At 38.2% G+C, this 144,179-nt stretch overlaps 4 protein-coding genes across 5 annotated transcripts; all 4 read right to left on the bottom strand.

The window, feature by feature from the left end:
• Positions 1 to 13,948: 13,948 nt before the first annotated feature.
• LOC130232585 (uncharacterized) lies at positions 13,949 to 17,329 on the bottom strand. The gene is made up of 2 exons (XM_056462564.1): positions 17,287 to 17,329; positions 13,949 to 15,594 (listed from the first exon to the last, which is right to left on the bottom strand). Exons 1-2 carry the CDS (start codon positions 17,327 to 17,329, stop codon positions 13,949 to 13,951), a joined length of 1,689 nt encoding a protein of 562 aa, XP_056318539.1.
• An 18,404-nt stretch (positions 17,330 to 35,733) lies between these two features.
• On the bottom strand, positions 35,734 to 38,232 carry LOC130232584 (apolipoprotein L4-like). Its single transcript, XM_056462563.1, has 2 exons — positions 38,227 to 38,232; positions 35,734 to 36,765 (listed from the first exon to the last, which is right to left on the bottom strand). The coding sequence occupies exons 1-2, from the start codon at positions 38,230 to 38,232 to the stop codon at positions 35,734 to 35,736; spliced, it is 1,038 nt and encodes a 345-aa protein (XP_056318538.1).
• A 6,972-nt stretch (positions 38,233 to 45,204) lies between these two features.
• On the bottom strand, positions 45,205 to 49,846 carry LOC130232583 (uncharacterized). The gene is made up of 2 exons (XM_056462562.1): positions 49,788 to 49,846; positions 45,205 to 46,834 (listed from the first exon to the last, which is right to left on the bottom strand). Exons 1-2 carry the CDS (start codon positions 49,844 to 49,846, stop codon positions 45,205 to 45,207), a joined length of 1,689 nt encoding a protein of 562 aa, XP_056318537.1.
• Positions 49,847 to 87,406: 37,560 nt separating this feature from the next.
• Positions 87,407 to 121,923, bottom strand: LOC130231535 (serine/threonine-protein kinase Nek9-like). Of its 2 annotated transcripts, XM_056460877.1 has the most exons (11): positions 121,856 to 121,923; positions 110,455 to 110,508; positions 109,602 to 109,683; positions 103,521 to 103,645; positions 103,300 to 103,390; positions 102,171 to 102,277; positions 96,290 to 96,376; positions 96,143 to 96,210; positions 92,070 to 92,153; positions 91,809 to 91,863; positions 87,407 to 88,868 (listed from the first exon to the last, which is right to left on the bottom strand). In XM_056460877.1, exons 2-11 carry the CDS (start codon positions 110,467 to 110,469, stop codon positions 87,825 to 87,827), a joined length of 1,758 nt encoding a protein of 585 aa, XP_056316852.1. In that variant the 5' UTR covers positions 110,470 to 110,508; positions 121,856 to 121,923; the 3' UTR covers positions 87,407 to 87,824. The 2 variants fall into 2 exon arrangements, with proteins under 2 accessions (XP_056316852.1, XP_056316851.1); XM_056460876.1 differs by lacking the exons at positions 109,602 to 109,683; positions 110,455 to 110,508; positions 121,856 to 121,923 and adding an exon at positions 103,735 to 104,052.
• Between the last annotated feature and the right edge of the window lie 22,256 nt (positions 121,924 to 144,179).

Raw genomic sequence — 144,179 nt, 5'->3', positions numbered from 1 at the left:
CGTTGGGAGACATTGCTCTGTTAACCTGGAATTTTTAATGGTTAAATGTAGACTGTTTTATCTGCCACGAGAGTTCACCTCCACCATAATAACTGCTGCTTATATTCCTCCCGATGCTGATGCCAAGTTTGCTATGAATGAACTTCATGCAGCCATCAGCAAACAACAGACTGCTCACTGTTACAAGCTAAAGCTAGAGGAGCACTTTTCCAACTCTGATCCTCGGCGCATGTGGCAGGGCATCCAGGCTATCAGCAACTACAAACCCAGCCAGTCCACACCCACAGCCACAAATGTCTCCTTCCTGAACGAGCTAAATGACTTTTATGCCCGCTTTGAAAGAGACAATAAAGAACCCTACACCAGGATCACTTCCTCAACCGACCACTCACCTATTACACTCACCTCCTCAGAAGTCTACACCGCACTGAGTCAGATCAATGTGCGTAACGCTGCTGGACTAGATGGTATCCCTGGGCGCATCCTCAAAGCATGTGCAGAACAGCTCGCTGGGGTATTCACAGACATTTTCAACCTGTCACTTAATCTAGCAACTGTGCCAACATGCTTTAAAACCACCTCTACTGTGCCAGTGCCCAAACACTCCAGCCCAACATGCCTGAATGACTACCGCCCTGTAGCACTCACACCCATCATCATGAAGTGCTTCGAGCAGTTGGTCCTGGCACATCTGAAAGACTCTCTGCCATCCACACTGGACCCACATCAGTTTGCCTACCGTGGCAACAGGAGCACAGAAGATGCCATCTCCATAGCACTGCACTCTGTACTCACACACCTGGACAATAAAAACACTTATGCACGAATGCTGTTTGTTGACTTCAGCTCAGCATTCAACACTGTCATACCCTCTAAGCTAATGATCAAACTTAGAGACCTGGATATCGACACGTCTCTCTGCAACTAGGTTATGGACTTTGACTAACAGACCTCAGAATGTTAGATCAGGCCACATCTGCTCCACCACTGTCACACTCAACACTGGTGTACCACGGCTGTGTGCTTAGCCCCTTCCTCTACTCCCTTTTTACCATCGACTGTAGGCCTGTGAACAGATCCAACACCATCATCAAATTTGCAGATGACACCACAGTGATTGGTCTAATCAGCAACAATGATGAGACTGCCTACAGGGAGGAGATACAGCATCTGGCCACTTGGTGCACCGACAATAATCTGCTCCTTAACACCAATAAGACCAAGGAGCTCATTGTGGACTTCAGGAAGGGACGAACAGGCTCGCATGATCCCATCCACATTAATGGGATGGCCGTTGAGCCTGTCTCATCCTTCAAGTTACTGGGGACCCACATCTCAAAGGACCTTTCCTAAACCACCAACACCTCTAGCCTGGTCAAGAAGGCTCACCAGCGCCTATTCTTCTTGAGGCAACTTAAGAAGAACCAGCTTTCATCAGCCGTCTTGGTGAACTTCTACCGCTGCACAACAGAAAGCATCCTGACCAACTGCGTCACAGTCTGGTATGGAAGCTGCTCTGTTGCTGTGCGTAAGGCACTGCAGCGGGTGGTGAAAACTGCCCAACGCATCACAGAGACTACACTGCCAGCCATTGAGGACATCCAGAAGAAACACTGTCTGCGCAGAGCACGCAGTATTCTTAAGGACTCCTCTCACCCTGCTCACAGACTGTTTTCTCTCCTGCCTTCCGGCAGGCGCTTCAGGCTCCCCCGGACAAAAACCAGCAGACTGAGGAACAGCTTTTTCCCCAGAGCTGTCTTCCTTTTGAACTCTGCCCCTCACTGACTCTTTTGCCCCCCCAATACACCCCCACACTCCTCCAACTTATACTCCTCACAATCACTGCACTATTTAACATTTGCACATTTAAAGTTTGCACATATTCATTGCACTGATTCACTTATCTGAACTGTACATACCCACTGCACATGGACATTTGTAATTATGTTTATCTATCTGCCACTCCTGATTATTAATATCATCCTGTACATATATTCATTTATTGTAAATCTGTTTATAGCTAATACAACCTGTATATATTGTTGATAGTACATCCATCTGTAAATATCACCATAGTTTTTCTATAACTGCACTTTATAACTTATACCTGTATCCTGCACTTGCTGCTATTGCACTGCTGGTTAGACCGAAACTGCATTTCGTTGCCTTGTACTTGTACATGTGTAATGACAATAAAGTTGAATCTAATCTAAAGTTGAATCTAAAAAGCACTGAAAATAATTTATTTTGTATCCAAAAGTGCAGGTTATTTATTTTCACTTATAAGAAAAGAGGGAATGTTGGTTATGTGTGTTTTAATTTCTGTTATTTAACCTTGTTCAATAAATAATCACAGATAGTAGATAGTGTGTATCACACACGCACACACACACACACGCATAATTTACTACACACTGAGTATTTATTGTGGTTGGGTAATTTTCAGAATCGATTTTATTGCCAAGTGTGCTTCACACACACACAGAATTTGTTTTGGCTACAGAAGTACAGAGATGGAGTTAGTCAAGAAATCTGGATGTTGAATTGTGTGTACAGATTTGTTATGAAATACCGGTTATACGTTGCTGTGTACAAATGCGAATGGAGAAGGTATTGATTTGTATATTGATATAAGGTGCTGTGTACAAGTGCGTATGAGAAAGTATTGCACATATTTATTGCGCAGTAGGGGAATAATTAACTGTTCATACGGTAGACAGCCTGAGTCTTTTCCTGTGTCTGGCTGTTTTTGTGCTTGGTGTTCTGAAGCGCCGACCAGACGGTAACAGTTCGAACAGGTAGTGTGCTGGGTGTGAGGAGTCCGATTCTATTATTATTTCTTATTCCTATTTAACCGCCACAAAGTCTCTGAATATGGGAATCCCTCTATGAATTAAAGTTCACTTCTGCACCAAAGTAATACCATCCTTTCTATTAAACATTAATGGCCCTCAGCAACAGAATCATTTCTAATTCTATTATTAGTTCTTATTTTTATTTAACAAACAAAAGGTTTTAGCATTTTAAAAAGGTTTAGCATTTACAATTGGGTACAAGCAATTAACCAGCAATTAAAGCAATTAAAGTACAAGCAAAGCTGGGTACAATTAATATCATGTTTTTTTTATCATTTCATCCTTTTTATCTTTTCATATTTGATCATTTTATACAGTTATTTTATAACTAATTCAGTAACAATAGAGAATTATTGTCATTAAATCATTTCATTTTCAAGTGTTTGTGAATTACTTTTGATTTAACATCATCACTGAATCACTCCATATTGCAATACAATACAATCACATAATATCAACGCTCTCCCACATTTATAGCTATTAATACTGCCCTTATTTCCGTTTTTGGTTTAAGATTGCAGAAGAATGGTTTGACTAGAAATGTAGTTTTTTACCATCAATACTGATAACCTTTTAGTCTTTTTAGAAATTTACCTTAGCCGGTCTTAATATTATAATATTATCACAATAATTAATCCCCAAAAAAGCAACGGACTGACTGCTGCTGTGTTAGCGATAAGGAATAATGCTAAATACGCGCGAACTTTGCTTGTTTCTTTCTGCCAAACTGTAGAGTCTCTGCTTGTTGCTGGCTGTATGTGGGTGGTGTAATACACAAAGGTGAAGGGTGAAGTGGCGTTTGTGTGATGTTGCTGTCAAAATATTACACGGCTATCAGCCAATCAGATTCAAGAACCAGACAGAACTGTTGTGATATATATATATAAATATACTGTGTATATATAGATATATAAACAATACGCTTAAACCAGGCATGTCGAAACTTGGTCCTGTAGGGTCGGTGTCCTGCAAAGTTTAGTTCCAACCCCAATTAGACACTCCTGGGCTAGCTAATCAAGCTCTTACTAGGCTTTCTAGAAACATCCTTGCAGGTGTGTTGAGACATTTTAGAGCTAAAAGCTGCAGGACACCGGCCCTCCAGGACAGAGTTTGGACACCCCTGGTTTAAACAATAATATATATGTATAAAATGTATATATGTACGTTACTAAGCGGTTATAGCGAAAAAAGCATAAACATCACAATAGTGTTTCCTCTAGGATTTTTTCCAGCTGTGGCGGCAGGTCTTTTACACAAATCTACCAACTACCTATGACGTTATTTCAATGACAAATGGAGAAATGTCGTGAGTGCATTTATGTAATATGAGCATGCAAATCTTTGCACAAAACTTCTTGCACACCCCCTCAAATATACGCTGCTCAGGCGCAGATCTTCTTGTGCGCTCAGATAAACGCTGCTGAAGTGTGATTTAGGGCGTTTATGTAACGAGTATGTCTCCAACATTTATTAGATTTGCTAGGAATATTTATGAATGTCTCCAATAGACCTACAGCGTGGCATTAATGCATCCTGAAGTAAAGTGAAACGGCTATAAACTCCAGCAAGATAAAGTCATTATATGCAGAACCACAGACCTTTATCTATAAATAAAGTATAATTATGCAATCTGTGTTTATCATATATATATATATATATATATATATATATATATATATATATATATATATATATATATATATATATATATATATACAGGGCTTCACATTAACACCTGCCAACCCACCAAATGCGGGTAGATTTTGGCAGTGGAGCAAAGACAGACACTCCCACTAGCCACTTTGGCTGGTTGAAAATAATTTTCCCAGATAATAATTCTTAAAAGCAGGGGTCGACAATAAGGATGGTCCAATATGCATGCAAAGGCGATCTTAGAATTGAGAAGCAACACGACTGACAAAATAATTGGGTTCGCAACTTCGCGCGAGCAAAGCAGGTGAATAGCGAATGAGAGGATAATCACTCAGCTGAGGTGATGCGCGCGACTTTATAACGCGTGCGCGCTCCCGTTTCCTTTCGTGAAGCAACTGTGTCTAGAAACACAACTGATGTGATCGGTTCTCTTTCAAATAGACTAGACAAATGTTGTGAACATGCACCCACAGTCCTGCTGCTTTCAAGAGTTCCAGAGTTGACTTATTGTAAGCAGCACCATATATTTATATTTATATATATATATATATATATATATATATATATATATATATATATATATATATATATATATATATATATATATATTTGAATTTATTTCTCCCAAGCCAGATATTAAAAGTTCATATATATATATATATATATATATATAATTTTCCATAAATGCTGAGAGAAAAATTTTGTTCTCACCTTTAGTGGTTTTCTTGCTTGTACTTCTTAGGGGATATAAAGAATGTTTGATAATGATATGCAGTTGTATATTTATACCTTGCTTGCTCTCACAGATAGGAGGAGTCAAAGAAGGTACACACACATTTACATGCACAAGAGTGCAACTTTGGTTTGAGAAGTGGGGGGCATAAAATAGGGCAATCTAATGTTTTATTTTAAATCCCATTTCCTTGATTAAAATACAACTAGGAGTTCAATTTAAACAAAGTAAAATGAATAGTGGGCTGCAATAATCACTTACTACGGTTAAACAAGTCTGCTATATTATCATTGTCAAACTGGTTTTACAAGTCTGGTTTCATTTCAGTGAGGCAAATGTGAAATGAAAATGTGAAGAGTTCATGTAATCTAATCATGTAATCTGCCTGGAAAGTGCGTGCGTGTCGCTCCCAATATGCACATGCAATATGCGCACCTCCATTGGAATAGCCCCTAAGAAGTTGAGTATAAATAAGTGTAAATCAATTACTTATTTACTAAAAGGAAATAGGCTTTAAAAAGTACTGTTTCTTGCAATAAGCATATTACAAAAACTTTTTTTTTATTATGTATTAAGGTTAAAAAAATCTTCTTTTATCTAATATTTACAGCCAGGTTTTTAGTGGATTTGAAATATTATCAAACTGTACTTTCCTCATGTGTAAAAACAATGTAAATACACCATGCACAGCTGACACTGTTTATCAGAGCACTTTATCTTTCTGGCAAACTTTTTTTTTTAAAAGAAGAGCCACAAAGCCTCTGAATATGGGAATCCCTCTATGAATTAAAGTTCACTTCTGCACCAAAGTAATACCATCCTTTCTATTAAACATTAATGGCCCTCAGCAACAGAATCATTTCTAATTCTATTATTATTTCTTATTCCTATTTAACAAACACCTAAAAGGTTTAGCATTTAACACCTTTTACATGACACTGTGTTTCTTTTCTGTGTGTTCAGATTTTAAGTAAAAACAAACTTGAAATAAATGATGAACAGAAATCCACTATTTCACCCATACTATTCAAGAGCCATGTTCACCTCTGACAGGTAAAATCTGCTCTCTGTCTCTCTCTGCTGTAGTCTTGGTGCTGCTGAGAGATTGAGATACACCCTTCAAAGTATGCATATAAATTAATGCGAAATGCATAGAATCAACAACAGCTAGCGAAAGCAGAATACCGGACAATATAGGAGATTTAGAAATCCCATCAGATTGCATTTTTAAGTCCCAAATGGAGGATATGTCAGAGAAAAAGAGGATGTATTGTCACCCTAAATAATGAGCTGGGTCAGTTTATTTAGTAAAAAGCTTTTTCCCCCTGTATGGCTTCAGGCTCTTCTCAAAGCTACTACCAAAGTCAGAACAATTACAGTTTTGTAACCAGCATGTTTCTGTGGGTCTGCAGAGCATAGTAGTCTGCAGGAATGTAAATTATCATATGCATTGGTTTATATGGCAAAACATGTCATCTTCACCAAAGAAGGTCCATTCTGACTCCAAAGGCAGATACTGATTAGATTAGGGCCTGGTTAATATGTGAGAACTTTAGGGGCTTACGACGTGGTCTCATGTTGATTGGTCAGTTTGTATTTCTCAGTATTTGGGCTTTTTCACATGGTTAAGAAAAAGAAAAAAAAATCTGTGGTAAACTTTGCTCTGTCTTTTTTCCTGCTCTGTGCTTTTCCTGCTCTGCTCTTCTTCTGCTCTGGAGTCTATCAAGCTGGGTACAATTAATATCATGTTTTTTTATCATTTCATCCTTTTTATCATTTCATATTTGATCATTTTATACAGTTATTTTGTAATTAATTCAGTTGTAACCATAGAGAATTATTGTCATTAAATCATTTCATTTTCAAGTGTTTGTGAATTACTTTTGATTTAACATCAACACTTAACTGTTCCATATTGCAATACAATACAATCACATAATTTCAACGCTCTCCCACATTTATAGCTATTAATACTGCCCTTATTTCCGTTTTTGGTATGAGATTGCAGAAGAATGGTTTGACTAGAAATTTTGTTTTTTACCAAAACTGATAACCTTTTAGTCTTTTTAGAAATTTACTTTAGCCGGTCTTAGCTGGACTTTTCACAGCTGACCTGGTGAATGGATTAAAACTAGACTTCTAACCACAAGAGTGGGTAAGTCTGCTTTTATTGTTCCTCCATTTGCTTAAATTGCATGAAACAGAATTTACAAGACTGTGATTCGTTTCAATAGTTCAATTTGGTAAATTTCAGATTACCTCCTCAAGGATGGAAGGGTTCATTTCTGAAGAAAGTGATGTATTGTTTGCTTTGTGGACCAAAAAAGTTGAACCTACATTGTGCAAACTTAGATTAAAAATAATTAATCCCAATAATAGTATTATCACTATGATTAATCCCCAAAAAAGCAACGGACTGACTGCTGCAGTATTTGCGATAAGGAATAATGCTAAAGCAGTTTTTGTGACATGGCATATATGATTTTTAAAAGTTAAATTGCTGTCTAATACGACACCCAGATCTTTTATAGTAGAGCTAACGCTAACTTTGTATCCCTCTAATTGCAGGTCGAGTTGTGAGATCTGCTGTGTACAGGATTTAGGCCCAATAAGTAATAATTCTGTTTTGTCTGAGTTTAAGAGAAGATAATTGTTGGTCATCCAGTCTTTAACATCTTTAATACACTCAGTTAGCTTGGACAGTTTAGACGTCTCGTCAGGTTTAGTTGAAATATATAATTGAGTATCATCTGCGTAGCAGTGAAAGCTGATCCCATGTCTTCTAATAATGTCTCCCAGGGGTAGCATGTATATTGTAAACAGCAAAGGGCCTAAAACTGATCCTTGAGTCACCCCGTACTTTACTGGGCTGATTTGTGAAGGCTGTCCATTAATATTCACAAACTGGTACCGGTCAGCTAAGTATGACTTAAACCATTGTAGAGCCTGTCCCTGGACACCCGTAGACTTTAAAGGGCACCTATGGTGATAAATCTACTTTTAAAGCTGTTTGGACAGACATGTGTGTAGATGTAGTGTATAGAGCGTCATATTGGGGTGAAATAAACACACCCAGTCCTTTTTTTTTCAGATTTAACAACACAAAAACGGTGGACCAATTGGAGCAGTAGTCTTTGGTCTACTACACTATGGCAGGGTAATGGCCGCCAACGTGCTCTCTCAGATACTGTAAATATTTTAAAATAGGCACTGTTTTTACAAATAAACTGCATAGTTGCAGTCTAAACAACTACATTCACCACTAATAAGCCTCAAAAGTACATTTTGTTGTCCAATAGCACTAATATTTGTCAAACTGTAGAGTGTCTCTGCTTGTTGCTGGCTGTATGTGGGTGGTGTAATACACAAAGGTGAAGGGTGAACTGGCGTTTGTGTAATGTTGCTGTCAAAATATTGCACGGAAATTATATTACACAAAATATTACAGAACTGTTGTGTATATATATATATATATATATATATATATATATATATATATATATATATATATATATATATATATATATATATATATATATATATATATATCAGACTATATATAAAACAATATGCTTAAACCATGCATGTTGAAACTCAGTCCTGTACGAACATCACTGACATCCTGTTCACCTCACTATTATGTGTCAATCGAAAATGACTCACTCAGTCTAAACTTCAAGATGAGCCCACAGTTACCTCTTCCATCATGTTTTCTGGCTGACTTGGGATCGCTTTGCTTCTTAGCATCTTCTCTTGATCAGGCTCATTATTAGATTTACTCGTGGTTAAAAAAATTAAAACTAAAAAATTATCACCAACCAATGAGAGTGATTGTAAATGTAAGAAAGCTTGTTGGTCTAAAGTGACCACCTTTGTGGATGCGCACTCACACAATGCACACAGTTTTGCTCACTTTTTTTGGCTCAGACTCATTCACATTCTCCCTCACACACACATGCAGGTATTCACCACGCATAAGTTAATGGCGGATCAATTAAAATAAATCCAGAACGCAAAACGCGAATACCTGACATTTCCCAGAACAAGATCCAGCTCAAATTAAGCTCTGTATTTAAAGGTGCAGTATGTAACTTTTCAACCCAGTGGTTGAACTAGGTATTGCACTCCTGGATCAAAATAATTGGAAGCGCAGGTTGACAGATTGAGGACAGGAGCGAGTGATTTAAACCGTGTTGTAAATAAAAGCTATGGCACCCAATAAAAAGAATATTCTCCATATTAAAAGGGGTTTTTGTCCTAACCAAGACCTGAAATTAATATATTATAAACGGCTTCTATTTCTCACAGGTGAACAACAGAAAACTGACAATGATCAGCTCAGGTACAGCTCATGTGCTTTATTCAGTGTTCAATGCTAACAATGTGAGTTTGAATGACATTTTATATCACATTTATTGCCGTACTACTGAAAGCAGCAGCAGATAGTTCACCTCAGATCTGAAATTGAACTTTAGAACTAACACGTGATTCAGCATGTACATTTAATAATGTTAAAGAGGGTTAATATGTATTAAATAATTATAAACCTAACAATTTACTGAGTTGAGTGCATATTCTGTGACTATTTAAATTTCTGTGGTGTTTCGTCTGGTGCAAATAGCCAAATTGTTCATCACTGCGTACCTCGTCATGAAGCATATTGTTAGGACACGCGATTACAATGTAATGATGACTTTGCTACATTCTTTTGCACCAAAACTGAATCTGCAACTGAAAAACAAAAATCTGTAATCAATTTGCTGCACCTACAACAAACACGCAAGATACACCACACACACTCACAATCTCGTGCTATCTAGCCATGCAACCACCTGTCCGCTTGATCCCATTCCCTTTCATCCCTTACAAGCTATTTCTCCTGCAGTCATACCAACACTGACTCAGATAATTAACACATCTCTTGACTCTGGTCTATTCCCTACTTCATTTAAGCAGGCTAGGGTAACCCCACTGCTAAAGAAACCCAACCTGGATCAAACGCTACTTGAAAACTACCGACCGGTATCCCTGCTTCCATTCATGGCCAAGATTTTGGAGAAAGTAGTGTTCAATCAAGTCCTAGACTTTCTTACTCAAAACAACCTCATGGACAACAAACAATCTGGCTTTAAGAAAGGCCACTCAACTGAGACTGCCCTGCTCTCGGTCGTGGAGGATCTCAGACTGGCTAAAGCAGACTCTAAATCATCTGTCCTCATCTTGCTGGATTTATCAGCTGCTTTTGACACTGTAAACCACCAGATCCTGCTATCTACGCTGGAGTCACTGGGCGTCGCAGGCACTGTTATTCAATAGTTCAGTTTTTACCTCTCGGACCGGTCATTCAGGGTGTCTTGAAGCGGAGATGTGTCCAACCTACAGCATCTAAACACTGGGGTACCTCAGGACTCTGTTCTTGGGCCACTTCTCTTCTCTATCTACACGGCATCTTTAGGAACAGTCATCCAGAAATATGGATTTTCCTACCACTGCTATGCTGATGATACCCAGCTATACCTCTCTTTTCACCCTGATGATCCCTCGGTTCCAGCTCGCATTTCAGCCTGCCTGTCAGACATTTCACACTGGATGAAAGATCATCATCTTCAGCTTAACCTCACGAAAACGGAAATGCTTGAAGTTTCTGCCAACCCGACTCTACACCATAACTTTTCAATCCAGATGGATGGAGCAACCATTACTGCATCCAAAATGGTAAGCCTTGGAGTAACGATTGATGACCAACTAAACTTCTCTAACCACATTTCTAGAACTGCTTGTTCTTGCAGATTCGCACTCTATAACATCAGAAAAGTCCGACCATTCCTATCTGAACATACAGCTCAACTTATTGTTCAAGCTCTTGTTCTCTCCAAACTGGACTATTGCAACTCTCTGCTAGCCGGGCTTCCAGCTAACTCTATCAAACCTCTTCAGCTGCTTCAGAACGCAGCAGCACGAGTGGTCTTTGATGAACCCAAAAGAGCACATGTCACTCCGCTACTCACCCGTTTGCACTGGCTGCCAGTTGCTGCTCGCATCAAATTCAAAGCTCTGATGTTTGCTTACAAAGGGCTTTGCTCCTTCGTATCTGCTCTCACTTCTGCAGATATATGTGTCCTCCAGAAACTTGCGTTCTGTGAATGAACGTCGCCTCGTTGTTCCATCCCTAAGAGGGAAGAAATCACTTTCCCGAACTCTCACATTTAATCTGCCCAGTTGGTGGAATGAACTCCCTAACTACATCAGAACGGCAGAGTCACTTGCTGTCTTCAAGAAACGACTAAAAACTCAACTGTTTAGTCTCCACTTTCCTTCCTAATCTGCAACTGCCTCTCTGGCTATACCACTAACTGAGCCCTCTCTCTCTCTCTCTCAAAAAAAAACAAAAAAGAAAAAACATTACTAATGCTTTGCTTCTTAGATTTTACACACCTGAAACTTGGCTATAGCACTTGTTCACTGCTGCTCTTATAGTTGTGTAAATTGCTTCCTTGTCCTCATTTGTAAGTCGCTTTGGATAAAAGCATCTGCTAAATGACTAAATGTAAATGTAAATGTAAATGTACACTATCGCTTTGTAAACACTTATTATTACTATTTGTTGAGTCTCCTCTGACCTGGAAGCCACTTCGCGTGACATCACACTTACTGTAACAAGCGGATAGCCTACAACTCTGTACATATTTTTTGTCAATACCTTGCACTGATGGCTTGCTATGGAATCAGCCAGGGAAGCATAGCACGGACAGTAGCTGCTGATAGCCAGTCTCAAGCACACTACCAAATGATCATCAGTCTTTGTGGAACGATATTTGGACTTGCCCGCTCCAACTTCACAAAGTTTTGCAGCATTTGGCAAAGGTATTTAGTGAAATTGGAGCAGTTTTACGCGTTCACATATTAGACTGGCTGCCCTGTATGTCAATCAAACAACAAATTTCAGTGAGGACAGATGATAGGCTGATGTCTATTTTTTTTAATGCCATGCGATCTACCCACACTATCTTTGCAATCGGCCAGTAAATCGCAATCAACGTATTGGGCACCCCTAGTCTAAGGTGTACAATCTGCAGATGGCAATAAAATACAAACATACTCAGCATAATCAGATTTCAATCAGATTGTAATTTTCCACAGCTAAATTTACAAATAGCTCCTCAAATGATAGTTTTGACATGGTTGAATGAAATGAAAAATGTATTTTAATATTAATTAAAACATATTACAAAATATGTTAAAACCTGAAAACATAATTTTTCACTTAACAGAACATAAAGTACTTTAAATGAAAGACAGTAGTTTCACTGTTTTCAGTGTATATGTACATGCTTATAAACACAAAGGATAGTGAATTGAAGCACAGAGGCATTGTTTATTGATTAAAGCAAAAAGACATTCAGTTTGCATCTACATCCACATACATGAACTCTGATTACACATTAAATGCTCATTACTGTAATCAGCAACAGCTTAATGGAAAGTAGACATATGAAGTTTTCAGTGTAATTGCTGAAACTTTTAACATGATATATGGTATTATCACAATATTGGCATAAGCTGATTAAATGATTACTAGTATAATCACAAGCATAACTACATATTTGAGTATTGTTTAATAGTACATAAACATCCAGAGTAAATACAAGCTTCAATCAAATACAATTGCTAAATAATTATAATGTACAATTTGGAATAATGTACATGTCTGTTTGTTTTCTCGTTAAGTGTCATATAATAATACATTAATTGAATGTTATTAGCTCCATTAAACAGCTTTTGATTTCACAGAGTCATTAAACATAAGCTAAGATTAATAGATGCTTTACAAATAGCTGTCATTGTCAGTTTAGTTTACTGATTTTAACAAATGGAGCCTTATTGTAAAGTGTCAACAAACAATAATCCACCAAAATTAAAACATTTACAAACAATAGTTGAAGCGTGTCATACTGTATACAGCAGATTGAAATGTGAAAGTGTTTGATAATAAAGAGGTGATTGAGCCTGAAGAACATGATGATCCACGATCTAATTTATTTAATATATATTCTACGAGGAAAAAGTGCAGATGATAACAATATCATACATGTTCAATATCAAAAGCATTTAGCCCATAATGGTAACATGAAAACATTATATAATATGAATGTTACTACTAGAGTACGCTTAGCTAGACAGTGGAGAAAAAAGATAATTGAGACTTTAATGATTTGGCCTTATAAAGTTTTTACATTCAAATATCACTTATTGTGATGTATATGTTCCAATTCTTACATTCGACTTTAATATGGTGATTATTTTATAATTATTAAGAGATGATTTTCTACACTGTGCTCCATTGAATCTCCATCTTCAGATTTTGAGCCAAAACATGAGGATAAAATAACTTCATTATTTTTATTCATTTATTTTTAATTATTTATTTATTTATTTTTTACACAAAACATTGTAATTTCAGATTGAATTTATATAATAAATTATAGCAATTTATAAAATTAAGTAATGTGTTAAAATCACTAATCAGTTTTTAAGAATTATGGTTCTATTTAATTCTTGTAATAATTATTATGGTTTTATTTTCTTACAAGAAAGTATTTTTTTCGTATATTCAATTTCATCATGGAACTTATCAAACCATTTGGTGAATGAATCATTTTTTTCCTCTGATCTGCTTTGTCATCTTGTCCTTTTATATTTGTTGCATTTAATTTTTACTACTTGCATGACTGATAAACTCATTCCATTTTTGTAAGCCAAAATCCATCAGATGACGTACAGCCCCTTTATTTTTCTTCTCTTCTCCAGCTTTCTTCAGCTCCTCCAGCTTCTTCACCCATTCCTCTTTTCCCTCTTCCTCCTTCAGTCTGGGAATCAGGAAATCCAGATGCTGAAGAGTGAAAGCGCTGTCTACTTTTAATGCAATCTTACACAGACTTATGATGCTCATATAAGTTTCATGCAGAATGTTGGACTTCTGAATTTTAATTTTCTCCAGATCCCTCGTCAGTTCACCTTCTATCTTTGTTATATTTTCTGTCTCTTTTATGATTCCTTCATATTCCTTTTTGGTATTTTCATATATTTTCTTGTCAAAGCTGATTTCAGGCTGTTGTTCTCGGTCTCCATATTCCTTTTTAAGCTCATTAAATGTCATAATGGTAGCCTCTGTCTTGGTCACATACTTTTTGTTCTCTTTGACATGTTTGCTGTAATGACACTTTCCTGAACAGACAGTGCAGTGGTTGTTACTCATAACATGACACCATGAGAGATTATCAGCAGAGACCCAAGAGCAGTCCCATTCATGGCAGTTTTCCTCACAGACGGTGCAGCAGGTTGCCAGGCTGTCACACTCTTTTTCATTTACAATGGGGACTTTTTCTTTGATGACTTTATTGACTGTAAACTGAAAATTTTCATTGTTTACAATCTTGTCTCTGTTCTGACTGACCGCTTCTTTAATCTGAGTCAGTTCTTCAGTCTTTTGCTCCTTCTCAATGATTTGCTGCTTCAGGTTACAGACACAGGCCTCAAGTCGTGATCTCTCCTTCATCACATCTAACGTCATCTGAACACTTTTTCTGTTCTTTTCTTCCAGGAGTGTGAAGAACTTGTTGATGCTTCTCTCCCCCATTTCCCAGGCTGATCTGAACATATGCTCATACTCCTCTTCCCTTTTCTCTTTCTGTCGGTTGTTGAATAAGAAGTGAACAGGTTTTCCTCCGCTGTCTTTTCTGCACGGTATCTCTGCTTTTTTAATGGCATTGAGAGCATGTACTGGTGGTCCTCCATCTGAATGAGTGAGCAGAAACACTATGTTGTTCTCGATATCTCTACCAAACAGAGACAGAACTGCGTGAAAGATGTAAAGCTCTTTTTCAGAGAGTCGATTCTGTGATGCCTTCATCACAAAACACACTGAATCAATATAATGAACCCCATCCTCATCTGCAAATAATCTGTGCAGATATTCAGAAATCTCAGAGTCTTTTTCATATCCTTCAGTGTCTCCGTAACCTGGAGTGTCGATGATGGTCAGAGATGTTGGGTTTTCTTCAACAAACACCTCATACACTGTGATCTCAGAGGTCTGGGATTGGGTTTGATCTGCCTGTTGTTGTTCTTCTTCTGTGATTTCATACCACTCTTGATCCTCAAACTTCACTCCCAGTAAGTGGTTGACCATGGTGTTTATGAGTGTTGTTTTCCCAGTGCCGGTTTCTCCCACCATCAGAATGACTTTATTCAGCTTGTTTCTGTCTCTTCGTCCATATGTCCACTGTCTGACCTTTTTATCAGTCCCATCAATGTATTTTCTTTCAGTGTTCAGCTGGTAAAGTTCTGGAGGACCTGGATTTATAAGTATGGCGTCATAGCATGATCTGCAAAACAGATTTGATTTTTAATAAATATGTGCTCTCAGCTACTTATTATTCTGCAGTGGGGTATATAAATAATATGAAACACCGCAGTGACAATGTCATCAGAGCTTTCAGATGCGATTAAAGTAAGTACATGTATTATGTTTAACATCAAATAGCAAGATTTTCAGTGCATTGGCTGCTTCTCTGTTTTGTAGTTTCACATGTTCTCTGCCGAATATAAAAAATATATAAACCAATAGGTCTATTTTCATCTTCATTCATTCATTTTCTTTTCGGCTTAGTCCCTTTATTAATTCGGGGTCACCACAGCGGAATGAACCACCAACTTATCCAGCACGTTTTTATGCAGCGGATGCCCTTCCAGCCACAACTCATCTTTGGGAAACATCCACACACACGCACGCACGCACGCACGCACGCACGCACGCACGCACGCACACACACACACACACACACACACACACACACACACACACACTATGAACAATTTAGCCTACCCAATTCACCTGTACCACTTGTCTTTGGACTGTGTGGGAAACCGGAGCACCTGGAGGAAACCCACACGAATGCAGAGAGAACATGCAAACTCCACACAAAAACACCAACTGACCCAGCCGAGGCTTGAACCAGCGACCCAGCAACTTTCTTGCTGTGATGCGACAGCACTACCTACTAGGCCACTGTGTAGCCCTTATTTTCATCTTATTTTTTTATTTAATGGTATGATGAACATAAACAAGTTCTTTTTCAGTTGTTCACTCAAGTTATGTCATGTAACAACAGATATATAATTCAATTCCCCTTTATTTGTATAGCGCTTATACAATGTAGATTGTGTCAAAGCAGCTTCACATAAAATGTCATAGTAAATAGGAACAGTGTAGTTCAGTTTGTAGTGTTTAAGTTCAGTTCAGTTGAGCTCAGTTCAGTGTGGTTTAATAATCACTACTGAGAGTCCAAACACTGAAGAGCAAATCCAACGATGCGCAGCTCTATAGATCCCGAAACATGCAAGCCAGTGGCGACAGCGGAGAGGGAAAAAAAACTTTACTAATGGCGGAAGTGAAGAAAAAAAAAACCTTGAGAGAAACCAGGCTCAGTTGGGCACGACCATTTTAATTTCTCCGCTGGCCAAACGTCTTGTGCAGAGCTGATGACCAGTCACTCTGAAGTGTATAAAGAGTTGTAGAGTAAAGAGGCACCTGTGAGAGCTCACATCATACTTCACTTTTAGAGATAAATGCACCTGAAGAGCTGTTTCTGCCAGAAACAGTGTGTGTGCTTACATTGTCAGTTCAAATGCCCTCGGCTGTTTCCGGCAACTTAGCAAGCACTCAGGGAAATCATATAATTATAGTAAGGTTATCTGCCTGGTAACTTCCTGTGGACCTCCTATTTAAACACACACTGTTGAGGTTTCAGGTGTGTGTACCGATTCATCCTCCTAAATAGCCATGCTCTCATTTGATGACTCTAGTAAATAGATATCCATCAAGGCATCGGAGGGTGAGTTGTCATGTTTTGATAGGCATTTCTTGTTTTGGCATTTCTTTTCGGTCACAACGCATAATTGTGGTGATGATAGGTTGGGCCACGACTCAAACATGATAACTATGATTTACTATATCTGAACCTGGTAGATATATGTATCATTGACATGGTTCGTCTTCTTGATGCTCCCATATCCCATCTTGTCCCATTTCTGCGACACTGTCAGCAATTTATTTGATCTTGATGTTGTCTCTCTCTCTCTCTCTCCCTCAAAAAAAAAAAATATATATATATTTTTTTTTTTTACTAATGCTTTGCTTCTTAGACTTTACACACCTGAAACTTGTCTATAGCGCTTGTTCACTGCTGCTCTTATAGTTGTGTAAATTGCTTCCTTGTCCTCATTTGTAAGTCACTTTGGATAAAAGCGTCTGCTAAATGACTAAATGTAAATGTAAATTTACACCCTGGGTATGTTGAAAGATTGTGCCTTTAGTGGTGTCTGTGCACTCATGCTACTTGCTTGGCAAACATCACACCAAACATTAAACAGATTCAGCTACTGTTACATATATATATATATATATTTTTATTTTAATCTGTCATTACTAACCATAACTACTTAAGGGAACAAGGGTTACATCCATAACAGAGACATGATTGTTTAAGAATGTATTTATTTCTCCTGTTCAACTTTTAAAGGCTTCCCCTGAGCCAAATAATGAGAGCGAACCAAATCTCCTACCACAGCTATGCTGATGACACTCAGATCTACCTAGCCTTACTGCCTTGGCACTAAAGGTCAAACAACAAAAAATAAGGTCAAGAATCTTGGTGTGACTCTGAGGTCAGATCTGAGTTTCAATAGTCATATCAAAGCAGTCAGTAAATAAGCATACTATCATCTCAAAAACATTGCAGGAATCAGATGCTTTGTTTCCAGTGAAGACTTAGAGAAACTTGTTCATGCTTTTATCAGCAGCAGGGTGGATTACTGTAACGGCCTCCTCACTGGCCTTCACTAAAAAACAGTCAGACAGTTACAGCTCATCCAGAACGCTGCGGCCAGAATTCTGACCAGAACCAGGAAATCAGAGCACATCACACCTGTCCTCAGGTCTTTACACTGGCTCCCAGTTACATTCAGAATAGATTTTAAAGTATTATTACTGCTCTATAAATCACTAAATTGGCCTAGGACCTCAATACATTACAGATATGCTCACTGAATACAAACCTAACAGATCACTCAGATCTTTAGGATCATATAAACTAGAAATTCCAAGAGTTCAGTCAAAGCAGGGTGAATCAGCCTTCAGCTACTAACAGCGCCCCCTGCTGCAGGAATCAGCTTCCAGAAATGATCAGATGTGCTCCAACATTAGGCACATTCAACTGTCATTCACATGACTGAACACACATCTGTTTAGCTGTGCTGAATGAGCACTGTGCTACGTCCAACAGATCGCACTATTATGTTTTTCTCTTCTTTTTCATTATTTTTAAACCTGTTTTAACACATTTGATCTGCTTTTATAAGTTTTTTTTAATCATTTTTATTATTTTATTATTATTTTTCTTATACTTATCTCTTTTATTCCTGTTTATGTAAAGCACTTTGAATTGCCTCTGTGTATAAAATGTGCTATATAAATAAACTTGCCTTGCCTTGCCTAGAGACCAAACAGCCATAAATAATAAATAGACCAAAAATAATTTAGCTATGTAAATTAATGCAAAAAAATATTTAATTAAAAACCTGTAATTCTCTACATGGTCAAACAAAAAACATTTGTTAACTCAGCAGCTACATTAGCTTTAACCAATTAGTTAAATTGAAATACAAGCTATCAGTTTACTAGATAACCATCCACACTAGATAACCAGTATATTACTCTCTAAATATTACTTGTCTTGTTGGTAGTGCCAACCCTCTTTGACTTTTTATTCTTTGTAAAAGTCTTCCTGATGCATGGGGTTTTGTTCCACCACACAAAGGAGGAAATCAAACTGTCCAGCTAAGTAATTTTTTTTATTTCTAATGAAAATGGGTATATTTGAAAATAAATAAATTAACCATGGTAAAACAGACATCTTTATTAGGTTAATACGACCCGCTAAAGACAGGGGCATAGAGGACCACTTCAAAAAGTCTTTTTTTACATTTTTTACAAATTAACCTTAAATTATTAAATGATCTGGTGACCTTTACACCTAAGTTTGAAGGAGATAAAGGAAGAGTCTCTGTAGGAAGGTGGAGTGATCGGGAAAAACTCACTTTTGTTAATGATTAGATTAAAGCCAGGGAATTTGCCAAATTATTTTAATAATGAGACAAATTTAGGGATTGAAGTTATTGGGTTTGATACATAGAGCAAAACATCATCGTCATAGAGGGAAATTTTATTCTCTGTACCATTTTGCATAATACCTTTAAATTCAGCATCGAATCGCATGCTTCTTGTTCACCTGGGGTAGGATTTGTGTACATTATATAAACGTCATGAATTGTTAAAGGAATTATGTCCATGAATAAATCCAGTTTGGTCATTAGATATTATAGAAGACAGAACATTTTCTAAGTGTAATGCAATATTTTTTAATAAAATTTAAAGTTCACATTCAGAAGTGAAATTGGCATTGATTTGCAATGAGTAGGATCCTTGTCTTCCTTTGCTAAAAGTGAGACTGAGGCCCTTGTAATTGTTAAGGGAAGAGTTCCAGCAACAAAAGGACTTGTTATAAACTTCCACAATAAGTGGGCCCAGTAAAGTTGCAAACTTCTTGTAAAACTCTATCTGGAAACCCTCTCTGGAAACTCTGCATGCTGCATTTATTTCCTTAAGGAAGTCTGGCATTTGCAGGATCATTGGTTACACAATCGTTTTATCATACAAATACTACAGGAACACAACTTTAGATCACCAGCACACAAGATGCACATCGTTTCAATAAACAATCTTTACTATCATTAAATATTGTTATTTAAAATATATGATACATGTTTCATTATGGTTTATACTTAAGTGTAGAACAGTACAGACAGTGGATACACTGAACTAGTTTTATTCATTCCATCATAATGTAGGTTTACTGTAAGGGAGTACTTGGGAGTACTTTAGATGACCAATCACTTCTGAAGATAAGAAAATGGGCCAATGAAATGCCAATTGAATTGAAACTGATGAGCCAATTAGGGCTATATCAGTCGGCTGCTGGAGCCAGCTCATCAGAATTTGCCTGCTGAAGAGCCGATCGCTCAGCTCCCAGCTGGAGACTCAGGTGCTGTGGCAGTGGAGACACACGTCTCCATTCCCTATTCGGGGAACGTGGGTTACGTACGTAACCAGGACGTTCCCCTTCATAAGGGAACTTCTACGTGTGTCTGTATAAACAAACTTTGAGAAACTGTATGGAAAGCGCCACAGCAGCTAAGCCAGTCGCGCTCCTAATGTGTAGTTTGCCAAGACAAAGTGTGAGCGCACTGACATCACCAAGAGCGCAACCTTCCAACGTCCCCTAGGCCCAACATATTACAATTACATGGGAATAAAAGTTTTAAATCGGGGGTCGTAAGTGTGCTTTTACCTAGCTAATATAGACTAGGGATTTTGGAAATACGACAGTACGTTGGGAAAACGTGCCAGTCCCTGAAGGGGGAGAACGCAGCGGAGACCACCTGCTACCCTAGAAGGGGAGACCTGATGGTAAGGAGAGATATGGACTAGCCCTAATGAGGGGGAGTGCTACATATGATAAGCTGGTTAGCAGTTAGGGAAGACACGGGACCGCCTAATAAGGGGGAACACACCGTGGTAATAATGCACATGACATCACCAAATGGGGATGCACATAGCTGGCCCCGATCCTCAATATGCGTGTAGACCTAATGGGCATACCCACCGCACACTGAGCCATGCACTCAACTCCTCCACTGAGTCGATGCTGGGGGCCTCGGAGGAAATCTCTAGGGTTCGCCTGGGAAGGGGAACTTACTAGTAGAGTAGGAAAAGCGCACGCATCTCCGGGTTAAGGAGCCTGGCGCAGCAAGCGTTTGTGACACCGAGCTTAATTCACCCCCGATTGATTGGGATTACCCAATAACCGGGAGGAAACTGGTCCACTCGGAGGTTATAGAACCTCGCAAATGTGTTAGGTGTCGCCCAACCGGCAGCACTGCAGATATCTGTGAGAGAGGCGCTGCATGCTAACGCTCATGAGGAAGCGACACCTCAGTAGAGTGCGCTCTCACGTTAGCGGGGGCGCGGCTTGCCCTGGCATTGATAAGCGAGGGCGATGGCATCAACTAACCAGTGTGCCAACCTCTGTTTTGATACGGCACCTCCCTTCTGCCGACCACCGTAACAGATAAAGAGCTGTTCACATGATCTTACATTTTGCGTTCGTTCCACGTAAAGGCACAAAGCGCGAACGGTACAAAGCAGTGAGTGGGCTGGGCCTGCCTCCTCCACAGGCAGTGCTTGCAGGTTCACCACCTGATCTCTAAATGGGGTGGTAGGAACCTTGGGCACATAGCCAGGTCGGGGTCTCAGGACAACGTGAGAGTAACCCGGCCCAAATTCAAGGCACGATTCGCTGACCAAAAATGCCTCCAGATCCCCAACTCTCTTGAATGATGACAATGCGATTAGCAGAGCTGTCATTAATGACAGAAATCTAAGAGATACCGAATCGAGTGGCTCAAACAGATGTCTCTGCAGACCCGCCAGGAATATAGAGAGATCCCAAGAGGGCATGAGTGGGGGGCGGGATGGATTAAATCGCAGATCCTAACAAAATGGACGAACTACTTCTGCTCACATGCAAAAACAAGAACTTTAACAACTCTGCTGTCCTGTGTTTCACGGAAACCTGGCTAAACGAAGCCATTCCGGACAGCGCATTAACCCTACCGGACTTTCAGCTGTACAGAGCAGATCGCGATATGGAGTCAACGGGCAAAACGCGCGGTGGTGGGACATGCTTTTACATCAACAGAAGGTGGTGTACGGATGTAACTGTGTTAAAGAAGATGTGCTGTCCTGATGTGGAAGTGCTTTTCATTAACTGTAAGCCGTTTTATTCACCAAGAGAGTTTTCCTCGTTCATTCTCGTCTGTGTTTACATTCCACTGCAAGCACACGTGAGTACTGCACTGCAACAGCTGGCTGATCTGATCACAGAGACAGAACAACAACACCCGGACTCTGTTTTTATCATAATTGGGGACTTTAATCAGGCAAAACTCACACATGAGCTGCCTAAATTCAAACAGCACATTACATGCCCCACCAGAGACAATAACATTTTGGACCATTGCTACACCACAATAAAGGATGCATAGCGTTCCGTCGCCAGAGCAGCTCTAGGACTCTCCGATCACTGCCTGGTTCATCTTATACCAACTTACAGGCAAAAACTTAAAACTACTAAGCCAGTATTAAGGACTGTCAAGAGATGCACCAACGACACAGAGCAGGTCTTACAAGCCTGTTTTGAATGCACTGACTGGAATGTTTTTTAAAGCTGCAGCCACAGATCTGGACGAACTCACAGAGACTGTAACATCATACATCAGTTTCTGTGAGGAGTTATGCATCCCTACCAGGACCTACTTGTCATTTAACAATGATAAACCATGGTTCACACCAAAACTCAGACAGCTTCGTCAGGCCAAAGAGGATGCTTACAGGAGTGGTGACAGGATCTTGTACAATCAGGCCAGGAACACATTGACAAAGGAGATTGATGTGGCTAAGAAAAGCTATGCCAAAAAGCTGCAAAACCAGTTTTCAGCTAACGACCCTGCATCAGTGTGAAGAGGCTTAAAAGATTTCACAAATTACAAGACACCATCCCCCAGTATCAACAGCAATAAACATATTGCAATCGAGCTGAATAGGTTCTACTGTAGATTTGACACCTCTGACCAGACACCTCTCACCCGCCCGAACCATCTCCCTACACGGCCATCAACACCACATCAACACAGCCCGGACCATCTCCCTACACGGCCATCAACACCACATCAACACAGCCCGGACCATCTCCCTACACAGCCATCAACACCTCCAGCCATCTTCCTCTCCCCCCCTGCACTTCAAATCAGTGAGGATAATGTGCGTCAGATCTTTAGTAAACAGAAGAGAAGTAAAGCACCAGGACCAGATGGTGTCTCACCAGCCTGTTTGAGAACCTGCGCTGACCAGCTGGCTCCCATTTTCTCACATATCTTCAATAGATCACTGGAACAGCGCAAAGTTCCATCCTGCTTTAAGCGCTCTACTATCATCCCAATCCTGAAGAAGCCAAAGATCACAGGACTCAATGACTACAGACCTGTGGCCTTAACATCTGTGGCCATGAAGTCATTCGAAAGACTGGTGCTAGCATATCTGAAGGACATCACTGGACCCCTGCTGGACCCCCTGCAGTTCGCCTATAGAGCAAACCGGTCTGTGGATGATGCAGTCAACATGGGACTGCATTATACCCTACAACATCTGGACAAACCAGGGAACTACGCATGGATTCTGTTTGTGGACTTCAGTTCTGCCTTTAACACCATCGTCCCATCACTGCTTGAGTACAAACTGGCCCAGCTCTCTGTTCCTAGCTCTGTCTGTCAATGGATCACCAGCTTTCTGACAGATAGACAGCAGCTAGTCAGAATGGGCAAAATCACATCCGACAGCCGCACCATCAGCACTGGTGCCCCCCAGGAATGTGTTCTTTCTCCACTGCTCTTCTCCCTGTACACCAACGACTGCACTGCAAAAGACCCCTCCATCAAACTCATTAAGTTTGCAGACGACACTACTGTTATCGGCCTCATCCAGAACGGTGACGAGTCTGCATACAGACAGGAGGTGGAGCGGCTGGCGTTATGGTGTAGATACAACAACCTGGAGCTGAACACGCTCAAAACAGTGGCGATGATAGTGGACTTCAGGAGAAACCCCCCTGCACTCCCCCCAATCACCATCATGAACAGCACTGTGGGTGCAGTGGAGTCATTCAGGTTCCTGGGCACCACCATCTCTCAGGATCTGAAGTGGGACACTCATATAAACTCTATTGTGAAGAAAGCCCAGCAGAGACTGTACTTCCTTCGTCAGCTGAGGAAGTTTAACCTGCCACAGGAGCTGCTCGTACAGTTCTACTCAGCTGTCATCCAATCCATCCTCTGCACTTCAATCACCGTCTGGTTCGGCTCAGCTGCCAAAACCGACCTCCGTAGACTACAGCGAATAGTCCGGACTGCTAAACGAATCACTGGCACAACCCTTCCTACACTTCAAGAACTGTACTCTTCCAGAGTGAGTAAAAGGGCTCGCAAAATCACTCTGGACCCCTCACACCCAGCACACTACCTGTTCAAACTGTTACCGTCTGATCGGCGCTTCAGAGCATCAAGCACAAAAACAGCCAGACACAGGAAAAGTTTCTTTCCTCAGGCTGTCTACCTTATGAACAGTTAAAAATTCCCCTACTATGCAATAAATATGTGCAATACTTTATCATACGCACTTGTACACAGCACCTTATATCAATATACAATGCAATACCTTCTACATTAGCACTTGTACCCAGCACCTTATAACCTGTATATTTATAACAATCTGTACACACAAGTCAACATCCAGGTTTCTTGACTAACCGCACCTGTTTAATGTTTATCTTTTTTTTTCATATCTATTTTGTGTTGTCACTTGTCACTTTATGTACACTGGAAGCTTCTGTAGCCAAAACAAATTCCTTGTGTGTGTGAAGCACACTTGGCAATAAAACTGATTCTGATTCTGATTCTGATTAGACAGCTTACGCTCCAGCTTATCCTGAAGGAAGGATAACACAATGCTAATCTGGCATGTTCGGGGGTCTTCTCGGCGAGAAATGTACCACTCAGAGTATAGACTCCACTTCAGGGCGTAGGCATGCCTCATAGAGGGTGCTCTAGCCTGAGTGATGGTGTTAAGTACCGCGGGTGGTAAGTCACCTAAGTCCTCTGCGCTCCGTCTATGGACCACACGTGGAGGTTCCAGAGATCTGGGCGTGGGTGGCAGATGGTGCCCCGTCCCTGAGAGAGGAGATCCTTCCTTAGGGGAATGCGCCAAGGAGGGGCCACCACGAGGAGTGTGAGCTCCGAAACCCAGGTCCGGTTGGGCCAGAGGGGCGCAACAAACAAGACCTTCTCCTCGTACTCCCTGAGTTTGCACAAAGTTTGTGCGATTAGGCTCACTGGGGGAAACCCATATTTGCGCGTGCCCGATGGCCAGCTGTGAGCCAGTGCATCCGTGCCAAGGGGGACCTCGGTCAGGCAATAAAACAGCTGGCAATGTGCATTCTCGGTGGAAGCAAACAGATCAATCTGGGCTTCCCCAAAGCACGCCCATATCAGCTGGACCGAATCGAGGTGGAGTCTCCACTCTCCTCGGGACACTAGCTGCTGTGAGAGCGCATCAGCTGCACGATTGAGCTCGCCCGGAATGTGAATGGCACGCAATGATTTCAGTCGCGTGTGACTCCAAAGGAGCAGACAGCGAGCGAGCTGAGACATGCGGCGAGAGCGTATACCCTCCATACGATTGATATAAGCCAGTCGCCATGCTGTCCGTCCTGAGCAGCACGTGTTTCTGCTCCAGCACCGGAAAAAAGCAGCGGAGAGCCAGATACACTGCCAACAGCTCCAGGCAGTTGATATGCCAATGCAGGCTGGGTCCGGACCACGAACCCGCGGCTGCATGCTCGTTGCACACAGCCCCTCAGCCCATGCTGAAAGCATGTGTCCTTACGACAACATGCCTGGATACTAGCCCTAGGGGCACTCCGGCCCGTAGAAAAGCCAGATCCGTCCAGAGGCTGAGGGTGCGGAGACACAGCAGAGTGATGTGCACCCGGCGCGTACCCGCACGCCATGCCCGTCTGGGGACTCGATCGCGAAGCCAACGCTGAAGGGGTCTCATATGAAGCAAACAGAGCGGCGTGACTGCGGCTGCGAATGCCATATGCCCCAGACCACTATCTTCCTGTGGAGCTCGTTTACACAGGAAAGCATTAGCCTGGCGCGCTCCTTGGAGAGGCGCGCAACCATAGCGATCAAATCCAGCTCCAGCCCGATGTAAGAGATCCTCTGCACAGGGCAAAGTTTGCTCTTCTCTCGGTTGACCTGAAACCCCAACTGGTCAAGGTTCCGAAGCACTTTGACACTTTGAGAGGAGGCTAGAATGAGCCAGTCGTCGAGATAGTTGAAAATGCTGATGCCCGCAAGCCGCAGTGGTGCAGAGCACCCTCCGCGAGCTTGGTGAAAACCCGCCGAGACAGAGAGAGCCCGAAGGGGAGGACTTTGTACTGCCATGCTCGTCCTTCGAACGCAAACCGGAGAAAGGGGCGGTGGCGTGAAAATATGGAGACATGAAAATACACGTCCTTCAGGTCTATGGCTGCAGACCAATCTTGTGGACGGACGCTCTGAAGCAAGCGTTTCTGAAAGGCATTTAGTGTAAATGACAGTTCAGTCTGCGCAGATCTAGGATTGGTCTTAACCCCCCGCTCTTTTTGGGCACGATGAAATACGGGCTGTAGAACCCGGACTCCATCACGGCTGGAGGGACCTGCTCGATTGCATCCTTCGCCAGGAGGACCGCAATCTCCTCTCGCAAGACAGAGGCGCTCTCGGGGATAACCCTTGTGAAAAGGACACCCGTGAACTTGGGAGGGCGAATAGCGAACTGAATCGCATAGCCGAGTCTGACCGTCCGTATGAGCCACCGCAATGCGCTGGGCAGCGCTAACCAGGCTGGCAGAGCGCGCGCTAATGGCACCATCGGAGCGATCACTGACGTGCCAGCGGAGGGGCAGCTCGGGATGGGAGTGCTCATCCCGGGAAGCGATGCGTCCCAGGGAAGAGCTGAAAATAAGAGAATTTCTCTTACCTTCCTTCCTGGATCCCGCGGTGAGGCCAGAGTGAGAGAAAGGAGTCCGTTCTGCTGCACTCTGAGGGCCTGAGGCGAAGGGTCCTGCTGCGAGCTGGAAGGCGGAGCGTCCCAGACTGGCAGTACTCGGGCTCGCGCATCCGGAGAGAGAGGAAACTGCTCTTTTGGAAATTTGGTTGCCGCCAGCCCAGGGGCCAGCAGCGAGGAGTTTAAAGTCGTTGTGGACTGATGTAATAATCCTCGGCCCCCCACCGAGGAAAGAGCAGGTCCCCTCTTCTCCGAATGGCCCGTCCCAGGAACGTTTCGCGGTCCGTTTACCAGACTTAGCGGCGCCCTGGGGCGGGGGCGTTGCTGTCCCGAGGGAGGCTCGGCGTTGCCGATTGGCCGGTGGAGCGGGCAGCGGAAGCGGAGCAGATGTTGAAGCCGCGGGTGGATGCCCTCGGCGAGGAGCAGCCGCAGCGGAAGGGGCAACGGGAGGAGCAGTTTTTCGAGGCCTCTGATAGATGACTTTGCCCCTCGCCTTGGACTGCTTTTCACCGCGGAGAATTCCTGGGTGAACTCCCCAACGGTGTCGTTCTGGGGGACAAGCCATCTCCAGTCCTACAGCCGAAACAGCCCGGGATAACACGGATAACCGATTCCAGATCCGAAACCACCCTGACAACTCCGGAGGGTGGCAGGGGGTCTGGATCTTCATCGAAGCATGTCAACCCGCCCTCCGATGCAGCGATGGACATCACGTCCCCGGTGTCATCAAATGAAAGCGCGGCCAACCCGAAGGATGGACCAGCGCTCGCACTCGAAGCAGAGACAGAGCGCACTGATGAGGAGCGAGGGGTCTGCTGGCCCGAAGGCGACGGAATAGCCCCTACTGTAACCCTCAGGCCTGCCCGAGTGCTAACCGCTTGGCGGGGAGCAGCAGGGGTGACTTGCCCAAATAAAAGAGCTTGCTGTGACCTCAGTTGCGCAACAGTCAAGCCATCGCAATGCGAGCAAAAACTGTTCGCGAGCACCGCATCAACATGTTGGACCCCCAAGCATGTGATGCAGTACTCGTGCCTGTTATCCGGGGCGAGAAAACCACCGCATCCAGAAATGCACGGTCGAAACGACATCGTTAAAAAGACGCGCTACACGACCGTGTGCTCTCTTAGGGAATTCTGCTCTTTGTAGAAACTGCTCTTTTAGATCACCAGCGAAACGCCAAGGGGACGGGAAACCCAGCTCGACCGCGGCTTAAACGTCTTCCCCCGCACTGGTAAAGGGAATGCTTCCTTCAGCGTTGGAAGTCAGCTCAGCAGAAGGGTTCTTCAGTCTCAGATCGGGTCTGAAGCAACAATTCTGATGAGCTGGCTCCAGCAGCCGACTGATATAGCCCTAATTGGCTCATCAGTTTCAGCTGTGGAGCTAAGCTCCGCCAATTCAATTGGCATTTCATTGGCCTGTTTTCTTATCTTCAGAAGTAATTGGTCGTCTAAAGCACTCCCAAAGTCTGTTTATACAGACACACGTAGAAGTTCCCTTATGAAGGGGAACTGCTGATCTACTGGGATTTTCACGCACAACCATCTCTCGGGTTTACAGAGAATGATCCGACAAAGAGGAAATATCCAGTGAGCGGCAAGTCTGGGGTGCAAATGCCTTGTTGATGCCAGAGCTCAGATTAACTCAAATAATCACTCGTTACCACCGAGGTCTGCAGAAGAGCAGTCCAACCCCATCCATGGGTGCAGACACGTCCAACCTTGATGCAGATGGACTACAGCAGCAGAAGACCACACCGGGTGCCACTCCTGTCAGCTAAGAACAGGAAACTGAGGCTACAATTCACACAGGCTCACCAAAACTGGACAATAGAAGAATGGAGAAACGTTGCCTGGTCTGATGAGTCTCCATTTTTACTGCCACATTCGGGTCAGAATTTGGACTCAACAACGTGAAAGCTTGGATTCATCTTGCCTTGTATTGACGGTTCAGGCTGGTGGTGGTGTAATGGTGTGGGGGATATTTTCTTGGCACACTTTGGGTCCATTAGTACCAATTGAGCATGGTGTCAACACCACAGCCTACCTGAGTATTGTTGCTGACCATGTCCATCTTTTTATGACCACAGTGTCTCCATCTTCTGATGGCTACTTCCAGCAGGATAATGCACCATGTCATAAAGCGTGAATCATCTCAGACTGGTTTCTTGAACATGACAATGAGTTTACTGTACTCAAATGGCCTCCACAGTCACCAGAGCTAAATCCAATAAAGCACTTTTGGGATGTGGTGGAACAGGAGATTGGCATCATGGATGTGCAGCCGACAAATCTGCAGCAACTGCGTTATGCTATCATGTCAATATGGAACAAAATCTCTGAGGAATTTATAGTATATATGATAACGAGAATATAAATATATGACTATTAACATTATATAGATAACATGCATGTTTAGTTACCCTTAATATTTTGTGTAGAAAATTATTAAGCATAACAGAAAAGTTAATTTGACTTTGCTTGAAGATTATTCTTTAACCAACACAAATCAAGGAAAAAGTCTTACCGCTTCACCACAGATCCATTCTCACCACCTGCATTTGAGATTTTAACAAAAAAAAACATTATTATTGTAATTTTATTTTAATGCATTTAATTATATTCTAGTTGAGGGCTGCATGATTAATTAAAGGCAACTGTCATGTGCATTTCTCAGTAAAGCTGGTTTTGTAATCAATATGTAATCTCCAGTAGGTCCTTTCAGATTCAGCAGCATTGACACAGTCTCAATTAACTACTGCTTGTGCAAGTAAAAATCCAATTTACATACTCACTTTTAAAACCAGGATCAACACTGTAATGTGAAACAGTCCTCTCATCACTGGAGTCAGAGTTTCTGTCACTTTTGTCCATCTATGGAAATCGATTTACTGATTTTAGTTATCCATCACATTTACGTATCGAGAAATTCATGTATTGCCCACAATGTTTTAAAAAAGCTAATATTTTAAATTGATTATATGCAGTTTCTTGCATAGTTTGTAATGAGTTTTTGACAGAATTATAGAAAGGAACAGAAACAGTATGCATATGCTGATAACTTGCTAAAATGGTAGAAATTTGTCAAAACATGACAAAAATGTTTGCCAGGAAATTATCCTAGCTAACTGGCATATGCATGTTCAGCTCACTAAAAACTGTATAAATGAACATTAGTATCCCAATAAACTGGACAATGTTGTAGTCATCAGGGTCTTGCTTGTTTTGCAATTGTTTGCTGAACCTCGGGTTGTTCCAAACCCAAATAAATATCTTTGTTCTACTGAACACAAAAAATAAATAGGTTTTGAGATCTGTATAGGCTACTGACATTCTTCCAAATATCTTCCTTTTTTGTATAAGTAAAATATATAAGAGGATTATGCAGTTTTTGGGTAACAATTAATTAATCAAACTGTATTACTTATTATAACTAGGAGGCTGCCCAAAGTGCTTTACAGTCTTAAAAACAAAAATTTAACGCTGGCTTAGAAATGGCTTGACTTTGGCAAGAAGGCGAAGCTGAAAAAACTACCCTTGATCACTGAATTTACCTATTTATCAATTTTTAAACTACTGTCCAAGTTCAATATCAACTTTTTAACTACATGGCTAAAGTGTGGGAAAAAGATAATTTGACGGTAACTCATTAGGCTGGTTAGAATTGCCAATTAAACATGACGAATCATTAATTTCTGTTGTAATAAGTGAATGTCAAATCATAAGCAGAGTGTGTGCCTTAATGTTAAGCTTTGTCAAATGTTGAACCTGCATCTTCATGTTTGTTTTCTTTACCTTCCATAGGCTTAGTAAAAGCTTTACTTTTTAAAATAAAAATCTAACAGACAGATCTGTGTTCAGCTCTTCACATATCACGTTTAATGTTTTATGATAAAATTATTGAAATTGTTTAAAAAAAGCCAGGCATTTGTGTTTATATACAAACATGCAAAAGCATATAATATATTTATATTTAATTTAATTTAAAAATTAACTGATTTGATTTAAGAGAACACAGGACATGTCCTCATAAACTACTTCAATATTGTAATGCCTAGGTCATGCCTATTTTATTATACAAATTGTAATTATACCATCACCAAAACCAGTGTGCACACACAAAGGTTTTCTTCAGGCATACATTATGAAGATTCAACATAACTGTCCAAACTCAGTCCTGGAATACACCTGCCTGAAAGATTCTAGTAGACCTTTAGCTAAAGTGTGTTTAGAGTTAGAGTCCCTCGAGGACAGAGTTTGCACACCCCAGAGCTGCAACCTATTGCAAACTTTATAAATGTATATTATTATCCCATTAAAATTGACAAACCTTGTTGCAGTCTCGATCTTCGTCCGTGCGTGTTTGCACCTTAGTGAACAATGCAATGAAAGGAAATTCTTATTTATTCCTCTTTCTATTTCCTCTTGTCTTCACCCCTCCCCAGAACAGGTTTAACATGAATAGGTAAATCATGTGTGAGCTAGATGTGTGCTTACATATGCTTGTGTTGACTAATGTACTACTGTATGTAACATAAATTATTTTAATTTCAACTGATGTTGTTCACAAATGCATCTGTAAATGAAATTGGTGTATAATATTCATTGTTTATATTTAATTGGTTATATTAAATAAATGCACTTTATTTATTTTTAAAGTTACACAAGTACAGCAGATGGGTGGCACCTTGCAATCTTCTCATTTAATGGCAATTAAGATCCATGTGCTTTTATCCAGTAACAAAGCTACTTCAAAAGTTGTTTTAATTCTCAAATATTTCAGTTCACTGATTGATTATTGGCCAAAATAGTCAAATCACATATCAGTTGTCATCTGTAAGGATCATGTTTTCTGGCATTTCAAGTAAATTAACACAAGTAAATTGCTAAACAAGAAATGGGTTAAAACAGGCTTGTTTTGAATCTTGAATGATGGCACAAAACAGATAAACCTAACACCACAAACCTTATTGAATCCCTTTGCAAAATTCATTTAAATGTTGTCCTCTCATAGATTTCACATTTAGTCATCATTATTAATATTTCAGTGTCTTTAGTAAAAATGTAGAAATGTTGTGCCTGTCAGATTGTGTTTATTTGCCCATAATTGTCACTTGTTATGGACCTCATTTTAAAGTATAGAGAAAGAGAATTGATAAGAAAATTTGATTTATTATCATAGAAGAATAATTCATTATTCTGTTTAACAGCTTTATTCAAAACAGAAACTAACTTTGAACAGGAGAAACAAGTTTTTTTCTTGCAAATGTGAGGCTAATAAGGGTGAGACACAATGGTGTGGTTTGTTTAATGGTGTGGTTTGTTTAATGTTATTTTAGGGAAATCATATAACTCTTATGAAACACTAAACAAGTTCTGACAAACTTTGTTTTATGGTACAAACCAAACACCAACAGAACAATTTCATTTGCAATTAGTGTAACACAGTAGTAAGTAAGGCTGAAACTAAAACTGACTTTTACAGAATCATCAATTTTAGTAATTTTAGTACCTTCATTTAAGTAATTGTTTTCCTCGTTAATGTACACACAGCACCCCATATTGACAGAAAAAGACAGAACTGTTGACATTTTTGTAGATTTATAAAAAAAGAAAAACTGAAATATTACATGGTCAAAGTATTCAACCCTTTGCTTAAACACTTTTTTAACTCAGGTGCTGTCCATTTCTTCTGATCATCCTTGAGATGGTTCTACACCTTCATTTTAGAAGAACTGTGTTTGATTATACTGATCGGAATTGATTAGGAAAGACACACACCTGTCTATATAAGACCTTACAGCTCACAATGCATGTCAGAGCAAATGAGAATCATGAGGTCAAAGGAACTGCCTAAAGAGCTCAGAGACAGAATTGTGGCAAGGCACAGATCTAGCCAAGGTTACAAAACAATTTATGCTGCACTGAAGGTTTCTAAAAGCACAGTGGCCTCCATAATCCTTTAATGGAAGACGTTTGAGATGACCAGAGCCCTTCCTAGAGCTGACCGTTCGGCCAAACTGAGCTATCAGGGGAGTAGAGCCTTGGTGAGAGAGGTAAAGAAGAACCCAAAGATCACTGTGGCTGAGCTCTAGAGATGCAGTCATGGGAGAAGGTTGTAGAAAGTCAACCATCACTGCAGTCCTCCACCAGTCTTTAAGGCAGAGTGACCCGACGGAATCCTTAAATCTAAGTTATTTGTGTGGAGAAAACCAGGCACCGCTCATCATCTGTCCAATACAGGCCAAACAATGCAGCATGGTGGTGGCAACATCATGCTGTGGGATGTTTTTTAGCTACAGGGACAGGACGACTGGTTGCAGTCGAGGGAAAGATGAATGCAGACAAGTACAGGGATATCCTGGACAAAAACCTTCTCCAGAGTGCTCAGGATCTCAGACTGAGCTGAAGGTTTACCTTACAACAAGACAATGACATTACGCACAAAACTAAAATAATGAAGGAGTGGCTTCACAACAACTCTGTGACTGTTCTTGAATGGCCCAGACAGAGCCCCCGACTCAAACCCAGTTTAGCATCTCTGGAGAGACCTAAAAATGGCTGTCCACCAATGTTTACCATCCAACCTGACAGAACTGGAGAGGATCTGCAAGGAGGAATGGCAGAGGACCCCCAATTCCAGCTGTGAAAAACTTGTTACATCTTTCCCAAAAAAGAATCATGGATGTATTAGATCAAAAGGATGCTCCTACTAAATACTGAGCAAAGGCTCTGAATACTTAGGACCATGTGATATTTCAGTTTTCAGGAAATTTCAGGAAAATGAACTTATATGATTTTAGCAAATGGCTACAGTATAACAAAGAGTGAAACATTTAAAGGGGAAATGAAGCACTCAGTCAAGTTTACCTTATTTTGTACATTGGATTCCACTTTAATGAACATATATTAAACAAACTTGATTAATGTAAGCATTTAGAAGAAAATGGCATGTTTTACTATAGATTTTAGACCTAGGGTGCAGTCATCTTGGAATGTCACTCTGTCTGACCTCACGGGGTTGGTTCCGTTCCCTCAGCTGAACAGAAACAGTGGAAGTAAAGGAGTAAATGCGGAGACTGGAAAGCCTAATTTAACCCAATGCATAAAGTTGTGGACGTGGAGCTGCTGCAAATACAAGCATCAGATGTGTGTCTAATATAAAAGTATAGATATTTATTCTATTTTTATTTTCCCCCTTTTAATTACCGATCATTTGATGCGCTTTGATTCACTCTCTGTATTACGCTGCCTGACTGCCTGTCTGGGTTTCAACAATGATTGTAACCAACTGAACACAGAGACTGGACAGCCTAATTTAACCCAATGCCTGAAGTTGTTGGCGAGCATCACAGAGCTGGTACAAATACAAGCATTTAAGTGTCTTCAGTTGTGTCTTTTACTTTTGTTAATACTGTTCGTGTGATGCGCTGTGGTCCACTCTCTCACACTGCTCCAGCACTGCCTGACGAGGGAATTTACATTCAGACTAATGCAACAATTAAAATGATTCATGACTTCACACTTTACTAAGTCACGTCTGTGTGGGTTATGTCAAGACATATTCTCTTTACAAGTCAATCAACTCAACATGTATAAAGGATAAAAACCTGCCATAAAAACACTGCGCCAATCTTAGTTTGGTTTGAACACGAGCAGAAGTGAAGGGCTGTAGCAGTGAAAAGTGAAAGTACCCGCCCCCATTACGTCAGTAGCGGACCTAGTTGAAACCACAGGCAGTCAGGCAGCATAATACAGAGAGTAAATGTATTTTGTTTGTATTTTGCATCATCAGTTTTATCATATATGTATTGAGTTCTTTTTATTACTAATTATGGATTGATTTTTTTCATAACAAATAACATTCTATATTCAGTCATTTAACTATGAAACCATTTGTTTTGTGAATCGTTTTCCCAGTTGAATCAACTTCTGTTCTGCTTTTGCATCTTTTCACTGCAGTGTGATCTGTTAAATGATAAGCCTTGTCTCTTATACATTTTATTTAATATTTTGTTAACCTACTGTGTTTTATACATTAGTGTGTTTTCTTGTATTTCATGTGAATTAATCTGATGATAAATTGTATTTCTGTGACTGTATTTTTCTCAGACTTTCGAGATCAGTCTAATGTGGATGTTTCATCACTGCTGTTCATTGGCCACCAGGTGACGCTCAAGTGCAGGTGAGATCAATTCTTAATCTCTTAGACACCAGACTCCACGTCATCACTTCATGTTATTTATTTGCATTTCAAAGTACATAAGTTTTCATACATAATTTAGTTTCTTTATTTGTAACTTCATTAAGATTCAGATCTTTGACAGAATTTAAGCAATGTGTCATGATTAAAACTGGAGTAAATAACAATACATTCAAGTAAAACAAAAATTGTGACTCCAATTATACATTACAGAAAAGATACAATTAACAATACATTCTTCACTGTATTTGAGATAAACAGCCTATATTAGAAAACCAATGCATTAAGGTAGATCGTAGCAAACCTATTGCAATAAAACAATCCCAAAACCCTAAGCTTATGCATCATGCTTGATTTCTGTTCCTTTGCTTATTACACTGAATATATTTATGATCTCTGTGAACTCTATATTTTTTCTTTTGCTCTCTAAATCTCTGCCTACATCTCTGTCACTACTGACCGGTGTATTTTTTTAGTTCATGTCTAATTCCTCTGATGTCCTCCAAGACTTTGCAGAGCTCTTTGTGTGTTTTCCTCATCTGTGCGATTGACTTGAGCACACTGGATTTGACCTTATCTGGATCATCATTTCTCCAGTGCTTTCTCATCTCATGAATCTTTTTGGAATCTTTCACTATGAAGACGACGTCAACAACAACTAATATTCCACTCAACACACCTGAAGCTGCTGCTACTACTCGTCCTATTTTAGAAGCCTGAAGAGCAATCCTGCCCACATTTGCCAGCATAGCCAGACTCACTGCTCCAGTGGCACAATCTGCTGCACCTTTACCTATCTCCCATGCTGGTTGTGTGTTGTTAGCATGTAAGTTCCTTTCAAAAATAGAGAATTTATATACTTTCCCCAGCACCTCTCTCAGTTTATTCAGAGTATTGAGGATTGGTTCACTTGAACTTTTATACTTCTTCTCAATTTGTTCAAGATTCTCGCGATATGATTTTTGCTTTACTGAGTCTGTAATGTTGGAGGCAGCACCTGTTATACCGCCTGCAACTCCAATTCCAGCACCCACAGCTGATACCAACAGAGATGCTCCAAATGTGACAGGTGCCAAAGCTACACCAGCCAGTGCAGTGACTCCCCCTGCTGTCCCAATCACTGCTCCTGACAGACTGCCTGCTGTGGCTTTATAATGCATGTCTTCTAATGAATCTGTTGTTTCCCCCCACTCTTTAACTAAAACCTCAAAATCTTTATAGTGCTCATTATAGGCCTCAACAAAAGTATTGATGGACTTCTTTAAGCTTTGTTCCAACCCTTCTGGAATTCTCTTAAATCTCCTTACTGCCTCTCTCAGGAATGGTCTTCTGAGGATCTCCTCAGAAGAAGGTCTTTCTTTAGGGTCACAGCTGAGCATTTGGCTGATCAGTTCCCTTAATTCCTTTGAGTAACTTTCTGAGATGTGGGGAACAGTTCCTGTCATACTGAGGGCATGGTTTAAGCAACGCTTCTTGATATCTTCCTGTAGAAGAAAATAAAACAAAGACTCTCAAGCCAATATATTGTTATGCTTTTTAAACTCTTTATTATTTATTATTTATTATTCTGGCTATATATATATATATATATATATATATATATATATAGGTATAGATATATATATATATATATATATATATATATATATATATATATATATATATATATATATATATATATATATATATATATTTTTATAGTTTTAATTAAAGACACACCAAACCTAATGCTTAAGTTTATTTTTAGTTCTATGCTCATTTTAAAATCATCTTCACAACTTAACAATTAAATGCTCAGATGGTGTTAGGAAACCAAAAATGACAGCACAAGCATTGAGCAGATCAAACAAACAGTTCGTGTACAGTAAAGCTTAAACCATACACTTAAATACAGTTTTACACAAACCCCCAAAGCAATAAGAGTGATGCATCAGAAAAGTGCATTTAAAAAGTTAACTTTAGATACAATAAAAGTTAACTTCTATTACTTGTCAATATCACATTAGATTTTCATTTTGCACATTAAATATCATTAAACAGAAAAATCTAAACAACTGGTAAAACAAGAGAAAATAGAAAAATGTTATACATGAACCCCCCCCCCCAAAAAAAAGAGACTGAACCAGTCCTCATAAATGCAGTGTGGTGTCTTCTGGTATACTTCTTTATACTGTTCATTGTACAGCATCGATGTTGTAATTAAAATACAATCAGTTAAACAGACTTTGCCATTCATTTAGTTGCTCAAGCATAAAACGACACAAAAAGCTGTTTACTCGCACGCGCCTGTCAGAACCGGCAGGTTAGCGCAGAAGCTCCATTGAATATACTGGGGTAAAACATATGTTCATATTATAAAGACATGGCGGGGAAAATGTAATTTAATGCAGTGCTTCTTGTACATTCTGAGACCCACTTTATATCAGATATCACTCAGCCAGTGGAGAACGCTGATTTTTTGAAGAAAACTGACCTTAACCCAGGTTACTGGCAAATTAAAAGTCCTATTAGCATGCTTCGGCATATACCCTTGTTGACCTTTAAATCGTTCAATCTCTGACGCTTCCGTCCAGTAGAGGGAGGTGTTGTGTTGGAGCAGCGCTGTGTGTGTAAACCAGTCTATGGTGTGAACATTGGAAAGGTTTTTGGTGAAGAGATTAAAGTAACTAATGTAAAATTTTAAAGTTTATAGTTTAGTATTTAGTTTATCTTGATGGTTTATGGTTTGTTGACGGTCTCTTGGTTGATGTTAATGTGTTGTAAGCACATACAGTATATAAGGATTTTGAATAGAAGTAATGTCCATTTAACTTAGTTTTGCACAAAGAGCATATACATTTTTGTTATTACTGCACTAAAAAAGGACATTGTTGTGATTTTTTTTTTTTTTTTTTTTTTTTTTTTTTTTTTTTGGAAATCATAAATGCTTTACCTTCATTAAATACCTTCATTGTGATTGTTAGTGTTTAATTAATATTATTAAGACTTTTTAGAAGTTAGATTATTAAAGTTAGTTATAGATTATTAAATATATATTGCCCATACGCAATTTATGAGACTGTAATTGTGTATTTATCAGTTTATCGGCCTGTTCTTTTATTCAGCTCTTACTATGATTTATTCTGAAGATTGAATCCTTCATAAAAATCAGTTCATGTGAGTAAAGTGCATCTGTTCAGCTGGGGATGCTACACCTCATATGTTATTAAATTGTCAGTAAAGGAGTTTATTATATCACACATATTGAGGATCATTTCTCCTTATTAACTCTCTCTTTTCCACCAAAAATCACAGACATACAACCCATCTTGTTCTTCTGCTCTTTGATGAGATCCTTTGCATGCTCAAGGTCCTTTATCCAGTCATCTTTTCCCTCGGTCTGTAGTTTACGGATGAAGTAATCCACATGTTTATAAGTGAAAACATTGTCTGACTTTAATGCCATCTTAGACAGACTCATGATGCTCTCATAAACTTCTTGCAGCAGTTTGGACTTTTCTGATTGAATCTTCATCAGTTCTAAGATCAGTTCATCTTCTGTCTCAACTTTATTCTCACATTCTTTCATGATACACTCACATTCCTTTTTCATATCATCATACATTTGTTTGTTAAAGTTGGTTACACTCTTATCATTCATACTTCAAGATCAGCAAATGACATCTTGACAGTATCTGTCTTGGTCACTTATTTTTTGTTTTCTTCTATGTGCTTGCTGGAATGACATTTCTACATGGTGCAGTAGTCATTTTTCATGACAGCACACTTTGAAAGATTTTCAGGAGAGACACAAGATTACAGACAGAGATGTAAGTGAGACCACAGTTACTTCATCAGCACTTGATTATCCAACACTACTAAATCTAATTGTTTAAAAAGATTCTATATACTCTACGCTGGATTAACTGAGATTGGCATCTACACTAATGCTCTTCTGTTGATTTGATTTTGTCCTCATTTGCAAAAAAGCATCTCCTAAATGAATTATTACCATATTGTTTATACTAGCTAGTTTCCATATAGACCTCATGTGGGAAAATGTTCATTTGTTTGTACTCAATCTGTTTATTTAACATGCATTAAATATGTTGTTTAAATATGTTTTAGTTCAGCCTAGATCCAGTGAAATCCAACAAAACCCATTCAGTCTACTTGTATACAGATTTAACATAAAATACTGATCTTCAGGACTGTTATATTTCTGCTTGTGTCTTCGATTTTTAAAATAATTATATTTAGTTATGATAATGACAAAACAAGAAACACATTAATACTAATTCAGCAAAAGTACTTTTGTCTGCAAAGAAAAAAATCTTACTCTGTTTTTTTTTTTAAAGACTTTCTTTTCCTCTCTTCTCAAACATCTCCCAGTCGCTGGTCCTGTATTAGACTCTGAACTCACTTTGTATGTGACAGGTTCAGTTGTTCAGTTCTTGGTAGGGCCAGATGGAATCTGAGGACTTTTTTTTTTGCTGTTTCTGCGCAGAATTTTGGTAAAAATCTGTGGATTTTTGCGGAATGATTTTGGGAGTATCATAACTAAAACCATAATATATTAAATAAAAAGTAATAACATTTTAACTTGTATTTAATGTTGACAATGCAATCATATCATATAATCATATAATATATATCATATAATATCTCTACTAAAAACCAGAAAATATTACTGTACACACTGCATTGTACATAAATCAGATGAACATTTTCAAATTAGTCAATAATATTACTGAAATTAATTTAAAAATTGAATAAATTTACATTTACACACATTTACACAAGTAAATAAACAGAATCAATGATGGGCTAAAAATCTGCAGAATTCTGCGCGCACAGATTCCATATGGGCCTAGTTCTTGGTTAATAATTTACAGTATCAAACTCCTCATCAGGTTCTTGACTCTGTAAATAGTCCTTAGAAATAGAAATCTTGTGCTCAATCTACAGTGCTCACTAATGCTCACTAGTTCTCACTAATGTATGAATATACCGCCCATTAATATTTCATACATTGCATTTCTATAATTATGTTGCTCATTATAAATCATGTCTATTACACACAAGTGCCTCCCTCCACATGGAGGAAAACAAAACCGTTATAAACCCAGGTGAATCTTCTGATGGAAAAACAGTGTAAACCTTTAACTCAGAAAAATTTGTGTGGCTTGGTTTATTCAGTTACAAACACAAGCACTTAGAGCTGAACGATATAAAATTGCATTTTTCTTTTTAGCTCTCAAATGAAGCTAAGAGGTGAGTTTTGGGTAAAAACATCATTAAATGTGGTATTTGCACACGCTATTAAGTTTAACAAAAGCAACATTTATTACAAAGAGTTTAAGTTCATAGTGAAGCTATGCAAACAGCTGTGAATATTGCAGAATGATTATTTGTGATTTGATGATGATAACGCATGAGGATATTTAGCGGATGCCCTTCCTTCGAGTAGCAACCCAGTACTGGGAAACACTCACACCTACACACATACATTATGCATAATTTAGTTGATCAATTCACCTATAGCGCATGTGTTTGGACTGTGGGGAGGACCAGAGCACCCGAAGGAAATCCACACCAACACGGGAAGAACATGGAAAAACTCCACACAGAAACACCAACTGACCCAGCTGAGATTTGAACCAGCAATCTTTTGCTGTGAGGCCACAGTGCTAACCACTAAGCCACCGTGCCACCCCATGTGCACTTTATGCAATTTATTGTTCAGCCCTAATAATACTTATTCTCTATTGGTGTTATTATCATCTACTTGTAAAGCAAGGATTTTAATGAAAGAATAGGGTACCCAGAGTCATTGCTAAGCAGTAGCTAGAGTTGCTTTGTGTGTTGCTGTTTTTTCTTTTTTTTTTTTTACATTTTAACATATTTTAAAATCTAATCACTGTTATGATTTAACTATTCACTTCTAGCATGTTTGAAAGTCTTGCTTGCCAACAGAGTGAACCATACTAACTCATGTCTATGTGATGGTTTCAGACAGAGATATGGGTTTTGCTAAATGGTGTAAAGGGTAGTCTGTTTTGTTGCTTTGTTGCCACACCGACTTAGCAGTTGCCAGTGAAAATAATCCAAAGGGTGATTATAAGTATAAAAGATAGAAAGTGAACCCCATGAATGTGTAACATTCAGATTTAAAGACTTGTGTTTTGAGTTTGGGTTGATAAGGTGGTCTAAATGGTTGCTAGTGTATGGCTAGATTGTAGCTGTCCTGGCAAATCTTTAGTTTTCAGAAATGAGTGAAGAGAAGGAGTTCTGGTGCCAAATCCTTTATTGCTGGAGGAATAAAGGAGACATCAGTTTAAGTCTGCTTGTTACATGTTTCGTATAAGTTTTATAACATTCTTAACCAGATAATATAACATCACTTGAATCTTTGTGTATGATTACATGCATATGATCAACATCAGACTTCTCAAGAGTATACTGTGTCAGAAGTCACATCTTATAGCTGAAGAAAAAGGTTAATTATAGAAGTACATGCATTCATAAATGTTAATGTTTCCAAGTAAATATAGTAATATTATAATGTTAACATGCACCTTATAAGTACAGTCATATAAGCCAGTTTTCTTTTCTTTACTCTGTCAAGTGACCCTGTGAAGTCACATTCTTAGCTCTTAGTTCTTTCTTAGCAAGTACTGAGTCATTATGACTGATCTCTTGAGGAGCTCAACACCAAACATCTCTATTTTCACTATAAAGGAGAAATCTGTTATATCCCTATAAACACTTGTAGGGAGAAAAATTTAACATGTTAAATATTAACACATTGTTACGTTCCCCTCAACTCTGTCTAGGGGGACACAGGAACACAACAGAATATTAGTGGAGTTTTGTGTGTGTGTGTCAGCAAAGAGGTCACATGAGCAACTTCTCAAAGGACTAAACAAAGAAAATGCAACTTGAATAAAGATTAACAATATTTATTAAAGGATTAAGGGAGGGTTTCAAAAGAAAAAGGCTTCAAGAGGAGGTTTAAGCGAAAACAACAAACAAACGTTCTCTAACTGAGAGAAAGGGAAGAACTGAATAATCTATCAAAGAAAAGAAAAGAAAAATACATCAAAAATACTCACTCCCTTACTAACGTAAACAGGAGAAAATGGTTACAAAAAGAAAAATGGCACCCCCTCCCTACTAACCCAATCCCAAATTAACAGAATAAAGAGTGGATAACAAAGTAATATTGAAAACAAAAATTAACTTACAATCAAAAAGAGTTCGAGGCAAAAGCTATTTCAGATGATCAACAGCATCAACAGAACTTAAACAAATCAAAGCTCCTAATCAACAAATGATGCTTAAAGAATCAAACTAAATATATATATATATATATATATATATATATATATATATATATATATATATATATATATATATATATATATATATATATATATATATATAAATATAAAGCCTCACAAAAACAAAGCCTCCACACACACACACACACAAAAACACACTGTTCTAGTGGAGAACTGCTGCTTAAATGCCCACTGCTTTTCTCGTCCTCCAATCACGGAGCGGTTCATAAGTGGCAGCAGGTGATGGTCATTAGCTCCTACTAGGGCGTAGCAGAGAAAGAAAGAAAGAAAAAACAACAACAGAAACAAATACGTCCTGGGACGTAACACACATATATAATCATTAGATGTGTAAAAGCATGTGCGTGTAGGTTCAGCCTTGCCCACGTTTGTGGTTATGTGTAATAATAAACAAATATATTTCACTCTTATCATTCTATAAATGTATTATCCAGTCACCCAGAGCTCAGTCTGATGATGATCTTCAACCAATGCTCAAAGTGCTGCTCATAAGGCTTTTAAGCCTCCAGTAGAGTCTGTCATTATTTCTTTCACCACTAAATACTTGCTGGTCCTTTATTTTCTCATCATCAGTTGCTCATGTGGCTCTCAGCACATTTGAATAATATACTTTCATAACGGCATAACTATCTCAAATTTAGAAGTGTTCAGAATATATGCTGAATAACCAATATAGTATTGTATAATACAACAAAGGCTCATTCTGAAAACGTAGCCCTATAAATGTTTATGGAGATCATGAATTATGTAGCCAGAAGTACATATGTCTGCATTTCATTTTTAAAATAAACGCTACGGAGGTGTTTTTTTTTTTCACGCTTACCAGCTGACCACTTACCTCCGTATGGACGGCTTTACCGCTGTTACCAGTTTGTCCAGTTAGCTCACCATGTACGTCAGTGGACTTGTGACGCAGAGTGGAGCTGACTACGACGATGCGGTTCAAGTCTGGCAAAGAACGGTTCCAGAGAGCAGGTAAAACAAATAGAGAAGCCAAAAAATAAAATAATCAAGGAAATAACAAGGTGAGAATGTGGTAAAGGGCTTTTCTTTTTCTGGATTACTTTTTTAAATTTGTCAGTTGGGTTTAGGGAAGTGGGTGGGAAGGTCAGCATCTGCTTTTTAAAATACTAGGTTTGGTTTAGGGAAGGAGGAGGGTGGGTCAGTCGATCGGTCAGTCAGTCGTTCAGCCAGTCAGTCAGTTGACAGCGGCCTCTGGTGGATTTACATGAGAACAGCAGGCACTCTCAAGAGAAATTTAAGATTTCAAAAAGCGTACACAGCGGCCTCTAGTGGATTCGTGAAAACAAAACCTGCAATAAAACGTAGCTCCTTGGATGTATTAGACGGTTTCCAGAAATGCATATTTAGATGTTTTCAGAATGAGCCTGGGTTTGTATAATAATGAATAAAATTCTTCACTAAACCAAAAGAAAGATAAAACTACACCCTTCCCTACTTTAGCAAATAAAACTATTGATGCAGTTTGATCGTCTAAGTGCTGTACTGTAGTAATGTTTGTTAGGTCTAGTGATGTCCATTCTGGCCAGCTACTCTTGCTGCTCATCTGTTTAGCTGCAGCATGGACAGCCATTGTCCTAGAACGAAACATTACACAACAAACACAACCACTACTCCTACTATTACCCCTAATTTACTTAATTTATCAATGAACTATTTAAAGAAATAAATCCTATGTATGCATGTTTGTCCATCATGGTTAGTATAGCATCTTTTCTTGGGATCTCAGTTTTTCCATTGCTCGTGTGAAAGATCCTCATTCTCAGTTAATAACACATTTGAAGCCTTATACATAGATTTGAAAAATCTATTTTGTAATGCTGTCTTGCTTGTTGGTGCCTAATGCTCTCCTAATGCTTTTAAAGCATCATTTCTATATTTAACGAATCTCTCTTCATTATTGTAGCTATAATGATCCAGTCTTGGTTGTTATTAGCAGTTATCCATACAAACATTGACTGCTAAAACTGGATCTCTTGCTTTAAATCTATCCAGAATTCTTCTAAGTTGACCACATATCTATATACAATATTTAAGGACCATTCTCACTTTATAGAATATATATAATATACAATCAGCACTAAATCTTGTCGTTGTCAAGAATGTTATGATTTGACCATCTGTGACTGGTGCTGACATATGCTGGATTAATGGGTTATCAAGCATTAGTTCTTCCAAATCAGCATTCAGTGTCTGATTAAAGCAAACACAAATAACATCATGATTCTACTTATACTGTATAATTACGTGCATATGACCTACTCTATCCTACTGACCAAGGGTATACTGTTTGTCAGAAGGAACATCTTAATAATTATATCAATAGCAGGATAAATGTTGCAATGTAAATACTGTATATGCATTTACACATTTACACAGGTAAATGTAGTAACATTAAAATGATAAAATAGAACTCAACTTCATGAATTTGTTTAGAGTGAATTATTTTCTCTGATACATCATTATAAATACATATTTATTTATTTATTTTTTTATTTTTTTACTTTGACATCTTGAATTTTTTGTTTTGTGTTCATTTATGTACTTTGTACCAGTGAACTAATTAAAAGTCTTCACGTGTTGTACAGCTCCTTTGTTGTTCTTCTCTTCTCCAGCTTTATTCAGCTCCTCCAGCTTCTTCACCCATTCCTCTTTTCCCTCTTCCTCCTTCAGTCTGGGAATCAGGAAATCCAGATGCTGAAGAGTGAAAGCGCTGTCTGCTTTTAATGCAATCTTACACAGACTTATGATGCTCATATAAGCTTCCTGCAGCAGTTTGGACTTTTCGGTTTTCATCCTCTCCAGATCTCTTATCAGTTTTTCTTCTATCTTTGTTTTACCCCCAGACTCTTTCATGATTCCTTCGTGTTCCTTTTTAGTATTTTCATATATTTTCTTGTTAAAGCTGATTTCAGGCTGTTGTTCTCGGTCTTCATATTGCTGTTGAAGCTCATTAAATGTCATAATGGTAGCCTCTGTCTTGGTCACATACTTTTTGTTCTCTTTGACGTGTTTGTTGTAATGACATTTTCCTGAACACACAGTGCAGTGGTTGTTACTCATAACATGACACCTTGAGAGATTTTTAGAAGAGACCCAAAAGCAGTCCCATTCATGGCAGTTTTCCTCACAGACGGAGCAGCAGGTTGCTTTTCTGTTCCGCCAACTTTCATTCACAATGGGGACTTTTTTTTTGACGACTTTATTGACTGTAAACTGAAAGTTATCATTTGTTACAATCTTGTCTCTGTTCTCTTCAAGAGCTTTCTGAATCTGAGTCAGTTCATCAGTTTTTTTCTCCTTCTCAGTGATTCGATCCTTCAGGTTACAGACAAAAGCATCAAGTCTTGTTCGCTCCTTCATCACCTCTAACGTCATCTGAACACTTTTTCTGTTCTTCTCTTCCATGACTGTGAAGAACTTATTGATGCTTCTCTCCCCCATTTCCCAGGCTGATCTGATCATATGCTCATACTCCTCTTCCCTTTTCTCTTTCTGTCGGTTGTTGAATAAGAAGTGAACAGGTTTTTCTCTGCTGTCTCTTCTGCACGATATCTCTGCTTTATCAATGGCATTGAGAGCATCTGCTGGTGGTCCTCCATCTGAATAACTGAGCAGAAACACTATGTTGTTCTCGATATCTCTACCAAACAGAGACAGAACTGCGTGAAAGATGTAAAGCTCTTTTCCAGAGAGTCGATTCTGAGACGCCTTCATCACAAAACACACTGAATCAATATAATGAACCCCATCCTCATCTGCAAATAATCTGCTCAGATATTCAGCAACCTCTCTGTCTTTCTCGTGTCCTCGAGTATCTCCATAACCTGGAGTGTCGATGATGGTCAGAGATGTTGGGTTTTCTTCAACAAACACCTCATAAACTGTGATCTCAGAGGTCTGGGATTGGGTTTGATCTGCCCGTTGTTCTTCTTCTGTGATTTGATAATACTTTTGATCCTCAAACTTCACCCCCAGTAAGTGGTTGACCATGGTGTTGATGATTGTTGTTTTCCCAGAGCCGGTTTCTCCCACAATCAGAATGACTTTATTCTGCTTGTTTCTGTCTCTTCGTCCATATGTCCACTGTCTGACCTTTTTATCAGTCCCATCAATGTATTTTCTTTCAGTGTTCAGTTGGTAAACTGCTGGAGGACCTGGATTAATGAGGGTAGCAACATGTTGTGTCCTGCAAAAGTGAATTAAGGCATTAAAAAGCTTTATAATCAAACTTTTTTATTATTACTATTAACCCAGAGTGTGAAGAGAGGAAATGTTGTTGTGACAGAATTGTTGTTAACTTATAGTGTCTTTGCAGTGAACATTTTGTAAGTAAAAAATTTGTTACCATATAATTCTTCATTGTAAACACTTGAACACTTGTGCTGACACTATCTAATAATTAATTCATTGGGCCCCATCGGCCATCTGGGGACCCTGCCATGAGTTTAAGTATTAATGCATAGTAACAATAGTATAATATTGTAATCAACATGTTCATATATTTATTAACACTACTGTTTATTCTCACTCTTACTACTCTTAAAACAAGCTGTTTCATCTCAGATGGAAGTTTTCCAAATAAATAAAAATGTATACTTGAGAATGCAGTGAGAAGGATTGTCTCATTTCCAAGAGAACTTTTCTGGTCTATTATTTTGATTAGCGTGTGATGACGTTATGAGCATTAGCTCTGCATCAAAATCATGTCCTAATCCTGCTTTAAAAAAGTTTTGTTTTTAAATGTTAAATTTTGCTATCGATAATCCATAATAATAACTAATGTAAAGTAGTCTCACAACATACTTTCACATCTGTCACTGAATGACACTGGAATACCCTCTTAGAAAAATCTAGTGGCTAGGAATGAGCTTTTTACAGAGTGTGGTATAAGCCCTTCTCATTCACACTCTTTCAAGGGCCAAGGGGAAGGTGTAGGGCTAAAAAAATGAATTGGGATTGGCCTAAGTGTATTGCACTGTATACATTATAGCATTTACAATAATTAGTATTGTTAATAAATGCTACAGCATAGCCTACTATACAGTGCATCCGGAAAGTATTATTAGCGCTTCACTTTTTCCATATTTTTTATGTTACAGCGTTATTCCAAAATGGATTAATTCATTTATTTCCGTATAACATTCTACACACAATCCCCCATAATGACAATGTGAAAAAAGAGTTTTAGAAATTGTTGCAAATTTTTTAAAAATAAAAAAGCTGAAAAATCACATTGAAAAGGCGTACACCTGTCTATATAAGGGCCCAGGGTTGACAGTGCATGTCAAAGCACAAATCAAGCATGAAGACAAAGGAATTGTCTGTAGACCTCCGAGACAGGATTGGGGAAGGTTACTAAAAAATTTCTGCTGCTCTGAAAGTTCCAAAGCACCAGAACTCTTCCTAGAGCTGGCCGGCCATCTAAGCTGAGTGATCGGGGGACAAGGGCCTTAATCAGGCAGCTGATCAATAACCTGATGGTCACTCTGTCTGAGCTCCAGCGTTCTTCTGTGGAGAGAGGAAAACCTTACAGAAGGACAACCATGTGTGCAGCAATCCACCAATCAGGCCTGTATGGTAGAGAGGCCAGACGGAAGACACTCCCCACCTGGAGTTTGCCAAAAGGCATCTGAAGGACTCTCAGACCATCAGAAACTAAACTCTCTGCTCTGATGAGAATAAAATAAACTCTTTGGAGTGAACGTCAGGCGTTACGTTTGGACAGAACTAGGCAGCGCTCATCACCAGACTAATAGCATCCCTACAGTGAAGCATGGTGGTGGCAGCATCATGCTGTGGGGATGTTGTTCAGCAGCAGGAACTGGAAGACTAGTCAGGATCAAGGGAAAGATGAACGCAGCAATGTACAGAGACATCCTGAATGAAAACCTGCTTCAGAGTGCTCTTGACCTCAGACTGGGGACTTCACAATAACTCGGTGAATGTCTTTGAGTGGCTCAGCCAGAGCCCAGTCCTAAATCCTATTGAACATCTCTGGAGAGATCTGAAAATGGCTGTACACTGTCGATTCCCATCCAACCTGATAGAGCTTGAGAGATACTGCAAAGAGGAATGGGCCAAAATTCCCAAAGACAGGTGTGCCAAGCTTGTGGCATCATATTCAAAAAGACTTGAGGCTGTAATCGCTGCCAAAGGAGCATCAACAAAGTATTGAGCAAAGGCTGAGAATACTGATGTACATGTGATTTTACAGGTTTTTTATTTTTAATAAATTTACAACAATTTCAAAAACTCTTTTTTCACATTGTCATTATGGAGGATTGTGTGTAGAATGTTGAGGAAATAAATGAATTAATCAATTTTGGAATAAGGCTGGAACAAAAAATGTGAAGAAAGTGAAGCGCTATCAATACTTTCCAGATGCACTGTAAATTGATTTGATAAACTGTAATAATGTAGTGTACTTTACTTTGTCTTGCAGTATAATATATCTTATAGTTGTAGAAAATTACAATTGCGTTACAATAGCAACTATAGCAAGTACTTTATTATAGTATGGTTCAAAAAACCAGCATAATATTTTTTTATGATTTACTGTAGTATTGTTTCATGTGGGAGTAAAGACCAAACAATTAGAACGGTAGTGTTTTACCAGCTATTGTTTGGAAAGAACAATGTCATTAGGAAATATCAGTTTACATGTCACTTTGCTAATATTTGTAATAATGCAGAGTGATTTTTGTTTGCAAAAAGAATCTGACAGCAGCTACTTCCCCATGCAGGGATCTGAAATCATCATTATCATAAAGAAACACAACAAACTGAGACTCAGTCTTTATCAGTGAACTTGAACTAACTTTTAAATTAAGCATTTGGTTGGTCAATCATATTTTTCTCTTTCTCATTAGTTAATAGTCTTATCTTCCACAAAATAAAGATGCAGCACATTGCCAAACTGAACACTTTTCACAACAAAGTTAAGTTTAAAAGGATTTCAAGTTAATATCTGATAATATCAATGGTTGATTTGGCCTTTAAATTACCAGTACAAAAGGAACCGGCAAAATATAATATAATTTGCCTGTAGTGTGTCAGTTCAACACATGATAAATTGCATGCAAATGGGAGTGAAGTGATTAGTGAAGCAAGTGATTTATTCTATAAGAATTTTTTCTTACATTCTTCCTGAAGGTTTCTCCTGTTGGTTGTGAGTTGTGAGAGGATTGACTGATGCCATTGCTTCAATGCTAAAAGGAAACAATGTGTGAATATATTAAAAGACACACTGATTATACATTAGAATACAATTCATAGCTTCATGATCAAATAACTTTAAAATAAAAATGTTTTTTGGGTGGTCGTGAAAAAAGATATCTAAATTTCCCTGATTGAAATATAGGTTGTTAGTTTGCATCTGTGATGTCACACAGGGAAATATCTATCAGTCGAGCTGTACTTTCTACCTGTATCTCCATGTAAACTGCATTATCATTTTAACCACTCAGCCTGCAGCATTGCTCACTGAAAATTATGGTGGAGGAATAAAACTACAGAAAAAACTTCTGCATATGTGTCACAAGTTGTAGATTTTAGGAAGATGTTTCAGATAAAAATGTAGTTCTGATTTTAAACATGGCTTATTTATAATTATAGGGCCTATTTGAAAATGTTATATCCCTCTTACAACCTGCAGAGAGCTGCTTTACTGTTGTTTTGTGGAGTATTCCACAAAGGTGGATCAGCAAACTGAGAAAAACTGAGCATGTTTATCTCTAGATAACTGTAGGCTTGGGATTTTTCTGCTCGACAGTACACTGTGAAAGCATGTCACTCTCAAAGGGGCCACTATCGCTGTTGAGGCCACTATCTACCCAAATGGGGAGATCTGTGACAATACGCAAATATGGGCTAGCCTTAACTTAGCAGGAGTACTACTTATGAGCAAGATTGTTAGCTGGTATAGGGAAGACACAAGACTCACTGTGGTTGACTAATGCATATGGAATCACTGGGCGGGGATATATATATATATATTCTTACTGTTACTTTCATATTAATCGAAAATGTTTTGACTTTGTTGTATATGAAACTGTGACCATATACATTTTAATTGTGCAGATATCGTGCCTAATAGCAGTGGTGTAAAGTAACAAATTACAAACACTCAAGTTACTGTAATTGAGTAGTTTTTCTCAGGAATTGTAATTTAGTGAGTAGTTTTAAAAATCTGTACTTTTACTTTCCCCTGAGTACATTTTTAGTGCAGTATTGATACTTTTACTCCACTACTGTCCTTCAACCTGCTGTCTATGGGGAGAAGAAAAATCTGCCGTGTGTCCAATCAAATCACACATAGAAGGTAAATCCGTCATACTGAACTACATTAGGACATGCAGCAAACTGTTTGGAAAAATGTCTAAGAAGATACTTTACACCAGGGGTGCCAAAACTTGATCCTGGAGGGCAAACATCCTGCAGATTTAACTCCAACTTGCTTCAGCACACCTGCCAGAAGCTTTGTAGAATACCTGGTAAAAGCTTGATTTGTTTTTTAGGGTTTGTTTAATTGTGAATGGAGCTAAAATATGCAGGACATTGGCCCTCCAGGATCTAGTTTGGGCTCCCCTGCTTTACATGCAATGACCCAGAGACTGTTTAGATTTCCTGTCACTGATGAGAAGATGGCAGATGTTGACTGCATGATGACTGAAATGGCCTTAAACAAGAACTAAATGCACTACAGAATGTTAGTAATACACACATGCACAAATTACATGTAAACACATCAACCTTTCACAGTGTAATACTCATTACTCACTACTTTTGAGTGCTTTTAATAGGTCTACTTTTTACTCAGGCTTTGAGTAATATTTACATAAGATACTTTTACTCTACTTGAACTACATTGTTGGGCAAGTAATGGTACTTTTACTTGAGTATGATTGTTCAGTACTCTTTTCAGCACTGCCTAATAGTAAACAGAAAAGTATTGCCACTTATAAGCTACTTTTAGCCTTAAGATATTTTGTAGCTGCCTTAAGTTAAAGTACTGACTTTTGTACTCAAGTAAAAGTAAAGAAGTACGGCCTTAAATATATATAAAAAGTATCCATTACTACAATCTGTTATAGTTTAACAATGATAACTAGACCACACATCACATATACAGTAATTAAAAGAACATTTCTAATATTGTCTAAAAAATGTATTTCCACCTTTCAGCAGGAAAGCAGCCAAAGCAAAATCACTCTGCGATACCGCCAATCAAGTTGCCTTGTGCATTAACATTGTATCAAAGTTTTTCCCTTATTTATTCATATAAAAATACTAAAACATTTATGTGAAGTAGTTTACTTTGAGGTGTTTTTTATTGTTCTTTCTTATTGCTTCAAGTTGATTTTATTTCTAGCTTCCTGCTCATTGATCTATTTATGCTCCTTTGTCAGTTACCCAATCACTGCAGCTATAAACTACTTGACACTGATTTAAAAAGGCTTGCATCCATACACAATAGACTGAGGAATTTTAGAGCTAAAGCTGCGCTCACACTTGAGTTTGAGCATGTGAAATTCTGTCGTGCGGAGCTGCGAAAAGGGGCGGGATTAAACAAGATGATTAGACATTAAAAAAGCGAGCGATTGCTCGATATTTGAAATTTCTGTCCAGAGAGGTCCTGTTTTGATCTTCCATTGGTCTCATGCAATCACATGATGCGATTTCGCAGGTCAGAGTTCACCAAGCTTGAACTTTCCAATGCAGCGAACTGCAAAACTTGAAGTATGAGCTTGCGTTTCCAGTCTGACGCATTTGTGTGTGTATGAATGGAAGTCCATGGGGAGAAAAGTGCAGTGAGACCTGGGCTTTAGTGTGCGTGTATATGGGAAATATACGTTTGTTTTGATTTCGTAATTATGAATGAGTTAATTGATATTATTGGTTAAACTTCTGTTTTGTTTAGAGCTACACAAACATCCATACCCATGTACACAAGTGTCTAGCCCAAGGATGGGCAAACTCGATCCTGGAGGGCCGGTGTCCCTGCATAGTTTTGCACCAACCCTAATCAAACACACCTGCTTGTAGCTTTCTAGTGATCTTGAAGACACTAATTAGGGTGTTCAGGTGTGTTTGATTAGTGTTGGAGCAAAACTCTGCAGGGACACCGGCCCTCCAGGATCGAGTTTGCCCATGCCTGGTCTAGCCTCCTGTGCTTTACTTGCGTTTTGATTAAACCTACATGGCATTGGATTTCTGCAATCTGTTTTCTTGTAAGGCTTTAGCCAGACACTGAATTCTAACCTCTCCTTTACAATCATCTTGACAAACTCTCAACATTTAGCATGTCGTTTTGTGGCTGTTAGATCAAGAACAACAGCTGCCATTCATGTTTATACACTGAATAAAATTCTGAAGGCCTATATATCTTTAGAAACAATAAATGTCTTAAACACTTTTGTCCAAACTATTTTCTAAAATAAATATTCAATGTATTTGACACCAAACTTATTTTTTTTTTAAATACTTTAAACACTTTTTTTTTTTAATTGTATATATATATTTTTTGCATTAGGCTAAAGCCACTTCATCCACTTCTAACAGCAGCACTCATACATATCCCCTGATTTCAGTTTGTTTGTTTTTCCCTTTCTCTCTCCAGAGTATTGTGGATATTATAGTTCATGAATAAAATCAATAATGCTGTTAAAACATTTACTCTCTGCAAAAAGCAACATGCACAGGTACGACTACAACCTCAACTCCTTTGCATTATTATTTTTTTCATAAATCACCCAGTTTAATTACTTTTAATGTTCTAAATAGTTAAACAAATTTAAATGAAGACAACAGTGTATGTTCACAGTTTAAATTATGTATTCAGAAATAGGAACTCATCAGAAATAAATTACTGCACAACCTTTTTTTTTTTGACAGGCTCATTTTACAAGTCTCCTAGCGGTGAGCAGTTGACTTGAACCAGTTTTGAACTCATTCAGGCAATTTCTTGTTTTGGCAGGGTCACTTTTAGCTTAGCTTAGCATAATTTATTGAGTCGGATTGACCATTATCGTTTCATTGAAACAACCACAAAGAAGTTTTGAAATGTTTCCTATTTAAAGCTTGAGTCCTCTGTAGTTACATTGTGTAATAAAACTGATGGAAAATTAAAAATGACTATTTTCTATGCAAATATGGCTAGTCAGTATATTCTCATTCTTGTGTAAGATTCAAGAAACTCTGCTGATGTGCCATGGCTGCAGCAGGTGCAATCATATTGACCAAGCAAACACTATTCAAGTTAAAATGATGACAAAATAATAACATAATTACACTACAGCAAGTAACAGAAAAATTAATGAAAGAAAAAAGTGGTCTGAACTTACAGTATTTTAAGAGGCTTTCTGCTTGTCTAAAGTCTTCCTCAGTTGGCGGTCCTGTGTCAGTCCCCACATATATATGTTTAAGTTAATGATTTACAGAATCAAACTTCTTATCAGGTTTCTGGACTTTGTATAAGGACATAGACTATAGAATACTCATAGCCCATACTCATACATTGCGTTTACACAATTGTGTCACCAGTTATAAATCATACACATTGTTGCATACACAAGTTCACTAGGAGGAAAACAACACCATTATACATGAAAGACAAACTTCGGAAAAACTTCTATTCAAGTTTATTTGTTCAGTGATTTTTACAATAATTATTGTTTCAAAGCAGCTTCACAAGAGATGCACATTATTCCATCACACTCGAATTAATTTAAAGGTACAGGTATTATATTTAAACATAGTCAACCTGCAGTTTTATATCATATAAGTGATGTCTATGACCCAATCTCAATTCTATTTTTGTACCCCTATTCCTTCCTTTTGGCCCTTAAAACAGAGTGTGAAAGGGAAAGGCTTCAAAATTTACCCCTAAGATTTGGGACAGCACTACAGCACCTGCACACATAATTATATGTCATCTCTTGCTTCATGTGAGATCAGATGATGGCAACTGCTGTAGTTATTCCAGTTGCATTATGTTATGATATTTATCTTCAAGAAATCACTGAAGTCACATATATTATGTATATCATAATGATATAATGTGGCAATAAGATCATAACTATACTGTGTATTTACACTGTGCCCATATTCATCTATGTAAACACACGAAAACAAGATTAACATTATAGCAGACACTGTGAAAAGCTCATTCTCAGCCACTAGACATTTCTGACAGGGCATTCCAGTGGCAGAGAGTGCCAGAATGTTGTGGGATTGCTGTACAGGAGTTAATATTAGGGTTTATAGATCGCGAAATTTAGTGGTTTATGTTATCATTTTTTTAAAGCATGACGGTAAAACACGTACGCGGTTATGAATGTGTTAAAACATGTGCTTGTTTGTTGTAAAAATTCGTAATAATGACAAAAAAATACCAACTTGTGGATCTCCTTACCTCCGGGTGCAGTGATCCTGCCGTTGTGGCTGGTGTATTCTGGGAAATTTTCTTACCTCTTGGTTTCGAGTGTGGTCCTGAAAAATCTCCCTTTCGAGGGTTATCTAGCCCTTCCCCTTAGCCCTATGCCTTCAAGCTAAAGAGAATTGGGACACCCCTTCACATGAACTTGCAAAACTAAGGGGTAGAATTGGGATTGGGCCTATGTGTACATGTTTAATGAAGTGTATTTGTGTATTAGGTGTGTGAGTTGTCCTTGAGGTCCTCCATGGTTGGGATCATCTCTTCACAGGTCTTGAATCCCATCCATGGTGCTGCACAATCTCTGGAGGCCTCGGGGTGAGCATCCCCTGGTGGAAATAGAGAACAATGAAAATAATTAGCATAGCTGCTGTTTATAGTGTATTTGAACAAGAGATATTGAATGTCAATGCGAAACTGAAGTGCTGTAAATGAAAAAAGCAGTTATATAAACAAACACAGAAAGAAACATGTAAAGCATATGAGCGTTTTTAACAAAGTGCCTGGTGTATTAAGACAGGAGGAGTGTGTCCTACAGGTTGTTTGTCAAGCCCACTTACCAATTCTACAGTTATGCAATGCATTGAGTGTTGCTAAACAGGTTTTTAATCTAGTTTTGAATTGGGAGAGTGTGTCTGAGCCTCGGACGTTATCAGGAAGGCTATTCCAGAGTTTAGGAGCTATAAATGAGAAGGCTCGACCTCCTTTACTCGACTTTGCTATTCTAGGTACTACCAGAAGCCCTGAGTTTTGAAATCTTAAAGAATGGGTTAGATCAGTGGTGGGCAAACTTTTTAACCCGAAGGGGGGGGGGTTGTCTGAGAAGGGTGCTCAACTTACATGTGGACCGGGAGGGAGACGCGTGATTTCCAGGAGATTATCACTCGTTTGCGGGTATCCGGGAGTCTCTATGCATTTACGGGAGACTCCTGGAACTTCCGCGAGACTTGGGATGTCTGTAACACTCCACAGTAACACTCGCAAAATACCCAGCTGATTCAGTCGTTGGCTAACGACATAAAAAAGCACACGGCACTCCTTTATTTCTTGTCAACAGAAAGGCAGTGTGCTGCACCTTGCGGTGTTGGAACGTAAATGCGCATTCGCTGTGATCGGCCTCTTAGGTTGTAGTCTTTAAAAACAGCAATACTTTCTTGGCATATTACACCTAGCGCTTTCTGTCTGATATTGGTGAAGTATTTTGTTGTCCATTCTTCTTTAAACACACGGCATTCAGAGTCCATTGTGTTTGCCTGACTCATTTTCAGTCATGCTCGAGTGCATTTTAATATCCGAGAGTGTGTTCTAATTCTACTGGTTGCGCTAAGGGTACGCGTGCAATACTGCCATCACATGGCGTTCACTTGTATTGCATCATTAATTTACTAATTCTACAACATAACTGTTACTCAGAAGCAGCATTTTAAAAACTCCCTCGCGGGCCGGATGAAAGTGTTCAGCGGGCCGCATATGGCCGTAGTTTGCCCACCTCTGGGTTAGATTGTAGCAAGACAGAAAGTTAGATAAACAGGAGGAGGATAAAATTGGGGTGATATGATCATATTTTCTAGGACTGGTAAGAACTCTGACAGCTGCATTTTGCACTAGCTGAAGTTTGTTAATAGAGGATGCTGGGCAACCAGCGAACAGAGTATTTCAGTAATCCAGCCTAGAAGTCATAAAAGCTTTTCTGCATCTGAGATGGATAGCAAGCTTAGCAATAACTCATAGCATATATTCATATGCTTAGCAATAAGCCTAATTCGCAATATTTCTCAGTTGAAAGAAGGCAGTTTTTAAAAATGTATGTTGTAAACTTCAAAATGAAACATAAACATCAATTCAGCTGAAGGAAGAAGACTATGAATATCTGTATTGCTGCATCTCAAACAGCACACTATGCACTTAGTTATCCACTTACACATTCAACAGCACTGTATATGAATGTAGCTTCATGAAGCACTAATATTTGTTTCACTAATCAGAAATTCAAACTGTTTTTCTTGATGTCGTTTGATGATTGCCAAACTAGTGAAATAAATTACCAAACTAACAAATAGTAGCTGCCATGAGTATAACCGCATTCACCATCAGGAGGCGCATAATCACTCTTGTAGGAGAATTTTGCTTTCACAATCAAACATAAACAAAATAATCCAACGTCAGTGGCAGATAGCTCTGTCTCTTCCGTAAGCAAATCTGCAAGCGTGTGAAGTGTTCAACATCCAAATTTAAATAAATACATTGCCAATTTATAGATCACATTGCAGTTTACATTACATTTCAAAATGAATTTTGCTGAAGCCACATTTATTTTACCTTTTTCTCCAGTATATTTAACTACATGAAAGGTTTTAGTCATCACATGTACTGTAAAGATCTTAAATATTACAGAAAGATGTTGAGTAATTGTAAGTGGCAAATGACAGTTCAGTGAATCAGTATTGTCACTCAGCTCCAGCGAAAGACTGACTGACAGAAATAAAAACTGAATTTGAATTTGTGTGTTCATTGTACATGTAAAAACATCTTTAGAAATCAAATGTAATTCTATAAACCCACTATTGTTTGCAATTTTACCTTTGTTTAGCTTACCTGAAAATAATTGTAATTGCATCGAATGTTTTAATATTTAAATTAACTTTCTTTAAGACATATGTGCAAAATGTGGTGCAAAATGATGAAAATGAAATTCTATCATTTATATTTGCCATTTCCAAACACAGTTATAAATTGAAAACGCAATACCCACAGGGAAAACAGGCAATTGACAGGCAACCAAAATGCACTATCCACATTTAATTAACAGCAATTGACAGGCAACTAAAATGTCATACACTGTTCCACTGAATAAAATCACAGATTTCTGTAGACATTGATCTTGGAATAATGGAAGTACACAACGTTTATAACTATTTAATTCATATATTTTCCATCGGCTTAGTCCCTTTAATCCTCAGTGGTCGCCTCAGTGGAATAACCCACCAACTTTTCCAGCATAGGTTTTACACAGCAGATGCCCTTACAGCTGGAAGCCAGTACTGGGAAACACCTATACACACACACTCATGCACTACGGCCAATTCAGTTCATCAATTCCCCTATAACGCATGTGTTTGGACTGTGGGGAAACCGGAGCACCTGGACGAAACCCACATCAACAAAGGCAGAACATGCAAACTCCACAAAGAAATGCCAACTGACCCAAATGGGACTCGAACCAGCAACCTTCTTGCTGTGAGGCAACAGTGATAACAAAACAGCTCAGTTGCTCGGTCAGAGACTTCAATGACATCAACTGGAACAAAACACAGGAAATCTTTCAAGATCTCAGCAGAGGGTGATTTACTTTCTCTTCTCAAGTTCTCAATAAAAATGAACAGAGGTTTAGATATTGAAGTTTTGCTGAAAATAATTCTGCTAGAAGTCACTGTTATGTTATCATGGACACTCCAGGCTCCTCCACTAACCACCGATCCCAATCCCCAGTTTTGAGTCCATGCACACCTGATCACCAAATCAGCACATCCCTGTACAAAAGCACCTCATTTTCACTCACACTTAGTCTGGTCTCTAGAATGGACGGGATTCACATCCTTCTCCAAGCCTCTCTCCAAGCCTCTCTCCTATGCTCCATCGATTACTCATCTTATGCTCCACTGATCCCGATCTTCTTCGCCTTCTCCTTGTTTTTCTGTATGTGTTGTGTTTCCGGATTGTACCTGCTCCTGGAAATCCCCTATCATTATAACCCTGCTCCATAACTTCGGTAATTCAAAGACTACCATTGACATCCACTGCCAAATCCATTTGAACAACATCTGCAATAAACCCGTCTGTTTGATATTAACAACTTGAGTCTTGTCTATTTTAACATATGGTTATTAAGGATTGAATGATTACTGGTTTTGATAAACCACAGTAAAATTTCTGCAGGTTATATAATCATTTTAGATTGAAATTATTATTAAAATAGTGTTTGATTATTGGTGCTTCTGTTTAGAACCAAAGGTGTTTTATATTAATTTGGTCCTATATATTTAGGTTATTAATTGTATTGTAAATATGCTTTATTAATAAAGAGTCTGTATTTCTGAAACAGGTATTTTAACAGTAGACATTATCATTTACGCAGTCATGCAGAGTTTGACATTTTAGGATAAAAACAGCAGGCCTAGAGAAAAAAAAAGCTTAAATACAATTTATTAGACACTGTGTGTGCAGTTTGTAATAGAAACACTTGTTAAATGTCATAAAATTCATTTTTACTGTTGTGTGTGTATATATATATATATATATATATATATATATATATATATATATATATACACACACACACACACACACACACACACACACACACACACTGTCTGTGTTTCCTGAGTTTAAAGCACATATTCTGCATCTCTTTCTACATCTCTAAACCCAACTATTACCTTAATAACTATTAATAAGTAGCAAATTAGCAGTATATAATCATTCCTTACATTTATAGATCCCTTTTCTGGACACTCAAAACGCATTACACATTTTTTGGGGGGAATCTCCTCATTCACCACCAGTGCGCAGCATCCAACTGGATGATTCAATGGCAGCCATATTGCACCAGACCGATTGGTGGAGAGGAGAATGAAGCCAATTATGATATGGGGATGATTGGGAGGCCATGTTGGATAGAGGCCAGTGGGCAAATTTGGCCAGGATGTGGGGGTTAAACCCCTACTCTTTTTCGAAGGGATTTCATGGGATTTTTAATGTCCACAGAGTGTTAGGACCTCGCTTTTAATGTCTCGTCCAAAAAAACCCGCCCACTGAGCAGCATAGAGACTCCATCACTATACTGGGGCATTAGGACTCACACAGACCACAGGTTGAGCTCCCACTGGCATCACTAACACCACTTCCAGCAACAACCTAGCTTTCTCATGTGGTCTCTCATCCGGGCACTGCTTAGCTTCAGTGGGTGACCATGTAAGAGTTGCAAAGAGCTAACTGCCAGTACTCAATTATTTATTAACAGCGACACTTTCACCTTTAGAATAAAATGTTTTATTCTATGTTATTTGATTTAAACAGTCTATGCTTCAGACTGTTGTAACATTTACATTAACACAACCTGGAGTAGTGGGCTCTCTGGGGAGCAGTGGGGATTCTGTGTCTTGTTCAAAAATATCACCTCAATCATTGTATTGAGGCTGGAGGAGAGAGTTGTTTACTCACTACTCCTTCCAGTCCTGCCAGTGCCACGTCTTGAACCTGCGACCTTCGGATTACAAGTCCAACTCAAGCACATGGTTCCCTGGCAACTGGCTTTATTGCTTATGGCACTGTGTCTGAAAACCTTTTGTTTTTTTATTACAACAGATAGTGTATCAAGATTCAAATGATAGTGAAAGTGTTGATTACAAAAATAATTGAGCTGCTTTCATTTTTGGTTCAGTCTTGCCTCAGGTTATTGATTCAGCATTTATATTTTACAGTTGTTTGAGTAAAGTACAATTTCTGTTTTGTTCTGTAAACTACTGATGACATTTATTCTAAATTAAAGATTAATTTCTTTAATTGTCTTTTTCACTGCTCTTCCAAAAAAAGTAGCCACCTGGATTTTACTAAGCAAATAGGTAAGATCCCCTGGAGAATTACTCCATGGATGATTACGTTTCAGCCGATATCATGTTATTCACCCTAACTGATGCTCAGTTCAGCTTCTCATTTCTTAATTAACCATTTCGGAGACACATCCTGTAGTCATGGAAGAGATGTTCATCTGTTTCAGAAGGTCAAATTATTGACATGCATCAAGCAAAGAAAACATCTAAGTGGATTGCTGAATCTACTAGAATTGGGTAAAGAACTATTCAACACTGGACTCGCAGGAATCGACGAAGGTCATGAAGTCTGATGAGTGTGTGGTATTCTTACAGCAATAAATCTGACAAGACAGGAATCACGGCGCTCAACATTCTCTTTACTTAACGTACCTCACTTCCGTTTTCCAAACTTTACATACAAGTTTTCTTATTTCACCATAAAAGTCACAGTTCTGAATTACATGTAAGCACAACAATTTCCCCCCTATTTAAAACAGCTCGTGGGGTAACTAAGCTACAAGATTAGGTGCTCATGATCAGTTACTAATTGAAACACAGTCATCTTAAGTCATTTAACCAACTTTAGCTCTGTAGTATAAAACACTTTGGGGGTTTTTCTTAACTACAGAGATACAGATTTTAACAGTTCTGTAGTATTAGTAAAGTAAAGTACAGTAAAGTTTATTTATAAGGCACATTTATCTTCAGTGTGGCACTGACCAAAGTGCTGAACAAAACCATAACACACATACTAAAACAGTAAAATAACAATAAAATAAAAAGAATTACAGTATTACAGCAACAATGCACGATAAGGATTAAAAGCCTGGGAAGGCAATAGGATAAACATGTGTCTTAAGTCTAGACTCAAAAATAGAGAGGGAAGAAGCACTCGTAACGTCTGGTCACAGCTGGTTCTACAAACGTGGACCAGCGACTGCAAAGGCTCTATCTCCATTCAGTTTAAGTCGTGACCGAGGAATTTGCAATAACATTTTATTTGACGACCTAAGAGACAGAGGAGTTGACTGTAGGTTAATAAGTTCTGATATATAAGAAGGTGCTTTCCCATTCAGTGCTTTAAAAACAATAAGTAAAATCTTGAACTGAATTTAAAAATTAACAAGAAGCCAATGAAGGGATGCTAAAACTGGTGAGATATGAGCATGTTTTTTAGTGCCTGTTAAAGGTCTAGCTGCCGCATTTTGAACCAACTGCAACCGTGCCAATGATGATTGAGGGAGACCAACATATAAGGAATTGCAATAGTCTAGGCGGGATGTGATAAAAGCATGTATGACCTTTTCCAGATCTTGAAAGGAAAGAATGGATTTGAGTCTGGAGATGATCCTCAGCTAATAGTAACTACTCTTAATGACTCAACTAGCTTGCTTTTCTAGACAAAGCTCTGAATCAAAAATAACTCTTAGATTTTTTATTTGTGATTTATTATTTGGTGTAAGACTTCCCAAGCCCCCAATATAAGACATGCTTGTTTTTGAAGGGCTGAAGAGAATAACCTCAGTTTTGCCGTTATTAGGTTGAGGGAAGTTTTTTTGCCATCCAACATTTAATATCCTCAAGACAATGAATTAGAGACTGCAGGGAGTTCTGAGATTTTAAAGGAACATACAGCTGAGAGTCATCTGCATAAAAATGAAAAGAGATGTTATGTTTCCTTATAATATTACCAAGAAGAAGCATATTTAAATTGAAGAGCATTGGACCCAGAATAGAGTCCTGGGGGACACCACACAGAAGAGGGGCAGATGTTGACATAAACTGATCAGCAGACACTGAAAAAGACCTGGATTTCAGACATGACTGAAACCAATCAGGTGCTGAATCCTTTATGCCCACCCAATGTTCCAAATGTGACAGAAGGATGGTATGATTGACTGTAGAGCTCAGATCCAGTAAAACCAAAACTGCATTACTGCCAGAATCTACAGACAGCAGTGTCATTCAACACTTTTAAGAGAGCGGTTTCAGTACTGTGGAGCTCTTTCTAGAACTTTTGACATAAATGGAAGTTTAGAGATAGGACGGAAGTTATGTAAGCAATTAATATCGGCATTGGGATTTTTAAGCAATGGCTGGACAACTGCATGCTTTAAAAACGCAGGCACAGTGCCCGAAACTAAGCAGGAATTAATAATTGCTTGTATACTAGAACCTATTGTGTTGAAAGTCTCCTTTAGAAGGTTAGAGGAAATAGGATCACACTGTGAAGTTGAAGATTTCATCTGAATAACTAAACCCCTTAACTCAGAGAGAGACACCGGTTCAAAATTACAGAAGGTAGCTGAAGAAACTGTAGAGTCCACAAAGGAACTAGGGCAGAGAGGAGCAAAAGAGGATCTGATATCAGCAACCTTCTCAGTAAAGAACCTTTTAAATCTCTCACAAATCTCCAATGACTGCTCAATTTTGCATGAGGTACATGGAGAAATTATTGAGTTAATTGTGTTAAACAAAATTTTAGGGGTGTGTGAATGTTTATTAATAACGTCTGAAAAGTATGTAACTCTTGCTTTATTTGCTGTTTTTTAAAAGTTTACTTGTGCATCTCTAAAGATTTCACGAGAGACAGCAAGGTTATCTTTTCTCCAGTGCCATTCTGCTTTATGACAAATCTGTCTGAGCGAGCGAGAAAGATCATCCAGCCATGGCTGTGATTTCATTTTTGGATACTTATATTTCAAAGGAGCTACACTGTCTAAGATATCTGAACAAGAAGAGTTAAACAAAGAAATTAACACATCAGGACTTGAGGAATGCTCAGCAGCAGCTATTATTGCTGTAGACACTTTGTTACTGTTAAACATGGTAGAAAACTGATTTGCAGTGAGAGAGTTTATGCAGCGAGTGTGAAAACCGTCACTTTTTGTATTATCAGAGAAGTATGATAGAGTGGTGTTAAAAACAATAGGCTTATGATCTGAGAAAGAGGCATCTTCAATGACAATATTTTCTGTGGAAAACCTGTAGGACATTATAAGGTCCAAAGTGTGGCCTAGTGCATGTGTAGCACCAACAATATGCTGAGTAAATCCAAAAGAATCCAAAACATGATAAACTTAGCTACCAGAGGCTTTCCAGGGCAGCAAATGTGAATATTAAAATCCCCTAAAATTAATAAACGATCATAAGATGTGATAACATGAGAAACAAATTCTGAAAACTCCTTTATGAAACCTTTATCAGGCTAAGGAGGCCTGTAAACCAGAACATGTAGAAAAGGAGTAGTATCCGATTCTATCAGAGCACATTGGGATTCAAATGTAGTGAAGTCCCCAACAGAGATAACTTAAGCAGTCAAGCTAACACAGTTTGGTAACTTAAGCAGCGCAAACTCAGTACAACAACACACCCAAATCAAAGTAACATAGTCCTTTAACCAGCGAGGTTTTTGAACCATGTGATTAGGTCTGCGAATCTGAGAAGTTGTACTGTGATCAGTGTTGTCAACAGGAGTTGCTGTTGTGCATGATAACGCAGTGAGATTGGAAGCATTCCAAGCTTTCCCATCACTATATGTATCCTGTGTATGTCTTGTGTCCCTTTGGAACATGCAGTTTGTTTCGAACTACTCGAAAACATGCAACTGTTTTCGAACTATAAATCAGGGTGCATCGATACGCACGGATTTTCTCATGTCACACTCAGTGTCATTGTCCCAATGTGTAGTGAAATAAGCTCATCAGTGGCCTGACCAGTGCCCGAATTCATGCACACAACCTACTGATGTGCACACAACCTACCTCAAGAGCTGATGCTGATTGAGACACAGCGAAAGTAAACCTGCACAGGTAAGACATGTTTATCTCCATCATAAAAGTTTCCACACAGACAAGAAATCAAAGTCCCACAATAAAACTGGAACAAAGATCACTTTATCCAAAGATTGCATAATCTACTCATGCAGTTTCACTTTCATTTAGGATATGGAAGATATAAGATACATGAGTAAATAAAATAAATAATATAAAGTGTTACTTTAAAAACTGCATGTTGTGGTTGTTCCCTGTAAGATTACCCAGTAGTGTACCTGCCGTATAAATGTGACCATCCCATTTTCCATCTATTCTTTGCTGTATGAAACACTAAAACATTTAAATATTTATGGTATTTACTGACCTATTCAAATTACAGTGAAGTTAGAAGTCTGGGTGTCATCTGTGATAGAGCTCTATGTTTAATTCTCATGTTAAGTCTGTTGTTCACACATACTTTCTCCATATTAGGAACATTGCAAAAATTAGAAATATGGTTTCAAAGGAAGAGTTGGAGATACATGTTCATGCCTTCATCTCTCTACAGTGGGAGTATTGTAATGTTCTGTTCACTTGTCTGAACAAATCATCTATGGAGCGATGATTGCAAGTTGTGCAGAATGCAGCTGCAAGGCACCAACACCAGTAGGAGGTTGCACAATACCCCTGTGCGTAAGGCTTTTCATTGGTTTCCTTTTAGTTTAAGAGAACATTTTAATATTCTAGTTATTACATATAGAGCTCCGCATGGTCAGGCTTCCCTTTATATTCAAGATCTTTTACATACTCACATCTGTCCTGTCCAAGACTTTTTAGCCATTCCCAGAACACGTTTTAAGACTAAAGGTTACTAAAGGCCTTCTGTGTTGTGGCCCCAAGGCTCTGGAACGCTGTCCCTCGAGCACTGAGAACTCTGGGATCAGTTAAACTTATTAGAAAACATTTAAAGACATCTTTTTCTGGCCAAGTTTTTAATTATCAGTATGGTGAGCTGGTTTTACATTGGTGTTTCTGTAGTTGGTTTTTTAACCTGTTTTGACATGTTTTCTTTTATTGCAAAGCACTTTGTGACTTAATGTCTGTAAAAGGTGCTATATAAATAAACTTTTACTTTACTTTTACTTACCTTAGGTGATGTGGTCCATTTTATGCCTACCATATATTAAAACGAAAGGCTGTTTTTTTTTATTTTAGTACAAAATGCAGCTGCCAGAGTTCTTACCAGGTCTAGAAAATTTGATCATATCACCCCAATTTTATCCTCCTTACACTGGCTGCCTGTTAAGTTTCGTATTGAATTTAAAATATTGCTTCTTACATATAAAGCTTTAAATAATCTAGCTCCTGTTTATCTAACCAATCTTTTGTCTCGCTACAATCCAACTCGCTCTTTAAGGTCTCAAAACTTAGGGCTTCTGGTAGTACCTAGAATAGCAAAGTCGAGTAAAGGAGGTCGAGCCTTCTCATTTATAGCTCCTAAACTCTGGAATAGCCTTCCTGATAACGTCCGAGGCTCAGACACACTCTCCCAATTCAAAACTAGATTAAAGACCTATCTGTTCAGTAAAGCATACACTTAGTGCACCACTTAGGGGGCTTCCACACAGGTTCTGCATCCTGTTGATATACACTGTGAACATCAGCTACGCTAATTATTTTCTTTATTCTCCATTTCCACCTGGGGATACTCTTCCCGATACTTTCGATCCAAGACCAACGGCGAGATGATCCCAAGGTTTCCATATCCTGGACCAGGCCGAATCCTGAGCAGCTACTGTGATGGTCATGGAAGAGTGGAGAACATGAGACTGATTCCTGTGACGCTCCAGAGACAGACGAGTCTTCTCTGAGGCCAGCTGCCAGCCTCTGCCACTGAGACTGCAGCTCTGCACAAGACGTTTGGCCAGCGGAGAAATTAAAATGGTCGTGCCCAACTGAGCCTGGTTTCTCTCAAGGTTTTTTTTCTTCACTTCCGCCATTAGTGAAGTTTTTTTCCCTCTCCGCTGTCGCCACTGGCTTGCATGGTTCGGGATCTGTAGAGCTGCGCATCGTTGGATTTGCTCTTCAGTATTTGGACTCTCAGTAGTGAATATTGAACCACACTGAACTGAGCTCAACTGAACTGAACTTAAACACTACAAACTGAACTACACTGTTCCTATTTACTGTGACCTTTTATGTGAAGCTGCTTTGACACAATCTACATTGTATAAGCGCTATACAAATAAAGGTCAATTGAATTGAATTGAATTGAATTATTACGGTTTACTTTATTATGTTCCTTCATTTTATTTTCCCTTTACTAATCAGGGGCACCACAGTGGAACAAATCACCAACTTATACAGCATGTGTTTTACGAAGCAGATACCTTTGGAGTCGCAACACTCATACACTGCAATTAACACACATATACACTACGGCCAATTTAGTTATATTGTATGTGCTTGGATTATGTGGGAAACTGGAGGTCATCCTGAACCATGTAAGCTAGTGGCGACAGCGGCGAGGAAAAAACTTTACCAATTGGCGAAGGTGAAGAAAAACAACCTTAAGAGAACCAGGCTTAGATAGGCATGACCATTTCTCCAATGGCCATACATTTTGTGCAGAGCTGCAGTCCAAGTGCCGGAGGCTGGAAGCTGGACCTCAGCGGAAACTCGTCTGTCCCTGGAGCGTCACAGGAATCAGTCTCATGCTCTCCATTCCTCCATGACCACCACAGTAGCAGTTAAAATGACAACTGACCCAGATGAGGCTCGAACCAGTAACCTTCTTGCTGTGAGGCTACTCTATTATGTTATCTATAATAACTATTCAAAAGCCAGAGAGAGAAAGCGGATAATCCAGGATCACTCCAAGATTCCTTACTGATTTACTTACTGCTAATGGTGGATGATCCCAGCTGGATTGAGAAATTGCTGAAATTGAAAAACAACTACCGTTGGGTCATCAGGATAAAATGAAAGATAGAGCTGTGTGTCGTCTGCATAATGATAAGAGAAACCATGTGATCGGATGATGGTTCTCAGTGATGTGGTGTAAAAAGGAAGAATAGAAAGAGACCATAGACAGATCTCTCAGTGATTGGCTGATGTGCTTTGGAGCTTTGGATCTCCTCTCCAGGCAATGCTGAATGATCTGCTGGTAAATTGTTATATAAAGCTAAAATAGAACTGACAAGGCAAGTTTATTTATATAGCACATTTCATACACAGTGGCAATTCAAAGTGCTTTACATAAACAGGAATAAAATATATCTGTCGGATGTAGCACAGTGCTCATTCAGTAAAGGCACAGCTAAACAGATGTGTTTTCAGTCTTGATTTGAACGTGCCTAATGTTGGAGCACATCTGATCATTTCTGGAAGCTGATTCCAGCAACGAGGGGCGTAGTAGCTGAAAGCCAATGCACCCTGCTTTGACTGAACTCTTGGAATTTCTAGTTTATATGATCCTAAAGATTTGAGTGATCTGTTAGGTTTGTATTCAGTGAGCATATCTGTAATGTATTGAGCTCCTAGGCCATTTAGTGATTTATAGACCAGTAATAATACTTTAAAATCTATTCTGAATGTAACTGGGAGCCAGTGTAAAGACCTGAGGACAGGTGTGATGTGCTCTGATTTCCTGGTTCTGGTCAGAATTCTGGCCGCAGCGTTCTGGATGAGCTGCAACTGTCTGACTGTCTTTTTGGGAAGGCCAGTGAGGAGGCCGTTACAGTAATCCACCCTGCTGCTGATAAAAGCATGAACAAGTTTCTCTAAGTCTTCACTGGAAACAAAGCATCTGATTCTTCAATGTTTTTGAGATGATAGTATGCTGATTTACTAACTGCTTTGATATGACTATTGAAACTCAGATCTGACTCCAGAGTCACACCAAGATTCTTGACCTTATTTTTTGTTGTTTGACCCTTAGAGCCAAGGTACACATTCACCTTGAGAACCTCATCTCTGTTCCCAAACGCAAGGTAAGATCAGAACCATTTGAGGACCGTGCCAGACAGCCCAACCCAGTTTTCCAGCTTATCCAAAAGTATGCTGTGATTGATAGTGTCAAATGCGGCACTGAGATCGAGCAGTACCAGCACTGTTAGTTTGCCTGAATCTGTATTTAGGCGGACAACAATCCAATGTCTTATTTTTAGCTGTTTGGACACATTGGCACATCTCCACAAAGTTTCCTAATAGTTTTCCTATTTTCCTCTCACTTTTCTTTATTGACAATTAAGCAATACTAACCTAACAAAAAGTGCATCATAAACATTTACACTATGGGGGAAGGGGCAGTTAGCTGTGTGTTATAATACAAAAGTGTTCATTATTATCAACAGCTATCGTAGTGAAGCACTATGTATCATGTACGAGACAGCAAATTTCACACACTGCAAAATCTCTCTGTATAATATCAAGGCGTTTAGACCGGAGAGAACGCTCTGGTTACTAAAGTAACCCTCATTCCTCGAGGAGGGGGAACGGAAATGCTATGTGGAAAAACTTCCACTATGGGGATTTCATTTAGAAAGCCAACCGTCTAAAAGAGTATGTAAATAGGCCAATGAAATGCCAATGAGTTGGCAGCGTAAGCATGCGCAGCTGATGCTCGTTGCAATTAATTTGGCAAAATAAACACAGCTTGTGCAAAGCTGAGGCATCCTTTTTAGCTGAAGAGACTTTAACCTTAACAGCTTAACAGGGACAGTCATTATGGCAAAGGAACATAGCACTTCCGTTACCCCCTCAGGGAAAGAGGGTTTCTTAAGTAACTGGAGCGTTCCCCTTCGGGAGGGGAACTTCAATGCTATGTGGAAAAACTTCCACTATGGGGAAATAATGATTGAACTTTACCTTCGCCTCCGATGAGAGGTTATGCCAGGCAAAGAGAGCGTGAGCACACCTGCATCACCAGAGGCGCGATCTTTCAACGTGTTCCCTTACCCTTACTTATACCACTTCAACAGAAGATTTACAAATTTAGATATATTTTTTTTGGGTGTCGCAAATGTGTCTAGATAATTTCTAGGAATTAAATACGACAGTACATTGGGAAAGCGTTCAGTCCATATAGGAAGTATGCTGCGGAGATCACCTGCTACCCAAGTGGGGAGACCTGGTGGCGGAAGAGCATATGGACTAGCCCTGAGAAGGGGGAGTACGCATATGAATATAAGATGGTTAGTGGTGAGGGAACGGGCCAATGTTTGACTCCTCCACTGAGTCAGATGCTGGGGGCCTCGTAGGAATCTCTGCAGGGTTCGCCAGGCAGGGAACTTTACTGACAGAGTGAATAAACACATGTATTTCCGTGTTAGGGAGAATGGCACAGCAAGCGTGTTTCAACACCTTCACCGAGTTGTTTCCTCAATCCCCAAAGGTTACCTAATACCCTTGAGGAAACCGGCTCCACTCGCAGATTATACAACCTTGCAAATGTAATAGGTGTCGCCCAGCCTGCTGCTCTATGGTTGTCTGTTAGGAGGATGTGATGCTGCAAGTGGAATGTGCATGAACTCCTGGGGGACACAGCTCGCCCTGGCTTTGGTAAGCGAGGGAGATCACATCACGTTTAGATAGGGCACTTCCCTTCTGCCGACCACCATAACAGACAAAGAGCTGCTCAGATGATCTAAAGCTCTGAGTGCAGTCCAGATAAATACGCAAGGTGCAAACTGGACATGGTAATGAAAGGGCTGGGTCTGCCTCCTCCATGGGCACCAATTGCTGGCTCACTACCTGGTCCTTAAACGGTGTGGTAGGAATCTTGGGCATGTATCCAGGCACAAGTCACTGACCGAAAATGGCTCCAGGTCCCAGACCTTAATCGATGCCAAAGCGACCAGCAGAGCTGTTTTCAGGGAAAAAAATCTTTAAGATACTGAGTCGAGTGGTTCGAAAGGATCTGTGCACATGCTCATGAGAATGAGGGCGAGATACCAAGAGGGCATGAGGGGGGGCGGGGTGGATTAATTCTCCTTGCACCTCTGAGGAATCAGATGATGAGGTTATGCCTACCCACGGTGCTGCCAGCCATGGTCAGCGGAGATGGCAGCCCCGTAAACCTTGAGTGTGGAGGGCGGCAGCCTGCTCTCCAGCTTCTCTTAGAGGAAAGAAAGCACAACGCTGCTCTGGCAAGTTCAGGGGTCTTCTCTGCGAGAGACGCTCCATTCAGTGAACAGACTCCACTTTAATTCAATTCAATTCACCTTAATTTCTATAGCACTTTTACAATGTAGATTGTGTCAAAGCAGCTTCACATAAAATATCATAGTAAATTGAAACAGTGTAGTTCACTTGTCAAAGTTTAAGTTCAGTTCAGTTTAGCTCAGTTCAGTGTGGTTTAATAATCACTACTGAGAGTCCAAACACTGAAGAGCAAATCCATCGATGCGCAGCTCTACAGATCTCGAACCATGTAAGCTAGTGACGACAGCGACGAGGAAAAAACTTCACCAATTGGCGAAGGTGAAGAAAAAAAACCTTGAGAGAACCAGGCTCAGATGGGCATGACCATTTCTCCACTGGCCATACGTTTTGTGCAGAGCTGCAGTCCAAGTGCCGGAGGCTGGAAGCTGGACCTCAGCGGAGATTCGTCTGTCCCTGGAGCGTCACAGGAATCAGTCTTATGCTCTCCATTTCTCCATGACCACCATAGTAGCTGCTCAGGATACGGCCTGGTCCAGGATATGAAACCTTGGGATCATCTCGTCGCTGGTCTTGGATCGAATCAGTGGCGCTGCATGATCTGAGGGTGTCGGGATGAGTATGCCCAGGTGGAAATAGAGAATAATTAGCGGAGTTGCTGTTCATAGTGTATATAAACGAGATGAAGAAACCTGTGTGGAGCACATTCATGTATCATACTGCTAAGTGGTGCACTGAGTGTATGCTTTACTAAAGAGATAGGTCTTTAATCTAGTTTTGAACTGCGAGAGTGTGTCTGAGCCTCAGACGTTATCAGGAAGGCTATTCCAGAGTTTAGTAGCCATAAATGAGAAAGCTCAACCTCCTTTGCTCGACTTTGAGCCCTGAGTTTTGAGATGTTAAAAAGCAGGTTGGATTGTAGGGAGACAGAAGGTTGGTTAGATAAACAGGAGCTAGATTATTTAAAGCTTTATAGGTAAGAAGCAATATTTTAAATTCAATATGAAACTTAACAGGCAGCCAGTGTAAGGAGAATAAAATTGGGGTGATATGATCATATTTTCTAGACTTGGTAAGAACTCTGGCAGCTGCATTTTGAGGATGCTGGGCAGCCAGCAAACAGTGCATTACAGTAGTCCAGCCTAGACTAAATACGACAGTACATTGGAAAAGCATTCAGTCCCGATAGGAAGTATGCTGCGGAGATCACCTGCTACCCAAGTGGGGAGACCTGGTGGCGGAAGAGCATATGGACTAGCCCTGAGAAGGGGGAGTACGCATATGAATATAAGATGGTTAGTGGTGAGGGAACGGGCCAATGTTTGACTCCTCCACTGAGTCAGATGCTGGGGGCCTCGGAGGAATCTCTGCAGGGTTCGCCAGGCAGGGAACTTTACTGACAGAGTGAATAAACACACGTATTTCCGTGTTAGGGAGAATGGCACAGCAAAGCTGTGTACTTGGAGGATACAGTGGGGTGTACAGTTTAAGGAGGATAAAATTGGGGTGATATGATCATATTTTATAGACCTGGTAAGAACTCTGGCAGCTGCATTTTGAGGATGCTGGGCAGCCAGCAAACAGTGCATTACAGTAGTCCAGCCTAGAAGTCATAAAAGCATGGACTAGCTTTTCTGCATCTGAGATGGATAGCATACTTCGTAACTTAGCGATATTTCTTATATGAAATGAGGCAGTTTTTGTGACATGGGATATATGATTTTTAAAAGTTAAATTACTGTCTAATATGACACCCAGATCTTTTATAGTAGAGCTAACGCTAACTTTGTATCCCTCTAATTGTAGGTCAAGTTGTGAGATCTGCTGTGTATAGGATTTAGGCCCAATAAGTAATAATTCTATTTTGTCTGAGTTTAAGAGAGGAAAATGGTTGGTCATCCAGTCTTTAACATCTTTAATACACTCAGTTAGCTTGGACAGATTAGACGTCTCGTCAGGTTTAGTTGAAATATATAATTGAGTATCATCTGCATAGCAGTACAAGCTGATCCCATGTCTTCTAATAATGTCTCCCAGGGGTAGCATGTATATTGTAAACAGCAAAGGGCCTAAAACTGATCCTTGAGGCACCCCATACTTTACTGGGCTGACTTGTGAAGGCTGTCCATTAATATTCACAAACTGGTACCGGTCAGCTAAGTATGACTTAAACCATTGTAGAGCCTGTCCCTGGACACCTGTAGACTTTAAGCGATTTATGAGGATACTGTGGTCAATGGTGTCAAATGCAGCACTAAGATAGAGTAAAACTAATAGCGAGATGCACCCTTGGTCAGCAGCTAAGAGCAAATCGTTGATTATTTTCACTAATGCAGTTTCTGTACTGTGATGAGCCCTGAAACCTGACTGAAACACTTCAAAAACATTGTTGGTCTGCAGAAAGGAGCATAATTGAGCAGACACAACTTTTTCTAGTATTTTAGATATAAATGGAAGATTTGAAATAGGCCTATAATTAGCTCAGTTGCTGGGGTCCAGTTGCGTTTTTTAATAATAGGCTTAATAACAGCTAACTTGTAAGGATTTTGGAACATGGCCTAAAGATAAAGAAGAGTTGATAACGTTAAGAAGAGGTTCTCCTAGAACAGGTAGCAATTATTTTAGTAATTTTAAGATGATAAAAATAACCAAAGATGACTGATTATTTGTTAATTTAGCGATGGTGTTAAATAAGAATCTCATGTTTATATAAGAATCCTGGAGGAGGAGTTGCTTCATTTAAACTAATATAGTCATTTTGTTTCAGCCAGGTTTCAGTGAGACAGAGTGCATTAAGATTGTTATCTGTTATTATTTCATTTATGATGAGTGCTTTAGGTGCTAGTGACCTGATGTTTAGGAGACCAAGCTTCATGAAACTTGTATTTTCACTTTTCCTTTTTCTGGTTTAATTCTTAATAGATTATTTCTGAAGCACACAGTACGTTTATTTCTTGATCTAATATTACGAGGAACAGACACAGTCTCTATGGGGTTAGCCAGATATATATTACTGTTATTTAGGTGGGACGAACAAGAGTCTATATGGCTAAAATATGAATTTTGTGAATTTTTACTTACTAGTCGGATAGAATGAAGTGTCTTGGAGATGTTGTCCGACAGCAGCCCGTCAGCACAGAAAAGCCTAGGACGGTCTCAGAAAAGATTGCAATTATTAGCAATTTCTGTTCTTCACACCATGTTAATAGCCATTCATTCAGAGCAAAAAGTCTACTGAACCTTTCATTTCCTCGGCGGTAGGTAGGAAGCGGTCCGGAAACGATGATCTGCGTGGCGGGCGAGGTGCGTCGAACCGTCTCGATCAGGCTCTTGAAGTCCTTCTTCAGGATCTCCGTCCACCGGAGCCCGGTGTCGTTCGTCCCCACATGGAGGACGACAGCACTGATGCTCTCGGCAGGGCTCAGGATAGTAGATATCTGTGCAGAAATATTCTTAACTCAGGCACCAGGGAAGCAGAAAGTGCGTACTTTGTTACCTTTGGAGGAAGCAGCACGGATGTGGCACACGATGGAGTCACCGATGATAGCCACGTCGCGACCCGTCTCACGGAGAATCGCACAGTTGGAGCGACATCTTGAAAAAGACGCGCTGCATAACTGTGTTGCTCTTTTAGGGAAAGTGCAACTTATACAAACTGCTCTTGGAGGACCGGACCTAAAGAACGCCAGGCAAGGGAGAAACCCAGCTCGACCGTCTCCAGCCGCATGTACCACACTCTGGACTGGGAGACCGCTCTCGTCCATTCTTTCTGGAAGATTTCTCTGCAAATCAGCTGGAGGAACCCTCATCGACTCTCTCAGAAGGCTGTTGAAGTCTCTGAAGTGAAAAGGATGCCTCAGCTGTGCCCGTGCTGTGCTTATAGTGCCAAATTGATTGCAATGAGCATCAGCTGCGCAGTCTGACACTGCCAACTTATTGGCATTTCATTGGCCCGTTTACATACTCTTTCAGACTATTGTTTTTCTGAATGAAATCCCCATAGTGGAAGTTTTTTTCACATAGCATTGAAGTTGCCATGCCGAAGGGGAACTGCCATCACACAGGAGGAACAGTCAGCTGTTATCTTACTGACAAGACTGTGTAACAGAGGTTAGCTTATGATTGCTCACTGTGGCAGAATTACTGAACCTGAGGGCTTAATGTGCAACAGCAGTCACTTTTCCTGTCAAAGAGCATGAAAAAGTAACACTAGTCTACCTAAAAGATAGCAGTGGATGTCTTTGAATTTTATCTCCTGTCGTTAATCTCAGCGATAGATGAGTTGCCCTAAAGTAGGCCTAATATACTTTTATTGAGCTGCTGAAAAGACCTGAAAAATAATGTCACTGAAAATGTTGAACATGCATCATGTGGTGTATAAAATATAATGCAGATAGTAGTATATGATATAGAGAGAGAGTGGAGTTTAAAAAAAAAAAATCATTAGAATCGTTACCAGTGCCCACATTCATGCACATGATCTACTGATGAATGACCTCAGGAGCTGATGCTGATTGAGAAGCAGTGAAAGTAAAACCGCACTGGACAAACATCTTTATCTCCATCATAAAAGTTTCCACACAGACAAGAAATCAAAGTCCCACAATAAAGCTGGACCAAAGATCACTTTATCCAAAGATTGCATAATCTACTCCTGCAGTTTCACTTTCATTTAGCATGCAAGATATAAGATACATGAGTAAATAAAATTAATAAAACAAATAAATATAAAGTGTTACTGTTTTTGTAAACTTTGAAAACTGCATGTTGTGGTCGTTCCCTGTAAGATTAACCCAATAGTGTACCTGCTGTATAAATGTGACCATCCCATTTTCCATCTATTCTTTGCTGTATAAAACACTAAAGCATCCGTTCCACTGCACACGGCAAACGACAAGCGACAGACCGAAAGTCATTCATTTCCAGTGGAGAGTAGTCCAGGAGCTGCGTGGAGCATCCCAATCATCTTCGTATGCGGAAAATTCGGATCCGAACTGAGCTGCGGATCCGTTGAAATATTTGAAGTCCTGCGACTAGACCGTGTGCGATTGGCCGTCCGGATGTGATGTATTCCAGTGTTGTATAAGCACGTCCGTGTGTGCGAGATGAGAAATACTAGTTCTTTTGGTTATTTTTTGAATTAGGAAAGTCTATAATAACAAAAAACATTTCTATTCATAAATGTAAGTAATAAAGTAATAAAAATATAATTTTTTTAAGTTGTCTCCACATTCCCTCCAATATTTTTAGCGGTCTATGAGTTTCTAGTATTCATTCATTCTTTCAACCACTGTGAACGCACAGAGAATAACGGCTCTTGCTTTTGCACTCGTTTATTTTGGACACTGCGAGAACAGCTTCTCTCCCATGGTGCACGTCAGAACTGAAAATACTGTGCGACTGCCACAAGGGGGCGTATTCTGACAGTCGTGTCCAAATGTCGTGTGCAGTGGAAAGGCGGCTTAAACACTTTAATATTTTTGTTATTTATTGACCTTAGGTGACATATTAGATGCTTACCATACTGCTGTGACTATCCTTAATCGAAATTTCATATTAGTCACATCTTGGGTCTGCTGAGGGGTTTAGACAATAATTAGAAAATAATACATGGATTGATAAGTCTTCCTTTGTTGCTGTTTATTGTCAAGTTAACATAAAGCTGATATTAAATAAACATAATCAGAAACTTTGGCCAACAAACACTGAAGGTAAGGTCTGAAGACCATGTGCTCCCAGCAGGCCCTTCTCCAGTCGGCCACACCCAGGCCTTTTAAGCTTCCTCTGGCCTGCAGGGGGTGCAAATCTCCAAAATAAAAGAAATCAAGATTAACAACACAAATTAGGCATAGTGTTAATCTGCTCATTATATATGGATATTTTTTATTCATAAATGTAAATGGCCAGTGAAAAAAAACTAATTTTACTCACTTTAAAATAGAAATAGGTCATTACCTATGCACGATAAATGAAACAAAAATACCAACGCAAACTGTTAATTTTTTTAAAAACTTAAATTTTGTTATTTGAATAATTGTATTTTTTTTTCTTTTCTTCTTATATTGTATTTGTTTTGATGTCAATATAATTTTGTTATTGCCCTTGTATGTACTGCATCTAAAATTGCTAAAAAAATATATGTATATATAAATTAACAACACAAACCTTTAAATAAAGTATACAAATGGCTCCTTCACATACATTGAAACAAACACAATATTTTTTTATTTATGTTTGCTTTATTGTGTTATCTTTTGTTTGAATTTTAATCTCAATTGATAATTGAATCATTGAATCATTAATCTCAATGATAGATGAGTTGCTGCTTAAACAGTCATAAGATTACAGATAACAGATACTAATTAATGTTAAATAGGCCCTTTTCTAAGCTGTTTATATGTTAAAATCGTGATATTTAGACAGCTGAAACTATAAATGTAATATTTTTTTATAATCAACCCTCTAATCTAAAGAACTTTCTAATGTTAAAGAATGCATTTAAATTAAGAGACGATGAGATGCTTAATGATCCCTTTAGAAACGGTGAGGCAAAGTCAATACCAAACAGCAGCTGAGAACTTTTGGCAAATGAAGTGTAACACAGATAGCAAAGGGAGGCACAATATAGAGAAATCAATGAAGGTGAAGGCTTTTGAAGGATATTATAGGGGGGAGAAGTGTTTTCCCTCAAGAGTTAGACTACTGTAGCTCATGCTGGACTTAAATCAACATTTTAAATGAGGAATGCATAACAGACAAATATTATGTTTATAATCTCACTGAATATGTTGAGCATACATCATGAGGTGTATTAAATAATGCAGATAGTGTTATAAGAGCTGGAGAGAGAATTGAGTTTTCAGGGGATTCTGGATATGTGTGAGAAAGCAGATGTAAGTAGTAAAGGTTATTGACTTTTCTTAAAGATACAGATTATAAAATATAAATACTACAAAATAATGTCCACTGTATGTTGTTTTGTGTGTGTGTTTTGTATTCCTCATATTATGGACTCAATGTTTGACCTTGCGGGGACATTTTATTTGTCATAAATCAGACAGAATGAAGTATGTCGAAAATATAAAACTGATTTTTTCATGTGAGAGTTGGTTTAGGGGTAGGGTTAGGGGATGGGGAGAGAATATATAGTGTGTATAGTAGACACCATTACAGCAATGGGAAGTCCCTGTAAAGAGAGCTGCGCAAGTAAATGTGTGTGTCCTCCTTACACAATGAACTGAAGTAAGCTGTGATATTACACACCCAACTTGCTAAACAAGCATTAAAACATACACAAATAGAAATAGAAATACAAGTCAGAAATGAAAGGCATGATTGCAAAAGAAATAGGTAAGAAATGGCAGAGGGAGTGGGATAATGGAGCTAAAGGTAGGCACATGCATTGTATTCAAAGTGTGGGTGTTGTTAGAAATAAGTATGCTAATAGAAGGAATGATGTGGTGTTGGTCATTGTTTTTTAAATCAGTAGCTGTACAGAATAGGAAAGCATAGGACAGGTTATTGTGATAAGTGTGGGCAAACAGAAACAATAGAGCATGGAATTACAGAATGTGTTGCATATGAAAAACAGAGTCCAAGTCTTAGGTATATATGCTATAAATAATCTGTCACTTCAAGACTTGTTAGGAAATGGCTTAAATCAAAATAATACATCAATTAATTAATTACTTGAAACAACAAAAAATATATTACAATAATTTTAGAATGGTTTAGCAAAATAAAGGATATATAAATATATTCATTTATTAACTCTTTTTTTTTTGGTAATTATCATTTATCCCCCCCCCCCCCCCCCCCTTCTTTTCTTTCCCCTGGAAATCTCATTCCTTCCATTCTTAACATATTTTCTTTGATTTCATGCTTTTTCTACATTATGCACTCCACTCTCCTATCCAATAGGTGGCAGGAATGCAGCATTTAAGTTGGTCTGCCATCCACCAGAAGAGGAAGTTACACACCCCTTTACAGCAGGTGGCAGTATGATCCCGAACAACTAGTTTGCCACCATCCAATAAACTCAAAAAGAAAGATCTATGGGTGAGTGTGGTTAAATTGTCAACTTTTTTTGCATGCGTTTTTTTTTTTTTTTTGCCTCCTGATGATGTTGATTGAAAATGAAAAGATTTCCCTGCTGAAAAAAAAAATCATCTTATGCTGGTAAGGTAGGTTTTCATAGTTGGTTAAACTGATTATCTGCTGATCATGTGCTGGCTCTTGCTGGTTATGTCAAGACCAGCACATAACTAGCAAAGAACCAGTTTAAAACAACTTCATAAAACAACAGCAAAGCTTATTTCACCAGCATTTTTTAAATCCTAGACTACAATTGTGCCACCTTTGCCCTTTTGTTGGTTAAACTAATAACACTGCTGCTCATGGGCATTGCATGAACAATTTTATTGCACACCTTCCAGCCAATCAGAATCAAAAATTTCAACAGTCCATAGAATATCTAATAATAAACTTTTAAAACTTTCAGGTTACAGTTTATAAGCATTTACGTGTATATCAGTATGGATTATTCCACTATGTGCTTTGCCTATTTTATGTGAAATTAGAAAATATGGATTGAAAGGTGTAATATTTCTATTTTCTTAAGCATCTATAACTTTTTTTCATTTTGAGCATTATAGACTATAGATGATGGATAGTAAAGTCCAAAATGTCTTCTTACCAAAGATGCCTAAACCGTGAACGTAGACCAAATTATTCAGCAACTGTTTTAGTTTGGGAAGGTCCTTTTTGAGAAAGTGCCTCTGACAGTGAGGGTGAGAAGGACACTGATCAGTCTCAGAAAACTGTTTGAGGAAATCTCATTTTGCATGCTATCTTCATCGCATTTGGAATATAAACTCATGAGACACTTGGCTTTCAACGCATTTTTTTTCTTGGATATTACAAGGATATTTTCCTGTGTTTTTATATGAAAAAATAAATATTGAACACAGTACAATTTTTCTTTCTTGTTACTTTTACATGCATAACTTTTTTAATATATTTTAGAATTAAACTCTAGACCACAGGTGTCAATTCCAGTTCCTGGAGGGCCGCAGCTCTGCACAGTTTAGTTTTAACCCTAATTAAACACATCTGATCAAACTAATTAAGTTCTTCAGGCTTGTTTGAAACCTGCATGTAAAGCTGCGGTCACACTGGGCTTTTCTCCCCATAGACTTCCATTCATACGCACACGAATGCATCAGACCGGAAACACAAGGTCATGCGTCAAGTTTCGCATGTTGCTTCGGTGCAAAGAACTCTGACCTGTGAAATCGTATCACTTGACTGCGTGAGATCAATCAAGGATCAAAACAGGACCTCTCTGGACAGAAATTTAAAACATGGAGCAATCGCTCGCTTTTTTAAATGTCTAATCATCTTGTTTAACCCCTCCTCTTTTCACAGTGCCATACGACAGAATTTCGCACACACAAAGCCTTGTGTGACCATAGCTTAAGTGTGTTGGAGCAGGGTTAGAACTAAACTGTGCAGAGCTACGACCCTCCAGTAACAGGAATTGTTACCTGTGGCCTAGATAGACAAGTGAAAGGTCAAAGTCTCTTCTTTCCAATGATATCTAATGGTTGTTTGTATCTCACTGGGGTCAATAACTGTTACTATTTCAAGTTGGGTATGTGTAAATCCTCATACGTGGGTGCTGGCTAACAGGTTAATAAAATGTTTTATAAGATCCAATATAATTGAATAAAACAACAAAATGAAGTTCTGGCTTCTGTGCATTATGTTAGTCAATGTTTAAAAAAAATAACAACAGTTAGTTAAGTAGTCATTGGGGTATCTCAGTCATGTAATGTATGATGCTCACTTTTTCTCTGTAATTTATGAACTCAAATGATGCTTAGTGCTGTAAAATCTTACCATCTTATCTTAAAAAATTAAAACTGAAATGTTACTTCGTGTTTTTATCTCCTGTTGTTATCTCCTAGCAGTGGCATATACAATGTGAAAAGCAATGGTCCAATAACTGGGCCTTGTGGTACACCTTGTTAATCTATCTTATATCTCTTTATTTACATATACTAATTGACAATCATCACAGGTATGATTTAAACCATGCCAGTGCAGTGCATTAATGCAGATATATTTTTCAAAATCAAATATCCAAGAGAATGCAGCACTGAAATCTAATACGTGTAGAGAGATGCTGTCTAAATGCTGATAGGATTTTTATTTTTTATTTTTGCCAAAAACATTTCTTTTAAACAATAAATCATGTAAGCACAACATTTTGTAGTATTTTTGAAAGAAAAGCCAAATTTTGATATCAGCTTGAAATGTATCAAGTGTCTTGAATTTATGTATTTATTTGTTTATTTAGATTTCATTTAACTGTAGGTTTTAGATGCATTTAAAAAGTTATGTTCAGTTCATAATAGGGCTGTGCAATATGGGCAAAAGAAACCAATCACGGTTTACTTAAACAATATTCTGGTTTCGATTTTAATCATAATTTTGTCACAGACAGACTGAAGCTGTGTTTACAGTGTGAATCTGAGACATTTCAAAAGGAAAACAATAAGATAAAAAACAGACATAAAACAAAATCGCTTAGAAAAGCTGTAACAAATTGTCTCTAGAACAGACCTATGGCAAAACAAATGTGTGCACGCGAGTTTGAGAGCGCACATGCGTGCCATCAAACTCGAGGCTCCAATGTTCTGCTTGACCAAATGTCAGAAGTAGTTGTGTGTGTTCACAGATTTGTTTTGTCATGCATAGATCATAGACCTTTGATGCTGCCGTGAAATAGGCCGTTCTTATATCGCGTCTTTTATGCACACAAGTCCATTTCCAATGGAGGCGCGTGGATTGCGGGCACATATTGAGGGCAGCACATGTGCGTATGCCAAGTGCACCCAGATGAAAACATCTCTTTTCAGACAAACTTTAAAAGTAACTTTTCTAAATGACGCACCGCGAGTCATGTAACAAGAACTAACCAATCAGCTTCATACTTTGCAATATACACATTTCGGTTACCTTAGACAAACACAAGACACCTGAACTCCCCAGCAACATGTGCTTTTCAATTCTCTCCATACATAAAAATTGTATGGGAACTGCAGCAATGTCTTTACATAAACAAGAATAAAAGAGAGACAAGTATAAGAAAATAAAATGCAACAAAGACTAAAAACATATTAAAATGTGTTAAAGGAGGCTATAAAAGAATGAAAACGAAAACAAAGACCCAATAGTGCGATCTATTGGAAGTAGTACAGTGCTCATTCAGTAAAGGCACAGCTAAACAGATGTGTGTTCAGTCTTGATGTTAATGTGCCTAATGTTGGAGCACATCTGATCATTTCTGGAAGCTAATTCCAGCAGCGGGGGGCGCTGTTAGTAGCTGAAAGCCGATTCACTCTGCTTTGACTGAACTCTTGGGATTTCTAATCTATTTGATCCTAAAGATCTGAGTTATCTGTTAGGTTTGTATTCAGTGAGCATATCTGTAATGTATTGAGGTCCTAGGCCATTTAGTGATTTGTAGACCAGTAATAATACTTTTAAAATGTAACTGGGAGCCAGTGTAAAGACCTGAGGACAGGCGTGATGTGCTCTGATTTCCTGCTTCTAGTCAGAATTCTGGCCGCAGCATTCTGAATTAGCTGCAACTGTCTGACTGTCTTTTTGAGAAGGCCAATGAAGAGGCCGTTATGGTAATCCACCCTACTGCTGATAAAAACATCAACAAGTTTCTCTAATGCCCCGTTTACACTGATAAGTTTTAGTTTTAAAATGCATATGCTTCGCTAAGGTTACGCCAGAGAGTTTTGGAAATGCTGAAGAGGCCTTTTGGTTTTAAAACGCTGCTGCTCCATGTCAGGGGGGAAATGGAGATAAATAAAAACGGAGGCGTGGCTGCAAACATTCACTACCTGATCTGGGCGTTTCTTAGCATCAAGTACACAAAGTTCATCCTTTCATTGTAAGTTCAGACTTCTCAAGTTTATAACGGATGCCCAAGGATGTGAAGACACGTTGGTTAAATCTTTAAATGTAACTGCTGTGTACTTTTATAGCATCATTCACCCTGTTACATTTTACTGTCTAAACCAGAGATGCCCAAACTTTTTCTTATGAAGGACCAAAATCCAAACTTGATTGAGGCTAGTGGGCCGAAGGTAAATATAGTTGCCATGTACAATTTCCTTATCTATTTATTAATATTTTAAAATAACTAGTAAATGTTGCTTTATATTAACTAATACAGTACATTTTTTACATGACATTCCATAATGAACTTTATATATAACTATTTTCACATATTTATTACAGAATAGAATTACACTCGTTTTTGCCTTGATTTGTTCTCTGATGTCTTCTTCATTGACTGTCATCTGAGTGACAATATTTACATTTTAAAAACTTAGTTTTCAACATTTAATTTCAGTTAGCTTTTTTTAGCTCTGCAATAAAACAAGCAAACAAAAAAAGGTTACGTCAAATTAGAAATGAGGATCTCTGTTAAAGGCATTCTCCCCAACTTTCTCCATCATTCTCACTCTCTTCTCAGATGGGATGGTGGGGCAAAGCAAAGGTTACAATGGGCCACCTTTGGCCCGTGTGCCCTACTTTGGGCATCTCTAATCTAAACAATAAAATGAAAACATGGCATAAAGCACTGTCTCTCTTATTTTTTATAAAAACATATTAAACATAACAGACATAAAAAATGTTAAGGCATCATGTACATATTTATATGACCGTCATCTACACTGTTTGCAAATTTATAACAAAACCCAGCTTAATAACTGCCTCCTTTCATTTTATTGAAAAATACAACACAGGCTCATTGTGAAAACGTAGCCCTGCGGACGTTTCTGAAGACAGCAAATTACGTTGGCAGAGGTACGTATGGCTGCATTTCATTTTTTTAAATGAACGCTACGGGGCGGTGTGACGCCTCTCCTTTTTGCACTTACCAGCTGACCGCTTACCTCCGTATGGACGGCATTCCGGCTGCAACCAGTTTGTCCCGTTAGCGCGCCATGTCCGTCGGCGGATTTGAGATGCAGAGAGGAGTTGACCACGAAGACGGGGGTTCGAGTCCGGTGAAGAGCGGTTCCAGAAAGCAGGTAAGATAAAAACAGAATCCAAAATATAAAACAAACAAGTGAGAAAGTCAGACAAGGGCTTTTATTTTTTTTGGATTGCTTTTGAAACGTGTTGGTTGGGTTTAGGGAAGGGGGTGGGCAGGTCAATCGATAAAATTGGTCAGTCAGTCAGAATGTCTGTCAAAAAGTGAGTCGACAGCGGCCTCTGGTGGGTTAACGTAAGTGTACACGGCGACCTCTGGCGGATTTGCAAAAACAAAAACTGCAGAAAAACGAGCAGCTGGGACGTATTTCGCAGTCGCCAGAAACGTCTGTGGAGGTACGATTTCAGAATGAGCCTGGGTTGGAAAAATATGAAACATTAGGCTCACTGAGTGGTTTTGGCAATGTGTGCTTAACTACACAAGATGAGTTATAGCCTGTGTTTAACAACTACAGAGAGATGAGATCTAGCAGCAGATTCAGCATGGACTGGCCAATGTTCGGGTGTGCTCAGAGCTGCCGCTGACTGCCTGGAGCTCAGACGTGAGAATACACTCAAGATGCTTTCAGCGCATGCCAGAGAGCGTGTGTGATCATGTGATGTGCGTTTTCAGTGGTGTAGTGTGGATGGAGAGCTTTTCAGAAACGCTAGATGAAATGCCAGTGTGGACAGGGATTGTTTTTTTTTTTCTAAAATACTGTTTTAAAATGAAAATGAATTAGTGTAAACGTGGCATCACTGGAAAAAGGCATCTAATTCTTGCAAAGTTTTTGAGATGAAACTATGCCGATTTACTTACTGCTTTGACGTGACTACTGAAACTCATATCTGAATACCACCAAGATTCGTGACTTTATTTTTTGTTATTTGACCCTTAGAGCCAACTAATGAGGGAATGAGCATAATTAGAGAGTGTGCAGTCTAAAGCCCTGTCCACATGTGTGATTTTAGCCACAGTTTGGCTGTCTGAGACAAATTTGGGAAATCAAAAAATATTCTGGTAATCCTAAGCTAAAATCGGTGGTCTTTGATTGTTGGTTTGACATGTTCACTGAGAGCAATCAAATTTTCCCTTAGGCAGATTCAGAAGATTTCAGACAAGTTCGTGCAGTATGATTTCAGCGATGACTAGCATCAAACCAAGAACCAATAGGAGTGCAGAATTTGATGATGCAATCGATTTGACAACACAAACCACTATGGGGAAATGTCGAAACTGTTTTTTATTTCTGGTTTTATTATTGAAGTGCTGTAAGCAAAATTACCACTACAGTTTGTTTTCTGTGAGGTATCCTGAAAATTTAAACTTACATAGGTTACATAAACTGAAGCATCACACACACAGCATTTTAATACTTTAGCACTGTTATTTACAGAAACATGAGCTATATATCTTACTCAGCATTCAGATGATTTTATATGTAGGCTGCAAGAGGCTTTGTGCACCACATGTGTTCCAGTAATCAGCACAAGCACACTAGATGGACTCCTTAATTACTGTCAAAATAGGCTAATTGACAAATTTACAGTTTTAATGTGTTGCTGCTTTCATACCAACTTACAACCATAAACAGCAGCACACAACCCTTGTCCCACATCCAAGTTTGTCTGATTGGTCCACTGCTCTGAAAAAGACAATAATGAGCGCTGCTGTGTGTAAAAATCTAAATTGTTTTATCATTTTGACAGGCTGTCTGAAAAACACGTGTCGAGCCAAGAACTGCATTTAATGATCTTGCATTTGGAGACTCAACCACCAAAACAAGAATAAAGAATAAACGAGACAGAATGCGTTTTCAACAATCAGATCCAATTAGACCTGTCCAGTTTCATCTGGAATATTTCTCAGACCACCTTCTGAAGTGCTTTGAGTTATCGGATTTATATCTGTCTTGATTGGGTTTTGGAGGGCATATACACCTTCCCATTTCAAGATTAGATAGCTATCAGATAAAAAAAAAAAAAAACACAGTGATCCTGTGTAAACAGCCCCATAAACACAGCAGTTGTTCTAGTTGCATTATTAAAGGTGATTCACTAAAGAAATCTTGTGAAATCTGGTACATGGATCATGACTAAGCACTACTCATGAAATCTCTCAGCTGATTTACAAAATTTGTGCAAAATTATTTTTACTATTATTATTTTTTACATTTTGATTGACATTTATTAAAGATACTTTTTCATTGATATATACACAGTCATGTGAATTTAGGATAAACAATTGTGTATCATGGTTTTACATATCAGAACATAATTAAAAACTATATGGTCCTTGGCAGGTCTTAAAATTTGGTAGGTAAAACCTCAGATAAACCACGACATCTCACACTGTGGTTGAATTCCTTAATGCTGTGTGAATCCTTGAATGTGCTCCAGCCTCTATTGTCCAAAGTGCATTTATTGCATTTCTAACTTGCTTAACATGTAATGTACTGCATATTTTGAGCTCAATTTGGTCTTTAAACAACATTTTCTTGATTAATTAAGCACATTCAGAACTTTAAATTTGCACAATTTGAAGGCCAATGGAAATGCAACTATTGTTAGACTAAATTCTGAATCAACCTCTCTAATCCGAATATCTGATATTAAAACCTTATCAACTTACACAGAGAATAATATACTTTACTCGGCACGCAAACTTTAAGATAAAGTGTAAAACTTATAGTATCATATTTAATTTTTCATCTTTATCTTGAAACAATATTCTCTTGTTTTTGGGTCATCTTTGATTTAAAAAAAGCTGACAATGGGTTGTCAATCAGCGTAAGCAATTGCCAATAGGAAATAAAAAGAAAAAAATATATATTTTTAGCTGGGGTGGCCAATCAGCTGGCTTGATTCATACGGCCCCAGATTTTTTTATATTTTATATTCTGATTTTTTTCTGTCTTGATATGAAGAAGCACCAAAACAACAGAAGAAAACCACTCTAAGTGTTTTGATTGTTTTTGTTATTATCAGTGTGTTTAGTGTACTAATGTAGCTGGGCTAATAAGTATAAAATATGTTATGTTAGTGAACTTCATTAAAACTTTACTTTTTGAAATTACTTTTGTTTTATATTTTCTTTTCATAACTATATTGTACTGTATATAGTTTTGGTAGAGAAGTTTTCTATGCGGAAGCATGTTAGCGAACGTTTTATGGAGAGCACATATTAGTGACGCACACAGTAACTCATGCGGTGTGTGGGCAGGCAGCGCCATCTTCAGTATTGAATCCGCCGCTGACTGAGTTAGTTGCATGCTCTCTCGCTCTGCTAATGCGAGCCTGGTAAGGATTTTCAAGCGTATTTAATGAGATCACTGTTAATTCATGTGACAATGGATGTATAAATGTGATAAAGCTATGATGTATCGAGAATGAATGTTGATAATCACATTTTGAGTGCTTAAAGTGACTTTCCTTTCTAATTGGCAGAGTGGAAAAGAGAGAGACGTTTTTCAGCATATTGACTGCTCTGTTTTTGCAGGTATGTTTACTATGTTTTGTTAAGTGATGTTTGATTCTGTGTTTTACTCGAGTTGTGTAAAATGAGGTCTGTTTGCAAAGCAATATAATTTTGCGGATATTAATGTATTTTATTTTATATTGCAATTTAAATGTTTGTTTTTGTATCATTTTTAATGTTTGACACTATTTTTCATTCTATTGCTCACTAATTTAGTGACCAGTGAAACATATTCCTTTTACAAGTTATCTGATGTATACTATAATGTTTGGTCTTGACTGCAAATTTTTGTGGTCTATTTATTTGTATTTATTTTCTTTTACCTTTTGTTTTTGTCAATTTGTTTGTTATTATTAATGTATCTATCTTCAGTATTGAATCCGCCGCTGACTGAGTTAGTTGCATGCTCTCTCGCTCTGCTAATGCGAACCTGAGTGGAAAAGAGAGAGACCCGTTTTTCAGCATATTAACTGTGCTCTGTTTTTGCAAAATAAATCAAACCTGAGACCACCAACGTTGCTGTCGTCTTATTAAAAACCACACAACCAGAGTAAAACTGCTACACTAACGCAGTTATGTTCTACAACACATATTTAGGTCAAATTCTGCAAAACATTTTTTTACTCAAGTTCACAGAAAAATAGTATGATATTGCATTAGTCTTTGTTTAAACTTTCTAAATCTTTGTCTCAGTCTTAACCATCCCTGTCCATTTCTATATACTCTTTTAGCTCCTCTCTAGCTTTTCTCACATCCTCTAAGACATTGCAGAGCTCTTTGTGTGTTTTCCTCATCTGTGCAATCGACTTGAGCACATTGGATTTGACCTTTTCTGGATCATCTGTTCTCCACTGTTGTCTCATCTGGTGAATCTCTCTGGAGTCTTTCACTATGAAGACGACGTCAGCAATAACCAAGATTCCACTCAACACACCTGAAGCTGCTGCTACTGCTCGAACAGCTTTGGCAGAGTGAATAGCAATCCTGCCAAAACTTGCCAGCATTGCAAGAGTAAGGAATTGAGTGATACCGGTTACTGTGGTCCTGCCTAACCTCCATGACATTTGTACATTAACAAACGTTGAGTTTGAGACAAAATCATGAAACTTTGTGATTTTTCTCATTAACCGTTTCAGTGCTTTTAGTGAATTAAGAATTGGTGTGCTTACTCTTTCATATTCCTGCTTCAGTTTTTCAATCTTCTCACCGAGTTGTTTTTGTTTTACTGTATTGGTAATGTTGGAGGCAGCACCTGTTACTCCACCTGCAACTGCAACTCCAATACCAACTCCTGCTACAATCAGAGACGCTCCGAAAGTGAAAGGTGCCAGAATTGCACCAACCACTGCAGTGATTCCTCCTGCTGTCCCAATCACCGCTCCTGACAGACTGCCTGCTGTGGTACCATAATGTATTTCCTCAAGAGAATCTGTTGTTTTTCCCCACTCATCAACTAAAACCTCAAAGTTTTTATAGTGTTCCTGATAGGTTGAAACAAAGGCAGTGATGGACGTTTTTGAATTTTGTTCTAGTGCTTTTGGAATTCGCTTATTTTTAATGACTGCCTCTTTCAGGAATGGTTTTGCTAGAATGTCTTCAGCTGAAGGTCGGCCTTTAGGGTCACAGCTGAGCATTTGTTTAATCAGTTCCCGTAATTCCTGTGAGTACCTTTCTGAGATTTGAGGAAGAACTCCTGTCATGCTGAGAGCATGTATCAAGCGACGCTGTGTAATGGTTGCCTGTAGAGGAAGATTAAAAAAAATTTGAATGAACAATAAACAATTCAATTGCAGCTGGTATTTGTAGGTTAATGTTAACTAATAGAAATTTCACTCTTTTTATATATATATATATATATATATATATATATATATATATATATATATATATATATATATATATATGTATGTGTGTGTGTGTGTGTGTATATGTTAAACTTTGTAAATGTCAGAAATGTAGTTTTATTTGTGTTTTTACCTGGTATAGTAAAAAAAGTTGAACAACTTTTAGGGTTTATACCAGAGGTTGCAGTCAGGCTGTCTGTCATCTTGACATAGTAATTACAAATTGCAGGATAAGGCCATACAGTACAAGTATAAATAAGTGGCCATTGGATGAATAGGTAAGTGGCATTACCCTCACTAAATGTACACCCATCGCTTAGACTTATGGTAATATTTTTGTTTTCTAAAATGACAGGTAAGGCACCAAAACTGTCCATAGGCTAGGTTTGGATATATAGGCGTCCTGACCATCTACTTCAGTGCCATAGAGGGCTTATTTTTACCCCTAGCCTCTTAAAATCGACCCACAAAGTGCTTATTGTGATCCTGAACCAACTAATCTTCAACATAGTCATACTCAGTACCACATATTTTGGCCTGTAACCTTTTAACACCTAAACTTGACCCTTATCTTCCTCATGCCCATTGTTTCTAAATGGCTATGTGCTTCCTTGTAATCTTTGTGTAGGTTTTGAAAGGTTGCAAGAGTCTTCTGGTAGAGCATCCCATGTGCATTTTATCTCATTCACATTTCTAGGTGAACTAATATGGGTTGTTTTGCACTGCTAGTTTTCTCTCTTTGTACTTTGTTAGGGGTTCTTACTCTTACCTTACTTGCCAGAGGCCACTGGCGCATGTGACTTATTCCTTTCATTTTCACCAGTGTATTGTGAAACAGTTTCCCTGAAATGTACATACATCTTGTATCAAAGTGCCCTGAAATATAGCATTATGGAATAGTTTTATGCTCGCTTCAGCTTATTTGGAAAAAAAAGACCCCCTTGATCACAAACAGCTTATGAAGTTCCCATTGAATAAGTTGGACCTGAACCATTGAGTATCCCTAACAGACCAGTTCACTAAATCACAAATCCATCTTCACAGGCCCACAATCAGGCTCATGAGGTTTGTGGATCTGGAAGTTTCCCTAATCTCTATGCACTTTTCAGCATTAATGGTGCATCACAGAAGTGCAAATTACCATTGACACAACCTCAAACCATGACAGACCCTGGCTTTTGCACTTGTTGCTGGAAGCAGTCTGCAGGATGCCTTTTTACTTTGCACACAGCGTCCATTTCTTACAAAAAATAGCTGAAATGTTGATTCATCTGACCACAGTACACATTTCCATTGTGTGATGGTCCATCCCAGAGGCTCAGTATCAAATGAACAATAATCTTTACAATCTTTTCTAAAAAAAAATAATGTTCAGTTTAAACATTACTGAATAACAGGAGTGTCAAAACCAACGAAATCTCACAGCAATTCGTAACTTTTTGATTTAGTGGTTAATTCGTATAAATTTGTACGATCTAATTCATACAATTTAGTACGATTTGCCCATCCCCCAATGATGGTGGGGTTAGGTGACACGCCTTTTTAAAATCGTACAATTTCGTACGACTGAACTTGTACGAATTCGTATGAATTAGCCACTAAACTGACAAAGCGTAAAATACTTTTCTCGTTAGATCAGGCTGGTCAAAGCACAACATAAAAATGGATAAAACAACAATAATATTATAATTTAACAATATAATATGATAAAACGTTTCAATTTATTTAGCAATGTTTAAACAGCACAGTAATTTTATTTTACCTAAGATTACAAAGATTTTGTTGATGTGCGGCATGAACTGAAGACTTTTAAGTTTTCTGGGAGACAGAACAAAACGGGAGATGGGTCTGAAATGCGGGAGACTCCCGAAAAAAAAATGGGAGTGTTGGCAGGTATGGTTTTATCAGTAAAGACAGTTAACAGTTATGAATCTGAGTGAGCTACCAGGCCTCCAAAGAAAGTGGGTAAGTTTAAAAAATGCAATTGGCCATGGAAACATATGATTGCTTCAGGAGGCCGTGGCTTAAAAAAAGTAGCTTAGTCCATTACAGTTTGTGGAGAGTTTATTTTATGCAAATTAAGCCTGGGAAGAACTGGGAAAACAGGAGATGCCTTAATTAAAATTATAGTACAGATCTGTTGAGTGCTTGTATGTGATTGGCTGATGATTATTCTGAGGTGTGCTGTTATTTGCATATAAATACACAGTAGTTTTGAGTGCTATACAGCTCCCTAACTATGCTGAATAATTGAAAGTTATTTCACAGCTACAACAGTCAAAATCACATCAAAACACAACAGAAGGCTTTGGAGGAGATGTGGAAGAAATTAGTGTTACACACAGGAGAAGTTTGAGGACAAAAAACTATTTAAAAAATACAATATTTGAACGATGTGTTTAGGTGTAAGAAACAGAATAATTGATTATGGTCTCTAATTCTTAGAAAATAGTGCACACTTGTTGCTTCACCTCTTGTACACATCAGGTGTGCATTATTTTCTAAGAATTCAACAGCCCAACTTCACTTTACCACGATAAAGTACTGTAAGACGGGTTTTACCTCAGAAATGTCTTTGTTATTAATTCTTTCTTTTTTTGTATGTTGATCTATTTTACATTTCATTGCTGAGTTTTTTTTTACATTTTAAAAACATAATCTATACCATGTTTGTAATTCAATTAAAGTTTTGACTAAACAAGACCTTACAATTACCAGACTGTTGTATGTTTGTTGACAAAGCAAATAAAAAAGAGCCGCAGTGTGTCTTAATGGCCATAATATAGTGATATTTAAAAATTTAATAAAAGAAGAAGAAAATAAAAATACACTCACCCATATGTCCAGCATGCAGAGATCATGGAGCAACCATCCCAATGACCATATGTCACTAAAGTAATACATTTAAAAAGGTTCACAAGTATCTGTATTTATTTTAATTGAAAATGCATTGTTTTATAATAAAATCATTAGCAGTTGTAAACTTTCAATAATGAAAATAATTTTTTTGTTAACACATCATAACTTTACTAAACGTTATTTATGCTCAGTACTTATACTCAGTACAGCATTTATCTGTGTTTAATGAAATGATACCTTTTGAAGTTATATTTCTTCTTATACACTTCCGGGCTAACATAGAGTTCTGCTCCAACGACTGATTGGGCGTATGCATCAGCACTGGAAATAAAGTGAATGTTTTGTAAAAATTAAAACCGGCATAAACATAAACTGATACAGTACAAAATATATATCCAATAAGGATGCAGTGAAAATTAATTATTGGCAACTAAAACTGTTCAGTTTACAGCAGGAAAATGTAAAACAGTATGCTGGCACTCGGCATGAGAAAGTGAGAGTACATTGAGCACAGCCACAAATCAGAAGCAATGATGTACCAGTGCATAAAAATAAAGCTGGCCTAATAATATTCCTTGATTTAGGTCACCACAGCTGAATGAACCATCAATTACTCTAGCGTATGTCTTACACAGAAGATGTTCTTTCAGCGTCAATCCAACACCAAATATACAACCCTGAGTGCTGGGAAACACACACATACACACACACACACTATGGCCAGTTAAAGAGCCCTTATTATGCATTATAAAAGGTCATATTTTGATTTGGGGGTCTCCAACAACAGGCTTATATTCATGCAGGGTCAAGAATTATTGACTGGTTCATCAGTTAAGTGTCATCGGAATCCAATTTAAATAGCTCAATGTACAAGATAGGGTAGGTCGTGGAAATGCACCTTAAGCAGGTTTGCCACCTGCCATTAAACCAAAAAGAAGAAGCAGAAGAAAAAGAAGAAGCAATTCAGGAGCAGACTCTCTAGCTGTGTCTCAAATGGCACATTATACACTATGCACTCATGCACTATGTACTTATGCACTTATATACTCAACAGCATAGTATATGTATGTAGTGTCGTCCCAAATGGAACACTAATGGTTTTTTACTAAGCGGACATTTAAACAGTTTCCCTGATGATGTTTGACGGTTGCCAAATCAGTGAAATAAAGGACCAAACTATCAAATAATACCTGCCATGAGTATAACCGTATTCACCATCGCTATAATCACTCTCGTCAGAGAAAACTGCTTTCACCATCCAAAATAAATAAACTAATCCAACATGTGCGACCGATAGCTCCGCCCCTTCCGCTACGTGAACAAAGCAGTGGTCGTTGAGTGCGTAAAGTGTCCATCATTACACACTTCGTTTTACCGGCTGAATGAGTGCATCATCCGTGTAACTGAAGTGCACTTATTATTCTCAGTGTGAACACTCTTACACTCTTTAGACTACAAAATGGCGTAGAATAGTGCATAAGTATGTGATTTGGGACGCAGCTCTTGACTCACTGTTTGATTCCTTGATCTTTGTATTTTGGCTCGTTTGTTTTGCTTTTGTGGTTTGTTAGTGTTTGATAGTTTGTTATCCAAGTTTATTAGCATTGTTTGTATTTATTTGATTTACATTTTGTTGTTGTTCACGTTTGCTACTGTCTGTTCTTACCATTGTGTGACCATATTTTCCCTATCCTCATGTTTCCTCGTAAGTTTAGAAAGACTGGTAGATAAGTACATCACATGACATACATGTCAGCATGTAGATTAACATTTGTCTAGATACACCAGGGCCTCATTTCAGAAAGGAAAGTGTTAAGTGAAAACCCTGAAATGAGAGAAACTCTGGGTTTTCCGTTTCAAAATGGCAGGTTTGTCAAACTGGAGAAAGGAAGGTAAGTCAAGCCTGTTTCTGAAAGAAAGGTAACTTTAACTCAGAGTCAGTTACCATGGTCACTTACTCTGTGAACCTAACCATGTCAGGAGCAGGTTTTATTCTCTAAACTTAGAGTTTCTGTCCGTCTCCTCCTCTTTTTTTTTGAAGACGAAGCGGTATTTCTGGCCTTAGCCTTATGTTTCCACCCACCTATATTTATGTGCATTTTGGATATTCACATAAAAAGTTGGTTGGAAATGCCAAGATGCACATAACTTTTTTTGAAAATATGCATTAAAAAAAACACGTATAACCGAGTAGGATCAACTTTATATTCGATAAGAAAAACTGCGATGGAAACACTTTTAGCGAACAAAAACAAGTATGTGCATTAAAAAAAGTTTGTTGTAAGAGATATGATGATGAAAATGTGTGAATGGACAAACCAGCAGGCTGTGCGCACTGTAGTGCATCTGAAATGTTGTTATGGTCATTCTAAAATGTTTTAACCGTTTCAGTATTAATGTTATTATATTATTAATGACCTCCAGAGCATATAACTGGGGCATTCCAAGAGCGTCTGCTCTCCTTCTCTGTTCTGTTGTGTGTCAGCATTGTCCTCTGAGGTGAAAGTAATTTATTAAATAAAGAAAAGATTCACGCGGCTTCTTCTACCGCAGTAAATTCTGTTTTTACTGTTGATATTTGGCGCCAGTTAATCAGGAAGTGACGATTTTGTTCTCTTTGACTCGTTGGATGGAAACGCTGCTTTATTCGCACGTCTTTTATGAGATATTCCAGTTTTGCACATACATTTAATTCACATTTTGGATGGAAACGGCTATTGACTACATTTCAGTCACACAAAGAACAAAGTCACGTATGAGAATGGCTTGTCCTTTTTTAAATAATAATTAGCTTAAATTCACTGGCCTTACACGTGTAATGAGATTAATAGTTTTAAAAACTATTTTTTAGTACTGCTGACATTCTAAATGTCATATCAACCTCAAGTTGATGAATAATAAAGGCAGACACACAAGTGCACTTTTACATTTATTAAAAACTTTTACCTTAAACTGATCAGCTTGTGGGAACCTTTGATTAAACATTTCCACTAAACATTGAGTTCAGGTTATCTGCATTCTTATTTTGTCAAATTTGTTGCATAAACTATGCAGTAGCCTATTTTATGTCATTTAATGCAATTACATCTGAAATAACTTCAAAATCACATTACATTACTATTATAATATACTTAAATGTTCAAATAATTTAGATGTAAAATTAACTTGAGCAGTTGTTTTCCCATGCTAACTGTCTCTGTTTCACTGATACAGTGGTGATGCTTTTTTAAATATATGGTCATATTTGCTATAACTTTGCATGAGCACATCAAGTTCAGCTGGAGAAAGAAATGCTCATTTCTTTTTTTATATATTGCCATGGTGACTCGTAATATCTGCTCTCCATTGATAATGCCTTTTTATAGTTGCGATGTGCGCGCTTAACCCTGAGTTGGTCTACTTAAGGTTGATTGACCTAACCAGCTGAAACTGAAAACTTTTTAAAAACATTTTTAGAGTTTGTAATCTCTGATTTACCCTCACTTTTTGTAAACATATCACCATCATTTTGTTCGCTAATTCTTGTTGTCTGTCCTTACTTTGTAAAACAATTTACTTTTGATTTCAGCCAAAAACCAATTCCCCAGTTAAACGTGCAACCCCACTCCCCTAGACAAAAAGGGGTTGTAACAAAACCATCACCAAAATGATGAATGAATCTCAGAACAAAGTCTGCATACATGTCCTGTTGATTTCATATTTCCTGCTGAGAGATCATTTACAATATTGCTGCATAGTTTTTATTAACTTTAAAAGGCATTTGTGAATAAATGACGCCATGGTTGTGTGACAGACTGTTATTATGAGGACATTTTTGGCCCCACAAATATGGCACATCACAAAACAAAACATGATTGGTTGATTAACCAGCTAGTCATATAAAACTGTTGGCAGTCTGTGCCCTTTCAAAGCTCCCAGACCTTCAGCCATCAGTCTAAGCTCTGGCTATGTGAGACTAGAGTTTGCCCATCCCTTTACTAAAATTTGCCAGGAAGGTGTGTTGAGGCAAGTTGGAGTTAAACTTTGCAGGACAGTAGTCCTCCAGGACTGAGTTTGGGCACACCTGTGCCAGATTAATTAACAATTCATTCTGCTGTGGTGACCCCCGATAAAGCTGGGAATAAGCCCACAGAAAGTGATTTTTCACTGTTCACCAACATTTGTGCTGTGGCGGCTTAACATAATAGCGATAACAGTCTCATGTTTTAAAATTAGTGATGCTTTTTGGGGGGGCTACTTTACCATAGTTGTTGGTATTGGCCAAGAATTTTCTTTTAGGTGCATGACTAAATCTTTGTTGTTGTTTTTACCTTTCCAACACTTTTGAGCATCCGAAGTCACCTACATTGATGTAGTCTTCATCAGTTAAGAAAACGTTCTACAATAACAACAAAAATATAATAAACTGTACAGATCAAGCTTGATGTAAAGATTTATTGAGTTTTATTAATTCATACCTGAGGTTTTATGTCTCTGTGAAGAATCCCTTTCTCATTGTGAATGTACTGCAGGGCCAGACAAATCTGAACAAGCCAGTCAAGAATCTACACAATGAACACACACATCGATAAGATAGTCACATTCTAATTTAAGTGAACATTGCTAACATGTCTTTATATGTGAAATTATGTATTTTTTTAACAATTACTTTTTACTCTAATAGACCTTTTACCAGTACTACGGTAGAGACACGCAATAAAAAAAAAAAAAACTAAATAAATATCAGTGTTCTTTAGTCTTAATTTTTTTCAATAAACAGTACTAAAATTCTAATTATTGGTCAATAACAAGTTTTTAAATCAGTGTAAAACAATTTTTGTGGGAATTAATACATAAAACAATCTACTAAAAGGCAGACATCTTCATTATTTAAAGAAATACAACCAATGAAAAACAATCACAAATTGAAGCTAGGTTAGCAGCTAAAATACCTCTAAAAACTTTTTTATATATATATTTTTATAAATTTATAAGATGTTAGTATTCAGTAAAAACAAACAAAAAATGTATTGGTAAACAAATAAAAAGTAAATGTGAAGAACTTTAGCCTTGTAAAATCGTACAAATTGCTATTTGCCTGAGTTGACGGAGAAAGGTAATGACTCCACTTTATTGAGGTGTTATTTAATAATACTGTATTTTCCCTGTAATAAAAAAAAATTAAATAAAAAAACTCTAGTCACCATAAGTGGACTTAAAGTGGACTAAATGTGTTGTTCTATTTTGTTAATTGCTCATCTGTTTTGCTTTGTGTTCTTTTGTGTTAAATTGCTTGTCATTGAGATCTTTCATCTCCATTCTCCAACTACATAAAATTTTCTCAAGAGGGAAAATCATATCTTTTCCCATTTTTGCACTTTTTACAACCCCAATTCAGAAAAAGTTGGGACAGTATGAAGAACACTGTAATGTGAAGGAATGCTGACAAGGAAGTGCGGATCCAAATGCAGCGTTTATTATGCAGAGAATGGTCTGCAGATCTAGAGTCATGGTCATAAAACAGGTAGATGGTCAAAAAAACAAACAAATAAGGCGAGGGTCAAAAACACGGCAAAGCAAGGCAAGGGAAACGGATCATAATGTTTAGTAAAATTATAACAAGACTCAACAACGTGTGTGTTTGAGAGGTGTATATATATAGTCTGTGTAATTAGTCTTGATCAGCTTCAGCTGTGTCTGTTTGCATTGGGATCTAGGCCAGGTGTGAGTGGTGCATGATTGAATATGTACTTCATTAGCGAACTGTGTCGCTGTGATTGCTGGTGAATGTGACAGAGCCATACCCCCCCCCCCCCCCCCCTCCTCTAAGAGCGGCTTTCCAGGCGCTCCAAATACTGACCAGGAGGGAGGTGGAGTGGAGACGGAAAAGGGGGAGCATGGAGCTGCCGAGGGCATGGAGTGTGGAGCTGCGCAGGGCCTGAGGCATGAAGCACTGACAGTTCATCTAACCCCAGTGGGTCAGGAGGCTTTGGTTCAGGAGGCTCTAGCAGTTCATATAACCCCAGTGGGTCAGTAGGCTTTGGTTCAGGAAGCACTGACTGTTCATAAAACCCCAGTGGGTCAGGAGGCTTTGGTTCAGGGGGCCCTGGTAGTTCATCTAACCCCAGTGGGTCAGGAGGCTTAGATTTAGGAGGCACTGGCAGTTCATGGCATCGACAGTACATATAACCCCAGTGGGACAGGAGTCTTTGGTTCAGGAGGCTCTAGCATTTCATATAACCCCAGTGGGTCAGTAGGCTTTGGTTCAGGAAACACTGACTGTTCATATAACCCCAGTGGGTCAAGAGGCTCTGGTTCAGGAGACACTGGCAGTTCATTTAACCCCAGTGGGTCTGAAAGCTTTGGTTCAGAAGACACTGAAGGGTCATATGACTCTGGTGGCTCTGGGAAGACACATGGCTCTGGGAAGTCACACGGCTTTGGCCATTCGTGTTACTCAGGTGGCGGCTCTGGCCATACGTGGGACTCAGATGGCGGCTCCAGCCATTCGTGGAACTCAGGCAGTGACTCTGGCTATTTGTGGAACTGAGGCGGTGACTCTGGCCCTTCGTGGGCCTCAGGCGGTGACTCTGGCTATTTGTGGAACTGAGGCGGCGACTCTGGCCATTCGTGGAACTGAGGCAGCGACTCTGGCTATTTGTGAAACTGAGGCGGCGACTCTGGCCATTCATGGAACTCAGGCAGTGACTCTGGTTATTTGTGGAACTCAGGCAGCGACTCTGGTTATTTGTGGAACTCAGGCAGCGACTCCAGTTATTTGTGAAACTGAGGCGGTGACTCTGGCCATTCGTGGAACTGAGGCAGCGACTCTGGCTATTTGTGAAACTGAGGCGGCGACTCTGGCCATTCATGGAACTCAGGCAGTGACTCTGGTTATTTGTGGAACTCAGGCAGCGACTCTGGTTATTTGTGGAACTCAGGCAGTGACTCTGGATATTTGTGGAACTCAGGCAGCAACTCTGGCCATTCGTGGAACTGAGGCAGCGACTCTGGCTATTTGTGAAACTGAGGCGGCGACTCTGGCCATTCATGGAACTCAGGCAGCGACTCTGGTTATTTGTGGAACTCAGGTAGTGACTCTGGCTATTTGTGAAACTGAGGCGGCGACTCTGGCCATTCATGGAACTCAGGCAGTGACTCTGGTTATTTGTGGAACTCAGGCAGCGACTCTGGTTATTTGTGGGACTCAGGCAGCGACTCTGGCCATTCATGGAACTCAGGCAGTGACTCTGGTTATTTGTGGAACTCGGGCAGCGACTCTGGTCATTCATGGAACTCAGGCAGTGACTCTGGTTATTTGTGGAACTCGGGCAGCGACTCTGGTCATTCATGGAACTCAGGCAGTGACTCTGGTTATTTGTGGAACTCGGGCAGCGACTCTGGTTATTTGTGGAACTCAGGCAGTGACTCTGGTTATTTGTGGGACTCAGGCAGTGACTCTGGCCATTCATGGAACTCAGGCAGTGACTCTGGTTATTTGTGGAACTCGGGCAGCGACTCTGGTCATTCATGGAACTCAGGCAGCGACTCTGGCCATTTATGGAACTCAGGCAGTGACTCTGGTTATTTGTGGAACTGAGGCAGCGACTCTGGTTATTTGTGGGACTCAGGCAGTGACTCTGGCTATTTGTGGAACTGAGGCGGCCACTCTGGCCATTTGTGGGCCTCAGGCGGTGACTCTGACTATTTGTGGAAATGAGGCGGCGACTGGCCATTCGTGGAACTGAGGCAGCGACTCTGGCTATTTGTGAAACTGAGGCGGCGACTCTGGCCATTCATTGAACTCAGGCAGCGACTCGACTCTGGTTATTTGTGAAACTGAGGCGGCGACTCTGGCCATTCATTGAACTCAGGCAGCGACTCGACTCTGGTTATTTGTGGAACTGAGGCGGCGACTCTGGCCATTCATTGAACTCAGGCAGCGACTCGACTCTGGTTATTTGTGGAACTGAGGCGGCGACTCTGGCCATTTGTGGGACTCAGGCGGTGACTCTAGCTATTCGTGGGACTCAGGCGGTGCCCCTGGCCATTCTGGGAATTTGAGAGAATCTGGCACCCCTGGCCATTCTGGCAATTCGGGAGGATCTGGTGCCCCTGGTTATTCATGGAATTCGGGAGCATCTGGCACCTGCCATTCGAGGGATTCAGAAGTATCTGGCGCCCACCATTCGAGGGATTCAGAGGGTTCTGGTGCCTATCATTCGAGCTATATAAAGGGTTCTTGGGTGTCAACTCTGGCAGCTCTGGCGGCGGTGACTCTGGCAGCTCTGGTGAATCTAGCAGCTCTGGAGGATGTCCCTGGTAAAGAAGGCAGCATATTGTGCTCCAAAATCTCTCTGTACTTTTCAGTAATAATGGTGCATCACAAAAGTGCAAATTACCTTTGCCAAGGACACTGACACAACCCCATACCATGACAGACCCTGGCTTTTGGACTTGTTGCTGGTAAGAGTCTGGATGATCCTTTTCTTCTTTGGTCTGGAGCACATGCCATCCATTTCTTCCCAAAAATACTTGAAATACTGATTCATCTGATCACAGTACATGATGCGGTGGTTCATACAAGATGCCTCCGAGCCCAGAGAAGTTGACAGCGCTCTGAACACTGTTAACATAGGGCTTCCTTTTGGCACAGTACAGTTTTCACTGGCATTTGAGGTTGTAACTATGTACTGTGGTTCTTGACAAATGTTTGCCTCAGTTGTCCTGAGCTCATTTGATGATATGGCTTATAGATGAATAAAGATTTTTGATGCAGTGCCACCTGAGGGATCAGAGATCATAGTTGTTCAGCTCAGGCGTGTTCCCTTGTCCTTCCAGATTATTTGAATTTCTTGATGTTCTGCAATGTTGATGGTGAAATATTCAAATGTCTATCTTTCTCATTGTTTTTAAACATTTCAATCATTTTCTCAGGTGTTTGTTGAAAAACTGGTGATCCTTGGCCCATCTTTGCTCCTAAAAGACTTGAATCTTTTTGGACCAAATCAATTCCAACCAAATTCTTTTGTACCAAATCATATTTACAATCACCTGTTCACATCACCTTTTTCAAATCACATCATTTAACCAATTTACTTGATTACTAGCCCTAAATTATATTAAAAATATATCATAATATTAAATAAATAAATAAAAATAATGAGGAACACATTAAATAATGTTTGTTGTATTGTCTGCAATTAAACACGTCAAAATAAATTTAGAAATCACTTTCAATGTTTTAATGTTTTCCATTTTCCATACTATCACAAGTTTTTCTGACTTAGGTTGTATTAACTTATTTTGTTCTTGCCATACAATAACTGTAGAGCATATTACCTGCAGACATTATACTACAGAGTGAGTAGCTTATGTGCCAAATAAGCATTTAGCAGCACAGATGTGAGCTGGTGCATCTGTTAGATGGTTGCACAGTTCTAGACTTCCTGTTTGCCATTATACCAACAATTTGTATTTATTCCAGGCTTATTTTCTTAATAAATTAATTTATTGCATTTTCTCTTATTTTGTCTTTTGGTCTGATGCTGAATAGGATTCACTAGTGTATTTAATTTTATTTCAATTGCGTCTTATTCCTAGCAGATTTAATATTGCTTTTTCCAACTGACATAATTATCATTTCATTGGAAGCTTTACTAAAAGTGTCACATGTATATTGCCCAGTTACTATTTGCCATCTTAAAGGACCATGAAACCCCCCTGTTTCAGCAGGGTGTTTTCACACCTCTACTTTGGAAAAAGTCAGGAAAGTGGGCGCGTCCAGCTCTGTTTAGGGGGGAGTGTCGGAGGAGGGAAAGAAGGAGGTGCATAAAAATGGGAGTGTCAGTTTGGGCATGCGCTGATTTTCACAGGCAAATTCCAGATGTGAAAAGCTCTCGGGTAAAAAAAATGTTCCTTAGACATGTAATTTTGTTGCGTGCACTGTAATCCACACGTGAGTCCAGCTGCGCTCTTATAGCGGGAAAATGAAAACAAAACCTTCATTGCAGCACTTATAAAAGCAACACTGATGACCCGTATCTCCAAACTATTTTTCTTCTTCCACTTGTTTTGGCAACACAACGTGGCGTTTCTCTGCCGTCTGAACACTGTACAGGTTCAAACAGTCTTCGAAGCTGTCATGCATATGAATAAAGTTGCACCGCATAAACAAACCAAGTCTTTCTCAGGAATAAATGCTGCACGCGAAAACAAATAACGCGAAAACAACCAATTTTTATTTTTTAGTGAAATATATATATATCCTAATAGAGTTTATAGCAACGTGGGACACATATGACTGTCAACAGCTCTAAAAATGTGTTTTAGTGTTTTGTGACCCTTTAAGACACTGACCTGTTCTTCTTCGAAAAACGCTTTCTCTTTCTGTATTTTCATCCTCTGGCTAAGATCTCCTCCTGCGCAATACTCCATCACAATATAAAAGAATCCAGCTTCATTATCTAAAAAAAAAGAATCATTTAAATGATGCTGGATGTACTTTTAAATGTAATGACTTTATTTCAAACATGAAAAGTGTCAATCTTTGTAACTAAGGTGAAATGTACTGCATTGATTCAATGTTAAATTTTTCTCTGGTATCTACATAGTAGGTTTGTGGCTTAAGTAATTTAAAACATTCTCCAGTAATGGTTTTATATGCTCTATAATAAACTCAGAAATTACCCATATTTGAGATATATTTCACTATATTTGATGGCAGTTTATTGTGCTGTGGCAACCCCTGATAAATAAGGGATTATGCCAAATGACATTTATTAGACAATAGATATATTAAGGCGACATGGTGTCTCAGTGGTTAGCACTGTCACCTCACAGCAAGAAGGTCGCTGGTTCAAGTCCCAGCTGGGTCAGTTGGTGTTTCTGTATGAAGTTTGCATGTTCTTCCCGTGTAGCCGTGGGTTTCCTCCAGGTGCTCCGTTTCCCCCCACAGTCCAAACACATGCGCTATAGGAGAACTGATGAACTAAATTGGCCATAGTGTATGTATGTGTGTATGTGTTTGTAATACATATGCTGGAATAGTTGGTGGTTCATTCTACTGTGGCGACCCCTGATAAATAAAGGGACTAAGCCAAAGGAAAATGAATTAATGAATTGAGGTTGTTAAATTGGGATGCAAAATGCACTAATTACTTAATACGAATTTTTTTTTTACATGGTTTTATGCTATTTATGGTATTCAAAAGTATAGCCTACTTAAAACATGGTTTGGACATATTTGTGCCCGAGAGAGGACATTCGTTTCAATAGACCCAAAGGCTAAAAACAACTGCTTCCCTAAAGGTAATGTACATTACATGTAAGAGAGCTTCACGATGGTCTTCATTTTTATTATAATTTCATATGACACCTTTAAATTACAGTTAAAATTTTAAATTCAGTTTTCAGATTTTAAAATTCAAATCTAATTGAGATTATAAACATCCCCAATAAACTCTGTTTGAACATTTAAACAACGCACCTTCAAATGAGTCCTCATAAGATACTATATATCCATGTTTCAGGGTCTTCAAAATCTCAACTTCCGTTTTGACATCCCGAAGGCTCTTCTTCTATAAATAACATTTTCAGCCAAATAAGCATTGGCATTAAAGATGCCAATGCCACAGCATTTAAAATATAACACCTTTAATTGCACTGCATTGTAGTAATATATTGTATTTTTATATTGTCAATACTTACATCTCTACAGATGATCTCTTTGATCACAAAAACATCCCCGTCTGTGTCCATCACCAGAAAAACCTTTCCACTCACACCTGATTTACATTCTTCCTTTATGGTGTATCCATGTTTTTCTAACAATGCTATAATAAAGATTTTGAGTTATAAACCAACATGATCATTAACAAACCCAAATTACATATTAAGTAGTGAAAAATTACAAATTGGTTACGCGGTGGCGCAGTAGGTAGTGCTGTCGCCTCAAAGCAAGCTGGTTCGAGCCTCAGCTGGGTTAGTTGGTGTTTCTGTGTGGAGTTTGCATGTTCTCCCCATGTTTGCGAGGGTTTCCTCCGGGTGCGAGGGTTTCCCCCACAGTCCAAACACATGCGGTACAGGTGAATTGGGTTGGCTAAATTGTCTGTAGTGTATGTATGTGTGAATGAGTGTGTCCTAATGCTTCCCAGGGATGTGTTGTGGCTGGAAGCGCATCCGCTGCATAAAAACATGCTGGATAAGTTGCCAGTTCATTCCGCTGTGGCGACTCCCGATTAATAAAAGGACTAAGCCGAAAAGAAAATTAATTAATAAATGAAATTACAAATTTCTATAAATATATAAATTATGTTTTTACATTTATAAAATGCATTCTGAGAGATCAGGATTGATTACTTATGCGTGAAATACAGTTTTATGTCTCCAAAGTAATGCAATTTTTCAGTTCCAGGCATGGCTGTGTGTTTTGTCTAACAAATGGCTGGGTTATACTTTCAGGCAAAGCCCAAAAACAAGATTGATGTACTTAACCTGTAATGGCAGTTTTAGTTTTTACTAATTAACACTGCCCACTAAATTGTGTATTTAACTGAGTGTAAGCTACAGTAGTTGAGAGATTTTTTGATAAATGCCACAGTGATGGTGAGTCTTTATTAAATGATTCTGCTTTGAAGATACCCAAAAGTCTCCCTGGTTTTGTCTCTTCTTCAAATTGACAACAGTGGTAAAATAAATCCTCAAGTTCCCCAGTGGGAGGGGAACTTCAATCCTATGTGGAAACTTCCACTATGGGTATTTCATCAGAAGCTAATCATCTGAATCAGTAAATAACGGCCCAATGAAATGTCAATGAGTTGGCAGCATCAGCGTGGACAGCGATGACAATCAATGTTGTATAAAGATGCCAGCTGTGCATCACTGAGTTACCTTTTCACTTTCAGAGCCTTTCACTAAGCTTCTGAGAGTGTCTTTGAAGGTATCTCCAAAATGATCTTCACAGAGAAAGAGAACGAGAGAGCAGCTGCTGTCACACAGCTCGGATTGCTCCATATGAGACCACTGCAGCATTGGCTTCACGATCGAGTCCCCGGACACGCATGGCATGCAGGCACAAACCGAGTGATTGTCACTGCACTGTGTTGCCACTCCCTCAGCCTCTGGACGGATCCTGCATTCCCACAGTCCGGAGTGCCTCTGGGACAAGTATCTAAGCATGTTGTCGTATCAAAGGATGGTTCCAGCATGGCTGGGGGGCTGTGTGCATGTAGCTACTGGTCTGTGGAAAGGAACTCGATTACATTGGCATATCAGAGCCGTCCTCGTCAGACTAAGACGCCGTGGATTTCGACCTCCGCTCCCCACCATTCTGCTGGCTAACGTTCAGTTACTGGACAACAAACTTTGCGAGCTACAGGTGCGTGTTTCCTTCCAACGGGAAACCAGAAACTGCTGCATTATCTGCCTAACAGAAACCTGGCTATCTGCGGAGGTACCAGACACAGCTGCTGAACTTTCAAGGTTCTCCATGTATCGCGCGGAGAGAACGAAATAACTCACAGGGAATAGCAAAAGAGGAGGTGTTTGTTTCTTTATTAACAACTTATGGTGTGATGAGAGGAACATACACCCAGTTAGATCATTTTGTTCTCCTGATCTGGAGTACCTTATGCTTTGGTGTCGACCATACTGGCTACCAAGAGAGTTCACAGCTGTTATAATTTCGGCTGTCTACATCCCCCCTCAAGCCAACACAAAGCAGGCGCTCAGGGAAATGTATGGGAGCATAAGTGAGCAGGAAACCGCACACCCGGAGGCAGCGTTTATTGTTACAGGGAACTTTAACAACGCCAATCTCAGGAAAATCGCTCCAAAATACTTTCAACACATCACCACAAACACGCATGGTGATTATATTTTGGGATGCCTACAAAGCCCTCCCCCAGCCACCGTTTGGCAAATCAGATCACTCTTTTGTTCTGCTCTTGCCTGCTTACGGGCAGAACCTGAAACGGGAACCACCCACCCTCAGGACGTTTCAGAGCTGGTCAGACCAATCAGATTCCTTACTTCAAGACTGTTTTGATCACGTGGACTGGGAGATGTTCTGGGCAACTTCTGATGACGACATTAAAGTGTACTCAGACACAGTTACGTGCTTCATCAGAAAATGTATAGAAGACGTGGTCCCAACAAAAACTGTCCGTATCTACCCCAACCAAAAACCATGGATCAATGGTGAAGTTCGAACAGCCCTATCAGTGTGGCTTCTGCCTATTAATCCTGGAATGCTGAGGAACAAAAACAAGCAAATTACAACCCCAAAAAATAAGCAAAACTTCAATACAGAGATAAGGCAGAGAGTCAATTTCACATCAATAACGCAAGGGGCATGTGGCAGGGACTTAATTACATCACAGACTTTAAAAGTAACAAACCCGCCAATGTAAACATTGCTGCATCTCTCCCAGACGAGCTCAACTCGTTCTACGCCCGCTTTGAAGCCCAGGACTGCGCGCTCCCATGGCCGATACCGAAACCACCAGCACACTCTCTGTTTCTGTAGCGGACGTAATAAGATCTTTCCGTTGTGTGAACATCCGGAAAGCTACGGGCCCAGATGGCATCCCTGGACGTGTACTTAAAGCATGCGCACACCAGCTAGCGGGGTTTTTTCCTCTCGCTCTCTCTGTCTGTGGTTCCCACATGCTTTAAGACAGCTACAATTGTGCCTGTACCGAAATCAGCTAAAACCAAAAGCTTGAATGACACCCATCTTCAGCAAGTGCTTTGAGAAGCTGATTAAAAAGCACATCTGCTCAGTACTGCCCGCTCACACTGACCCTCTGCAATTTGCATACAGGAATAACCAATCCACTGATGATGCAATTGCTTTCACCTTGCACACTGCTGTCTCACCTGGAAGACAAAAACACATGTGAGAATGCTGTTTGTGGACTACAGCTCAGCATTCAACACTATAGTGCCTGCCAAGCTGGTGGTGAAGCTCCAAGCTCTGGGTCTACACAGCTCTCTATGCAACTGGATCCTGGACTTCCTGTCAAGAAGACGCCAGGTGCATTTCGCATTTCAGGAGAGAGAAGAGAGAACACACCCCCATCACCACCAACAGGACACCAGTGGAGAGAGTCAGCACTTTCAAGTTTCTTGGAGTCCACATCGCTGAGGATTTGACATGGACTGCTCACACAGACGAAGTGCTGAGGAAGGCACATCAACGCCTCTTCTTCCTCAGGCATCTCAGGAGGTTTGGAATGAGCCCCCACATCCTCCACTCGTTCTACACCTGCACTGTGGAGAGCATCCTGTCTGGCTGTATCACCACCTGGTATGAAAACAGCTCCAGCAGCAATCACAAAGTCCTACATAGGATTGTGCGAACTGCTGGACACGTAGTAGGAGGTTAGCTTCCCTCCCTCCAGGACATCTACACCAGGCGGTGCACGCGGAAAGCCAAGAGAATCATTAGCGACTCCAGCCACCCAAGCCATAGACTTTTCTCTCTGCTAGCCTCAGGCAGACGGTTTCGCAGCGTCCGGTCGCGCACCAGCCGACTGAAGGAAAGTTTATTCCCTCAGACTATCAGGCTGATAAACACTAAACACACCCCACACAAACTCTTCCATACCCCTCACTGCACACCATCAATATGTAGCATGCACTGCACTTTAACCAATCCATACTTAAAACAATACTGCCTACAGCTATGTGTACACCTATTCATTGTACATATTGCTGTCAACACTGCCAATTTTACATTGTCCTGTTTTTTTTGGGAGTTTGCTGTAGTATATTGTTCATTTTGCACTGTCTGTATTTTGCACTGTCTGTATTTTGCACTGTCTGGAGCCAGCACCTAAGCTTTTCACTCATCACAGCACACGTTCTGCTGATGATGTGACAATAAAAGTGATTTGATCAACTGCCTACAGCTGTTAGCATTGTATCTTGCTCTGCGCCATTTTTTACAGTGCTGGAGAGGAAACACATGCTGGTCAGGATGGACAGCATGGCAACGGTGGCGTACTGTCAATCCACCACATGGTGGGTATACGCTCCCCTGCATGTCTCTGCTTTCTTGTCGTCTGCTCCTATGAAGTCATGCATAGCTGATATAGCTGCGTGCCATTCATATCCCAGGCAAGCTCAACCATACAGCCAATGCGCTCTCACAGCAGCTGCTATGCCCAGGAGAATGGAGGCTCCACACCGAGTCTGTCCAGCTGAGTCTATGGCCGCGCTTCGGGGAAGCCCAAGTTGACCTATTTGCTTCCCCCAAGAGCACTTATTGCCAGTGGTTCTTTTTCCTGAGCAATTTCCTGGCCCACAGCTGGCCTCGGGGCTTACGCAAATGCACGTTTCCCCCAGTGAGCTTACTCATTTACTGTGCAAGGTCAGGGAGGACGAAGAGCAGGTCTTGCTAGTTGTGCCTCTCTAGCCCAACCGGACCTGGATATCAGAACTCTCCCTCCTCACGACACTCTACCACCCCCCTTGCAAATCCTTTTGAGGGAAGACCTTTTCTCTCAGGGACAGGGCACCATCTGGCACCCTCGCCCAGACCTTTGGAACCTCCATTTGCGGTCCCTAGACACAGCAAGGAAGACTTACTGATTGCCATGGTTAATACCATCACTCAATCTAGAGCACCCTCTACGAGGCATGCCTACGCCCTGAAGTGGAGTCTATTCACTGAGTGGTGTGTTTCTCACCAAGAAGACCCCTGATCTTGCCAGATCAGCGTTGTGTTTTCTTTCCTTCAGGATAGGTTGGAGTGGAGACTGTCGCCCTCCACACTAAAGGTTTACGTGGCTCCCATTTCTGCTCATCATGACGTGGTGGATGGCAGCACCGTGGGAAGGCATGACCTCGACATCTGGTTCCTCAGAGGCATGAGGGGATTAATTTCCCCCCGCCCCCTCTCATTCCCTCTTGGGATCTCTATGGTGCTTTTGAGCTTTCAGAGCCAGGGCGAGCCATGTCCTCCAGGAGTTGGAGCTCACTCCACTCGGAGCATTGCATCCTCTTGGGCGCTAGTACGCGCGCTTCTCTAACTGATATCTGTAGAGCTGCAGGCTGGGCGACACAATACATTTGCAAGATTTTATAACCTGCGAGTGGAGCCGGTTTCCCTATGTGTGCAAGGAAACCCTGGTGAATGATGAAATTCGGTTTGTTGTAAAACGTTTGCTGCGCCTTTCTCTCTACCACAGAGATATGTGTGCCTTCTTGGGAGTTCCCCGGTTGTGGCGTTTTCCATACATTTTCCCATAGTGGAAGTTTCCACATAGCATTGAAGTTCCCCTCCCACTGGAGAATAAAACGGTTACAGAAGTAACCCTCGCTCCCCGAGGGGGGAACGGAAATGCTATGCTCCTTAGCCACAGCAATTACCACTTAGCTGTTAGCAGTAAAAGGCTCTTCAGCTAGAAAAGGTAACTCAGTGTTGCATGGCTGGCATCTTTATCTCATCTTTAAATCTCATTGGCATTTCATTGGGCCTTGTTTTACTCTTTCAGATGATTGGCTACTGACGAAATTCCGATAGTGGAAGTTTCCAGGTAGCGTTTCCATAGCATAGCAGAGCAAAAAAAAATAAGCTTCTCCACCACACACAAAAGAAGGATTTTCAAAATTGAAATGAAAAAATGTATCTCACTGCTAAAACAACATTAAATCCATTCATTTTCAAAAGAGTCTGCTGATTTTATAGTAAAAACACTGAATTGCTACACATTTAATTAAGCATGATTTGGTTTTTAAAATTACAAACAGATGTTGGTCAAGTTCATTGTGAAATATACTAACCATTCGAAAGAGGAAGTCCTTTGCTGTCATCCGAGGAACTAATCTCTTCATGGTCGGCAGAGGGTTTCTTATAGTCTTGCATCTTTATATAAAAAACAATAATATTGATATTTTCTTGAAACATTTAATGTGTTTAGGGGAACGTGCTGCAATGTTGTCATCCTAACTAATTAAACATTAGCTACAGGATTGAAATAGTCTTGTTGCAAAGATGCATGACCATAGAAAAATGTCTATTATTTTGCGCTCAACAGAGAAGAAAAGAACGAAAAATAACTCAAATTAATTGAAAGTATATATATATATATATATATATATATATATATATATATATATATATATATATATATATATATATATATATATATATATATATATAAAATAATAATAATGCTGTGCTGAATAAGTGCAGGTTACTGACCAATTTTGTGTGTCCTGTAGTTTTTTGTTTTGCTTTAAATTATATTGTGTTTGTAGAAAAACTGCTTTTTTAAACATCTCAAATATACACACATGGTGTTTTTTGTCAAATACTCTTGTACACTATTATAGATTCATTAATAAAAAATAAACATACATGATTACCGTAAAATATTTTAGTTAAATAAAATTAACCTAATGCATTTTTAACTCAAATATCATAAAACTGACTTAGAAGAGATTGTATAACTTAACAAATTAAGTTAAAACATAATTTGATTAGTTTATTCTTATTGTTAACAAAGATCAGCGTTTATAAATGTTTTAATTAAATATGTTGTCATGACTTGCTGATCACACATTTTTTCAGTGAGCTAAATTACGTTATTGCAAGTTAATTTTATCCATCCAATTAAAGTAATTGCCAACTTACCTTTAGTTCAGACATGTTTTCACCTCACAGAAGACCTTCACAACTTATCAATATCTGCGAAACACAAAATAATGAATTACTTCTAGATATCAAGAATGTTAGGTCCTTTTAACAAAAACATGCTACATCAACCTTGTTCAAGCTCTTGTTCTGACCAAACCTGGACCATTTCAATGCACTTCCAGCCAATACTAACTTCTGTCTCTGCAAGTGATCCAGAATGCAGCAAGACTGCAACACTGTCTCTTTTATGGATGTAACCCTCTATTTTAACAATCTAAGAGCATAATGGTCACACCACAGCTGCACTTAGGGTGTGTGCAAATCCAATTTGGTTATTTTAAATACGGGAAAAATGTCTGTGTGGCCAGCACATTGTCTAAAAAGGTTGTCCTTATAGTCTTAATTAGTTTTGAGTGTGTTTTGGGCATACATTTAAAGTATTATTACTGGTCTGTAAATCACTAAATGGCCTAGGAGCTCAATACATTACAGATATGCTCACTGAATACAAACCTAACAGATCACTCAGATCTTTAGGATCATGTAAACTAGAAACTCCAAGAGTTCAGTCAAAGCAGAGTGAATCGGCTTTCAGCTATTACGCCCCTCGCTGCTGGAATCAGCTTCCAGAAATGATCAGATGTGCTCCAACATTAGGCTCATTCAAATCATGTCTGCACTGTAAAAAATAAATTGTTGAGAAAACATAAAAAAATAAGGCAACTTGATGCAGTAAGAACTTTGAGTTGTCTCAACAACTGTTTTTTAGTTGTTCTCAGTAACAATATTTTGTTCAGCTAACATAATTTTCTTTATTCATGCAAGGTTGGTTATTGTATTGTACTAACAAAGATATTCTTGTCACATCAACTGAAGCAACAGTTACTGCTATTGAGTCAATTAATTTTTTTCCGTTCAGTGGATGGTTTTTTTCAAATTTGCAAAATAAGTAATTAGTACTTGTTAGAATTTCATTGTTTTTAATCATTCTACTTACAAATGACATACACAAACTTACTACTACTTCAATTTATTTCCATTGAAAGCAACAGATAACCAAGCTTTACGTCAGGAAATTCCACAAATGTTTGTAAATATTTTAAGATTAAAAAGTGCTTCAAATCACAAACTTCGCAGTATAGACTTTTCTGCTAATTTGTAGGCACATATGCTAGCTTTAAAATTTTAACCTAAAAATTTAATAACAGCACAGGAATTAACAATTTAAACATTGCATTTAACAAAAACAAAATTTGCTTTGAATGCTTTTATGCACAAAAAGGTTGATTTGGACGCCAGTTTTCATAAACATTCAAACCAAAAATGTTAAGTTAAGTGCTTGGGTGTCTTGAAAAAATCAAAATATTAAAATCTAAACCGTTTAATTTTAAAACCTTTAATGGTAACTCTTTATAATAACTACACACTATGAATTATTAGCAAAGCATTAACTAATAGTTAATTCATTATTTGTTAAGCATTAACTCTACATTATTAGACGTTAGTAAGCACTTTATAAATACAGCTACAAATGCTGTTATAAGCTCATAATGTGCTTAATGAATGTATTTTCATACTTTGCTATTTATTAATTGTTCCTTACTAAATTCAGTATTGTATTATTTACAAACCATAAGAGTAGTTGGTGGTTTTAAGATTATTCAGAATGAGTTTTTAAATGATAAATAAACTATTCAAATGAACATTTATATATATTACTATTAGTTAATTTTTATGTTAATAAATGCTTTATTAACTGAACTTCACCCTGTTTTGTGACCTAATCTAAAATGAGGACTATTTTTGCTTTATAAATCCCTTATAAATGACAATTAGAGGCTGAGTATCAAATGAACAATAAATGTTTGCAATCTTATCTAAAAAAATTTAATTACCATAAAGTTTAAACATTGCCGAATAACAGAAATGTCAAAATACAATTAGCAATAAATACAACTGAATAAAATAGGATGAAACAACAATATATTAATTTAACAATATATTATGATACATTTCAGTGTTATTTAGCAAAGTTTAAACTGTACAGTAACTTTATTTTAGATAAGGTTGCAAAGATTTATTTTTTCATTTGATAGTTTTATTTGTGTATCTTTAAATAAATAGAAATGAATAACAGTTTATTTTCTTTTTTCTTGTTCAGAATATAACAGAGCCATTACTTGTCATTTATAAGGGATTTATAAAGCATAAATAGTCCTCACTTTAGGTCATAAAAACTGGATGAAGTAGACAAAGTATTCATTAACATATAAATTAACTATTAGTATATGCCTGAATAAGATATATGAATGTTTTTTGAACAGTTTATTAATAATGTACTTTTACATTCTGAATGATCTGAAAAAACACCAACTATTCTTAAATAACTGGTTTGTAAATACAACACTTATGAAATGAAAAAAATGAATCATTAACAAAGTATGAAAATACAATTAATTGCAATTAAAGAATAGAGCATTTGTAGCTATATTTATAAAGTGCTTACTAATGTCAATTAGAATGAATACTTACCAAATAAGTAACTATTTGCTAATGCTTAACAAATGACTCATAGTGTGTAGTTATTATAAAGTGTTACCCATTTGACTCACAGTTACCCATTTTACCCACAGTGCCTAAACAGTGGCTCTCATGGATCAGATTTAGTACTCAAAATGTACATTAGGTCTTTGCAACATCAGACCATTGACACAACACTGTTTACAGTATTAGTTCAACATCTTGATTTTAAGAGAAAGCACACGTTGTGTATATTCAGTCCCAAGCTCCATGAAAACATTATAAATTGTGTCAAAAGTGTACCGGAGTTCTTTGGGATAGGAAAAGTTGAGTGCATAAAGAAGGCCAAAGAGGTATGCCACAACACTTGAGGTATCTGCAATGTCTTCCAAAACAACAACCTCTTCCAGTACAACAGCAATGTTCTGGATCACTGGTGATGCTGTCCGGGTGTCATCGTCCGTAACAGAGAATGCCAACTGATACGCCCTTTGTTCCATCTTCAGTTTCCTGTGAAAGTACAATAAAAATATTTGAGCATAGAAAGTTTTAAGAGTGCTTTATCTACAAACAAGCAAGATATTATATTGCATGTACGGCTGTCATGCTTATGAAATTTAGTTGATTAATTGTCAAAGAAATAATAGCAATTTAATGGCAATTATAGAGATTAAATAATTTTAGCAATTACTTGTTTATTATAGGGCTATGACAATTAACACACTCTCACACATTTTAATAATTGTAATAAAGTTATTTATTCAGTTAAAAAATATACTGTTATCTTCCAGAAATATGAACATTCTGTAAATAACAAACCCTCATAATACAATGACCATGCAAACTTAATTGCAGTTAAGCAAAATAACTAGTTATATCAAATAATTGTGATCATAAAACTGCTATGTAATGTCTAGTTTGTCTGTAGGGGTACATAGTGTTATAATTCAAATCATTAAGCAAAAGTGAATGTGGCAATTAAACAGTCAACATGTAAATAACAAGAAGCCCAGATCTACAACCGCATAAATCATCAGGATTCATATGCAACATTTAATGTAGTGATTGGACTTTTAAAGTGATTTGTTTTAAAATACTGCCATAAATGAATAAATAAATAAATGCTGATATGTTGTACTCTGAATACAACAGATGCCATTTTGGTTGAAAAGAATATCACCTCGGACTCTCAGCACACCTCTAATTATATGTAATAGCAGACAAAGCAACAGTTTCTCTTGGATCTCTTTTACATCTTTCCTCTGACTACCTGCATAAATCAGTGAGCAGGTCTAAACTGGTACTGATATAGTACCTGATATCAAACTTTTAAAAATAACAAGATACACGTGAATGATAAAATTTACAAGATACGTTTATAAGTAAATTTACTTCTTATACCTTAAGGTCAGAAGAATTGTAATTTCTGTTAATGATACCTAAATTAAACATTTTAACCCAGCTAATCAAGGTTATCATGAAAGCTCCCAATAGATTGGAGCTCAACTTTTCAAGACACCAGCCATGCAGAAGCAAGTTTGGACACTCAAGCTTTAAACCATTTAGAGTGTTTGATACCTACTTTACATTTCTTGAAAAGGTTAGTTTGTTTCTCTCGAAGAAACAAAGGCAGGCCCTCCAAAGCAGCCGTCCTTCTGTGATTAACAATTTCTGTTGTCTGCAAAAACATAAAAAGATACAACCAAAAAGTCACAGTATGAAAACTGAAATATCATCAACTACATAGATCAAAAACATGTAAATAATGAAAATTATTAACTTGCCCTTTCATCAAGTCTTTCCAGGAGCTCTTCCATTTCATGTCCAAACGCTCCTTTTCTGGCTATGTATAATTTCAGAAGCTTTGGTGTGTACTAGTCAGTGGCTGCCTTGAAGACTCCTAAAAGGTCTTTGTTGGTGATGCGGAAAAGGATTCTTCAGAGGAGTCGAGACTAGCAGTATCAAGTGATGAAACTGATGGAAGGCTACTGGTTTCATAAACTGATGACTTGCACCACTGAATATGCAAGACTGCTTTTCCACTGGGCAATTCTGAGATGTCAGACAGGTTACAAAGTGCATTGCCAAAATCAGCATCCTCAAACTTAAGGCAAAACTGTCCTTGTAGTTGCAGCTTCTCTTGAAGAATATTGATGAGAGATTCCACTGATTCAGGCACTTCAGGAAGCTGGACTCGCCGGGCTTCAGTGGAGGAAATGATGACTCGTAGTAACAAAGGCTGTAAATAAACAAGAAGCCAATTTTAATTACTAAATTTAGGCAATAAATAAAATAATTAGATAGTTAATGTGTTACATACCATTGTAAAGGACATTTAATGCTGCAAATAGGTGCTCAGGGTCTTGAACACTTTTGATCCCACACTGTATGGAATTAATGGGTGAATTTAGGTCACTAGAGTCAAAGGTAACCATGTAAGCATAGTGGCTTTCAACAAGTTCATAAGATCTCAAATGTTCTACATACCAGACAGAAACCCTTTTTGTTATAAAGGACACTTTGGAAGAATGGATCAACACGCTTTCTATTCTGAAGAACTCAGGCTGCCCATTGCATTGTCCTGCCGATATGATCATGTTCTTGGCAGGACACTGCAATGGACATCTTCACTTGAAGTGCTGAATTTGCAGTTTTTACACTGCATGAACTCTTGAAGAGATCGTCCTGAAAACAGAAATAAGCAGTTATAATCTTGTATTGTTAAATCACAACTTTACATTAAATATAATCCTTACAAAAATATATTTGAAAAAGCTACACACTTAAAAGCTTTTAACATTTTTCAAGTTTATGCCCTCATATTTTAACATGAAACATGTTTGGGAGCAGACAATGATATTGATATCAATATATGATATTGATGTATACAGAGGAGTCCACAAATAATGTAATATAGTTAGTAATAATATATTCTTTGAAATTAAGACTATTTTAAACCTAATAGGAACCATTTATATTAAGTTTGACAGTATTAAATAACGTTTTAGGCAATATTTTATAAATAGAAAAATGTAGACTACATTTACGTATTACTTTATCTAATATCCGTGCTTTATGTATGCGTCAAAAATTTAAAAGTACAACTTACGGTCTCTCACTCGCTTTTAGTGATGGGAAGTTCGGATCAAATAACTGACTCGGACCTTTGAGTCTCGTTCGTTGAGATGAACGAATCTTTTTTCGAATCATTTCTTTCAATTTGCCAAAACTTTATTAAAATGATACACGTTGCTTCCAAACGCATCTACAACTAGCCCAGACGTTGATCACACTACAAACAAATCATAACTTGAATGCTATAAGAAAAAGAAAATAATCGTTTGTTTAGCTGGTCTTTTGTCTATAATTATGTCAGCTCAGCTCTTCTGACAGGTCTTAAAATTTGAGTGGTTCGTTTTCGTCAACCACTGGTCTTTGACATCACGTGACAGCAGGTAAAGCGAAATGCCTCAACGCCGAGGACTCGAGAGATGATTTCAAATTTTTCCGGCTCTGACGGCATTATGTTTGCCTTCTGTCTTTTACGTGATTAACGAATGACTCAAACCCGATAGAGGACTCGAAAAATGAACGAATCACTCCCAGAGACGACTCATCATTCTCGAGTCATACAAAAGATTCGTTCATAATGAACGAATCGTTCAAGAACGACCCATCACCAGGCGTATCACACAGACGAACGTGCACACAGAGAGAAGCACGTTAAATGAGAAAAATGTGAAAACTCGCCAGAGAAAAGAAAACGTGTCACCTAAAAACAGACAAAACGTCTGAGTTCCCTAACGTAAATGTGTCAATATGGTCCCATAAGCCATCTTTTATCAGTGACAAATAGTTTAGCATAATGATGTAATTTTAGTGTTATCAAACATTTTAAACTTAAACGGCACCGAAAAGCAGTTTCCGTTAAACTTTTCCAAGTAATAGCTTCGAAAGCTCTGGGCAATCGACGACCGTGCCGAGCTCACGGTGCTCATGCCGCCCTCTCTAAAAAGTTAAGTGCGGGGCGTGGGCGGGAAGGATGTCGCGCAGGGTCTCCATGCCTCCCTGGGCGATTAATCCGCCACTGAATGGCATGAATACACGTAAACATTTATGAGAGCTGGAACTATAGGCCACATGAATTGCCCACTGCATTTATAACTTAAGAATATGCAATTCTCGTCGCTACTAACAAACAGTCAGGTTGTCAATATAGTACAATTCATCGCATGCATAGAATTAGTGTTAAAAAGTGTTGTTACTCACCTACAGGAACATGGTAATGTTTAGTTCTTCGAAGAGTCGAAATATGCGTGAAGTCCGATATGGCACCAAGACAAAATGTAGATAAGGAGCGAAACGAATTGTCAAAATGGGGGAGGGTTGGCGCCGTTTTCGATCGTCGCGTCACGCATGCGCAATTTATTTAAATATCAACACGCCTGTTCAACACAAAAATGTATGTTCAGAAAACTCTGTTAAACATGTAGACACAACATTTTAGCAAATATTATTGACATAACATGTATTTTTATGTAGATCAGCAGTTATTAACAATTCTTAGTATATATGACAGAAAAAGTACAATGTGCTGAACAAATGGTGATTTTATTTTTTACAGTGTGAACACACATCTGTTTAGCTGTGCCTTTACTGAATGAGCACTGTGCTACGTCGAACATATCACGCTATGGTGTCTTTCTTTTCTTTTTCATTCCTTTATAACCTGTTTTAACACATTTTAATCTGTCTTTGCTTTTATCTGTCTATCATTATTAATATTTGTTTTTATTTTCTTATACTTGTCTCTTGGTGACGCAGTGGCGCAGTAGGTAGTGCTGTCGCCTCACAGCAAGAAGGTCGCTGGTTCATACCTCAGCTGGGTCAGCTGGCATTTCAATGTGGAGTTTGCAGGTCCTCCCCGTGTTCTCGTGGGTTTCCTCCGGGTGCTCCGGTTTCCCCCACAGTCCAAACACATGCAGAACAGGGCAATTGGGTAGGCTAAATTGTCCATAGTGTATGAGTTTGAATAAGTGTGTTTGAGTGTTTCCCAGAGATGGGTTGCAGCTGGAAGGGCACCCGCTGTGTAAAACATGCTGGATAAGTTGCCGGTTCATTCTGCTGTGGCGACCCCAGATTAAGAAAGGGACTAAGCCGAAAAGAAAATGAATGAATACTTGTCTTTTATTCTTGTTTATGTAAAGAACTTTGAATTGCGACTGTGTTTGAAATGTGCTATATAAATAAACGTGTCTTGCCTTGCCTTATTCTCTTAATGAGTTATGGGTGGGATTTGAGAATAAACCAATCAGAGTCTCATCTCTCATTCCCTTTAAAAGTCAGTTGCTTCACTTCATGGCGCATCTGCTATTTACCTGGCGGACTTTGTAAGTGGAAAAACTGAACACTTCACTAGCGAGAAAACAATTAAACAGAGCATCTACAGCGTGAGAATGAGCCTCCTCCAATCGGCTTTTACTTTCACTTTCTCTTTTTCGTGGATATGTGTTGTAGGCACAGACATCCATTAGCCTACACAATTAATTTAGTTTGTTAAGAACAAAGATTTGTGTCTAATTTCTAATTTCTAATTGTTCTAATTTCCAGCAAATGAATAAATGAACAGTAATAATGAAGTGTGGCCTAACAACTGAGTTATATCCAAACACATGTCCTGTTCTTATGAACCATATGGTCCAAAAGCTGACAGGTGGACAAATCTATGCTTTAAATAAAACAAATATAAATATGCATATAATAAATAATACTGCTATAATACTGCTAATAATAACATTATAATTGGCATGAATAAACTGAAAAAGCCCCCCGAGGTGAAGAAGGCATGGAGGCAGTGGTTTTTATTTTTATGTAGAAAATAATAATTTTTGTATTATTGAAATTCTTTTTCATTTGTAAAGATATTTGCTTATTGCTGTACATCCTGCATGTTTTAAACAATGTGTAAGCGTGGCGCACAACTGACGTGCTCTGCGCTGGACTTTAGACCTTTCAGCTGGTCTATTAAGCAGTCTATTTTAGTTTCACAAAATAACAACGATTCTTTTCTAGACTCCCAAACACCCATTAGTCCACAAAGTGGCGCAAATGGATTTGCCATTTAAACAACGTAGCGCAAAACAGGAAAATTAAGGTTGCGCTGGTCTGAAAAGAAGCAACACGTCGGGGCAAACATGTCTTGCACCTTATTGCGCTGGGTGTATGATAGGGCCCCTAATGTCTTGGTACGCACTTGTTTAAAGTGCCTACATAAAGCAGGGGACAGCCTAACTGCAGCAATACAAGGTCTGTCTTCTAACCAAAAACATGCTTTGAACTTGATTCCAGTGCAAAACCACTAGGTGGCAACATTTTGCGGGTGACTGACCACATGCTCCATTTGGGGAATGGCCCAGCCCATGCACCGTCCCGCTATCAAGACAGTCAAGGGCAAAAAAGTGCACAGGTCCACCTCCAACACAATTGTTGTGGATGCACAGGAAAGCTCAACCATTAACTTGCCACTAAACTCAGGCTAAGCAACCACCCTGGAGAGGAAGCATCAATTTTCACCTAAATGCTTCTTGGTATATGTTCAGAAAGTCTTGCATTACAACATACTTTATGCCCAAAATGTTATTGTTCAAAGACAAAACAGCATTATCCAAGAGATATTAAAGACATGATAATAATTTTTTTGCTGCTAGAGAGTGCATATTCATAACAACAGTTGTAGATTGACAAAGCAGAACCTGAGTGTGGAGTAGTGATGCCCAGATGGCGGTTATATCTGTGGACGCTGCGTGTAATCTGTGGGTCGGGTCAGGTGATAAAAAAATACATTATGATTAATTGCGGGTGGATGTAGCGCGACATGGCAGTGGACCAGCAAAAAAGCAGAGAGTGGGCTGATGAGATGCTCAAAATAATGGATGAAGTGCAAGAGTAGCCTACTATTCAAAGCTTCAGTTAGAGGAGTCATCAGAGGAAAATCTGCTATCCTTCTGGGAGAAACTAGCTTATTTCCACAACTGCAGCATCTTGCGACGAGAATCTTGTTCATTCCTACAGCACGCGGTGCGAGCGAACGCTCATTCAGTGCAGCTGGCCGCGATTTGGAGGCGAGATGGAATCGCCCGAATTTAAGCACAGTAGATGCTGTTCTGTTTTTGCACAGTGCGAAGAAAAAGGCCAAGTAAACATGACATAGCTGCTGTTTAGGCTGAAGTGGTTATCTTGTTCCTGTATCTGTAAAAGCTCAAATGTCTTTTTTTTACTTTCTGTATCTATTTGAAAATGAAGAAAATATTGTGTAAAGACAAACTTTTGTTTTTATAAATTATTGTTCATTTAAAAACGTTTACGATTAACGTATTATTTTACAATCAGAGATGTACAGATTAAAGCTCACTGAATCTGCTGTTAATATCCATGGTGACCAGAGCCGGCGCATCCATAGAGGCGACCCAGGCAGCAGAATAGACAGGGCAGCGTCCACGATACCCCCCGCCCCCGTGTTCTCTTTTTCGTCTGTGACAATCCCCCCACTGCCTCGGTCCTTGCTGTCGTACGCACAATCACACTGCATCTCTCATTTTTTGCTTTCAGTATGAGGGCGGCATGTTCAGTATGCTCCAGCCCTGACAGTGATCTATCATGCCTAAAACAAAGAATTAAATTATTAAAGTGACGATCCAGTGCAGGTCGGGTGCGGATACATATATCAGATAAAAAATATGTGCGGGTGTGTGGATGATTAGTATGAAGCCGTGGATTCGGGTGTCATTTCAGCTGATCCACGTATCTCTAGTGTGGAGACATTTGAGTTGTCGTTTTCACATCGAATGAGACACAGAAGTCATGTTCATAAATGGGTATGTTTCTCAATTGGTGGCAGACTGCACTTGTCAATTTCATATCAATTTCATTGCCCTTTTCACATAAAACAAAGACTGACTAGTCTCCTATGTGGAATCCTCCAGTCTGTTCATTTACATAACTCAAAGTGACCTATTGAAAGAGAACAGTATTTATTGAGCATAAAGTGATTTATTGACTACATCACCAATTTAGTCTGATTTTCAATTGCCACTTGCTTCAAATTCATGCTGCTGTCATTTGCTAACAAATCAACTATCAGCTCTAGATTACTTTATCTAAACTCTTTTAAAACAAGCTTCTGTTTTTAACCTTCGAATCTTTAAAATGTTTAAATAAATAAATTAGAAAATATACACTACACTTGACCACAATAACTGGGGCTTCTGTCAAGACTTACATATTGTTGGTCATTTGTTGATTTTATGTGCTTTATTATCTTCTTTTTAAATTGCTTTGGATAAAAGAAGCTGCTAAATGAATAAACAAAGATGTAAAGGCAAAAAAACATAAACGAATAAAATTAAGTAACAATATTATAATAAATATGATATAATACGAATATTAAGAATATAATATGTAGACAATAAATGTGATGATAATATATATATATATATATATATATATATATATATATATATATATATATATATATATATATATATATATATATGTCTAAGAAGAATGAAGAACATTTGCCATTCAATAGAAATAATACATAATTCTAGCATAATATCTAATAAATAGTTTATAAAAATTACTGTAAAATAATCTTAATGGATGTCCTGTTATCAATCTTTTTTTATGTTATGCCAACTTCCATTCACAGACCTGTCTGTAAGCATCTAGTAAACCTAGTTAAACTGCACTTAACTGGCTTAGGTGTGTTTAATTAGAGTTGTACAATGGGCATTCAGGACCAAGTTTGTACTCCCCAGGTGTACAACTTATTGCAAACTGTACAAATGTATATATTAATATTCCATTAAACTGAACCTACCTTGTTGTAGTCTTGCTTAACAATCTTGCGTGTCTTGGTACCTTACTGAACAACGCGATGAATAGACTTTCCCATTAATTCCTCTTTCTCTTTCCCCTCCCCAGAACAATTTAAAACAAGTTAAAACCTTCTGTCCAATGTAAGTGTCTGACCTCACATATGCTCTTCTGGAAGATTGGCCAACAATTCCCTTAAACACACTCCGAAACTTTGTAGAAAATAAAAGTGTTTGCAGAAGAGTTGAAGCTATTTTTGACCTTATTTTTTTTAAACTTATGAGTGAGCAGAGCCATTGGAACATTGTCGTCTTTAAATTTCCATGAAAAATCTGGTTCATTCCATTAATGTTTTTCAGACATAAAAACAGCTTGTTATGCAGCTTGATATAGCAAACTGGTATGTTCATATATAATTTACATTTTGTCAAAAACAACAAAATGCCTAAATAATTCCTAGTCATTTTTTTCCCATAGTCAAATGAATTAGAAGTCTAAGAAGAAGGTAAGTAGCTTCAAATGGTGGGCCAACTCTATTTTAAACCCTACGGATGAACACTGGTATGTTCATTAGAAAAGTCCTAAATCATTTAGACATACAGTATATGTAGTTATTGTAAGGATGGCTAAATCTCCATAATATCAAACCCCAAGAACTGTTATGGAATTGCACAAGGTAAGACCAGGACAATTGTCATGCAATAAAACAAACGTTCTAATCTGAGAAGATCAGCTAAGAAACAAGTTGTTCAACTGTCTCAATCATACCCCCTCTCTGCCCTCTACTTTATCTTTTCCACCAGAGCAGTTCACTATAACTCCACACAGAATATCTAAGTTCTCAATATGGTGTATCTTGTGGCTCTATTTTCATGTTTGGTTTCATTTTAAATGTCTCTGTGTGATTGATAAAGTGGTCTTAATTTCACTGTTATATTTTTCAGTTTTACTTGTGTATGTTGATTTGGGTTTTGGCTTTGATAAGATCTTTGCCAGATGCTTCACTCCAGGGAAAATGGTGTACAAGTCCATCTATTAGCCCAATGACGAAACTAACAGCATGATCAAAGGTTAAATGCATGTAAGCCTTTTCTAGTGCATCTGAAAATAATTCTGTTATTTATTAGAATTTACTTATATTTGTTTTTAAGCTCCGAATTTAATCTGACTCTAATTTTGACCGTCAAATTTAGACTGTATTTCTAATTGTAAGAACGGATCACATTCATCATTTATGACTTAATTTAGAGTTTTGATTTATATCTGATTCCTTACTCCTCAGTTATACTTTCTGTAGGGACCAAATGCCGCTTAGAGTTTCATGACCCCAGTTTGAGTGTCTTTTCACGGACAGTATATCGACCCTCTGAATTAAGTCAGAGGGTGCAGGGTTAACTTATACTCAAATAGTCTGGTTGCCTACTGCTCACTCATCCTATAAAAATAGCTGATTTAGCCATTTCCATACAACTTGCTAATTTCAGCGATTAGATGGTTAAAAGATCTCCATGCTGTCATGCCAAAATGGTTCTGTCCAGTCAAATGTTCAATTCAATTTAATTCACCTTTATCTGTATAGCACTTTTACAGTGTAGATTGTGTCAAAGCAGCTTCACATAAAAGATCATAGTAAATTTGAACAGTGTAGTTCAGTTTTTAGTGTCAAAGTTCAGTTTAGCTCAGTTCAGTGTGGTTTAATAATCACTACTGAGAGCCCAAACACTGAAGAGCAAATCCAAATGTGTCTGTAGAATCGAAAGTCTAATCATGTCGAATCATGAAGGTAGTGACGACTCCACTTAATCTACTGGATATAAAAAGATTTCAGGAGAATTCAGAAAGAATCAAAACTTAACATTTTATTTGTCAGGTAAAATTGTACTATTCCAATTACATAATAAAACAATCAGAAAGCCAATTCAGTGAGGATACTGTAAAATACAACATCCATTACTCAAAGATCAATCTAAAGAGTTAGATCCCTGACCAGAGGAGTAGCTACATTTCAGCATAGAAATCTTAGAGACTCACGTGCTGCAACAGGGTGTCTTTCTACAAGATCCCCCTGACCCATCTCACACCTTTTCCTTCTTTTCCTTATATACTCTACTCAGAACAAACAACCATAAATTCAAGACAATAAAAATGCCACCAAGACCCTTGCCTGGTGAATTTGATGTGTTAATCATCTTTATGGGTGGAGCATCTGGCAAAGATTTTATCAAAGCCAAAAAACAAATCAACATATACAAGTGAAATATTACAGTGAAATTAAGACCATTTTACCAATCACACAGAGACATTTAAAACGATACCAAACATGAATATAGAGCTACAAGATACACCATATTAAAACCTTGGACATTTAATGTGAAATGTGAATGATCTGCTCTGGTGGAGAAAGTTAACTTAAAGGTCAAGAAAGGGGGGCTTGAGGTGAAAGGAGAAGGGTGAACTTTTTCGCATTCCCCCCTGGTGAGGTGTAGCTCTGTGGTTTCAGTCTACTCTCAATAGTCTCCGGAGGATTCGAATAGAACAGTTAAACAGCTGTTTTCCTTATCTTCTTAGATCAGAAAGTGTATTGTTGTATTGCATAGCAATTCTTGTGGTCTTGTCTCATAAAATTCCTCTACAGTTCTCAGTGTCTGATATTATGGAGAGATTTACGACGTACTCACACTATGTACAGTTGCCTTGAACCGGGCCAAAGCACGTTTGTCCCCCCTGTACTTACATTACATTTGGGCCTGGGCACGTTTACATCATTGAAGATGCTCTGTTCAGTAAGAAGCGCTCTCGCTCAGCACAGTGGAGATTTTATTAGTTATATCGTTTAGTGGTTTGATATGCAGTGACACACAGTCAAATATTTCACCGAACAGATCAGCCACTTTTGATGTTCATAAACAATCATAAAGTCCTCGTGCTGCAGGAATTAGGAGGTTTGCTGAAGGTGCAGCTGTCTTGCAGTGTCGGGGTTTGCTTCTTTAATAAACTACGACAGTTTGCGTTTATTGAACAGTAAAGAATGATTAATAAACACTTAGTCGCTTGAAAGTCACGTCTCACTTTCAGTTTTGGACTTAGGCACATTTTGCACTCTACAGGCTTACCACGTCAAAGCCCAAGTGAACCTCCTCCAACCAGGCCAGGCACACCTCCTCCAACCAGGCCAGGGCCAGCCAAAGCCCGATTCAGAGCACTCACACTTTTCAAACGATCCGGGAAACGGGCCTGGGCACAGTTCAGATAACATAGTACGCCCTTAGCCATCCTTATAACGATGGACGTCCAGTGTTCTCCAGCCTCCAGCACCACACATGAAGTTTGGCCAGAAGAAAAAATGGTTGTGCCCAACAGAGCCTGGTTTCTCTCAAGGGCTTTTTTTCCTACCACTTTGTCAATTGGTGAAGTTTTTTTTTTCCTCGCCACTAGCTTGCTCGGATTGTGACTGAAAATTTAAACCACACTGAACTAAACTAAACTGAACTTCAACTCTAAAATCTGGACTTTACTAGAACTTCTATATTAAGTTGCTTTAACACAATCTACATTGTAACATCAACATTGCACATCTACAATACACATGAATTGAATTGAGAGTGATGCGGTGGCGCAGTAGGTAGTTCTGTCGCCTCACAGCAAGAAGGTCGCTGGTTCGAGCCTTAGCTGGGTCAGTTGGCGTTTCTGTGTGGATTTTGCATGTTCTCCCCATGTTGGCGTGGGTTTCCTCCGGGTGCTCCGGTTTCACCCACAGTCCAAACACATGTGGTACATGTGAATTGGGTAAGCAAAATTTTCCATAGTCTATGAGTGTGAATGAGAGTGTATGGATGTTTCCCACAGATGGGTTGCAGCTGGAAGGGCATCCGCTGCAGAAAACATGTGCTGGATAAGTTGGCGGTTCATTCCGCTATGGCAGCCCCAGATTAATAAAAGGGACTAAGCCGAACAGAAAATGAATGAATGAATTGAATTGAATATTATTCAAGAGAAAACTGAAGTGATTGCGTTTGGGAACAGAAATGAGGTTCTCAAGGTGAATGCGCAGCTTGGCACTAAGTCAAGATTCTTGGTGTGACTCTGGAGTCAGATCTGAGTTTTAATAGTCATGTCAAAGCAGTTAGTAAATCAGCATACTATCATCTCAAAAACATTGAAGAATTAGATGCTTTGTTTCCAGTGAAGACTTAGAGAAACTTGTTCATGCTTTTATCAGCAGCAGGGTGGATTACTGTAACGGCCTCCTCACTGGCCTTCCCAAAAAGACAGTCAGACAGTTGCAGCTCATCCAGAACGCTGCGGCCAGAATTCTGACCAGAACCAGGAAATCAGAGCACATCACACCTGTCCTCAGGTCTTTACACTGGCTCCCAGTTACATTCAGAATAGATTTTAAAGTATTATTACTGCTCTATAAATCACTAAATGGCCTAGGAGCTCAATACATTACAGATATGCTCACTGAATACAAACCTAACAGATCACTCAGATCTTTAGGATCAAATAAACTAGAAATTCCAAGAGTTCAGTCAAAGCAGGGTGAATCGGCTTTCAGCTACTAACAGCGCCCCCTCGCTGCTGGAATCAGCTTCCAGAAATGATCAGATGTGCTCCAACATTAGGCACATTCAAATCAAGACTGAAAACACATCTGTTTAGCTGTGCCTTTACTGAATGAGCACTGTGCTACGTCCAACAGATCGCACTATTATGTTTTATGTCTCACAGTACATGCATGAATGGATATACAACATACTCAAAAAGGATGTTAAAGATCAGTTTAATTTTTCATTACAATAAAAGGGAGATGGTAGCATGTGTAATTTATTAAACTAATGCATTTTCTCTAATTGCTTTTTCCTTTCTTTTCTTATATTTCTTTTCTTCGTTGATACAGCTGTATTGCTTTTTTTAATAATAATCAGCTTTAATTCCTCGTACGCCAGCATTAAAACCTCCAACTCTGCTTCTGTAAAGTCCATTGGCCATTGGTGAATTTGGCGATCCACAAAAAATGCCTTAGGGCAGAGGTGGGCAAATTCGGTCCTGGAGGGCCGGTGTCCTGCATAGTTTAGCTTCAACTCTGATCAAACACACCTGAACATGCTAATCAGTGTCTCCAAGATCACTAATTATCTATAAGCAGGTGTGTTTGATCAGAGTTGGAGCTAAACTGTGTAGGACACCGGCCCTCCAGGACCGAGTTTGCCCACCCCTGCCTTAGGGTATGCGCATTAACTTATCTTTAGGAGGTTGATTAACCTAACTCTTTCCAGCTGTTTTGTAACCGACTTAGGATAAGCAGGATTCAGGTGCTAAACAGATGCCAAATCCGGAACTGAGAGTTCAGGGTTTAGCATATGGTTAGTTAACCCAGCTTTCTGAAATACCCCCTGGTCTGACTGTGACGGAACATAAGTAGCTTGTCAAATGTTAAATGGGTTAAAACAGGCTTGAATTAAATCTTGGTACGAGTACCAGTAAACTGACCAAAACAAACCTTATTGAATCACCTTGCATGATTAATTTTTTTGATAATATTTTGCTTGTTGAATTTAGTAAACACTGAACAACTTGTCATTGATCACACAATGTTAAAATTTTCTGTTTGTGATATTCTGTTTGTTTGTCCATAATTGTCACTTACTATAGACTATATTTTATGATAATTTATTGCAGAATTCTGGGTGTTTTCAAAAGGTTTCTGAGTCCTTTTCTGGCAACTATAGATAGAAAATTAATTGATTATTCCATTCAGCAGTTTTATTGAAAACCGAACTGAAACTAACATTGAACAGCAGAAACAAGTTACACCTTGCAAATGTAAGGAATAAGTGAGTCACATGAAAGTGTTGTTGGTTTAATCTCGTGTTATGTTGGGGAAATAACATGACTGGTATAAAATACTGACAAAACAACTTTGGCACAAACCAATGACCAACAGAACAATTTCATTTGCAAATAGCAGAACAAGTACAAGGCTGAAACTGGCTTTTACTGAATCAGTTTAGTAGCTTTAATTATTATATGTAATTAATGTAATCGATTTTTGTAGTATTTCTAACTAGCTTTTCACTAAGTGAAATGAGTGTGATTTTCTTTTGTGATTATAATTTTTTATTCAAGTTTTATGAGCAATTTTAGGACAATAAAAAACATTTTTTAGCTTTATATTTCATTCTTTATTATTGATTATTATCATTTTTTTTTTTCATTTTTAATAAAGTGCAGGGTATGTTATCTATTTTTTTTTTCAACATTCTCTGTTTGACAAAAACATTTTTGTAGACAATGCAGCCAGTGCTTGGTTAAATATCTACTATCTGGATGTTTACCTAAAATAATTATTTCTAACAAAGATCTCTCACTTGCTGTGAATGGTGGAAAAAACACACCATCCTGTAATCTGAGTTTGAAGTCGATTTTTATAAAGAAGTTTATAAAAATATATGCATATTTTATGCATTTATCAGTTTATAAGTATATGCATTTATCTGAACCTTTCTTCAAGAAAGGCTTGTGTACAAACTCCGGATGTTTTCCTTTTTGTCCAATGTAAATAATTATTTGATTTTATTTTTACAATTTAATTATGGTCCCCCTTTATCCTCTTTCTTTACCCAAGGCTAAAGCCAATAAACGCTATACAGCAAGTCTTGATTTACATTAATGAATGTTTTCCCTTTCATGTGCTGTATTCAGTTTGACAACAGTAGAAATAGATGATTAATTATTGTGTTCAGTTTAATAGAGCCTGAGACCTGAGAAGAACTCTTACAGCTCAACCTCTCAATCTCCTTGCTAAGGAAAGACAATATTAAAAAATCTGCTTCAGTGTTTTCATTGGAACAATACAAATCAATTACAGTGAATTAAGTATAACTTAAGTGGCAAAAATCTAGTGGTGCTGATATGTTAATGCTCAGGTTATGACCTTTCAACATTGACTAACAAGTTAGTGGTCTCCAGAAGGTGGCTGGGAAAATAGTGCAGCAAAAGTATCCATACTGCATCTTTGATCAAGACAGCAAGTCTTTGCGATGCATTGAGATACAGTATTCAGAGTAATGTCAGCATACAACCAAGAAGGACACATTCAACAGGAGTAATCGTGGACAAAAGAGGAAGCTGTCTGAAAGAATTGTCTGAGTGCTAACCCCGATTGTCTCCAAAAAATAAAACCACAGCTGCCTAACTCACTGCAGAATTAAATGTGCACCACAACTCTCCTGTTTCCACCAAAACTGTTCATCAGGAGGTCCACACTGTAAGGTCCACCCAGTTGGCCCAATGAAGGTGTCCACTGGTGGATGAAGGTTCACCATGTGTTCGCCCTTTCCAGTGCACAATGTTGTTTCAGTTTAACTTTAACTTTAACTCATATCTGACTCCAATTTTAATATGAGGTGGTTTAGAATATTAATACATGGCTCTTTATTTTACCTGCCTCCAATCATAAAACATTAAGAAGATTATTTCAGTAGTGAACCTTTGGTCTTCACTTATAACTATTACATTTGTTCATGTTGCTCCGAGGAGTCGCCTCGGCCGATGGCGTTCCTCATGATCACAGTTTCATCAGTCTTGATTATTAAACAGAGGTAATCACTAATACTTTTAGATAGCTGCTCCTATGCTTTCTCATTCTAAAGTATTTCTGATTAGTCCCCTTAGATGTTGTCATGCCTGGGCTCTCTCAGGAAGGCAAAGGATCGCAGGAGTTATTAAAACAGATAGATTTATTGATTAACACTCACATGAAGGACATAGGAAACATATAATTGTCCAATACTGGACAATGACTGAACAACACACAGGACTATAAATGCACGTGACTAAATGAAACTGATAACACACAGGGGAGGAACACAGGTGAAACACATGAACATATTGAGACGGTGGGAAAACAGAACAAAGGAGCACATGGGGAAGGTTAAATGATGAAAACACAGGAGCTTGACAGATGTACACCCTTGAGTTAAAGGTAATATTTTTTCTAATCAGAGGACAAGGCCATTATTATAAATATAACAGACTACTGGGGTCCGTTCTTCGTACCTCAGATGATACTTCGTACTAAGATGATTTGGCAGATCCTGGATCTGTTAATCTTGATAACTGATCTCTGGCTAATTTGGTTCTTCAAACAAGTTCGCGAATCAGATTAAAATGTCTGGATGAACTGATCTGAGATCGCTGTGTGTGTTATGAAGGACAGATCTATCAATCCTCGAAATCATGATCAGCAATGCAATGATTGGCTGACGGCACAGCAGCGTAATGACATCATCTGATTAATATTCAATTATCCATGTGAGCAAAATTACATCAAATTAGCAGCAAACGGTTTGTTAAATGTGAAACGCAATAACTTTCCACATTTGTTGTTGCTGCAGGCTTTACACGTTCATGTGTCAAGAGTATTCATCATGTATTTCAGTGCATATCAATGTATTTAGTTCTACATTTAGAGAAGATTTTCTTTATTATTGTAGCCTAGGCCTACTATGTACACACACATGCATATATATATGTATGTATGTGTGTGTGTGTGTGTGTGTGTGTGTGTGTGTGTGTGTGTCATACAATCTGATAGTCATACAATCAGTCTCAATGGATGGAGCATGGGCACAGCATTAGAGACCTGTTGATTTCTGACAATCACTGACTTGGTATGATATAATCAAGGGGCTAAATCAAACTATCTTTAAGTATGAGCAAGCATGGGGTATATATAAGCATGGGGTGTGTATATACACACGCATATATACATACATTCATACATACATACATACATGTATATATGTGCATGTGCATGCATACATATATGTATATACATGCATGTATATGCATATGTGTGTGTGTGTGTGTGTAATGTGTATGTATGTGAGAGAGACCTGGCACACCGTTTCCACATGCATCCTTCCACAGTGAGCAGAATAATTGCGACATGGACAAACTACCTCTATACACTGCTGGGATCAGTGTGTGTGTGGCTTTCAGCAGCTGATGTAAAATCTAACCTTCCTGAAGAGTTCTCTGATTTCCCAGACACACAGGTCATCATTGACTGCACTGAGATCAGATGTCAAACACCATCCCCACCATTACTGCAAAGTGAAATGTATTCAAATTACAAATCTCACTGCACAATGAACAGCCTCATTGGAATAGCTCCTCATGGTCCAGTTACATTCGTTTTGTTATCCAGTGTGGGATAACAAAAATGCTGACGGAAGAAATGGCGCTCGTTCTGATTTTGCCAAGTGCTAGTTGTGCTGAGACCAACATAATTTATGATGACCCAGGGACAACAACTCTATCAGCCAATCAAAACGTATTACGTCATCATTATGTGCCCTCTAGAGTCCGCCAAAACGCAAAATCAAAAAAGAAGAAAACACACACACACGCATGCACGCACACCCGCCCGCACGCGCGCACACAGGCACATGCACCTGCCATTTTCACCAGTGAAGAAGTTGCATTTCGTTGCCTTGTACTTGTACATGTGTGATGACAATAAATTGAATCTAATCTAATCTAAAAAGAGGACAAGTGAAAAGGTAAGATTACCGGTTTTCTTCTAGAAGTTTACAGAAGCAGTAATGATTGTAAAATTAATATGTGTTTATGGATTTGCCCTTAGCGTTTAGCGAACGAGCAACATTTCACTTTAGTTTGCATTGAGTAAGCCTAATTAGCTGTCCCTAGTTACCTAACGTTATATTGGCGTGCTGCTCTACCCTTACTGCTATTTACTTTCTGGCTTCAGTTACAAGCTAACAATATTGTTTTGAATATTTTAAACTAGCTATTAAACGTGATTAAATTTGGCCTCTTGCTAATTTAGTGACCGTATTTTTTCCTAATAATTCTGTTTTTAGCATATATTATGTCAATTTCATTTAATGACAAACGCCAGAAATGTGGACCAAAACAGCACTAGTTTAAACAAAGGACAGTGGGTTATTTGAGACGTTAACATAACGTACTGTGAATCGCTGCAAAATTCATCTAGCAATTTGATCTGATCATTTATTCTGTTAAATATGTTAACCTCAGGTCATCATCGCTGATTTATTAATATCAATAATATGTTAACCTCAGGTCATCATCACTGATTTATTAATATCATTAATACGTTAACCTCAGGTCATCATTGCTGATTTATTAATATCATTAATACGTTAACCTCAGGTCATCACTGATTTATTAATATCATTAAGGTTTATATGTTAACCTCAGGTTATCATTGCTGATTTATTAATATCATTATTATTTTAACCTCAGATCATCATCGCTGATTTAATCATATCATTAAGGTTAATATGTTAACCTCAGGTCATCATCACTGATTTATTAATATCATTAATACGTTAACCTCAGGTCATCATCGCTTATTTATTCAATTCAATTCAATTCACCTTTATTTGTATAGCGCTTATACAATGTAGATTGTGTCAAAGCAGCTTCACATAAAATGTCATAGTAAATAGGAACAGTGTAGTTCAGTTTGTAGTGTTTAAGTTCAGTTCAGTTGAGCTCAGTTCAGTGTGGTTTAATAATCACTACTGAGAGTCCAAATACTGAAGAGCAAATCCAACAATGCACAGCTCTACAGATCCTGAACCATGCAAGCCAGTGGCGACAGCGGAGAGGGAAAAAAAACTTCACTAATGGCGGAGGTGAAGGAAAAAAACCTTGAGAGAAACCAGGCTCAGTTGGGCACGACCATTTTAATTTCTCCGCTGGCCAAACGTCTTGTGCAGAGCTGCAGTCTCAGTGGCGGAGGCTGGAAGCTGGCCTCAGCGAGGACTCGTCTGTCTCTGGAGCGTCACAGGAATCAGTCTCATGTTCTCCACTCTTCCATGACCATCACAGTAGCTGCTCAGGATTCGGCCTGGTCCAGGATATGGAAACCTTGGGATCATCTCGTCGTTGGTCTTGGATCGAATCAGTGACTCTGCATAGTCTGAGGGCCTCGGGAAGAGTATCCCCAGGCGGAAATGGAGAATAAAGAAAATAATTAGCGTAGCTGATGTTCACAGTGTATATCAACAAGACGCATAACCTGTGTGGAAGCCCCCTAAGTGGTGCACTAAGTGTATGCTTTACTGAACAGATAGGTCTTTAATCTAGTTTTGAATTGGGAGAGTGTGTCTGAGCCTCGGACGTTATCAGGAAGGTTATTCCAGAGTTTAGGAGCTATAAATGAGAAGGCTTGACCTCCTTTACTCGACTTTGCTATTCTAGGTACTACCAGAAGCCCTGAGTTTTGAGATCTTAAAGAGCGAGTTGGATTGTAGGGAGACAGAAGATTGGTTAGATAAACAGGAGCTAGATTATTTAAAGCTTTATATGTAAGAAGCAATATTTTAAATTCAATACGAAACTTAACAGGCAGCCAGTGTAAGGAGGATAAAATTGGGGTGATGTGATCAAATTTTCTAGACCTGGTAAGAACTCTGGCAGCTGCATTTTGTACTAATTGAAGTTTGTTAATAGAGGATGCTGGACAGCCAGCAAATAGAGCATTACAGTAGTCCAGCCTAGAAGTCATAAAAGCATGGACTAGCTTTTCTGCATCTGAGATGGATAGCATACTTCGTAACTTAGCGATATTTCTCAGATGAAAGAAAGCAGTTTTTGTGACATGGGATATATGATTTTTAAAAGTTAAATTGCTGTCTAATATGACACCCAGATCTTTTATAGTAGAGCTAATGATATATTTATTAATATCATTGCTAATTTATCACTACATAACATTAATATTTACCTCAGACCATCGTCACTGATATAATAATATCATTAATACGTTAACGTCAGGTCATCATCACTGATTTATTAATATCATTAATATGTTAACCTCAGGCCATCATTGCTTAATATATAACTACATAACATTAATAATTACCTCAGGTCATGCTTATTTATTAATATCATTAATATGTTAACCTCAGGTCATCATCACTGATTTATTAAAATCATTAATACGTTAACCTTAGATCATCATCACTGATTTATTAATATGTTAACCTCAGGTCATCATCACTGATTTATTAATATCATTAATACATTAACCTCAGGTCATCATCTCTGATTTATTAATATGTTACCCTCAGGTCATCATCACTGATTTATTAACACCATTAACTTAAATACGCTAACCTCAGGTCATCATCACTGATTTATTAATATCATTAATATGTTAACCTCAGGTCATCATCACTGATTTATTAATATCATTAATATGTTAACCTCAGGTCTTCATCACTGATTTATTAATATCATTAATATGTTAACCTCAGGTCATCATCGCTTATTTATTAATGTCATTAATATGTTAACCTCAGGTCATAATCGCTAATTTATTACTTCATAACATAAATATTTACCTCAGGTCATCATCACTGATTTAGTAATATCATTAATATGTTAACCTCAGGTCATCATCACTGATTTAGTAATATCATTAATACGTTAATCTCAGGTCATCATCGCGGATTTATTAATATCATTATTATGTTCACCTCAGGTCATCGTCGCTAATTTAATAATATTATTATTATGTTGACCTTTAGGTCATTATCGCTGATTTATTAATATCATTAATATGTTGACCTCAGGTCATCATCGCTGATTTATTAACATTATTAATATGTTGACCTCAGGTTATCATCGCTTATTCATTTATACCTATCATCAATATTTATCTGAGGTCATCATTGCTGATTTATTAATGCAAATTGTTAATGCTTATTTACCTCAGGTCATCGTCAAGTGTATTGATATATTAATATGTTAACCTCAAGTCATTCCTGATATATTGATACATATTATAATTTTGACCTCAGATCATCACTGATTTAAGGGGTTGTATGGCATAAATTTCCATACAAAAGTAGTAAAGTAGTGGCAAATTAAAATAGTTTAAAGCCTGCCATTTAATAATAAAAATAATAATAAGAATAAATACCTTCCTTGTTTTTAAGTGCAGGGTGCGTCATTCGAGATTATTAGTGAAAGCAAATCATATACAGTACATTAAGGCTCACATGGCTATTAACAGAATACATGCTTGTTATTTAGAAAGCCCTGCTCGTGTACTTTTCAGTGGTGACACTGTACTTGTTTATACATAGGTGGCAAAAAGGATGTTCCACCCAGTCTGTTGGAGCAACTAAGGTGACCATATTCAGCTGTTTGACAGAGGGAGAGTCAAAGGACCTTGCCCAGAAATTTGGAATGAAACTGGCCAAGTATGTTTTAAAAGAAACTTCTTTCTGGGATCCCTGAAGAGAACATGCCAACAACACTGTAAGTGTGTCTGTTTAAGCCCATTCTCTCTCTCTCTGGTATCTAGTTGTATAATATATTGGTGGCTGCACCATTATTTATTTAACCATAAAACTATTTTAACCATAAGGAAAGTTAAAGATGTGATGCTGTCTATTAGTTTTTTTTACCTAAAACAAGCATTAAATATTTAGTTCTGTGGCTTCTTTTTTTGTTTAAAGCTGAAAATTTAAAAATCATTTTATAGAGTGAGCATTTAGATTTTTGTTTTGTGTAAGACCATTTCAGATTTACTAAAAATGCCCAACACAAACCCTCTTTTGGCATGGAAAAGTAGCAGTTTTTGGAGATGTTGTAGCATTTTATTAAACTTTATGTTTTATTGTAATATTACCATAGTACAAACTATTCAGCCTGTCTTCTAGTCCCTTTATTAAGAAGCCAATAAACCAGCTAGGGAATGAAAATTTAACATCTTTTGTGATTTATTTATTTATTTTTTTATAACAGGCAACTGATGATTGCAACTATACATGTTACACAAGTAACATGAATGTTTGTTTGTTTGTTTGTTTGTTTGTTTTTCAGGAGGACCATTTAACAAATGAGGAGGAATGTCCAAAACCTGAGCCCTGAATCAAACTTTGATTTGCCATTTTCTTTTCCTTTTAGAGAACTACCTAAAATACATCCTTTTCACAATGTCACTTCACCTCGTCTTTACAGTACTCAGTGTATTTTTAGTTTCAGTTTACTTTAGAATGAATGGGAGACTTCTCTGGAAAATTTACAACTGAAAATATTAACATTGCACATTGTAACTTAAGACTATTACAGTATTGGGCATTTGTTCAAATGTTTCTCTTTCAATACTGAACTGCTTTCTGAGTTAGAAAATGATTCTTTAAGTTTTTAAGAATAGTAAAAAGCTATTGTTTATCAAGGAAAGTATAGGTTTGCAACCTTTTCACTTAAGTTTATTTCCTCAATAATGGATTTATTATTATTTATTAAATTTTCTCATTTTGGTCTCGTTTCAGAAAGGAGGTTAAGTGAAAACTCAGAGTATGTTAATCCGGAAATGAGAGAAACTCTGGGTTTTCCGTTTCAAAATGGCAGGTTTGTCAAACTGGTGAAAGCAGGGTAAGTCAAGCCTGTTTCTGAAAGAGAGGTACAGTAAGTTTAACTCAGAGTCAGTTACCGTGGTAACTTACTCTGTGAACCTAACCTGGTCATGAGCAGGTTTATTCTCTAAACTCTTAGTGTCTGTCGGTCTCCTCCCCTTTTTTTTAAGACGAAGCGGTATTTCTCGCCTTAGCCTTACGTTTCCACTCACCTATTTTTATGCGCATTTTCGAGATGCACATAAAAAAAAATCGGTTGATGGAAACGCCAAGATGCGCATAACTTTTTAAATTTTATCTTTAACTGATGAACGTAAAAGTGGGAACCTTAAATTAAACATTTCCACTGAACATTAAGCTAAGGTTATCTGCATTCTTGTTTTGTCAAATTTGTTACAGAATCTATGCAGAAGCCTATTTTTTGTAATTTAATGCAATTACATCTGAAATAACTTAAATTACGGGCAATTCCCCACTTTTATACACATGAAAAGTCAAAAATCGTCACACATTAGATTACATTTTTATTATACTTAAATGTTTAAATACTTTAAATGTAAACTTAAGCATTAACTTGAGCAGTTATGTTTTCCCATTGCTAACTGTCTCTGTTTCACTGATACAGTGGTGTTGCTTTTTTAAAATATATGCTCATATTTTTCATGAGCACATCAAGTTCAGCTGGAGACAGAAATCTCTTTTTTTCAGATGTTGCCATGGTCACTCGTAATATCTGTGCTCCATTGATAATGCCTTTTTATAGTTGCAGCGTGCGCGCTTAACTTTGAGTCGGTCTACACAAAGTTGATTGTGCTTACTCAGATCAGCTGTTCTGAAACCCAAAACTCTTGAGTTTTTAATCTCTCTGTAAGTCAACTCAGTTCAAGTTTAAACTTCGAGTTGGTTGAACCTCCTTACTGAAACAGGCCCACTATCTGGTATGTCGTCTATAAATGTTGTCTATAAAACAAATTTACTTATTCATTAATGGTTTGTTCAGTTTCTCCATTTGACTAAATTAAGAGTGGTAATGGTAATTAAGTGGTAAGTGTCCTACCACCACATACTGTGTGGATTTATGTTGATATCTTCACTACATTTTTACAATTGTTAGAAATTATTTCATAACCTAATAAAACTATATTAAAATGCACTCTTCTTGGTGTTATTCTTGCAATAGTACATTTTTTATAATGCTTTTGTTTCATTAATAAGAGTCACACACAACATTATTGTTCCTATTTCATTTCATTTGAATATTAAATAGACAAATGTTTTATGTTCATAAATTAAATACCCTGAGAACTTAGTAGAATGTGAATAATATGAATGTGTTTGTAAAACAGCTATCCACCGTAAACCACAGTTTTAATAATTAATTATATTTCAGGAGAATAAAAAAATAAAATGAAAGTAAATTCGACAAAAAATGTTTAGCACCCGTGTAAACATCTGAAATCTTCATTTGACAAATGCTGACAAGTACATACCAAATTCATCTGCAATAAAGACAGCAACAAAAAGCATAATGTCTTCAGTATGTCTGCAGAATCCTCAGTACGTTTTCCAGTTTCCAAATAGTTGTACAATGCCTCTTCATTTGTACTTTCATTCTCAATTTCATTTTGTATATGCACTCCGCTTCGTAGACCGGTGCTCTTACAAATGACTCCATCTCTGATGTCAAATCTAAAAAGCAAAGGGCACAAACATATGGACAAATACATCAATTATGTGAAATAAAAATCCACAATAATATCAAGAAATCAGTAAAATGCTTACTGTAATTCATTTTTCTAAATATTTTTGTTTTTTAAATGTTAATATGGATGTTGCCAACATTCATGATGACCCGAGGTTAACAAATTATAGTGTAAGTAAATATTAATGTTATGCAGTGATAAATCAGCAATGATGACCTGAGGTTAACGTATTAATGATATTATATCAGTGACGATGGCCTGAGGTAAATATTAATGTTATGTAGTGATAAATCAGCAATGATGACCTGAGGTTAACGTATTAATGATATTAGAAAATCAGTGATGATGACCTGAGGTTAACATATTAATGACATTAATAAATCAGTGATGATGACCTGAGGTTAACATATTAATGATATTAATAAACCCAGTGATTATGACCTGAGGTTAACGTATTAATGATATTATTAAATCAGCGATGATGACATAAGGTTAACATATTAATAAATCAGAAATGACCGGAAATTAAAATAATAATGATATTAATAAATCAGCGATAATGAACCTGATGTTAACATATTAACCTTAAGGATATTAATAAATTAGTGATGACCTGAGGTTAAAATATTAATGATATTAATAAATCAGTGATGATGACCTGAGGTTAACGTATTAATGATATTACTAAATTAGCGATGATGACCTGAGGTTAACATATTATTGATAATAATAAATCAGTGATGATGACCTGAGGTTAACATAATAATGATATTAATAAATCAGTGATTATGACCTGAGGTTAACATATTGACCTTAATGATATGAATAAATCAGCGATGATGACCTGAGGTTAATGTATTAATGATAATAATAAATCAGCGATGATGACCTGAGGTTAACATATTGACCTTAATGATATTAATAAATCAGTGATGATGACCTGAGGTTAACATATTAATATTATTAATAAATTAGCAATGATGACCTGATGTTAACATATTAATGATATTAATAAATCAGTGATGATGACCTGACGTTAACATATTAATATTATTAATAAATTAGCGATGATGACCTGATGTTAACATATTAATGATATTAATAAATCAGCGAAGATAACCTGAGGTTAACATATTAATCAATCAGCAATGATGACCTGAGGTTAACGTATTAATGATATCAATAAATCAGTGGTGATGACCTGATGTTAACATATTATTGAAATTAATAAATCAGCGATGATGACCTGAGCTTAACCTATTAATGATATTATTAAATCAGTGATGATGACCTGAGGTTAACATATTAATGATATTATTATATCAGCGATGATGACCTGAGCTTAACCTATTAATGATATTATTATATCAGCGATGATGACCTGAGGTTAACATATTAACATTAATAATAAATTAGCGATGATGACCTGAGGTTAACATATTTACAGAATAAATGATCAGATTAAATCGCTAGATTAATTTTGCAGCGATTCACAGTACGTTATGTTAACGTCTCAAATAACCCACTGTCCTTTGTTTAAACTAGTGCTGTTTTGGTCCACATTTCTGGCGTTTGTCATTAAATGAAATTGACATAATATATGCTAAAAACAGAATTATTAGGAAAAAATCAGTCACTAAATTAGCAAGAGGCCAAAATTAATCACGTTTAATAGCTAGTTTAAAATATTCAAAACAATATTGTTAGCTTGTCGTAATTGAAGCCAGAAAGTAAATAGCAGTAAGGTTAGAGCAGCACGCCAATATAACGTTAGGTAACTAGGGACAGCTAATTAGGCTAACTCAATGCAAACTAAAGTTAAATGTTGGTCCTTCGCTAAACGCTAAGGGCAAATCCATAAACACATATTAATTTTACAATCATTACTGCTTCTGTAAACTTATAGAAGAAAACCGGTAATCTTACCTTTTCACTTGTCCTCTTCACTGGTGAAAACGGCAGGTGCGTGTGCGTGCGTGCGTGCGTGCGTGTGTGTGTGTGTTTTCTTCTTTTTTGAATTTGCGTTTTGGCGGACTCTAGAGGGCACATAATGATGACGTAATAAGTTTTGATTGGCTGATAGAGTTGTTGTCCCTGGGTCATCATAAATCATGTTGGTCTCAGCACAACTAGCACTTGGCAAAATCAGGACGAGCTTAATATGTGCAGGAGGATGTTATATTTGACTCTGGGTTTGATTGGAAACCAGTGCCGATCTTGTAAATCGGGGTGATATGGTGAAAAAAAAGCAGCTTTGGTGATGATGCGGGTAGCTGAGTTCTGGACCAGTTGAAGCTTATGGAGGGATTTCTGTGGAAGACCATAAAGGAGAGAATTGCAATAATGCATAAGGTGACGAGGCTATGAATGAGGACAGAGGTGGAGTGACTTGCAAAATTGCATACTTGGTCATATTATTAATTTGAGGCTGGAAAGAAAGTGACCTGTTGAGGATGACACCCAAATTTTTAACCTGAGGAGAGGGGGAGGTCGAAGTTTCATCTATAGTATGGCAGATGGAGTCAGATTTAGAGAGAGTGTAGATTTGCTGCCAACAAGAATAATTTCTGTTTTATTACCGTTTTAAGAAATGTGAAGTGAACCCACATTTTATTTCAGAAAGCCAGTTATTGAGATTGGAAAGAGGGAGTGGGGGGTTGGGCTTGCTAGAGAGGTAGAGAGGGTGACATCCGCAAAGCAGAAAATTGTTGCCAAGTGGAAGGAGATAGATTAAGAAGAGAATGGGCCACAGGACTGAGCCCTGGGGAGCACCTGTGGTAACCTGAAGGTTTTGAATTGAATGAACTGAGTGCGCCCAGAAAGATGAGTAAAACCAGTCAAGGGGGGTGTGAGTGATACCAATGGAAGATAATCTGTTGAGAAGGATGGAGTGAGATATTGTATCGAAGGCTGTGCTCAGATCAAGGAGGATGAGAATAGTGATGGATCCAGAATCTGCTGTCATGAGATCATTTGTGAGATGGGAGTGGAGTTGGGTAGCAACAATATTTTTCTAGAATTTTTTTTAATGAAGGGTAACTTAGAAATGGGGTGAAAGTTATTGAAATTATTGGGATCCAGACTTTTTTTTTTTAGAATAGCGGGGACAGCTGCAGTTTTGAAATGAGAAAGGTCAGTTTCAGTGGTGAGTGAGGAGTGGATAATAAACAATATGAGGGGGAGGAGAGAGGAAAGGAAGGGTTTGACCAAAACTGTGGGAATGGGATCGAGCTTGCATGTGGAGGATTTGGATTTTAATATAAGGTCTTATACAATATCAGCTGATAAACCTGTCAGGTTTTGTTATGCAAGAACAACTCCCTGGATGTACTGTATCCCTTACTTGTGGCTTCATTTTCTCACAAGGAAGAAACTTTTGGTATATTCAGCAATTTCATCATGAAACTTATCAATCCATTTCTGCTGATGGGTCACCATCTGTTCTGCTTTTATCATCTTGTGTGATTTCATATTAGTTGCAGTTCTTCATTTTTACCAGTTACACATCCAGGAAAACTGGTTCAATTTTTGCTTGCTAAAAATCTATCAGATAAATTAAAGCTCCTTTGTGTTTTTGCTGTTTTTTTCTGTGTTTGTCCATAATTGTCACTTACTATAGACTATATTTTATGATAATTTATTGCAGAATTCTGGGTGTTTTCAAAGGGTTTCTGAGTCCTTTTCTGGCAACTATAGATAGAAAATTAATTGATTATTCCATTCAGCAGCTTTATTGAAAACCGAACTGAAACTAACATTGAACAGCAGAAACAAGTTACACCTTGCAAATGTAAGGAATAAGTGAGTCACATGAAAGTGTTGTTGGTTTAATCTCGTGTTATGTTGGGGAAATAACATGACTGGTATAAAATACTGACAAAACAACTTTGGCACAAACCAATGACCAACAGAACAATTTCATTTGCAAATAGCAGAACAAGTACAAGGCTGAAACTGGCTTTTACTGAATCAGTTTAGTAGCTTTAATTATTATATGTAATCAATGTAATGAAGGGCAGATTTTTGATCTGTGTATTCACTAAGTTAAATGAGTGTGATTTTTTTTTTTTTTTTTTTTTTTTTTTCTTTTGTGATTTTTTTAATTTTTTCAAGTTGATGAGCAATTTTAGGACAATTAAAAAAAAAAGCATATTTTTTTTTTAGCTTTATACTTTATTCTTCATTTTGCAGGATCTATATATCTAGGCTAGATGGCATCAAAAACTATTATTTGCTCACTGTAGACCTGTAGCATATGATTTATGTATATATGTTTTTTCTTTCTTTACTTTTAATAAAGTTATGTTAAGCAGGTTAGGTTATGTAAAGCAGGTTATGTTTTTTTCAACATTCTCTGTTTGACAAAAACATTTTTTTGGTTTGGTTGAATGTCTGCTGTCTGAATGTTTGCCTGAAATGATTATTTCTACTTAAGATTTCATGTTGGTAGCTGTGAATGGTGGAAAAAACACACTATCCTGTAATCTGAGTTTGAAGTCGATTTTTATAAAGAAGTTTGTGCATTTATCTGAACCTTTCTTCAAGAAAGGCTTGTGTACAAACTCTGGATGTTTTCTTTTTTTTCTAATGGAATAATTATTTGATTTTATTTTTACAATTTATTTATGTCCCCCTTTATCCTCTTTCTTTACCCAAGGCTAAAACCAAAAAAAACGCTATTCAGCAAGTCTTGATTCACATTTAATGAATGTTTTCCCTTTTATTCAGTTTGACAACAGTAGAAATAGATGATTAATTTTTTGTGTTTAGTTTAATAGAGCCTGAGACTGAAGCACACTCCTCAACCTCTAAATCTTCCTGCTAAGGAAAGACAATATTATAAATCTGCTTCATTGTTTTCATTGGGAACATACTAATCAATTACAATAAACTAAGTGTGAAGTTCGGATCATTTTACTGACTCGAGTCGAGTCGTTTCGTTCAATTTGCCAAAATATTATTAAAATGTTACGAATTGTTTCCAAACACATCTACAACTAGCCCAAGGTTGATCACACTACAAACAAGTAATAAATAGAATACTTTAAGAGAAAAAAAATCATTCATTGTTTACCTGCTCTTTTGTCCGTCTGTGCTCAGCTCACCTTTTCTCGTCTTCAAATTTCAGTGGTTCATTCACGTCACACTGACAGTCACATATAATCTTAACCAATGTACACGGTCTGAACCGAAAGGAGCCATGATTAATTCACCTTTCGAGTCTTCTGGTTTTTGAGTCATTCGTTCATCACCTGACAGAATGTAGAGACATGACTCAAACCTGAGGACTCGAACTAAACAGATCAAATCAATGACTGTATCTCTTTTCTGGTGTTATGGGTTACACATGTGACTTTGTAGACACGGGTTAACACAAGTCAATGGGACTCTATTTTATTTTGATTGCATAATATTCTAATATTCTGTTGCAGAATATTATAAGACATTATATCTAGCATAATAATATTGTCATTGTACTCGTTTTTTTGTAAAATCTTTATGTACGTTACATGTACGAGCATAGGTAATAATAATAAGTGCACTTTAAATAACCAGATGATGCACTCATTCAGCTGATAAACAAGGTTATTATAGTTAACGAAAACGAATGAAAAAACAAAAACTAAAATGTTAAATAATTGTCGTTAACTGAAATAAAAAATAAAAACAAGAGTTTTAAAAAAAACTAGAACTAACTGAAACTGTATTGTGTACATACAAAACTAAAATTATAGCAGAAAACCTCCTTCGTTTTCGTATTTGTGAATGCATTTAATACATAATCTTACTGTAAGCCTTTTAGACGTAAATATAATCCGCGCTGCAGGTGTTTGATGCTTTCGCACCTCGGAGTCTGTAGCCCTGCTGCCATTGGCCAGATCGAGCCGGTTCTTCTCCAGTCATCCTCGCTATTGTTGCTCCCGCGACAAAAACAATGAGTGGACATGACAGCACCACGGTGACAGCATTAAATACAGACACTTTAAACTATTACTTTAACACATTTGTGCCCAATAATGGGTTTTATCTCTGTATCGCGATCGCGAATATTTTTAACCGGATCTTCTAAGTGAACCGGTTGAACTAGTTCAACAAATCAAACTGAATCATTTGAAACTATTTGCGTCTCCAGTAAGCACTTATCCACAAACTACTTACTTTTAACAAGCCTAATACCCCCCTCTGACTCTAAATA

The sequence above is a fragment of the Danio aesculapii genome, chromosome 7, assembly GCF_903798145.1.
Source record: "Danio aesculapii chromosome 7, fDanAes4.1, whole genome shotgun sequence".
Taxonomy (NCBI): Eukaryota; Metazoa; Chordata; class Actinopteri; order Cypriniformes; family Danionidae; genus Danio; species Danio aesculapii.
Note: the sequence above shows the minus strand (reverse complement) of the source record. Positions and strands in the feature narration are given on the sequence as shown.

Bases quoted from the DNA above. Each gene is read 5' to 3' on its own strand.
- LOC130232585 (XM_056462564.1), bottom strand. From the start codon at position 17,329: ATGGGACAAGATGGGATATGGGAGCATCAAGAAGACGAACCAT. The intron at 15,595-17,286 runs GTCAATGATACA...TTATAAATCCAG, and splicing joins GCATCAAGAAGACGAACCAT to GTCCTCCAGAACTTTACCAG.
- LOC130232583 (XM_056462562.1), bottom strand. From the start codon at position 49,846: ATGGCATCAGTCAATCCTCTCACAACTCACAACCAACAGGAGAAACCT. The intron at 46,835-49,787 runs GTAAGAAAAAAT...TCACTTTTGCAG, and splicing joins GAGAAACCTTCAGGAAGAAT to GACACAACATGTTGCTACCC.
- LOC130231535 (XM_056460876.1), bottom strand. From the start codon at position 104,008: ATGTTTTTATGCAGCGGATGCGCTTCCAGCCACAACACATCCCTGGGA. The intron at 103,646-103,734 runs GTAACCAATTTG...TCTTTATTATAG, and splicing joins ACTACCTACTGCGCCACCGC to CATTGTTAGAAAAACATGGA. The intron at 102,278-103,299 runs GTGCGTTGTTTA...CTTTTTTTTTAG, and splicing joins TTATGAGGACTCATTTGAAG to ATAATGAAGCTGGATTCTTT.